This window comes from Cottoperca gobio, chromosome 1 (genome assembly GCF_900634415.1).
Source record: "Cottoperca gobio chromosome 1, fCotGob3.1, whole genome shotgun sequence".
In the NCBI taxonomy this organism is placed as follows: domain Eukaryota; kingdom Metazoa; phylum Chordata; class Actinopteri; order Perciformes; family Bovichtidae; genus Cottoperca; species Cottoperca gobio.
The window spans coordinates 5259016-5403194 of NC_041355.1; the positions used below are offsets into that span (position 1 = coordinate 5259016).

Consider the following 144179-nt stretch of genomic DNA (forward strand, 5'->3'; position numbering starts at 1 on the left):
CACCAACAACCCGTGTGAGGTGTTTACAGATCTGAAGAGATGAGAGGTCACAGTTTCATTCATATTATTGCATGAAGGAAAATCCAATTAAAACCCCAATCTGTAAAGTCAGAATTGTTTAAATATTGTAGTGTTTTTGTCTTCTCCTTTATCTGCTCACACTGGTGACTTCATATTTGCTCTGCATCATGCATCTATGAGTGTTGTTGCCACAGAGGCAGCTGGCGTCGCTGTTACCACTGACCTCCCAGTAAAGTGTAGCTGAGCCCTCGGGGACCTTGGGAGTCATGGAAGCCAGCAGCACCACCCAAGAGACGCAGGCCTCGTCTCTGATGTAATGACCAGAAATAAGCAGACTTGTTCACTGCAGCCCAAAGGTAGACCTTCTTAAATAAGGCCTCGAAAAGCTTGTACTGACCTTTGAATTTAATATGGACCTTGCCTTATTATTTATCTAACTGGGCTCTATAGAGATAATGAGACTCCAAGCTTGAGACATTCAGTGGCATATCAAAGTTTTACTGTAATCATCTTTTGCAGTTTGTGTCAGAGACTTTCAGATTGTGTGAGAGAAAAGCTTGCAAGATTCACTTTAAACACACTGAAAGCAGAGAAAAGTACATTAATGATGACAAAAGATTATTCTAAGCCATCAATTTAATCGTGATGCTTGTTCAAACAATACAGCAAAAACCTTTAGATGAAACAAAAACTGCAAATGTAAACGGGCGTAAAAAAACAAGAGGACAATGAAGAAAGCAGCCACAATGCTAAATGTAGCCCTATACCTTCAGATGTTATGCTATTTGTAAGGTCATAAAATATTTTGAGGTGGAAAAAGTTGTCATTTTATTGGTGGCACCACCAGCCGAATTGAAGAATTAAGAACAATCTTGATGGACATATTAGGGTGTATCTGCTGCAGTGTCTTCTCTGTCTAATGGCTACACAGTTTCAACTCTTAAACTTCAATTAAAAAACATTTTTTTGCATGCACAAGCGGCACTGCAATTATCAGACTTTTAAAAACCTTTTTAGATACAAATGAATGAGTTTACTTCACCAACGGTCTGATGAACATGTCATTTAACAGTCTTAAGAATAATACTCACACTATGAACATTAGTTCACGGTTGTGCAGGATCTATCTTTTACTTTGATCATATTTTCCCAACAGACAAAATTCTTTCCTTTGTTAACAATGTGTTTGGATAACAACACACCCGCATGACAAATTTACACACCTAGAGACTGGTTCAGCCTGTTCAGGATGGTGGTTTTTATTTCATAATCAAATAGTAATAATCACATCACTATTACTGACTACTTTAATATCAAAATGTGTCATAAAATACATATTACTAACTGGATAAAACTGTACATTTTACAATTAGGTATTCAGTTGCTTATACATTTTAAATCATGACTGCATCTTTTTGCTTCCATAGACACCAACAAATTATTTATTTATTCAATAAACAGTTACTTTGTGAGGTTGAGTTATTTATGCTATAGTTAATATATTGTATTCTGCTTTATGTTTTAAAAATGTCTATTTATCTTCTTTTTTTTTGTCCATGAAAAAGTTTTTTCCCATGTGTTCAGCCTCGAGTATGAATATTTCTTTAATTTAATGATTGTCTTACTGTTTGTAAATTCATCTTGTGAATTATTAAAATTAAAATAATAAATATAAAAAGCAAATTCATGAGGTCCATGTTATTTACCTTTTACCAGCAGAGGGCGCCAACAAAATCTACAAGCACTCGCGAGAAGAGACAAATCTCACGACCTGGTTCGGTCGCTTTAAGTCTCGCGGTATTTCTTCCTTCCTCCTCTTTCACTCCCTGTAGCCAACATGGCAGTCGGCAAGAATAAGAGGCTGACCAAAGGCGGCAAAAAAGGTGCCAAAAAGAAGATGTAAGTAGCAAATTCTTACATTGTTATACGAGACAGGCTTCACCCTTCCAATGGTGTTACTTTGGGGCGAGAAATGTGAAGGATGAAGCCGATATTAAATAGATGTCACAGGGCCACAGTGGTAGTCTCGCCGTCGCCGGCCTCTGTGGCGCTGGATAGAGTTGTAACATGCTGTGTCCCTTGTACTCTGTGTTATAGTATTCTGTTATAATCCAGTTGATTTAACCAGACTTGTGTATTTCCTCTTACGGGATTCTGCTTACTAAATCACATATAGCTATTGCAGTTTGTCCGTAGAGTTACGGTTGGTAACGTTATTTGCTCAAGGCTACTACATGTTAGCATTGATTTAGCCGACTAACGTTGGCTTTTCCCAACAACATGTCAGCCTGACGCCCAATATTTGATGCCCTTTGATGCAGCTAATGGTACTATAACGTTAATTAGTGCCTGGATTGGATGGCCACATTATTAAGGCTATTGCTGACACTGGTGAATTATTCAATTTGAAATAAATCCTGCACGGTGCTTGCTAACTCCAGCAGTGTCCTTTGCAGTGCGTGCTTAGCCGGTTAGCTAGCAATTAGTCTGCTCGCAGCACAGCCACGTTCGTATTTTGTTGGTGGACTGTCATTTCTGCTCAACCAGTTTGCTCTAAATTCTTTTCTTCTTTTTACAGTGTTGACCCTTTTTCCAAGAAGGACTGGTATGATGTCAAGGCACCAGCCATGTTCAACATCCGCAATCTTGGCAAGACCTTGGTCACCAGGACTCAGGGAACCAGTAAGTCTTTGTGTAAATGTGCAATAACATTCAGCTATCTCTCATACAGTCATTGATCAAATAAAAGCTCCATGCTTGGGACAATATCAGTGACAGAATAAGCCTAATTTCTTTTTAAATTTAGAGTTAGCCTAGACCTAAATCATGCTATAAATAAAGAATGCTGACATCTGCAGATTCCCATGTATTAGTTATCAATACCCATTGTGATTCATAGGGAACTGTTTCAGGCCCAAATTTGTAGTTAGTCATTATTTTCAATCCATGTGCTTGTTTTCTGACTTGTACATGTTATTATTCCCAACCACCTAGGAATCGCATCAGATGGTCTTAAAGGACGCGTGTTCGAGGTGAGCCTGGCTGATCTGCAGAACGACGAGGTTGCCTTCCGCAAGTTCAAGCTGATCACAGAGGATGTTCAGGGCAAGAACTGCCTCACCAACTTCCACGGCATGGACTTGACCCGCGATAAGATGTGCTCCATGGTCAAGAAATGGCAGGTAATGATCATGTTTCCTATGAGGAGTACTGCATGTCCTTCTGAAAGCGTCACTCTAGCCATTGGGAGTTTTGACGATATTAATATTTATTTCTCCTATATTAGTTCTGTTTGAGATTCAGTACCTACTCCTGTTTAAGTTATTTCCACAATAAAATGTTTGTTTTTTAAAAACTTACATATTTCAAAAATGATAGGTACACCTACAACATGTGCTGATTTCTTAGTAATAAGTGTAATTTGGCTTGTAGGGTTGTACGACCTTCCAGCCGGCCTCCGTCATCGCAATATTAATACGGGATAAATATACTGCTTATGAATCAGATCAAATCTGATAACTGGGGTGCAATTTTTAACATGCAAACTGTGAGAACACTGGCAGGTGTAAGGTTACATGTCTCCTGATACATGTGACCATTCTCCAACATGGGGCGGCTATATACGCTGCATACTTTCCAGACGGTGTTAAACCGCTCCTTATCGTTTTGGCTATTCTAAAACGCAGCTAAAGTGTATATTTATAAAACACCATGGAAATGGAAGAAAATAACGTTTATTTTTGCGCTGTAACTTTATAAAGCAATTAGGAAAAGCAAATAATCGCATCTACGTGTGATAACTAGAACAGCTTACAATTACTGCAATCGTTAAATGTGTTTTTTAGATGCAAAACTTTTCTTGATAAGAAGCCGATGGATAGAAATCGATCTTTCTCATGAACCGATACTTCGGTAATAAATCAATACCAATATTCTAAAAACGTGGCGGTATTCGGGTTTCTAAAGTACTGTCGGGGCTCGCGACTAACAGCGGCCAGTCGACGATAGAAAATGTGTTTGTTACGCAGTAAACTCACTTTTGGCGTGACCTATCTTTCCCCTGATAATGCTACATTGTGAACAAATCTGTTTGGAGATGAGGAGCAAAGCTAGTTAAAGTTGGCTGTTACAGCTGGTGAACAAAGGTTCCATACAGTTGCATTTTGGAGCAATCGAGCTCTATTCAGTGAAAATGACTATTGGGCGAAGGTAAATTATGACATCATGTGTTAAATTGTAATCTTGATTCACTTCAGTTTGAAGGAGCTTTTTTCACAGCAATATAAAATTAATATAAGAGGGATTGACCTGTTGAAACTTCCTAACAATAACGCCAACAGTAATATAGGAGTGTATGTGAGTTACTGCTTTTGTTTGTATAAGTCAAGGCATTTCTCTGGTATTGGTATCAACTACAGAATTTCTGGTGTCTCGCCATCCCTGCTTAAAATATGGGGACTATCACAAATGGGAAGGTGGCATGTTGAGTCTTTTTGGTTGACATTTTCCATAAATCTTTGGTTGACACCTATTGTTTTTCTCAGACCATGATCGAAGCCCATGTCGATGTGAAGACCACCGATGGCTACCTTCTGCGTCTGTTCTGCGTGGGTTTCACAAAGAAGCGCACCAACCAGATCAGAAAGACCTCCTACGCCCAGCACCAGCAGGTCCGTCAGATCCGCAAGAAGATGATGGAAATCATGACCCGTGAGGTTCAGACCAATGACCTGAAGGAAGTTGTCAACAAAATGTAAGTTGTGCAATTTATCCTGCTGCTGAAATAACATAATTTAAAAATGATTTTGTAAATCTTTGGAATTAAATGACTGCTTCACCAAAATATAATTCTTTATTGCATGTACAAGTTGAGCCTCTAATGGTAGTGCTGGCTTAATTGCAGTAAAAATATAATTGGTGTTACATTTTTGGCTAGACAGATAATCTTCCGTTCAAACATCCCAATTTATGCAGACTGCTGTAAAATGGTTTGTGAATGCCCTTTGCATTAATGTTTTTATGTTGCCTTGTTTTCCAGGATCCCTGACAGTGTTGGTAAGGACATCGAGAAGGCCTGCCAGTCCATCTACCCTCTGCACGACGTCTATGTTCGCAAGGTCAAGATGCTTAAGAAGCCCAAGTTTGAGTGTAAGTGATGCACAGCTATAGCTTTGCTTCTGTATTTCTATTTTCCACTACCTGTGGGAACGCATGATTCCAGTTTGCCTGATTATAACCCATTGAGAACCATACCGTTTCATTGGTTGTGGAATAATGGCGCAGGTCTGCATTAGAGGTGGACTGGTTTCCAGATTAGTGTCAAATCTTGACTAGGTTTAAGACATGGATGAAATATCATTGCAGTTTTCACATTAACATCTAGCTGCCTAAATTTGTCAAGTGTCCTTAACCTTTTTAGTAAAAAAGCTATTGTGTTCTTTTGCAGTGGGCAAACTGATGGAGCTCCACGGTGAGGGCGGTGCCAGCAGTACTGCTAAGACAACTGGTGATGACACTGGAGCCAAGGTGGAGAGGGCTGATGGCTATGAGCCCCCCATCCAGGAGACAGTCTAAAACACCCTGACAGATTTAATAAAAAATGTAAATTACCAACAGTTCTTTGTCTTGTGTTTTTGTGCATATAGTAGAATCTGTACTGGAGGTACACCCAATTAAAACTGGTATAAGCAGTGAAATCAAATCTAATAGCCTTACAAAATCACTGAAGCTTGTGTTCATTTGTGACTATGCTTTGATGCTAGACCCTAAAGTTGTATTGTCACTAAAGTGCAAAAATCAAATGGGTAAACAATAGAACCATGCAGAACTAGTATAGGGCTTTGGATAGTAATCCTAAATAATGAATAAACAAGGTTATGAAGGGAAAAGACTTCAAGTATTAACCACACAAGTAGGAAAATAACCACTAGATGGTGCAAAGGCACAATTTGAAGAATCCAAAGCAGCAGTGTGAATCATTAAATTGCTGGGCATTTTTATTTATATCAAGATAAATTATTCAGTAAACGCATGTAAATTAAGGTGGCTGTTGCGCTACTTTGAGATTAAATACTGCATTTGAAGGCTGTTGAGACTTCCAGGGCTGCAAACATCTGTCCTCAGTTCATGTCATCCAACTGTCCCTTTTCCGTACTGAGCCACATGGCACTAGCCCAGTACTTGCACATAGTTTCTAGGGACCAGGGCCCGTTTTCCTCTCAAATCGCCCATGAACCATTCGTCGTCAACGGTCTCCAGACCAGATATAATATCCCCAACCTGAGAAAAGAGTGAGATTATTTGAATGGCAGTGCTTTCTACAGAGATTTATTAATTACAGGAAGAAAGAATCACTATACCCTCAGAGAGAGCTCCTCATCACAGTCTGATGTGAAGTTGAACAGAGCCCTGCCTTTACCGCCACCAGCTGCCACACTTTGCTTGTTATTAGACGACTGCTGGCCTGTTGAAGAAAGCATGTACTGAATTAAAGAATACTAATGGTGTTGGTTTAGTAAAACTGTCTTTGTTCCCATTGAAGATGAAATAATTCAATCAATTAATAAGTTGATGGACAGAGAATTGAAAGAAATGTGGTTTAAATACTTTTCCATGTGCAATACCCAGTTCTAGTTGATTTGGTGCTTTTCTTTGACCTTTGAAATGGTAGACTGAATATCTTGGCAGGCCAAACAAGGGTCACCTTGGGCTGCAAAAGTCGCTTTTATAGACCAAACAATTGAATGAGAAATGAATTAGCAGATGAAATAATAAATAATCTTCGGCGATGTTGCTTGTCACTGAAATTATATAGTACACCCTTGGTGTTATAAAAAGTTTTGTTTTTATGAAGTGGTGGCATTTCAAAATAAAGGTTTAATTAATTACTTGAAGCATGTGGGACAAAGTAAAGTAATTTCACACTGTATTTTCTAATAATACACTCACTGATGCTCCTAAATATTTGTCTTTATTGACACCCTAATGATAAATTAAATGATGGCAAGTACTGGAGATAATAATGAATTTTGGGCATTTTATCACAGCAACAACAAAACTGATAACGTGAGAACTTCATACCCGAGCTGCTCTCAACAAAAGCCCTGGGAAACATTCCTTCTCTGCCGTTGAGCCGGCCGCAGCTCCACTCAGCGTCAACATGCCGGCTGATCAGGATGCAGTCGCCTTGTTGAAACGACAGTTCGTCGTTTGAATTCCCACGAAAGTCATACAGAGCCACCACCCACTCCACACCGGGCTGAGACGCCTACACAGTGAGCAGGACCAGAGATGATATGGTTACATACACATGTTCAATATTCAGCTGTTGCAACACCAACTAAATATGGGTTACCTGAGCAGGTTTGGCAACTTCAGGGTGCGTACTTGGAGAAGCAACCATGCCTGTGGGAGAAAATGACGTACAGGTTATTAAAAAATAATCAAATATACCATTTAATCAAGGAACAAAATAAAAGCCAAAGGATGGAGTAAGGCTCTTCACCGATGGACACAGCTGCTCTTTAGTTTCAGTTTGAATATCAAGAGGATAACATGTTGCTGTAGTGTAAATGTGTAAGACAATGTCAGCTAACTGTTGGTGGCCAAATCAGCACAAAGTAAAAAGAATGAATGGATTCTTACCAGGCAGTGCTATCCCGATGGACTGTCTCTTCTGCTGACTTGAGGGTGCAGGCAGATCTTCAATGACCTCTACAAAGTTAAGAGGGAAGACGCCAGTCGAGTTGCCGATCTGTCCCCGAGCCCATTCCTGTCCAATGTACGTCTTCAGCTGGATCACGTCCCCCTCAGAGAACGACAGCTCGTCGCTGCTCTCACCGTCAAAGTCGAACCTCGCCACACATCTGGGACCACTGTCGGGGAGGCAACAGCATTTCAAGGTCAAGTTAGTTCATCAGGGTAGTTTGTAAAGGCTAGTGCAAACCCTTTATGAGGTTTGTCCCGAGAACAGTCAGATCTTCCACTCGAAGTGTCCCGCAATAAATCTGCTTTCTGTTTGTACGACCCAAAACTGTAGATCACACTCCCCTTGGATCTTAGAACAGCAAACTCCCATATAAAAAAAGAAAAGAAAGACCTATTGCTTGTTATTATTTATTTTTTATCTGATTTTGTTTTGTTAAGCACTTTGAGCTGCATCTTTGCATGAATTGTGCTATACAAATTATTATTAGCATTATTATTATTATGTAAAGACAGTACCTGACTGTTGCAGATGGTGGCCTTTCTTTCCGTACAGGGAGTGGTTTTGGTGAATTTGACTGGTTGGAGAAATGATAATGAAATTCTTTAATTCAGGGAATCCCTAAACACACCACACATGTCACCAAAGAGGTGATCGTTGCAAGAATAAATTTCAGTAGTTGAAACTTACCAGGATTTTGACATAATTGGCAGGAAAGAAACCAGAAGATCCCCTACAAGTGCCTCTGTACCACTCACTGTCCACCTGCTCCACCATGGTCACAACATCTCCGGCTCTCAGACCCAGCTCTCCTGGACCCTCTGTGTGTGCAGAACAAACATACATAATCTGAACATACTCAAAACTTCCAAAGCCATAACCAATAGTTTGAAGAATTTCAGTTAGCCTATACACACATTTGGATGATTTTCAGCCAGCTAGCATCTTTATTTTTAGAAAATGCATCAAAATAGTAGTTTGACATTTTGAAAAAATGCTTTATGCCAATTTCCTATAGACCCATGTGCATTATGGATCTGGACTCAGGAGGCGGTTAGCGTAGCCTAGCATGAAGACAGGAAGCAGGGAGAAACAGCAAGCCTGGCTTTCTAAATTGCAAAAATAATACAAATCCTTCTTTTTGTGTATGAACTAACTACAACTAATAAACTACATGGTAATTAGTGAGCTTTAGAGGTGTTGGAAGCCATTTTTGAAAACATTTTGGACAGAGCCTGGATCGCTACTTCCTCCTGCTTTCAGTCTTATGCTAAATTAAGCTAACTGCCTCCTTACTCTGAAAGCACAGAGACAAAGCCTGGCTCTCTTCAAAGTTAAAAAGTAATCCACACCTCAAATTCTCACTAACGAGGACACTTAACAAGCTAAATACAAGTAGTATGTATTTAACTTTAGAGAGAGCCAGGCTAGCTGTTCCTGCTTCCAGTCTTTATGCTAAGGTGTGCTAATTGACTCCAGGCTCTAGCACCATAAGTACATAACACATTGACATGAGCGGTATCAATCGTCTTATTCTTTCAATATATGGTCTCATTTTAGTGTTATTGTCTAATCTCAATCAGTAGCCTATTAGAAGATGCTGTGTTGAAGAAAAGATGTGTCACCTGGATTGAAGTCATGTATGGCCTGCGCCTTCAACTCATTCCCGGCTCCAGTTGGACGGGCAGCCTATATAGTGAGAGAGCAAACACACTTATAAAGGGAAATGTATCAGAGCCTACTGATAGTCTCAAGTATCAAAGACATGTATTTTACTCATAAACTAAGGATAAGTTACCTGTGGTGTGGACATGTGTGAGACGGAGGAAAGAGGAGTTATGACCTTCATGCTAGACTTGTGGACTCTGCCTCTGGTGTCTCCAACTTGGCATTCAAACGTATTGTGGTCAATCTCTTCTAGCAGCAGAAGCACTTCGTTTTTCTATTGAGAAGGCCAACAAAGGTATTCAATGTTGCTGAATTAACTCTATGGATCTTCATAGAGGAATTGCACTTTTATGTAAATATTGAGCCACTAAATAGACACCTGGAATGACAGTTCTCCTGTATTACTCCCATTGTAGTTGAAGTCAGCAATCCCATGAGAAAGATCAAGCTGTTGAAAGAAAGCAAAAGTGAATCAGGTGCTCATCAAGTGGAAGTATTTCAAACATTATCTTTTAGTCGTGCAGTGGGATCGTTCTCACAGTGTATTTGTTGTAGAGACTGTGGCCTGGGTTGGGCCTTGGAGGTAAGACCGGTCCATTCCTGTGGGGCTTCTGTGCCTGGGGTTTTGGTGAAGCTTCCCATGATGCTGAATGGGATCGACCTGTGGCCTGAAGGCTGGGTGGGGGAGGTCTTCCTGGGCCTGTTTTGGCTGGAGGTGGGCGAAGTGGGCGGGGTTTGCTTGAACCCGGCCTTGAATAATTAGAAATTAACAATAAGAAATAACAAAACTAAAACCCTAAACAAGTTCCTAAATATATTGATACTTGACCAGATTTCCAGTCAGTGAAGTGTTACAATACATCGCTTGAATAACAATCATGTATGAGGTTTTCTAGGAATTTCAGTCTAGAAGTTTTACGTTTTTAAAGTTTGTGCACTCTCTATTCCAATGTAATTCAAAAAAGATGTCCCAAATGTTATAATAAAGGTTTGTCCACTATCCTACATTTGAGTAGAGTCTCATCTTTGCAAAGTGTAGCATCATGTAATATTTAAATGTTACTCCCTTTACTCACCTAGGTGGTAGTGATGTTTCTGGCCCAAACTGGAAAGACTCCTGCAGAAGAATACAATTTGGCATTTTTATTGCCATTAAAAAAAAAAAAAAAACTCACAGCCTACAGCACTGGAAACCATAGAAACCAGGCTACAACACATAGCGTTCAGCCACAGCTAGCTGTTCAGCTCTACAGATGTAAATGTGTTCATGGGACTACAATAGTTTCTTTGTTTGTAGAGAGCAGAGGAAATGAAGCAGGTAAATTACACAGCTGATAGACAACACAAACCTGATTAAGACTTCACAGGCTCAAAATGCACCGCGTCATAGTTTATGAATAGATTTACACTAAACTAAACCTTGATATAGTACATTATGTCGTCGAGTAATGGCTAATGAAGGGTTAATGAACAAAGATGTTTGACAAGAAAAATCATTACTTTTGTTGAAATCTTTTAACTCTTCTGAGGTTGCATTTAGTCTCTGATGTTTGTTCTGTTTTTATTGTATGCATAGTTGTATGCAAGTACATGATTGTATTTGTAAATGTGTATGTACGAGTGTAAATGCATGTGTGTAGATGAATGTATATATTTTATGTATGGATGTATTTCCATTTGTTATTATTAATTTAAATTCTGCTTATAATCGGAAGTTAACTGTGAGCATGTATGCTAATCAACTCAAACTTTACATGTTTGTAATCATGAGTTCTTACCTGGTGGTGGAGGATCTGGCTTTGTCTGTGGCTCACCGAGGTGTTTAGGGTGCCGACGGGCTTCTGAGCAGGGAGAGGAGGGGCACTGTCCTGAAAGTTATCTGACACTAAAGAGAAGAGATCTGTCTTTACCACAACATACTGAAAATGTGTGTTCCAAGTGATTTATATTAGGACAGATAGTAAAATATAAAAAAAACCCTTTAAAATACAGTTTTTTGATACCAAAATGCACAAATCAAACTTAACAAATTTACTTATTCTGACAGTAATCACAGACATTTCCATAATCACAATTGGTTTAGTGCACATTAGTGGGACTCACATGAACCAGGTCTGCTGGGGACTCTGATGGTGGTTGGTCTCCGTGTTAAACTTTGTCTGCTTAAAGAGCCTCCATTGCTGTCCACACTACTTTGAGGCTTGACTGGGATGTGATCTGATCAAAGAGACATGTTACAAAGAGACTGTGTACATGTATTTATTTATTTATTATTCATTACACAGACGACACTGTTGTAGTGCGTCGTTTGATATGTCAAGCAATTGAAAAATATTTAAGTCATTAAAATAAATAGTTGTAAGTATAATAATATATTAGGGATTGAGGTGAGAAGATGATACCACTGTCCATCAATGTTCTCATCCAACTCTCTACCTAACAAAAGAAAGTGAATACAATAATATAAGTTGGATTTTCCCATTAAACTATTCCTTTAAATACCAAATATTTGCTAGTTTTTAGCTAAACATTTGCCTGCTTTATTAATTTCTTATCACCGTTAATTAAATGCGTGTTGTTTATTTAACAGTCAGACAGGTCGGTTAAGCCATTTTAGGATTTAAGGCTCTTATAATGGGCATCTGTCATTATCTTTAGACAAAAAACACATTTTTGCATCTTTTCTCTGACTTGTCTTTGTCAATTGTTTGCTGTATTAAGGTTTAGGCTATTATTATTATTATTATTATTATTATTATTATTATTATTATTATGACAAATAATTGGTTATTCAACAAATAAATTCGGAGATTAATCTATAATAAAATGATTAATTATGGTGCAATCCTAACGAGGAATGCATTTTGTCTTACACAGTATACAACTTGTAAAAATAGAAAGCTACTCACTTGACGGACTGTCTACATACACGTTCTGTGTGATGGAGGCGGATGAGTTGTGGTTGTTTATATTAAGGTTGGGTTTCAGAGCTTCCTTAAAAGGCTTCGCTGGAGGTGTCGGGGGAACTGGTGGAGTGTCCTCTTCAAAGATGGAGTTTGCTCTGGTTAATACAGAAGGACGTGATCTGTTCGGGATGGGCGACTTGTTGAGTAAAGACGCTAGTTCGTCTCTTACAGCTAGATCCGCAGGTTTGCTCGGGGGCTGAGGTCTGGGGGCTGGTATAGGGATTTGGGGGGTGTTAGTGGTTGATATGGGTTGATAGTCATTATCTACACTATAATGAGGTTTAAGAGCTGTATAAGGTTTAGCAGCAACTGGAGGTTTGGTGGTCGCCCTCCTGCGTAGCGGTTCTGGTTTGGCTGGTTCAACCCCATTTCCCTCCTCGGTGCCACTCTCAAAGGCCTGGATCCTGGCCTGGATATTGCGTTGACTGTGGTTGGGGTTCATCTCGCCACCAGCATCCTCACCTTGTATCTCGTCTGATTGGTTAACGATGTCACCGTTCTCCTCACACTCTGCACTAAAGACCTCCAATAACTCTTTTAAATATTTATTTGAGGAGACCACTTCTGCATCGGAGGGAGTGTTGTCACAATGTTCACTGAGCTTGACCAGAGTCCGAACTTTGACCTCTTCTGTGACGGCCTGCTTTCGGGATTTCGTACGAGGAAGTGGAACGGGGCGTTGACTGTGTTCTGAGTCTGAAGAAGAGGGAGTAGTTTCAGCAGTGGCAGAAAGGATGTCCCAGTGTACAGTAACAGATCTGCTGCAGCTGTGAGTGCAATCTGCTTGGTTGAGTTGCTTTACATCCGACTTGGAATCGCTTCGGTCCTCAGTGTTTGTGGATACTGAATCGTTTGTTCCAACCTTCTCGTCAGCGGGTGCGACAGTTTCAGTGACTGATTCTCCGTCCAATGGTTTCGGCAGTGATGGCCTTGGTGGCTTTTGTGGCTTTTTACCTGGAAGGAAATGTCATAATTAACGAAAGAATCATAAATATGTGAAATGTTTCCTTTGATAACTACGAAAACCATAACTCCACGTTTCATTTAGGGATGCACGGCATTGGATTTTTGCCGATGTCCGATACATCCCATGTTTGCCTATTTTCGATGCTGATTTACGCACATTTTCTTCCATCTAATTGCAATGAACATATTATAATAAACATATTATTCCTACTGTTATTGTGATGGCCCACTGGTAGATGCAGACATAAAATGAAATGCTTTTTGAAAATGTGCACATTCACTGGGCAAAATGAGAAAACAACTTTAACTTATGTTACATGAAAAACATGCCATATAAATTGAAACATATCTTCTTTAAAGACTTAATTTGTCAAAGAACCGATAACATGGCGATGTCATTGTGCATCCCTACTTTCAGTGTTTTAGTTAATATTGTTATCGTCTTATTTGTACGTGTGAAATTAATGCAAAATTAAATAAAAATATTGTTGAAAAAACATGAAAGAAAAACCATGTGTATAGCAGAAACAGACTGAAACTTTAAACGGGTAGTTCGGTACACATTTACCTTACCACCGATGATTCTCGCATGCCTCACCTGCAGGTCTTTTCACCGCTGACTGTGGAGCAGCACTGCATTGTGGGACAGAGGTGGAGGTGTCTTCCCTCACAGGGTCAGTCTGAGTGGCACTTGTGGAGGTGCAGGTGGTCCGGCGGGGGGCTGCAGTGGGTTTGAAAATGTGTTCTTCCTGTGTCTTCTCTTGAATCACCTGGTCATAGGATGGTGGGGGCTAAGTCATGAAAAAGAGAGATGTTCACACACACCAGCATGCATTATCTTCCTATATAAACTATAGCATTTCTGCTCATGGTACCTGCTGAGTATGTTAGAATTATTTATTTTTTGGTCAACACATTTCTCCACCAAAATGTTATTCCTGGCAGATGTGGAGAAAAACTTTGAAACTATATTTAAACTTTCATGTTGGGAAATAATATAAAAACTTTTCATTTGGTGTTTTTCTGAAAAGGAGGAGAGCTTTGAAGTTCTGGCTGCAGCTCCTAGAAATCGTGACTTGAAGTTACATTTTTGTGCTCACTTTTGTACAACAGCACAAAACCACCTAATCTGAATACTGGCCCGTCTGAAGAACCACGCATTGTTCAAAACAACAACCGTGTGGAATCAAAAACCTGTCACACGGTGCTTACCTGGGAAACAGCCTGGATACCTGCAGACCAGCCTGACTGAGGAGGACGAGGGAAAAGCCCAGACGTTCCTGAATACCAGTTACTGGCCAGAGGTTCTGCAGAGATGATGGTGATCTCTGGTCGCCTGCAATACAAACAAAACATACAGCGGGTAAAATAAGTATTGAACACGTCACCATTTGTCTTAGTAAATATATTTCTAAAAGGGGCTATTGACATGAAATGTTCACCAGATGTCGGTAACAACCCATGCAATCCACACATGCAAAGAAACCAAAACAAATAAGTTCAGAAATGAAGTTATGTGTAATAAAATGGAATGACACAGGGAAGAAAAGCAGGTGCAAAAAGGCATGGAAAGCCAAGAAACCTGCTGAAATCTATCAGTAATTAGAAAGAAATCCTGCCTCTTATCAGTGCAAATTAATATCAGCTGGTTCAGTCCCAACTGACGGCCTATAAAAAGGTCTCTCCTTACCAAGGTGTCACACAAGAAACATCTCATGATGGGTAAAAGCAAAGAGCTCCCTCAAGACCTACTGATGGCATTGGTTACAGAAGGATTTCTAAACTTCTGAATGTTCCAGTGAGCGCTGTCGGAGCCTGTGAAATACTGGGAGAATACAGTCTGGTCAGATGAGACCAACATTAAACTCTTTGGATGCCATAATACACACCATGTTTGGAGGTCAAATAGTACTGCACATCACCCCAAACACACTATACCACCAGTGAAGTTTTGGAGGTGGGAACATCCTGGTGTGGGGCTGCACTGGCAAACTTCATATAATTGAAGGAAGAATGAATGGAGAAATGTACCGAGACATTCTTGATAAAAGATCTGCTGCCATCTACCAGGATGATGAAGATGAAACGAGGGTGGACATTTCAGCGAGACAATGATCCCAAACACACAGCCAAGGAAACTCTCAGATGGTTTCAGAGAAAGAAAATAAAGCTGCATCTCTGGTACAAATTCATAACACCAAAATACACATCCACGTCCGATCCACCTCAAAGATGATTTAGTTCTCATAGTCAGATGTCTACAGTCGAAAAGGAAACATCAACAGCGTTTATAAAGTTCTTTACCTTCTCTCTCTGGTGAGGTCGTTCTGAGAGTTTGCTCTTGCTGAAGGAAGAAAGATCATATGAGTTTTTCTTTATATTTATGAAAGGAAACATTAGATTTCACTTTCATGTGAATGTTTCTGGAGGGAAAACATGTCTTTCATTCCCCCACATAAATCATGATATTAAAAAGGAGTTAACCCTTTAAATGATCTCAAAATGTCACTGAGGTGCAAACTTACTTCGTTTGATAGCAGCTCGTATTGAAGACAGAGTCCCTTGGCTGAAAAGAGAGCAGCACAGGAAGTGTATTAATCATTAAGGTGTGACAGACGAGAGCGGGTTCATACCTTTGTGGTGACTCAATTGTTAAAAGGAAATCTTGTCCATCACCCCTGAGCACCATCATACTATAGGCTTCAACCACGCCGCTACTTTATACTGTTGATGCCAAGTTATGCAAAGATAAAAGGATTTAAAGTGACGTCTAACTTTTAACTAAAATATAAGAGGAAGAAAAGAAAATGACCTTTATAATTGAGATTTTAAAATGTCTACACATTCATAACATGATACAAAGGTACATTACATGATGCATTCTGGTGTTCAGGGTAATTACTAAAGAGACAGATTACATCTCTCTGAGAAACATACAGTAGAGGTGACACGTGAGTCATTAGTGAGAAGAGCTCTAAAGACCTGAAGTAGAAATCGACAGTTTAAGCATTTTAAAGGGGTAAACAAATAAGCAATATACATGATGAATAGTAGAAATTACTTTAATGAACTTTATAGCTTGACGTATGCACAAGGAGCGCAAAGCTGTAAAATCAATGTCCAAGTTGTGATTGAATTAAAAGGAACATTAAAAAGAACATTAAACAAGTGTTCACTTCTGTTTTACTACTCATAAGAACTGCTTATTCAAGGGATGAATATTGTACATGGGTTATATCACAAACCGTACTTCCAGTATTGTTAAACATGATGACTTTCAGCGCTACACGAGAGAAGAATAACGTCCCTGTATGATGTTCATGTGCTCAGTTGAAATCCACCTACCTTACACAAACATGCCCAGTAAAAAGTGACACCTCCAGGTAAACGCTACGACTTCTTCTCTACTTCTCTCCACACAGCCGAATATGTTTGGCACAGTTTCATATCCTCAGGCTGTTTACATCTCAATGAGCAAAGATTATGTTCTAATCCTTAAATGACTTTACACCAGCGACATTAGAATAGTAAAACCCCCTGATTTTGTGCTTTTACATTTTCTTTAGAGATTAAACTATTGTGATACTGTGAGCTGTCTCTTTATCAAAGCTACAGTAAATTCTCCTGACAGCGGAGGCAGGCGCATCATTAACACACACCCTGCTCATTAAGGACAGACTGCAGGAGGGTGATGTCATCTATCTGGGGGAAACACCAACAGTCCTCGCCTTCGTCTCGATGCCACGTGATTTAATTTAACCGATTAACTGTAAACACGAGGATCTTAAAGGAATAATCTAGAATATGTTCATTAAAATAAATGTCTGTTAATCAAAAGAGGTAACATAATGGTGAAGTGAGAGCCAAAAACACACCTGCAATTACTAAATTGAATGAAAAGATCTTTGAGTTTGTAACTTCATGGCTGTCATAAACTGTGTTTTTAAATGACTTTCCATTTATCTCTATGAAGGTCTACAAGCTACTTTCCTTAATGTCTGTAAACAACCACTAAAACAAGCAGCATGACGTGTGTGTCCCCATGCTGACCTTCTGTTAGTCAGTGAGGATAGATCAGTGCATTGTTTTGCTCCATTCACAACCTCACCAGCATCAGCAGATCTGAGTGTTAAAGGGATAGTGCCCTGTTCCCAGCAACAGATACAGTTTGGGTGAAACTTAACAACTTGTGGTTCCCACAACTTTTCAAACGAAAACAAAAAAGAATAGGCTGAAAGAACAATGACATACCTTGAATGTAAATGTTCTGGCTTGGTTCTTTCAGGATGATCTGTCGAGGTAAAAACAGAACGGTGCAGGTTTTTAAAGTGAAAAGGATCCTGGCACTTTATCAACACTAATGAATCACAAAGATTTATGTTTCTTATAGTGGTGGGCTCTGTGGATAAAATCCTCTTTCACGGTATGTCTAGTGCAATATTGTTAATCATCATGACACAGTAAATCACAATGAGAAACTTCTAAGGGATAAATAACCAGCTGGGAATGTCTGTATCTGTGTAATCCAGTGAATTAAATACCTGACAAATCAAGACACTTTATCACATTGATGCAAAACACAAGCTATAATCCCACACAACCATAAAGCAGTCCTTCTCTCTGGTTTGCTACGTCGCTCTGTCAGCTGTCAGGGTGTTGAGTGAACAGTGTACTATTGAAAGTGTCCCAAGTTAAGTGCAGCAGGACAATGATCCCAAATCTACAGACAAGTCCACTGGAGATCATGTGACCTTATGTCTTTCACGATCATCACCTTGAGAGGCAAAAACGCTCCTGCAAAAAGCAAGAAGTGAAAATTGTCAAAGTATGAGCAGGGATGATATTAAATGCCTGCTGTTGTGTGGGGGCTGCAGCCAAATACCCCCATCGTCTTAATAGTCCCATAAATATGGCGCCTCTGAAGTTTGGGGGTTTATATATATGAATGATATAGGCTACATATATTTCTAAACTGTTGATCTTGTGTGGATGAAAACTAATATTAAAGCTGAGAGTCAGAACTCTGAAGTGGCCACGAGACACTACTGATGCTGAGACGTATCAGTCGCAGAAGTAACAAAAAGGACATGGCTAACATCATAAGCTACCTGACAGAGTAAGTACTCGGTGCTTTGTAACAGGAACGATGTGACATTTCATCTTTCAAAAAGCTACATAGTCTCACTTTCAGTCAGAGTCAGAGTTTCATTTGAATACTACTTGATTGCTACTAATTGCAGACTAGACTTTATCAACTAGAAATACAAGAACTATAACCTAACCAGCAGGATCGGCAATTACATCTCGATGAACCAGTTAGTTTCTAAAGCAGCGCTGCCCAAACCTTTTCCCTGAAACTTCATGGCGGGACAAAAGCAAACACTGATTGCATTTTATTGTATAGTTGAGTCTCTGAAGTTCAGTTGTCCATGTGTCATTTTTACACTTCATTAATTTACATTTAATATCTTCGGTCACACTAATGGAACAAAACCTCACATCACAGATCATTGATTCACAGCTAGTCTAAGGAGCATTATCAGCCATGCAAACACTAAATCTAATAACAAGTTAAAACCCAGCAGTGGTTGAAAACAGAAAACACTGTTGTTAATGCCTCGAGCCTGAAACCATGACCTCGTCAGTCAAATCCACCTGTCACACCTGTTACTTATTATCTGTTAGTGCTGCAGAGCTACTGCCTCAAGTTCCACTTTAACAACATGTGAGAAGAGTTTCTGTACTTTCACTTAATGAGAAAGATGTTTAGCAACTGCCAGACAAAGTAGTAAGCTCTGCTCCTTCACACATCACCATTTCCTTGTAAATATGCAGTCTCATGTACATGATATAACAGCACACTGGTTACTTTAACGTATGCATGTGCTGGGCTGCCTTCTTGTGACACTATGAAATGTTACCCCTACCTGTGAGGAATTAAAGGAATAAATATAAAATCTTCAGCATGAAAAGAATATTTCCACCAGGATCCTCGTCTGAGCTTGACGAAGGACTGGAAGGCAGCCGTCACACACCCACAGACAACAGAGAAGAGAGGGAGGGCCCTGTGATATCTCAGCTCTCCTGCGTTTACCTGGCCAATCTGATCAACTGGAATGTGGTCATTCAGGAAGTGGTGCTTGTGCCACACAGCAATGTACCGTCGCTGTCTTCATTTGATTATGTCAAAGAATGCAATTTGCATACCGTCTGTCAGTGTAAACTGCTAAACTCACTTATTAAGTAGAATTATTTACATTTAGCGTATAATTCACCATCTAACGGCTTATTAAACCTTAAAACGTTCAACTGAGAGCAATAACTTTAATGAAATAGATTACTTCTCATTAAGTTTCGGGTTTAATTTGTAATCAGCATGCATGCCTTGGTATTTGTGGGCCAGCGACACATGAAAAGACACCACAAACACACGAGAAAGCTGCTGATGTCAGCAGGACAGGATTCCCTTCGCTCACAGGCACACTCTCACTTGAACACATGCTGACATTACTCAGCACAGCGGCAGCAGTCGCAGAGCAGCTGGTGAAGCGGCTGGCAACAAAGGGAAAGAAAGAAAATCAATCTGCCTCAAAGGTTCTTCAAAGTTCATACTCGTGAAGCGAGGCAGATAGAGTCTGAGAGAAGGCTTACGTCTCTCTCCGACTCCGGTTAAAGTCGCCTTTTCCAACAGGCAAGTGCACTGATTCAACGAGTGTGTGATATTCAACACACAGGGATGAACACAACATTTCTGTTGTTAACGCATGATTGCACAAAACAGATTTGCCCTCACTTAGTCGTGGAAGTACTGTACTTAAGTACCTTTTGGACACACTTGTACTTTACTTATGCTACTTTATACTTCTACTCCACTTCATCTCAGAGGGAAATGTTGTTATTTTCACTCCACTACAGTTATTTGACACTGAGTTCCACATATAAAAACATGATATTCTTATATATGATGCAGTACTACACTACTATTCCACCCAGTAGTATGCAAAGTATCTAAGATTGTATCCACATTGACTGACTTGCAACACTAAAATGTGTGGACATGAATTTGTTAGTGATAAAACCAGAATATTACAATATTCTTTAATAATATAACACTTTGAAAGGAGCCATTCTGGACAATGAATACTTTTACTGTTGGTACTGTACGTACATTGTGCTGTTAATACTTCTGTACTACTACTTAAGCAACATTTTGAATTCAGGGCTTTTACTTAAGTATTTTTTTAGACTTTTTTGCTTTGCTTAAGTAAAGGATCTGAGTACTTCTTCCATCACTGCCCTCAGCTAAAAAACAAGACGTGTCATGAGTAACACAATGACCCTCAGCCAGAGCAGATTACACGGTGTCACTGCAGACGAGTGATTCACAGTGGAAACTACCTGAAATGGTATCTGATGTGGAGCCACTGGTGATGTATCATATTAAAACATTATTCTGAAAGGACTTAAAACTGCATCCAGTACAGACAAGTACAGCTTGTTCATGACGCAGCAGCCTGTCAGAAATTCTCACCCAGACAGCTGGTGGGGGTCAGGGTGTGGTTGGGTGGGGTTAGTCTGAGATAAAACCTGGATGCAGAAAGCCGGGCCGGGCACAGGGGGTGTTTGCACGCCAGGTGTTACTAAGAAAAGTAGATTCTAAAATTGGAAATTCTAACTTAGACCTGAGACAGTTTCAGTACTTGAATGTGAGGCAGCTGACTGAAAATGAAAGCTAATGTTTGCACGTTAAATCACACGGACACCACAAGTCTATAAGCACGGCAAGAGGAACTAGAGAGTAGTTTCCTTTAAGTGACATGTTGCTACAAGGTGTGTGGGCCAACATCTGGGAAGGTAAATTATGTTACTGTAATAAGGAGACAGACAGGTTTTCAGTTATGTTGCCTGCACCCACTTTCTCTCAACGATTACAGGAACGCACATTTAATTTACTGAGAAATCCATCTGTGGCTGATATTAATGACACTTCATAATGATAATGATAAGCTAACGCAAAAATTAATAGTTGTTGCTTATCAGGTCGTTATTTATGATCGAGGGTGTACAGGGCATCATTTAAGTTATTTAACCGAATTAAAACAAATATTGGTATTTTGTCTTAAATGTAAAGAAAGACACGACCAGCCAGCCTTACTGCTTCGTACTGTACAATGAGGTTCACCAGAGGCATCAAAGAACAGCTATAAAACATACTGGTAAAGCACGCCCATCATCATATTCACCTAATGTGTACTTATCCCTCATAAAGACATTTTGGAAAATGTCCATATGCCTGTTTGTCTGGTTAACAAGATGCTGCATGGAGCTGTGTGTCAGGTTTCAACAGTGATAGTAGTTAAAGGGCCATGCTGGGCAGTAAAATGTATGTTTGATGTGGGGTTTTTTTTCCCCTATTGTTCCAGACTTCCAGTAGTTTCCATTAATTTCTGCATGGCACAATCAAATCAGATCAGACTCTTATCATTACCAGACAACAATAATGTGACTCTGATGAAAGTGAATACACACTTGATGTTCACTGTGGTGGATCACACTGCTAAGTTTCAAGAGTGTTCTAATTGATATTCATTTAATACGTGAATACAAAACAATGGCTGCCTGGGATGGTAGGGTACACACCCACATTTGTTAGATGATTAGCTGTGGTGAAAAAAAAAAGTGATTTGTAGTAAATTGATGAAAACATGGTAAACCACTGGTATGTTCTTTTAAAACAATCCACTCACTTCACTGACAATACCACAACGTCTCTTCGCTGGAAAAGTCTAAACCATTTCGACAACTACTGATGACCTGACAACATATTTTAAAACCAAGTCGCCGTTAGATGATTCAGGAAACAGTTACATTCCCAAACAAACATACCTGTTGCCTGGCTTCTGCTCCGGACGTCCCGCAGATCTCTGCACTCCCCCTCTTCCTCTTCTTCACGCCGGGCTTCAGCCATCGGGGATTTAAAACAATGTTGAATAGAAAATAAAATAAAAATACGAGAGATCCTTTACTATAACGTAGCTATGTTGATCTGTCCACACGCTCGGTATAACATGGGATAGTGTCCTGACCACTGGAGGTTTCAGTGTGTCCTGCCCACAGTGGGCGGAGGTGGTGCCACTCACCGTCAGGACCCCGAACAGGCAACGCAGCCACACTTCTGCGTGGGAATGTACACAGTCAAAGCAGGATCAACCCACTGATAATACGACCCCAACAGGATGATGACGGTAAGCTACACCTTCATTTTCTTTGATTTTGTTTAAATGTGTTTATCTTTTAGCAGTTTATGGCAGTTTTTGATTGCATATCTGCTTTAGCAGCTATGAGATTATAGTATTGTTTGTTTTCATCATGCTCTAGATGTGTTTACTGGCACACATGTACAAACACACACACACCTTGCCTATTTATGATGATGTTGTTGTTTGTTTTATTATGAGGATTATCTTATTATACTTGATTTTTTTAAAGAAAAATGCTTTCCTGTATTTAATTTAATGTGAAAACTACAAACAAAGTGGAGGGAAAATATTGTTTTACTTGTGTATATAAATTATTTGTTTGTTCTTGCCTATAATTATTTATTAATCAAGTTTAATATTAAAAATGTATAATATAAATATATATATATATATATATATATATATATATATATATATATATATATAAATACTTCTAAGGTTTAAATAATATTCACATTTAACACAAGGTCTTAGCCAGAATTATCAAAAAGCTGAGGTTGTGAGACCAACTTCCCCTTATTTATATTTTATAATTAGTGTTCAATTATATTTTTTTGTACATTTTATCTCCCAATATTAAGATCTAAATGGTGTAAAACACAATGTGGGGGGGGGGGGGGGTGCAATTCCACAGTTCCTCCACTAGATGTCGCTACAGACCTGGTCATCTTTATAACCTGTGAACAAACTTTAAGTAAATAATAAATGTCTGTTTCATTTGAATCAGGGCCAAGATTGTCTGTTTAGTAATTACCTCCAAATAATACCTTGGGATTAGGTTTTATTTATTTATTTGAGATGGATTTGCTTCTATTTCTTTTAAATTATGGCTTGAGCTAAATATATCCTTCAATCACGCACAACATGTTCTGCCTTTTTTCATAACTCTACAGTATAATTTCATGCTAGAAACCACACTGATGATGATCCCACTGGAACTTCAGATGGGAAAAATATGTGGATTTATAGATACTGAAGCCTACAGTATAAAGGGTATAATGTGGGGAGAATATACATCATACATTTTAGATTTTAAAACTAATTTTCTATCAAATCTTACTTTTTAATTAGTCACACAGCTCTTATTCATCCTGTCCTTGTACCTCATGTTCTTGTCCAACAGGTGGCGACATACTGTAGAGATCTATGACTGATCTGAAATCTCTAATCTCTTATTCTTCTCGTGCCTTGACAAAACATTTAATGACTAAACATTAAATGTGTTGTAATTCTGAAATTCTGAAATTAAGATTTTGGGAAATTTGAACCTGGTTATTATTATTCAGCTTTTTTGGAGACCTAACAAGGTAAGTGGATTAACCTTGTCAAAGTTTTAACATCAACATTATTATATCTGGCACGTGCTTTTACACATGCATAGGAACCATTTATAATTTATATCAAGTTTATTTCCCATAAGGCAGACTAAGTCGCTCCTCCTGGATGTGGGCCTGTTGTAACGTAACTCAGTGGGAGGAGCGTTCATGAGGATCAGTGCGGTTTCACCTATGTGTGTGTGTGTGTGTGTGTGGGGTGTGCGCACCGCGGACCAGGTTAAGTCGCTTGGTTACACATATAATACCTCCGCGTGTTATGAAAGAGGGAAATTAAGGAGCTGTGACCAAGAGCGACTCGGTTATTTATTCCCGAGAGGACATATTGAGTGTGTTTGCTTCTGGTTAAACCTGCTGGTCGACGCCGCTCAAACTGCTGTGCGCGTTTACCGTCCAACCGGAGGATCCTCCGACGGTAAGAAAGAAAGAAAGCTCGAAACACAACTCTTAAGTCTTGTTTACAGTTCGTTCTCTTCATGCCACCTGTTCAATTGTATCATGACAGCTGCATTTCTGATGTTGTTGGACCATGTGTGTGTTGTCTTTGACAGTTGTCTGTGATTGACATGTGCGGGTGGGAGGAAGGGTTGGGTTTCTTCTGGGGCAACCTGAGGTCTCTGCTGGGATTCCCAGTAAAACAAACAAAAACGAGCCTACTGCTTCTTGCGTCCTTGTAAAGTGAAAAAAAATGACAAACTAAATGTTTCCGTGTTTCTACTTTGCGTCACTGTTGTGTCCTCACCATAGAGACACAGTAGACCCACCCGATCTCTAATCATAGCTCACAAATGTGTGCAACCTCAGCCAATAAACCAGCCACTGCTTAATAACATGTTTTCAAATGTATCTGGTTTCATAATCTTGCAGAAACCTGCAGGGCTCTCGGCGTCGTTTCTTGTTAAAAAGAATCCTAATTGTATCCACGTGCTGTTGTTTTTAGGTCCTGACAAAGTTATTTTACAGCCACGAAGAAGAAGTGCAGAAGTCTACCTGTCCTGATTCACCTTTCAGGCTCCTGATGTGCTTTGATCTCAGATATCCATTGTGAGGGAGGCAAACTGAAGGTGGTATTGAGTTACCAGCAAACAGCATAAATGTTTCATGGCTGGCCTTCTTGCTTGAGTGTCATTCCTTTACAGGTGTTATCTTCCCACCTGCTAAATCAATGTGATCCACAGTCAGCTGATGTAAACTGAGTGTTTGAGGCTATATTCTGGGAGACCATGAATGACTAAAACTGAGTTGTTGTTGTACATTTCTCTCTCTCTCTCTCTCTCTCTCTCTGTGGAGATATTTCATCCTGTGTTGGATTTATTACTCAGCTGCAGGGAGGTTATGTTTTCACCCTGTTTGTTTGTAAGTTAGCTAGATATGTCAAGCCTGTTAACAGATGTGAAAATGCCTACGACTGACTATAATTTTCATCATTGACCAATCAGGTTACCAATCAGGTCTACAAATCGCGAAAAATACCAAGTAACCCATTCAAATTGTGTATTTTGTCAAGTGAATAGTCCAAAACCTAAGTATATTCAGCATACTATCACGTGAGATATATGAAAACAACAAATCCTCACATTTGAGAAGTTGGAACGAGAGAATTTGTAGCATCGGTTATAAGTCTCTGCAGTTCCACTCCAGAGACTTACAGCAAAAAATGTAAATCTCTACAAATGTTCCCCCCCCCGTCTCATAACATCATGCTAAACATGAGCAGATTGGACATGAATTCTGCAGCGACTGTGAAGTTTAAGGTTTATGTTACAAGTTTCTGAGGAATGAGAGGAATGTGCGGCTAATCAGTCATCTGTATGATTACGAGTGATGTTAAGAGGGGACTCGAATCTTCTAAAGTTTTCAGACCTGCAACCGAGACCGTCACACGCAGACTCTCTGACTCTCAAAGCATGCTACACTGTGAAGAATATATTAATGTGATTAGACGTCCCCGTCACAAGTTTGTGATTTCCTTCACCTTGCTTGTTGCTGCCTCTGCTGCACATAATGTTACTGATTGTTTGAAAGTAGTGGTTTTAAATGAGACTATCTTTTTTCACACTTTAACATCCTAAGCAATATAAAGTTAACTGGTGTTTTATTGCAATTATTACAACAAATATAGTTTTTCTTTGTAATTTAGTCAGTTGAATACGGGATACGTTTTGCAGAACTTGTGGGAAATTTAGGTGGAACAGGTGCTGCAGTCACCGTGTGCGTGTGTGTGTGTGTGTGTGTGTGTGTTAACCTATTTCCCACCACATACACAGCCAGCTCAGCTTTATCCCGTGTTTGGGATTAGCCCCACCTTTTCCACTCGTGTCCCGACGCTGACCCTGATAAGTAACAGGCAACATTAAAACTACGACTGGCGGTGTCTCTTAACGATACAGTTCATAGTAACCATCGCCTTTTTTTATTACTATAATACATTTTATTTTGGGAAATGTTAGATGAGAAGGTTGATGCTATTCTCATATCTGTGTTGATAGTATGAAGCTAGAACTGGGAGGTGATTAGCCCAGATTAGTAATTAGCATAAACACTAGATTCATGGAGGAACAGCTAGCTTGTCCTACTCTCTGGGGATTAAGAAAGTCAACTATCTATCTTTTATAGACCATCCTGAAGCTCACTAATTCATACATTGTAGCTCATTTATTCAAATTGTACATAAAAAGAAATACAAAAATTAGCGTACGAAAGCCAGGCGCAGAAACATCCTGGAATCTGTTAATCAGTAAGGTTTCCAGTTTTTAAATTTGTGTATGGATTAAACACATTGTGTGTTAAAAATAAGAAAGCTTTGGAGGTGTTGGTGAGCATATGGGACAGGCTAGCTGTTCTCCTCGTGCTTCTTAGCATAACGCTAGGTTAAGCTAACGACATGCTGACTTTAACTCCATATGAAAACATGGCCTACAGACATCAGAGTGGTCTATTCTGTTATTCTTTTGAAGCGCATTTTGGCCCTTTTGTTGGCTAGCATGTGTTCTAGTTTAGCACAAAGCGTTACCCTCTTTCCCCCAGCAATCTCTCCTCTGTGTCTTCTGTAAAAGCCTTTCTTTAGAGCGAAGGGAATAGAGATTGTAACTGAATCAGGTTGAACTACTTCTGTTGTCACAGAATGACATGCATTGAAGCTACTAGTTATGTTTCTGCAGCCTGTAGTTTGTAGGAAAGCCAGTCACGGACATAAATTATGTCATGAGGTGTAAGAGACCTACTTTTACAGACAACCACCAGCATGTACATTAGTTTGCATCTCTTTTGCCTTGAAATGTCAAGTGTGCACATGGTTACGGTCATCAGGAGAGCTGTGAGATACATTTTCCTCATGAGAACTTGTTTTAAAGTCACAGAAAGGTCTGAAGAGAGTGGGAACACATCTGAAATAAACAGGTTTACTAGTTAGTTATCCACACCCAAGCAAATATTTGACACAGATGAGCCCAACAGGCATTTTTGGTATTCACTGTATTCCCTTTTTAAAAACAGACTCCAGTTTTTGAGTTAGCTGTATATCATGGCATTTTGAAAGACTTCAAAAACCCTCTTTTCATCCAGTTGGCTAATTGCATGAGTGCAGCGCTGCAGCTTGCTCTCATCCCCTCTCTCCGATAAACATCTCTGAACTTCAGACATGCTGTATCTTCCATCCACCACATGCAAACATGGTTGTTGTTTTTTATCAGCGAGTGAGACGTGATGCAAACGAGCTATAGAGGAAGCAGCAGGAGCAGAGATGGGATATGGCGACACAAAACACATTCTTACCGTAGACAGTCGCCTATTATCGTGTGGGGATGGGCTGAATACCAACATGAAAGTGGGAATGATGTCACAGACCCGCCCATATTGTGCACATACTGTACCATGTGGTAATTTAGGTTAAGGTTTTAGAAAGCATTTGTAACATTTGGGTTATAATAAGTTGGGTTAGGGTTATAACGATTTCACATATTACACATGTTGGGTGGGAACGTATCCAAGTTCTCCAGCTAAATAGCCCCTTCCAGTAATATGACTCATTAAGTTGACCTTTCAAAGGGTTTTATGTTCTCAGCAAGGCTTTTTTTACCTACGTCAAATGTTCTATGTATGTTCCCTATGTCACTTATGTTGGAATCACCTATCTACGCCCTCAAATCTTCAGATTTACACATTGATTTCTCCACAGTGTCTGAACATACACTCAACAACTTTGGTTCAAACTAAAAATCTCAACAAATATGTATTGCCATGACATTTTGTACAGATGTTCATGATGCCCAGATGATGAATCATAAGGACTTTGGTAAAATAAAGATGTTGGTTGGTGGCTTCTCAAAAAGGCCACTTCTAGAAAGATGGCAAGAAACCATAGAAACTGAGTTATTTTACACGGTCCTTTTTACAGTGTTATCCAAGGCTACATCTTGTTCCTTGGGCAGTGAAGAAAGATCAGTACACACATACTGTATACACCCATAATGTTCATGCATTGACTCATGCATACAGGTGAGAGATGGGATCCCACTGAGCCAACAGTGTCAGGAAGCAGGAGAACCTGTCTCTGTCGCAGTGAAAAGCCCCTCTCTCCACTGTAGGTCGTACTGTCTTGCAAGAGAGTTGCAGCATATGAAGTTTGGCACATATCTTTGATCCTAAAAATGTGGCACAAGATTATTTTTTTTATCCTCTTGTTGGCCTCTTTTTAAGTCTTTATCAACTTCATTTATTGAGCTCAGTTTGGTTCCCTTCTGGGTGTTTGGTACTGCCGTTACCTCCTCTTCTCCTTCCAGCTTCGCAAAGCACCTGCGTGCTTGTGTGTTTGAACATGTAAATGAATCTCTTCTCGTGATCACTGAGCAATATGGTACAAACAGCATGTTTCAGAAACCAGTTTGGAAATGAATACAACAGCCAACACCCTGTTAGCCTCCATGTGCATGTGAAAATCCACATACATGCATCATGGAGCAACACTATTCTGCTTAGTAATCACAGTCTTATCTCATAAGCTATTTACAGTCATCATTCAGCACCTGTTGGGTTGTGTTGTTTAGAAACGGACTATTTTTACATTTATTTGCTGGTGTCAAAATGACCTTGGGAGTTATTTATTAAAAAATAATTGTTATTATTGTTCCTTCTTTATTAAGTCTTCTGTTTATGACATTTAAAAGTAAAATGACAATAGTTGGATGTCTGATCATTTTAAGAATTTTAAATTAGCTCTGAACATGAGTTATTCAGTGTCTCCTAAAGATGAATGGTCCAACACAGTGGTCACTGAAGGGAATAATAGAGACGGAGATAACAAAATAAATGGCATTTCTTCTATCCCGCTGTGATGTTGATTGGATGAGGATGGTGAAGACTATAAATTGTCCGACCAGACAGTATCTGTTCCTTCAATGGCTTCACCTGTAGCGCTTAAATATTTCATCAGCTACTATCACTTTAATGGGCCTGTCCGTCACTGGGTTGCCAATAGCTGCCACCTGGCCACCGTAAATGATATAATGAGGCTGGTTCAGGAGAATGACACTCGAAAACACCGACGTTTCTTCTGTCTGCGCGATGTTACATTATCTAGCAGCCAAAACGCACCTCACCTTAAATTCACCTTAGGCAAAAGGAAAAATGACAAACGTTGACTTAAGTGCTTTACAAAGAGATAAAACAACTGTTTAAAAAAGTAAATGTAGTGTAATGCAATGAGTTCTTTTGTATATCTACTCTGACATGTTCATTCATCAAGTCTCTGTGATTGAGATGTAAAACTCCTGTTTAGCAAGAAAGATGATCTTTATTCTGAGTAAAGGGTGTGTCCTGCCTCTGTGCTATTTGTCCAGACCACACCTGTGTGTATTAAAACCTCTGGGAGGGCAGAAAGCCGCCAGTACCCGAAACCAGATAAAAAAAGAAAATGACAAAACCCCTCGAGGCGAGCGTTTCTCTCTCTCTTTTCAGCCTCTGGCTTTGGCTCGTCTTTTGATTCTTGTGACGCTACTTTGAACAAACACTGAGGTGCTACACAATAGCCGAGCCCATGTTCTCACTTTGTCATCATGTTAACTTTGCGAGTGAAGGTGACCAAAGCTCTTTATGCAACAACACGTGTAAAAACATTCAATGGATGCACTGAAATTCAAAGTTTCCAGCTGTATCTGTTAAGTCATGATAAATAATTAACCGATTTGTTGGCAATGCAGTAAAGGCGTGACATGTTACAGCAGAAATGGATTGTTTGTTACAACTCTTGCCATTATCTCATCCCAAACTCATCTGGAGGAATTTATCTGCAGCAGTCGCTAAACGCTGCCAGAACAAGTGTAAAGAAACCAGACACAGCTTTGAGTAATGTCGTATTGTTTCTACAAAACACAAGAAAAATCAATTTGCCTTTTTTTTTTTTTTTTTTTACAGCTTCTTGTTTTATTGTTATTTAATTTTCCTGAGTTGGGCATTTATATTTTAAAGTGAGCATTTACATTTTAATGTGGGTACTTACATTTTAATGTGGGTGATTACTTTTCAGTGTGCGTCCCACAGGTAATAAATGGTGGCGACGACCAGAAAGTAATGCCTTAAAAAAAAACATGTCACCGTACAAAATAAAGCGGCAGTAACATTCTGTCTGGTGGTTCCACTTCCAAATACAACACCTGAAGGTTGTGAGTTCAATACCAGAGGCTGCCACCGTTGTGCCCCTGAGCAAGGCACTCAGACTGTCCCTGTAGTTAGTTCACTCTGTCGCTCTGGATAATGACATGTAATGTAATGTGCAAAATAATGAGTTTAAAACTGTTGGTGGGACTGAAAACGTGGCTTGTAAGACCTTCAATCACAGCCCGACATAACAGAATAAATCAAAGGGAAGAACAAGTCAAGAGAAGGAGAAGAGATGAATATAATCAGTGCATCAAAGATTATTGTTCAGGTAATTAACTTAGGCAGCAATGCACTTTCTCTAATTGCATGTTAGAAACGAGTTTCTTTCTCCCTGATTTGATTTGTAATGAATATGATTTACTCCAGTCTTTCAAATTTAAAAGATGCAGAAACACAACAGGGTAAACATTTCTTCTTCAAAGTTTTGGTGTCTGAGATATTGTTTGTGACATTTGATCCACTCTGTACATTTGTTTTCATTTTAAAAACGTAGATTTTTATTGTAAAACTTTCTATTTATGACTCTTAAGTTTCGAAGTACTTTGTTTTGTTATGCAACAAAATACAAAAGGCACATTCTTTGTATCTAAAGAAACCTAAATGGCAATAAAACATCTACATGCCCTCTCATGCTGGAAAGAAAGTACTTGGTGAGTCTTTGGGTGTAGCTGGGTGTAGTTAACTGCATCTGAGGAAAATCCCAGGCTGGTATTGTCTCTTCTGTTGATCTCTGGCTGTGGAGACGTGGAAGTGACAAATATGTGCAATTATCAAATTGCAATAATTGGAAATTAGGAGAATCCAGCGAGGTGTGTGTCGACATAAGACTGCAACACCGACAGTTTGAGACTCTAAACGGACAATTATACACTCTCACAAAGCTGCATTCTCATGTAAACATTCAGATCTCACACACACACACACACACACACACGTAATAGAGGTATTTTTAACAACCTATATTTTTCGCATGTGCTCTGCTCGTCCCATTTCTGTCTCTACTGTATTTCAGGTTATTTTAGTAAGTAGAGCAGTGCCTTCTGGGTAACTGTGGGCTCTCCCTCTGTGTGACAATATGACAGCAGGTACTGTAAATGTGGGTCATGACTTTGATTAGTAGGACTTTAGTAGGACTTCAGTCATTCCTCAAAAACAAGTGTCGGTGTTTGTTGTGCTGGAGAATTACATATTTTGTATTTAGTATTATAAAATGATGGTACTCTGGTCTCAGTTGTATTGAGATGGTTAATCCAAGTTTTGGCTCATAATAGAAATGATTTGAGAGAAGGAAGGCAGTTGTTGTCTGAGCTTTTCACTGCTTACATCAGGCTACTCTTGCAGCATGTTGTAACACTGAAAAACAACAACAAAACCAAACAAACCTTCAGGGGCTCCGAGCAAAACTAAACGTTTTTGACAATAAATCAACATCAATACCCCACAAGACATCGGGACCAACACTGAGACGGCACACAATATCATTAAGAGGCAAAGTAAAGCTGCTTTTACTGCTTCAGCCTGGTTTTCTTCATCTCCAGGTGAGAAAAGACTCCGCAAGAGAAAATAATTTCCCTGCTAATGTTTCCAAATGATGACTCTCTATCGCCGTTTTCCCAACCAGTGACTTCAGCCCAAGCAATAATGAATTTATGAGCCCAATATTTTTCTTCATTTTTATTTTTGATAGCCTCTTATGTTTTATTTCCTGATACTTACTTCATACTTTTTTAAAGAATTGTGATCTCGATGATCAAAACTCTTGAAACATAAACCTGTCAGTCTCACTAATTACCTCAAACATACATTTGGGCTTTCTATACTGCGATTTCTTCAGCCAATATGTACCAATATATCTGCATTAAGGTAATATCAGTTCTACTAGTGAAGCTCAGCCACTTGTTTTGGGTTAAATCAGTTTTATGTGTAAGGGAGAAACGGCGACGCTGGTAAAAAAATGTTTAACCATTCTTGATATCAGATTCTCACTGCTGACATGTGATTACACAGGACCGTTATCACTCCACTTATAAAGGATTAAAATATGGCAACTGTTCTGTCAGCTTTGACCATCAACAGCTGATGGCTGGGTGCCAGCGTGGCAGCCATTTTTAAATCCTGCTTTCGAGCCTTAACCAGGAGAAAAGTTATGTTTTTAATAAGAAGGTTGGAGGTTAAGTTCATGAGCTTCTCTTGTCTGCATGTCAAAGACGGTGGACTTAGAATTAGGGCTGCAACTAATGTTTATTTTTGCATGAAAATGTACTTTTAATTTACGATTAATTGATTTAAAGTCGGCAGGTTTTGTTTTTCTATCGATTGATTATTCGATTAGTTTATTAGTCAACTAATCCTTGTAGCTTACTTCACACATATTGTATGTTTGCAAGTTCCTGTTATTTGCAATAAATCTATGGTTGGCTATATTCTATACTGTGCTGCTTGTGTTAGTTCATCGAGAGGCACAAAACCAGCCTGCAAAACAAAGTGAGTGTTTGATGACTCCTTTAACACACTCACCCACACACACGCACATCTCCATCTGTCTCCCTCTCACTCTCTGTTTACACGACATCACACTTTTATGAAAGATTGCATTGTTTCCAAGAAACCCACGTTTTTAAATTCTCAAGGACCAAAACATCAACTGCAGAGAGTTTATGTGGTCAGTGGGTCTTATTGTAAATGCGCAAAAATATATTCCATTATTTCACAACAGCTCAGTGTAAGTGCTGGAGAGGCAGTTGTAATGTTAGTGACGAATGGACCTCTCGCAGTTTGAGAAGAATACCAATTACATCACAACACTAATTGGAAGAGACAATAGTGTAACTCTCCCATGAGGAGGTGGCATTGATAATATTAAGCGTGCCGTTGACACACGATTGGTTTTAGTGTGTAAACACTGTTGCTTTCATTTTTCTTGTACCTCCTCCTTTCCTGTAGACTTTCTCTCACCATGTTTTTCCTATTTTACTCCCTCCCCCTCCTGCATCTCCCCTCCCTCTCTCTCTCCCAGTAACCTCCTCCCTCTCCATCTCCGTCCAAGTGGCTTTTGGAGAAGCTTACTCACATCGAGTCACTTCCCACCATGCCTCGCCTCTCACACGGACACTCACTTCCTGCGCCTCTCTTTGACATCTCTCTATATTTTGTGTGATAACAGGACAAGAAGGAGTTCCTCGTCTGCTTAGCGCCGCATCTCTGTTAAAGATGGTTCATCAAAGGTAAGACACACACACAATCACACACAGCTACACACACACACACACACACACAGTCTGACACACTCGCCACGCTGCTTTTACATTCCTTCTCAAGAATCCAACCAGCCAGCACCTCTCCTCTAACTGAAAGCAGATGGTGAAAGTTTGACTGTGTGTGCCTTGTTATGCCTAAACACGATGGTTGGCGGGGATGTTTCTGTGGTTCTGGGGCAGAGTGGATTCAAAAGAAGGGGGTGAGCTGTGATTTGTTGGAGAGGCACATTTAGGCGCGGGAACTAAAGACTCTGACTTGGATGTTGTGGCATGCAGCTGCTGCGTGTTTTACAGTTGATCCCCTGTGGTGACGGAGTCCATATGATCCTGTATTGTGTTGACTTTGTCCTGATGTTGTGTTGGTGTTCCGTGACGGACGTAAACCATGTCATGTCCTTTTCAGCCACGCTAGCGGTATGGCTCCAGGGATGTTGGTCAGTCGGTTGGACCACCACTTTGGTCCAGAATCATAAATCTAGTCGATGGATTTAGAGGAAATGTTGTAAAGATGTTCATGGTCCCCTGAGGGTGAAGACTACTGACTTTGTTGATCCCCGGGCTTTTTCTCTAAGGCCACCATGGACACCATGGACCTCGAGAGGAGGTTGACATTTAGGGATGAATCATAGTAACTTTGGTGATCCCTGACTTTTACTTTACTGTCATCAGCAGACAAATACTTCTAACTTATTCAGTGAAATATAACATCTCCTCAATCGATTGGCACAAAATACTCCCCTGACTGTCCCTCTAGTGACTAGAGGGACAGTCAGGGGAGTACCAGTAGTAGTGGTAGTACCAGCTGTAGTCTAGTGCCATAATCATCATCATCATCATCATCACTCAACAGTCTCAGCTGTACTTTGTGTTTAGTGTTAATTAGCAACTGTTAGCATGCTAACAATACTAGCATGCTAACAATACTAGCATGCTAACAATACTAGCATGCTAACAATACTAGCATGCTAAGGTAAGATGGTGAACATCAGGATGACACACTGTCATTGTGAGCATGTTAGCTAGAGCTGCAACGATTAGTCAATCGACAGAAAAATTATCGGCAACTATTTTGATAATGAATTAATGCTTACAGTACGTTTTTATGCAAGACCTGCAGAAAAGACAAAACAAGACATTTAAAGACACCTTGGACTTTGAGAAACTTCAACATTTTTCACTATTTTCTGACATTTTATCGTCTAATTGATTTAATCCAGAAAATGATAGGCAGATGAATTAATAATGAAAATAATCTTGAATTGCTGCGCTGACGTTAGCATGCTGACGTTAGCATGCTGACGTTAGCATGCTGACGTTAGCATGCTGACGTTAGCATGCTGACGTTCAAAACATGAAGTTGCTAAAGTACATCCTCACAGCGCTGCTATCATGACTGTGATTTTCATAAACATGTGACATCATTTCAAATTGTAATGATCGTCGTCACAAACATTCACTGTCTGCGCGCAGAGGAAACATGGACAGATGAGGCACATCCTAACGTCCTTCCTCTAAAAGTGCAGGCAGCGTACATGGAAACATTGTGTTATAGCAGCGAGCTGGATTGATCCTTGATTTTCCCCTCTCATATTATCGGGTTTGAAAAAGCACTGCACTCTCTCTGTTCCCAGTGTTGTCATTTTTTCCAGTAATCTCCTCTCCATGGGAAACGACAAACAAATTCTTTTCTGGGCAAAAAAAGTAGCATCTTGGAAAATTTCCACTTTGCCAATGTGAGTGTTGGAACTGACCTGCAAAGCTGCCCTCAAGCTATTTTCAACTAAAAATAATACTTAAACAAGCAAGCAAAGTCAGCAAGCAGACCTCACTTGCCAAAATCTTTCCCCCCTAACTCCCTACTTGCAGCCAGAGTTGCTCACACCCAGTCGCTGTTCGCCTTCTGATGTCAAAAAATATTTCTGTAATGAGAGTAATGTCAGGGGGCCTGCAAGAATCCACTCTGGGCGTCTGAGGTAGTCCAAACGCAATTTTGACAGCTCAGTCCGAAGTCCAGAGTGCGGCAGGCAACTCTGACCCAAAGTCGAGCGAGCTGCTCCTCTCCTCTATCGACTCATCTAACATTGCCTGTTATTGTTCTCTTTCCTGCATGCCTGTCATAGCTGCTGTCTAGCCATGCAGAGGGAGAGACATGCACTCATATCTGTGCTGCTCTTTTATGAAGCAACCTTTTGTGGCTCTGTGTATATTGATGTCTTCTTATGTGTGTTTTCTTTTCTTCTCTGCATCCCCAGGTTCTCTGTGATTATGCTTCCCCCTGTGGTTGTGGTTGCAACCAGTAAGCAGTCAAGAATGTCCTCCTTCTCCTGCCTATGACATGGTTTAACCTGCGTATGATCCGGTCACCATGATGGCCTCCATGGTTGCCAATGGAAACCGAGATGGGCAGTCTCTGGTCTTGAAAGGGGTGGATCCAGAGACCTGCATGATTGTGTTCAAGAACCACTGGGCTCAGGTAAATCACTAAATCAAGAGTCACGCAGCACAAGGGATTAGTTTGACAGGAAGTGCACTTATTTACTTTCTTAGCTGAGAGTTAATGGAGAAGCTCATTACCACTTATAGAGTCACGTCTGCGTTTACACACACAACTGCTGACCAAACAATCCCTGTAGTGCAATGACACTAAGTGCATTTACTCAAGTACTGACCTTAAGTAGAATTTTGAGGTACTTGTACTTTATTTTAGTATTTCTATTTTATACTACTTTTTACTTTCTACTCCACTACATTTGTTTCATAACTTTAGTTTCTAATGACTTTTTAAAGACTTTAAATAAAAAGCATTTTCAAGCATTCCTATTTATTTGACAGGACAGTGTAGTAATGGGAGAGAGAGAGACAGAAGGACAAAGAGACAGACAGAGAGAGACAGAGAGCGACAGAGAGCGACAGACAGACGGATAGAGAGAGAGAGACGGACAGAGAGAGAGAGACAGATAGAGAGCGACAGAGAGCGACAGACAGACGGATAGAGAGAGAGACGGAGAGAGAGAGACAGAGAGACAGAGAGACAGAGAGACAGAGAGACAGAGATGCAACAAAGGTCTCTAGGCTGGAATCGAAGCCATAATGGAACCCGGGATGTCACAGTTATAAGGTGTGCGCTGTCACCACTTGGCTACCAAAGCTCCTTATTTTACTTTTATTAACACAAAATCGACTGATCATTTTTAATTATAGATTACACTAACCAGCAGTATATACATTACATGTATAAAGTTATTAAAGTTCACAACACCTTTACTAGCTATAACACATAAATACATCAATAATCAACCTTTGCATAATGTGTACTTTTACTTTTGATGCTAATAAGTTTGTACTTTTACTTAAGTTAGATTTGAGTATTTCTTCCCCCACTGACTAATCCCCACGAGCTTATCTGGCGACAAATTTAATAAAAACAGTGGAATTCATCTTAATTTAGCTGTGAGCGCCTCGCAGGGTCCGACCCCACACTGACGACCACTAACACAGTGTTCTAACCCCTCAGTGCCCGGCCAGTGTCATTCTGTATATCGTTTGTTCATCTCTGTGTGGGAGGAGTAGGTCTCGCAGGCTGCCAGGACTCACAGGGGTGAACAGGGACACATGCTGCTGCACAGAGCCAAAGGTCTGAGGCAGTCGGCTTCACACTGCCAATATTCCACTGGCCATAACTGCACTGCAGTGGAGTGTCGCTGGGAGTCAGTGAGGGAGATGCAAAGTAGAATTTGTGCAGAGTTTGACTCTAGAAGGCTCTTTTCACATTCATCAGCTGAAGGAGGAAGGTCTCTGAGTTTAACACGTGCACATACTGCCATGGTTTTGTAAAATCACACCTTGCATATTGGACCACTCGCAGAAGTTTGATGCAGTAACTTGAAACCTTCCATACACAAACACTGAGAATGAACTTTTCAGTGAAGTAGGAGACAACTTGTGTCCAGCAGGTAAACCTTTCGAACTGAAAGATGTTTGCGTATTCATATATTATGGATTTGTCACTGAGGGAGAATGAGTTTAATAAATGACTCCAGTGACATGCATTGTGTTGGATGTATCTCTTAATGCGGTTGGTGAATTCAGATTGATGTGCGAGTACTGTGTTGTAAGTGAGCTTATTGTTTTGAATACAAACTTGTTGTAGTAGGGTGCCAAGTTGAGCAGGCTTGACAGTACAGTCCAGAGCGACTTGGCACTGAACATGATGGTAGGGTTACAATTATAGTTTGTTTTTGACTCGTGCATAAAGTGCCGTCTGTCATTCTTTTACATTTTTCACAGATTCACATATTCCTTGACTAGTCCCAGCTTGACTGTCGACAGAAAAAAAATGAGAACTCCCTGTTCCTGATTAAATATTGTTTTGCTTTAGGCAAACTGGCAGCACTCCTGCAGAGTCTTATTACCATGGTTAGCTAATCTGCAGCCCGATAAAAGTGCTCTTGACTTTGGTTTCAGTTTGGAAAACCTTGAAATCCGAGTAACATGTCGTAAGTAATATTGGCCTTTTCCCTCCGTCAGAAGCTGTGCCTGTTTCATTGGAAAGATTATGGTTCTGTTCATTTGCTGTGTGTTATCTGCTGCTCTTCAGGCCTCACAGAGCTCATTGTGTTTGTTGTGACATTCAAAGTGATCGGTCTGTTGCTGTGGCTGCCAACAGTCCTTAACTATAGACAGTGAAGGGCCATAATAACAAGGGACAAACTGACCATACTCCAGAGTTTCTGGCATTTTTATCAATGTGTTTTTTTTATTAGTGACGTGAACAGATGATGTGGAAAAGCCCCTCAATCCAGTGTACACTTAAGAACATCTTGAGAACGTCGGTTACATTTACTTTGTCCCTGCTCCCATCGCTCAGGTGAATTTACTTTCTCCTCGTTACAATAACTTTTCATTTTTGGGCATCTGTCAACTGAAATAAATGCACAGATGTTAAATGTAAAAAAAAAAAAAGGTTTGAAACTAATTTATTTTTAATTGTTTCATCCCAATTTTATAAACTCAGAATAGTATTTTTAATTCATTTTACAATATTATCACCTCATTATTCAGAGCCCACACAGCATATGTCATTGTGTATTAATAAGGCATAAGACTAACACTCGTCCTGCTTTATAAGAGGACGAACGGCAACTCAAGCAGTTTTAAGAAAATACTTATTTTAAATTCCAAGTTCTATATTTTGGTGTTCTTCAAAGTACACACTTTAGTTAAAAACGTGAGAGCAGTGCTCCCACTGAAAAGAGTTTCCCAGATGTACACACGTGAAAGATGCCAAGTACAACCACAGTCTGATCTGTGAGGACCTCGGTTAAAGGCACCACCCTGAGTGGGGAAAGTGAAAGTGCAGCCTTTGCCCCCCCTCCTCCTCCTCACCACTAGATGTATACTGTCAGTTGTGGCAGCTGTGATGACTTAATATGAAAAAACGTGTTCAATTCTAACACTTTTTAAAAGCAGCTTTTATTTTTAAATGTCAGATCCCTGAACTAGAGATGTTATCCAAAAGAATCCTTTTTTATTTATTTTATTTAACCAGCAGATCCAGAGTCCTGGCCGAGAGAATAACATCAACAGTTTCACATAAAAGAGCAAACAGACACACTTTTCACGTAAATGAAACAAACGACAGCAAAGAAAAGAAAAGAAAAAGCGAATTACATAGAACAATGAAGTTAGCTGCGTTAAGTAGGACATGTGCAATTAGTGGTCAGATTCTCCTTTTTAATCCTGTTTTTATAATCGTCCATGTTTATAAGGTTATCAAGTGTCGGTCTCTGTAGCTCACAACAAGATGAAGGTGCAAAAACTTTAAAAGCACTTTCTGATACGAGCAGCTGTTTGCAAATAATACACAGATTGTAGTCGTCGTAGTTCAACAAACCATAACCTCGTCTGCAGCCGACCTTGATGGTGTCAGTATTAAGTCCTCTACGCTGTTTGTCCAGATTTTTCAAACCTGACCCCTTCCTGTCTCTCCGGTAATGGCAGGAGTGCCTGAACTGGCTAGGCCCCATCAGGCTCAGACAGGGATTACATACTCTGTTCTCTTGTTTCCATCGGCCGTGCCCAGCTCTCTTGTGCTCAGCCAGTTATTGTCATGGCAGCAGTGGCAGGCCGGGGACACTGGCCTCCATTATTGTGACTCTGGTTTCTACGCAGCCGCCACACAAGGGAGGGGCTGGATACACAAAGGACTGTGTCACTCTGTGATACCGAACAGAGTTTATCCGCACTGTGCTGCTGTTGTGTTTACACCCCCATTATTGTCGATAATTAACCTGCCAGGGAGAAGTGAATGATTGCACCTGTACAAGCAGCGTCTAAACCTATGAGATAAAAAGGAAACGCTGACTTGTACCAGAGGTCAAGTGTCCATAATATAGCACATATACTTAACACTATGCTTAAGATCCTCTTTGTCAACATAATGGAAACCGATTTCTGTGCTTTTTGCACTTTTTAAATCCCAGCGATCAATTTGCTTCTTCCTCGGATTTTGTTGATTGAGTTTCTGTCAGTCTTCACTTTGTGTGCTTCAACATGGTGACCATCCATCAACCGTGTCTCACGGTGTTTCTCGTGTATAGAATTCATTTGGGTGGGCCACCGATAATAATGTGCCACCCCCACAGGCTTTAGTAATACCTCAAGTAGAAATGTTATTCTGACCAAACTAATCCTTTTTTATTTATTTCATTTAACCAGCAGTATTTTCCTGTCCTGGCCAAGAGAATAACATAAACAGTTTCACATAAAAGAAACAGGCAGACAGCAGACAAGCAGACAGCAAGACGTTAAAACAAACGGCACACACTTTTCACGTAAATGACACAAACGACAGGATGAGTTATTTCTTACGTTTCAAAAGGAAATAACGTGCAGGCTGATTTATAAAGTCGTATAGACTTTAATAATAATACATTAGATTTTTATAGAGCTTTTCTAGAAACTCAAAGACGCTTAAACAATGACTTTCCTATTTTAAAATTATCTCTTGATTGCAGTTTCGTTAGGACCTTTATTAACCCATAAACTCTGTAAATGTGTCATTCCCAATAGCCTAGATGGGACCAATTTGTTTTATCTGCCAGTAAAGTGTGTGTGTGTGTGTGTGTGTGTGTGTGTGTGTGTGTGTATGTGTGTACACACACACACACACACATACACACACACACTCTCTCTCTTTCTCTTTCTCTCTCTCTCTCTCTCTCTCTCTCTCTCTCTCTCTCTCTCTCTCTCTCTCTCTCTCTCTCTCTCTCTCTCTCTCTCTCTCTCTCTCTCTCTCTCTCTCTCTCTCTGTGTCTCCTATAGATTTAAAACACATGCCCAAGATGTGCACAAGCACAGATATGCACTTTTGCTCCCAGTCTCCTCCACAAATGCTGCATAAACACATACTCTCTGCCAAGCCAGTGTAGCCACCAAGTAACTGCAAGTGTGTGTGTGTGTGTGTGTGTGTGTGTGTCAAAGCGCTATTTAAATGCAGTCCATTCACTATTTATAAGAGTGAAAAACCTTTTCTACTCGGCTGAGTTAAGTCACAATAAAGCTTTATTTAAAACCTTATCTCTTAAAGCTTTATGTTTTAATTCAATTCTACAAGCAATAACTTTGTCTCTTTGTATATGACTGTAGTTATGAGCCAAAGCACAATAAGTTTGTTGCTGCAAAGCTGTTCTTGCAATAAAACAAATATTATTTGGTAATAATGTGTTCAGTTTAAGTAATATTCCTCTTGTCTCTTACTGTAGGTGGTGAAGATCTTAGAAAAGCATGATCCCGTGCGCAGCAGCTCCACCCTGCCCTCCCTGAGTGTCATCAACCTAAGCGCTGGCTTTAGCGGCGGCCATCGTTTCGGCCCCGTCCCCGGAGACGAGGCGAGCGCGGTGCAGAACTATGTGGAGCACATGCTGTTCCTGCTGATGGAGGAGGATAGCGGTCAGGCCGGCGCCATGGGCCCCATCCTAGAGTTTGTAGTGATGGAGAACGTGATGGAGCGCCTCTTTGTGTGGAGCCTCCGCAGAGAGTTCACAGACGACATGAAGCTGGAGCAGCTAAAGATGTACGAGATGCTGGTGGGCCAGGCGCAGCAGCCCCTGCTGCACCACAAGCCCATCCTGCGTCCGCTCATGATGCTGCTGTCGTCCTGCTCGGGCACCACGGCGCCGCAGGTGGAAGCCGAGCTGGTGCTGCTGCTCAACCTGCTTTGCTGCGTGCTGGCAAAGGACCCTTCGATTCTGGAGCTGTTTTTCCACACCAGCGAGGATCAGGGAGCCACCAACTTCCTCATCTTCTCCCTGCTCATCCCCTTCATACACAGAGAGGGCACAGTGGGCCAGCAGGCCAGAGATGCACTGCTGCTCATCATGTCGTTGTCTGCTGAGAACGAGCGAGTGGCCAAGCACATCGCGGAGAACACCTACTTCTGTCCGGTCAGTCCCAACTGATGAATTACCTTCACCTTTTCTCTTGCTCTCATTCACTTGGTGGTTTTTAGTACCTGAGAATCTCCCCAGACTCAGTCACTCTGTTTGAGGAATTGTTCACACTTATCATCTGACAGCCGCTCTAAAACAATTCTGTGACCCTGAGCTTCATAATCAGGCAAAGCATATGCAGATTAATTCACAAAGCCACTTGAAGCCAGGTTAAACCATCTCATTGAATGTCTGGCATTCATAAGATCCTGGTTTCAAGCTAATCCCATGTAAATAATGCCATTTACTCACAGCTACAGACATTGCAATGAGAAAGCCTTTGATGCCATGCCAGTTTAACAACTGGAGTCTGAATTTAATTGGTTCCACCGGCAGGCTACAAAGATAATCCTAAAGAGGATGTATACAGCAATGCAACATTAATAATGCGCTCATCTTACAGTTAAATTAGACTGCAGTGCTGTTTTTTTGATATCATACCATGTGAATACTTAAAATGTTATCTCTAAGAAAAGACAGAAATCATATTAATACTGACCGTTTGTTATGTGGAAAGCCTGCTGACATTAATGCATTAATTAGTGACCTAATTACCATAGCGTGATGATTATGCAAGGAAAGTTACAGGCAATAAAACTCTTTGCTGCTTAAATATTTATAGAGCTGACCTGTAGGAGGTCTGAATCCATATGTATGCTGTCGTGCTGTGCGAGGAGGAGGAACAGGTTGATATGTAGGCTGCTGCAGTGCATCTGCATTACATTATTAAAATGGTAAAGAAGTGATTTAACTAAAAAGTATTATGCATTGAGCAGTAAAACACTGTTTGATATGAAACCACACACTGCTTCATTAATGTTTAATAAAACCCCCTTATACTCTCTACAAATTATTTTGTAGACAATCGCATGATGCTAGTTTTTCTGTGGAGGCTAACGGCTCAGTAGGGTTGTAGAGAAATTAAAATGGGATTAAAGTTTAGCATTTTTTAAGCGCTCTACAAAAACTCTTAACATCCATCTTCCTGGATGCACAGAAGCTCTGTAGTTACTGGTACATTTATAAAGTTGTTTTATAATTAGGTAGTTATAACTATAGCAATTAGGCGCAGCTCCGCATTGAGCTAAATACCCATGTCGGTGTGATAACATGCTAACGTTTACCATGTTCATCATCTTAGTTTAAAACTAGCGAATTAGCACTTAGCACAATGTACAGTTGTCATTTTGCAGATATATTTAGTTAAACAAAATGATTAGATTAACATAGACATTATTTAGTAAACCAAGAAATATTCTAAGCCATAATAATTAATTAAAATGAACTACAAAAGGTATATTACAAATAACATGGTTAATAAGCTTGAACAATGAGTTACAAAGAAGCTTTACATTATCAGGTCACATCTTTTGTATAAGCTCGTCGCAAAAAATGTAGCAATTTCCCCCATATTTTATCAAATATATCAGACCTTTTGATATCAATACTTAATTTCTCCTCGGCAGGACGTTGATGTTTCCAGGGCATTCTGTGTTTTCTGACAGATATTGTATGTTTAGCTTGAAGAAGAGAGGAAACAGTTTTTTCCCCCTTGGTGTTATTAACACTTGATGTTGACGCGTCTGTCTGTCTCTCCTCAGGTGCTGGCCACAGGGCTGAGCGGCCTCTACTCGTCTCTGCCCATGAAGCTGGAGGTTCCCAGTGAGGAGTGGCACTGCCTGCACAGAGACGACTGGCTCCAGATGCCGTCCCTCGTCCAGTTTCTCAACTCGCTGGAGTTCTGCAATGCTGTCATTCAGGTACAAACGTGTGACGAGGCTGCTCCCACACCAGGCTCTGCCACACGAAAGATGTATTCACACGTGTGAAATGGTTCCCACCTTCTGCTTGACTGTCATCTGACTGTTCCCAGGTGGCCCACCCGGATATCAGAGACCAGCTAGTTGGCTACATCTACAACGGATTCCTCGTGCCTGTCCTAGCACCAGCTCTCCACAAGGTCGGTACTTCTTCTTTCTTCTTCTTCTTCTTCTTCACTAAACTTATTGTTGTGGATGGAATTTTACCGATCACTAAATAACATAAGGTGAAAGTTTAACTTGTGTGTCTGCATGAGACGTAAATAAAAAAAGGATCAAATTTGGGAAAATTGAGACTAAAATGAGCGGGAAAAACAACAGGTAACCCTTCATATTGAGGTACACATGTTCACCGTTAAGTAGTATCTTATTAGCACGTATATTATATACGTATATGTAATACTCTCCTAAATTATTGGACAGTAGTGCCAGTGGAATATGGTCATGCAGAATAAGGAATTAGAAGTGCTTTATAATGACTAATAAAGAGCCAAGATGCTACTACTATGCACGATAATAAGTTAATGGTAAATATGGAAAGCCTAACATCCATGAGCAAGATGAATCCTGTCCAAATGGAGCTTTACTCAGTAGTTTCATTCATAAAACTCAGAAAGCTCAGACCTCCACCAAGTGAAAAATAATTAGCGTGTCCGATTCATTCCCAAAATGTAAAGTGTTTTTTTTTTTGGCCCACCTGTCCACCAAATTTCATGAAAATCAACGTAATCCTGACATAATGGAAGAATTTGAGTATACAAATGAATACATTACTAAATGAACCAGTGCACTGTATACTAACATGTGTAAAGGAATATATCCACACAACATACAAACATCTTGCTTTATGCTGTACACATTTTCAACATCCTTCTCTGGCATTTTCTATATTTGTTCCTCACAAACACACACCGACTCTTAACGTACTGACTAATGATTCCTCCCTCTGTGAAGCTCACCCTGGAGGAGGTGATGACCACCACAGCATACCTCGACCTCTTCCTGAAGACCGTGTCTGAGCCGGCCCTGCTGCAGACTTTCCTCTCCTTCATCCTCCTCCACCAACATGAGAGCGTCCACATTTTGGATACTCTGGTCAGCCGCATCAACACCCCCTTCCAGGTAAACCCAGTACACACACACACACACACACACACACACACACACACACACACACACACACACACACACACACACACATATTGTACTCAAACACAGCATGCCTCATGTTTAATAACTCCAGAAAACGACCCCGGAGGCACTTTGGCAAACTTTAAATGTCAGCACCAAAGTGGGCAGATTGTTACCATGGTGATGCTCAGTTGCAGTGACATTATCTTGTTAGCGAAGCAACTGATACGAGCAGTATTTAAACTGAGTCCTATATGTTGGAGCATCTTGTTAAAATCCATCTTCACATTGCTGTTTGACTGTAAATGACTCGGGGAGCACACCTGCAATATTAAAACATAATGACATGTTTGACTTTCACATTTTTGATCTTGAGCCAAATCAAACATGGACTAACACGCAACTATTTACTCTTTTGCTTTTACCTTTGATGTTGAATAACTTCGTAGGTAGTCGTGCTCTTCATGTTTTAGCCTTTGACCAAAAGAAAAAAACTCAGAATATAATTCAAAACTTTATATTTTACAAACAAACACTGAAGCCTCAACCTTCTCTAGGCTAATAAAGCAAACGTTTTTTATTTTTATTTAGCATCAACATTGTAAAATATACATTAACGGCAGCAGTGCAATGCTGACTTTTATTCATGTGACTCCCCACTGCCCACCTCCTGCCCTGCCTCAACCTCAGGTAACAAGCAAAACAAAACAAGGCATACATGAAGGGGAAATAAAATAAGTGTAGAAACTGCATCTAAAGAGAAAGAAATCATCATCCGACATCCGAATATCTGGAGTGTCCAAAGAGCAAAAGTAACTTTAAAAAAAAATATAATCTTCTAATTTACACTCGTACTCGCGGCATATATTTTTAAGTTAATCAATTAATTGTTTAGTCTTTAAAATGTCAAGTGAAATATGTTGTCATCACCATTCCCCAGAGCCCAAGGTGTCATCTTCAAGTCCAAAACCTAATATATCGATATAGATATAGAAAAAGGCAGCACATTTGAGAAGCTGTGACCAGCGAGTGTTTTGCAATTTTGCTTTAAAAGTGACTTAATTGATTAATTATTTAAATTGATTGTCACATTTTTCAGCAGTAGTATGATAATCCTCAGTTGATGTAATGTGTTTCATTGTATCTCTTCAGTTGGGCACTGTGTCACTGGCACTCTTCCGCACTCTCATTGGCTTATACTGTGAAGATGTGATGCTGCAGCTCATCTTGAGGTGAGTGGCACACACGCAGACTCATCCCAGTTTCGAAGCATGGCACATCTAATCAGTTTACAACATGATGAGCTTTTACTTTCCACCTCCCACCGTGCAGACGTGTGTTACCATCTGTCTGCTCCCCTCTCGTACGCCCACCCGCTGGTTTTCCTAACAGGATCCGTTCCCATCTGCCTCCCCAGGTACCTGATCCCCTGTAACCACATGATGTTGAGTCAGAGACGTGTTGTTGGAGAGAGGGACTGCTACTCTGTGTCAACAGCCAAGATCCTGGCGCTAACGCCGTCCTGCTGCTCTCCTGATCACAGCCCCCCGCCCCTCCGGCAGCTGGACTCCATCCTCTTTTCCAAGGGTGCAGAGACTCCCAACAACACCAGCGCCACGGGTAAGAAGGACACTGAAGGAAAACTTTGTCTGATTAATTACAGCTTGGATCTTCTTTTTGCTGAATTGGACATCATTTCAATGGGTTATGATAACACAGTATGCACCAAAGTAATTGCTCTGATCTGGGAAAAGGGAGACGGTGCTATAATGAAGTCGGATAAACGAGATCATGCAGGTTGAAAACAAGCCCACAGATTTGATAGATTATCTGAACCACTTTATGTTCTTGGTTTGTCTGTGGAAGAACAGCTGGCTCAATTTTCACGAAACTTAGTGGAAGGGTGTAGCATGGGGCGAGGAAGAACCCATTACAATTTTAAGCTGATCCAAAACACGTACGTGTTGGAAAGAATTGAGAATTGAGAATTGGCCTTGGCAGAGGTCTGCGCTGTCAGAGTGCCATTCTAGTCTGGGGGTAAACAAGAAGAACCTTGTTGTGATGAGTACATGGAGTACAGCTAATTATTATCGTAAAGGGAAGCAGGGTGATGTAGTGAGTTGGCAAACGGCCCTTCTACCCTTTTTAAGTTCTGTGTCAGAAGGCTTCCACACTTTTGAGATGTCCTTGTGCGTGAGACTGAGCCCCGGCTACCAGCTGCGTGAGGGAGGAAAGCTTGGACGTTTTAATAAAGCTAAAGACTTTTAATTTTGCTGCTTTTAAATGCCACTGCAAGCAAAATTCATCCAGCAGATTTGACTATTCATAAGCCCATTGGAGTGAGTGCAAGTTATAACCTCAGTAACGATGGTGTGCAAGCAAAACAAACAGAACAGACGGAGCATAATGGAGGTAAATGGAAACTCATTTGTTGCAAAAAGCGTCAATAAAGATGGTAATTTATTAATATTACATGTTGCAAACATGGCTTTGAGTAGTGTGCACTGCAAGGTGTTGATCTGTATTTATCTGGGACACGAACATATAACCGGGCTGATTATGAGTATTTTATCAGTGAGATCTCCTGCTGTTTCGCTGTGTTACATCACTTTACCCCCTGTAGCTACACGTCAAACTCGTTAGTTCTGCTCCGTGCGAGTGCTGCTCTCAGGCGCTCCACGTCGCCTTTTATCAACATTTCCTATCTGTTTATTTTCCAGAGGAGAATGAGAGCTTCTTAGAAGAGGATGACGGCTCAGGTAACTCTTGCACCATCGGCTCAGAAGTCTACCTGGATGTCAGTTATCTTCATTACCTCTACGACGCCCGGCTGAGCATCAGCAGATGCATACGGGCCTGTCAGGTTTGGTCAGCCCCGTACGATGGCGAGAACCCCCCTCCTGAGAAATACCAGCCCGGCGTCCTTGAGGAGCCGGGGCTGAAGAGTCGGCAAACCCAGATGGCTTTCAAGAGAGTTCCACTGCCGCCAGCGCCTCGCCCTCGCCCGCCGCCCAATACAGAGCCGCCCTCTATCACCCAGCTGGAGCTGGAGTGGGATGATACTTACGATGCGTGCCCGATGCAGACCGCTGAGGCTCCTGTGGAGAGGAAACCTCCACAGGAGCCTCTTGCTGAGCCTCCAAAGCACATCCAAGAGATGAGGAAAACAGCCACCATGTTGGTAAAAGGCTCATATATTGAGGAAAATGAGTTCCAGGACGACGTCAAGGTATACGATCTTGTTGCCAAGACAGACGCCAGAGAGGTCGAGCACGGTAAGAAAAAATCCAACGGGTCTGAATCAGAAGAAACCCAACCAGGCTCAGCAGAAGTTCCCCTAAAGAACGGACTCAGTCTAACACCTCCAACCCCTGTGATGGCTGATAAGAACAGCTTGGACACAAAGGGCAAAGGTCAGACGGATTGTAATTCCCACCTCCAAAACGCCACACATGCCGAGTCGGGTGATGACCTTTTGGCTCAGTATGAGGAGCTCCTTCGTACGTTGGACACTGAAGCGGGTAAAAAATATGTCAAACCTGAAGGAGAGTTGAAGAAGGCTGTCACCACTGCAAGGGAGGCGGAGGAAGAAGAGGAAGAGGAGGAGATGGATTTCACCGCCTTCTCTGCTGAGACACCAGAGCCAGAGAAACTGCATTCACCATTTGGGGTCAAGTTTGGCGGCGGAAGTGCAAGTAGAAGCCAGTCGGCACCTTTTACTGGTAAGTTAAGGGAAATCTTGGCTTTGCGGCCGCCTTGTAATTTACCAAAACTTACATTCAAACAGCACAATTAAAAATATTGTTTATGATAATTCTTCCTGCAGGTCCGTTTGTCAGTGTGCTGTTGTCTCGTCTGGAGAACATGCCGTCTAACTCGCTTCACGTCAACCTGCTGTTGACGGGCATCCTGGCCCAGCTGGCGGCCTACCCTCAGCCTCTCCTGCGCTCCTTCCTCCTCAACACCAACTTGGTCTTTCAGCCGACCGTTCGCTCCCTTTACCAGGTAAAACTAATGATTGTGTCTGCATGTGCAGGAAGGAGTGAGCCTTTCACTTTACTTTCCTTCCTCTGAGGCTTGTGTAATATTCAGTTGCGGTTTTGTTGCATCCCTCAAAGATGTAGAAGCATGCACGTTAAATTATTTGAGCGCAGTTCTGTAGTTGCTCTTGAGTAAGATGAAGTACTCTCCTCTTCTCCCTGTTTTTTAATTTACAACTGAAGAAGAGATCATTGATTATTACAATCAGACTGCTTGTTCCCTTTCATTTAGCTTTAATTACATCAGTGGAAATACTGCAGTTGTGTGAATTCAAAGTAATCCTTTTCTGCGTTTAACTTTAGGTACTGGCCATTGTGAAGAACCAGATAGAAGAGCAGGCTGCCACCAGAAAAGACTTTCCAGAGCTGATCATTGCCGCCCAACACTGGCTGCTGGCCAGGGAGACTTCATTCATGGCAACGGGTAACAATACACCCACATCTAGAATATTTGTTTCCATGCCAGCTATGGTTGGAATCTGTATTTGCGCATAGATCTGGTAACAGTACGAGTTATACGTGAAATATCGAGTATTTAAAACATTCTTATTTCAAATTCAAGCGGGGTTTTTACTCCAGTAGGCTACATACAATGCTGACATTTAAAAGAATAGTTTGACTTTTTTATTTTTGTGAACTATGCTCGTATGCTTTCTTGCTGAGCGTGAGATTAGAAGATTGATACTACTCTCATGTCTGTACACTAAATATAAAGCAGGATAAACCAGGTAGCTTAGCACAACAAAAACCAACCTGTCATTTTCACTAATTCTTTGTGTTAATTAATGAGCTTTAGAGGTGATGGGACGCAGGTTTCTTTCACCTTTGGTCAGAGCCTGCTAGCTGTTTCCAGTATTTATGTGAAGCTAAGCTAACTGCTAGTGGTAGCCAAAGTATGAAACTGTTCCTTTTTTAAGCGGTCATGCATTTAAAAATCCTTAAGTTTAGCTTTTTACTCTTTTGATAATCATCTCAGATAATGTGCTCGTGGTCAACTGAAGAGTGTGCCGCTCTTTTGAATAATGATATTGGACTTGTAATGTATGTGCAGTTGGTTCATGGGTTGCATTGATTTTCATTTTGAGAGATTATTTAGTTAACTAGAATATAAACTCTGCTCTGTTGTTCTCACTAGCGCTCTGTCAAAAAATGTCAGAAACCTCATTATCAGTTGTGTTTCGGGCTCCTGTTGGGAAACTTGTTTTTGTTACGTCCTGTTTCTTTGCAGTCGAGCAGCTAAACCCTGGAGTGTGAGGCCTGTTTTTTTTTTAAGTAGGTTCCCCGTGGTTTCAGAGTTACAAGCTACAAAAGAAACCTTGTTGAAAGTATGTTTGGGGGAAAAATAATTTAAAGGGAATTTTTCAGTTGATTAACAAGGCTCTCCTTTCTTGTACGCATTTCTTTCTCCTTCAGAAAGACAGCACTACAGCTTCAGATCCTACTATGTGGCTGATATTTATTTATAAATGGAGAAATCGTTAACAGGAATACATCATGTTTATAAAATGTCTGAAATTCCAAATCACTAGAGTATATTGAATTTTGTTTTCATTTTTGTTGTACTTAATAAATCCTCATGTTCTCAGACACCAGCGGCAGCAGACGCTCCACCCACGGCGAGGCGGGAAGGATGTTGAAGAATTCTCCGACGCCTAAACCCAAAGCCATCTCTCTGGATCGGACAGAAGTCTTCGCTACCGTCCTCTTCACGGAGTTCCTCAAAGAACTGGCTGCCATTGCACAAGAGCACTCCATCTTATCGTACATTCCTATGGAAGAGTGATCGTGTCCCAATAGAGTTCAGTTCAACTCTGACAGACTTTAATAGACTCTTTTCAATGATTTTTTTTAAGGCACTACTTGATGAAGAAACCTCTCAGATCCAGTGATTTTTTTTTTTTTATATATACAAACTATTTAAAAGAAATCATAGGGTATTTATTTTCCCAAGCAAAGATAATCAATTTCTTATCTTTTTTTTTTTTATTTCATCTTTCTAGTTCTGTAAAGTTGTGCGGAAGCCAAGACGGAGTCCCGAACTTTGACCTGTTTTCTGAAACCTTCACCAGCCGATAATGAGCTCCAGGTGCTCCAACCAAAGACTGGAGAGAGAGAGAGAGAGAGAATATTTTAAAGCAATCATCAGCTCTTATCTGAACTTTATGAATGTCTTCTCCAACCACAGCTAGAAGTCCGCTGCTCAGTGCGGTTCTGTTGAACACTCAGGTTGCCTTTCTGGATAGTTTTGGCCTCTTTGCCATAGGATTACACAAAACACCTGAGCACCACTTGGAGCCTCTGTCGCTTTCAGAAGGCGAGCCTTTGAATTAGCAGCATAAAAATGTAATTTGACGATTTTAACTTTTGTAACCGACCGGCAGCAGGATCATCACACGTGCAAACTTTGTTCTTATGCAACTGTTACCAAACAGGCGGCTCACTTTGGTCTTCAAACTTGTCGGTGTTTGCACAAAGTCTTCGTGTGTTTAGGTGTACATTTGTTTTTCTGATAATTCACGACGGTACCTCAGGAGTCTATTTGATGCACGTTCTGTTCTCGCAGTTCTTAAACAGCCTTTGGCTCGAGCAATTTTCCTTCACTGCACTAGTTCCTCACATGTTCTCCAGACCAGAGCACCAAAACCAGAGTTTTCAATATATATTTAATTTGCCTTACTTTAGTGATGCTTTATAATGTAAATATTGTAGGGAAGAAAATGATAATGACACATAAACACTATGCAAATCAAGGATATTGTGGGTGCAATTTAAGTTTTGGATATTTTCTCAATGGGAAGGGGTATTTAAGAGTTTCTATTGCCACTAGAGGGTACTTGTTATAGTTTGTCATCATCTTGTATTTAGGGATAGTGTAGGGTTTTGTAGTTGAGATAAGTCTGAAATATCACTGTTGTTTTGCATCTGTTGAAAACATCTCACGTTGTAACGGTTTCAAAGGGCAAACTGTTGTAAACCGCCTTTATTTTAGTCCATGTATTTCACATGTTTGTTAAAATGAGATGATACAAGAGATATATTTTGTTACAAAGCATGCCTCTGCTGTCTAAATGAATTTGCCAGGACAGAAATACTTCATAATTAGTGCCTAAATTAGGATTTTAGTTCACACTACTGCCTGATTTTGAATGGATTTACACAGGAATTATTTTTTTTTTACTTGAAGCTGTCCATTGTCAAAGTGTAAAGGAAGAAAGGGACGGAAGACGTTCAAAATATATTGTTTACTGATGCCTTGTGTTTAATATTAATATAACTCCACAGAAGACACTAACACCGCTTCCAAGAATAAATGCATTTCTTGTTTTCTAGAAGTAAAAAAACTTGATAAAAAGATGCAGTTAATATAATGTTGACATTTACCCGGGTAATATTTGAGATTTATTTTAATTTGATGTCAGAATGATTAGAATAGTTTATTTAGGGCAGATCTTTTCAGACAATGGACTGCTTCAATAAGCTAAACAAATGTACTTTTGTACAAATCATTAGCACATCTGATCTCATAAATTCAGTTTATAAGACTAATCATTGTGTTTTAACTTTAGTTTTAAATCTGGATTGTGTGTTTTTTATTCCTTTTTTAAATCCATTCAGTTTCTACTTGAGGCAGTAAATAATGCAGTGGGATCTTTGTGCTCTTTTCTTTTTCAGAAATGGCTTGGAAGTGTATATTTGTATCAATCAAAGCCATTTTCAGAGTTGTTGAATAAGTATTGCTCTCTGGTTAAAAAAAAAAGAATGTTGCTGAGCACTTTATCAGCCTTTTCATACTACAGTGTCACTCTGGCACCTCAAACAGCACCGATTCATTCAGTCTGTGTAACAAACCCAGCACAGACTAACAATCACTGCTTCGGCAGCATTGTGGCATGAAGACCGATAACATAATAAACCATTTTCTGTCTCAGTGGGTTCTTATTCCAAAGATTCATCCTTTCTGGCAACATTTGGCCTCAAGTTTTCTGTCCAAGATGTGATCAGGTTGCTGTTTGTTGCTGATGTCTGAGACACAAAAGCATGCCTCCTTTTAATAAAGTCAACTTCTGGTAAATGAAACTGGATGCATGTAGTGTGTTGACTTTCCACCTCCACTCTTTTAAACAAACAAAAAACAAACCTAGCTGCTTCACCTGACACAATCCATATTTTCTTTCCTTTCTGCCAGAGGTGGTTTGTTCTGTAGACAATGACGTCCTCATTTAATACACATTTCCTCCCCTGACTGCCCTCCCCAGAGAGACTTTGAACATTACGAGGCCTTGTTCTTGGGTAAACACCAGCTTACGTTCTCCATTCACGTGCAGTGACTGACGTACTGCAGAGATGAAGCAGACTGTGATGGAGAACCTTCAGCTCGTAAATATCCTGTTTATCCTGTTGCACAACATTTTAATTTAATTAATTTTATGCGGAAATTCAGAATTTGCACAAATAGTGGGAATTATTTAGTAGTAAAATAAGACTCCTTAAATTGTTGCAGTGTAACGTACAAACCGTTAAGACACAAGAAGCAAACTGAGGACGTCAGGTCAATATCGTGTCTTTTTTTTTTTACATACAGTATGTACTGATCACAAAACAGCGGACATTTAAGCATTGCAACAATTAAGATGAAGATGCCAACGCCAGAGAGAATCCATATTTAATGCACTATATTATATAGTATTACAATGAAGGTAACGTGCTTCAACCACAGGAGGGAGCTCATTGATCGCTTTCCTGCCCGGATGTCTGAGACATTATGTCAGCATCATAAAACAGCATCATGTCATGTCAGCAATTTTATCTTCTGCCTGTGTGATTTTCAGGCTTCCCAAATGACCATAATTGCCAATATGGCAGTGGTAAATAGTTATACTGAATTATAGGCAGGACTATGTAGAGGAATTGTTCTTTTTAAATCCCAATCTTCTTTATTTTAGCAGCATTTAAATGCATCTTAAACACTAAATGAGCTGCTTCACCTGGTCAACATATTTACTGTATCTTATGAAAAATAAACCGAATGGTGATGGAACACACTGAGCATTAATCTGAAAAGCTTTATTACTTTTTAAACTCCTAAATACAGACGATAATGTTGGTTGTCGAGTGAAAACATTGTTCAGTATTTACAAAAAATGTCAACTAAAGATGGCGGCTTCATTTTCAGCCTGACTGTCAATAGTTTTATCAACCCACCGAAGACCAGGTAACATAATGTCATGTGACGTGGACACATTACTCGTGCAGGTCTACAAACATCACTGTGATATTGTTCGCCTTTCACGAAGGTCACATTTGCCATGATTTTAATCAATAGTCCGGCCTTCATGAAGTCTTCTCTTGTATAATCGTCCTCACCACAACTGGGTCAGCTCGACCTTTTGTCTCCTTCTGAACGAGGCCGATCAGCTTGTTCAGAACTTTCTTGTTTCCATTTCTGATGGCGTGAACCTACAGAGAGGCACAACCAACACAAAACATCACAGACATGCAAATAAGAACACAAACATGTCATTATAAAGGTAGAGGTTGCATGTGAGCCCTCACCTCATCAGGGTGTGAGTCCAACACTGTCTGGCAGATGCTGTGCAGCTGTGCGGTGTCACTAAGCAGACCCAAGTCCTGCTCCTGGATGATCTGCGAGGCCGTCTTGTCCGGTGACCTCCACATCTCCTGGAACACCTGAGAGTGGGGAGAAGCCATGTGAGCAGCAGAACACAAACAAACACTAGCTAGTGTGTGTGTGTGTGTGTGTGTGTTTTGAGTGACACATAGAAGGGGATAATTGTATGGTCTATGCAGTTGACTGACCTGTTTGGCAACCGAAGAGGAGATGTGTCCTGTTTCCTGGAGTTCCAGCAGCTCAGCCAGAGCAGAGGGAGAGATTGGGCTGAAATCAAATGAAGGGCTAATTTAATTACAGTTTACGGGCAGACGCTGCAGGTGAATAGGGAAAAACCTTTAACTAATAGATATCACCATGAAACTTCCCCAGTTAATTGCTTACATTAAGACAATCATCTTTTGTATTGCAGGTTTTCTGAAATATGCAAATATATGCAAAATATGCATTACCGTATTAAAGATGTGCTAATTTGCATACATTTGCAGAAACATCGGATAAAGCTGGGTTCAAAAAAATTCATTTTGAACCCAGCTTTATATTCTAGAGTCAGATGTTTTTACCGACGGGAAATGATTTAGATATCATTTTGCAACAACCCATAATCATTTTCGCCATGTCTTTAGGAAATAAATATTATATAAATCAGGCTATAAATGATGTATGAACCAACCTCTCAGTAAAAACCTTCAGAATATAGACAGGAATACAACTGGGTGAGTTGGTGTATGTAAATGCTACGTGGAGTGGAGACTTCTCGCTCACAGTTTGAGAAAAAACAGCCTTTAAAAATGTTGTGCAATAACATACATTTTCAGTGCAGGTGAATAGGGTAAGAAATGTAACTAATATATATCACCATGAAACTTCCCCAGCTGATTACTTACATTAAGATAATTACTTTTTGTATTACAATTTTTCTGAGATTTGATGTTTACATTTGCAAATGAAAGCTAACCTTTAGTTAATTTATGAGAAATCTACAGACGCAAATAGACAAAGAAATGTACTTTGGATGTTTTCCTTCCACTAGTCTGAAAGAAGACATGTTATGGAGGCAAAGTAGCCCGAATTCTGAAAATTGTGAACAAACGATGTTTATGCCTGTAGTGTCTCCCCTTAATAGATGTTCTGAAGAATTAGTGATATGAAAGGAGGGGGAGAAGGAGAGCGAGAGTGTGCGTGTCAGACTCAAAGGACGTAAGAGTCTATCAACATCCGTGATTTGACTATAATGTCTTTCCTATGCCTTCTTGTTTATTCCCCAGGCTCCCAGACAAATAGAATCAAAAAGCCTGTTAGAATATATTAAGTGGAGACACAATTTCATTCAGTGTACTGCAGACCAGACAGTCCCTCTCAGCCAAACCTCCTCCAAACGGGAGGTCTAGACACGATGGGAGAATAGATGAAAAGTATCCATCTTTGTTTGGCAGACTGTTTATGTATCAAATAGAGCAGCCAGAGGTACTTCTGCACTTTGCCAGGGGGCACACAGAAAGCTCAACTAATTACCTAAACTAGAAATTGTAATTTGATTAATAAATATATCCAAATATTTGTGTAGTGTGCTACAAACAGCACTGCAGGTTAAACACTAGGGCTAGTGTTTAACGCACTCGAGGTACTTTTATGTAGTCGTTTGATGTTGCTGCTAATTTCCCTACAGGAGCTAGTGTTTTATTTATGGTGTTCTGATGTGTTGGATTTTATTTGTTTTTCTTTTACCCATTTCTTTAGTGCTTTTATGATTTTTTGTTTATGGGTTTGAATATTACATATCTGTTTTATACTTCCTTTAATGTGCTTTAAAAGTGAGTGGTTGTAATGTTTCTGCGTCTCTGTCTTTGTTTAAGTGAGCTCAGTAAGATCTATTCCAATCAATCATGTCGATGTGGCAAGAAAATCTTAAATCTTGTGTTAAGGCCACACACTAAAGGCAAAAACTCTTTTTAAATTTGGGCAATTTAGCTTCCATAACATGTGTTCTCTCAGACTAGTGGAAACAAAACATTTAAGGGTTTATTTTACTAAATGTTCTACTAAATTCACCAAAAGTTAGTATTACATAATTCCTCATGTGCATATTTAAACATTACATTTCAGTTATCAATGGGGAAGATACATAGTGATGTATATTAGTTAAATATTTTACTGTAGTAGCACAAGGAGAGACATAAACATAAACCCAAATCGTTTTTATTTTACACCCAAAATGCCAGTTACTGTACGGAGCGTTCTGTTTCTTCCCTGGCCGCAGCTTCTGACAGTCCTGCTGGCCACTCTTTGTTTTTCTTTAATTCTCCTTCTTTCAACTAAAGCAAATGCAACATCATGCATAAATAAACACCAGCGACTTTGAGGTTTACACACACACACACACACACACACACACACACACACACACACACACACACACACACACACACACACACACACACACACACACACACACAAATGCTTCAGTCTGCGAATGGTAGATAAAGTAAAGCTCACAGCATCTGCGCTGACGTCAACTCATTATTTGTTTCAATTTAATTTGCTCTGTAATGACTAAAAAACTTTTTATTATCAGGAATGAGCATAGAACTAAATTTAGTCAACAAGCCGAAGTGACATTTCTAAAGTCGTGATCTTCACGAATACAACTCAGATGCATCTAAATACATGTTTGTTAGTTGCAGTCACTATTAAACGATCATTTTTAGAACATTGAAAGTTGAAATGAGTGTCGAAGGTACTATAGCAACTTCTCTTTGTATCAAAATATGAAAAAAAGATTTTATTCAATCTCAAGAGTGTTTTGGAACATTTACAAAATCCAGCTAAGAGGCCTTCATCAGGGAGCGATCAAAAGAACACCTTCCAAAAAGCAATGATTTCACTAATGTAATTGGATTCGTCACAACGGGCTCCTCTCTGACGGGCTGTCAGACTGTCGCTGTGGTTTTCTCATCAACAGACACAAAGACTGAAGGAATATCGGATGATTTATGACCTCACGCATTAATATTGTTGTGTCGTATGCAACGGTCTAATCAGTGTTTGTGAACACTGAGAACATAATAATCCTTGTTTCCAATCAAACCTAACCATTTGATCAAACTAAGGTCGATGTGCTCTCATTGTGCAGACGTGGTAGCTCGGCTATAAAAACATTATCCTGAGGATTAATACAGCCCAGCACAATCTTCTTCTTCTTGTATAATTGCTGTTTTATCCCGTGTAAACTCGAGTGAGGACTTGAGAGAAAACAGTTCAATAATTGAGATTTTTTTTAGTGGCGTCTCCTCCTGAGCCGAGAACAACTGAAGGTTTGTGTGATGTGTCTCGAGAGATTCAACCCCAAAATAAGATTGATTTCTTACAACTGAAGTGCGTTTGTTATTGTGACCGTCATCGCTTTTCACTTAGTTCTTTAGATAGCCACTTATTATGTTCCCTTGCTCGGTAAATTGAATATCAATGGCATTCTGGCTATTGTTCGATTCAATATGATCCCAGCTACGACTGCTGTGCATATAAAAAGGTCAGATTATTTAAAACCATTGAACAGACCTCAGTCGTCGTCGCTAGATATGAAGCATATAGAGCACTGGAGTCGCATCAGCTGCTTCATTCATGCGTCGTGATCATCGTCGTGTGGCTATCAGCTGCATCATATTCATGCAGGTCTGCAGCACGGCCATAATAACCTGATACTTCTCACTGTTGTGGTGCAGTCAGACCGGATTTAGCTTCCCATTCATTTCTATGTAGAAGAGAGCAATCATTGGTCCTGGCAATCTGCATCCAAGTATCCAGTCCTCTCTTGTATCGGTTACTGTTAAAGCGAAATGTGTCCTCTTTGACACTAACCTCAACAAGGTCATCCAGTCATTCTACAGTACTACCATGTGAGGAACATTGCCAGGGTACGACGACTCCTTAGTTTTAATGACACTCGAGCTTTCATTCAAGCTTTTATTTCCTCCCTGTTGGACTATTGTAACGGTCTTTTAACAGGTGTAACTCAAGAAATCAATGAATAGACTCTAAATTGTGAAAAGAGCAGCAGCGAGACTCCTAACAATAATCAAGGAAAGAGAACACATTACTCCACTTTGACTGACCTTACACTGGCTGCCCCTTTGTGTCACGGTTGTTTTTCAGATTTGAACTTTAAGCCCTTTAATGGCCACAGAAGATATATCTGATCAGGCAGGAAAATCACCTTTGAAAACACATTTTTATTTAAAGACTTTCTTATCATTTCTAAAATAATTCTGAGTTTGATTGTTATTTTTAATTTATAGAGCCAGTGCTGATGTTATCTTAGCGCCGCGCTCTTTCCTATCTCGCCTGCGTTTGGCCACTCCACGCGAGTACATTTTAGTCTGACTGCAACTTTTCTCTGCCGATACGCACATGCCAACACTGTTTGCTGCCAGAACTCCTCCTTATGTGCAAGATTTTTGGTGTTATTGATTTAACGAAGATCTAATGTTCATTTATGTGTTTATCAAACTGGGATTACTTCCTTGTTGCTGGGATTTTTTGAGAGCTCCCTCAAAGAGCAGAGCTTTGTACGCAAAATCTATCCGCATAACCATCTGCTATTAATGCTTGATTCCTTGAAGTAAGTGTCTCAGACTTTAGCTTAGTCATGAGTTAAAGGATATAGGGCCGAACTGACACCAGATGTACTAAATCACTTTTAAGTGACAATTTGTTTTGACATGAAATCACAGTTAAACTCTTAAAGCAGAGGCTTGAGACTCCTGACAGACATTGTTATGCCATCACCACACATAGTGGAAAGATGACAGGTAATGAGTGAGGGAGAGAGGGGAGAGAAAGCTCTCTGGCCAGACCTGGAGTGGGGGCAGTTGTGGTTCACAGGCAGCTTCTTAACCCATAAACTAGGGCCCCCCCCCCCAAATAAAAAGTTTGAGTAAATTCAGAGAAAAGAATCTCATGACATCCTGACTCTCAAATTGAAAGTGTGTACCAGGGCTGTAAATCCCAAGTTACATCACGATACGATATTATAATGGATTCTTTGGACAAAGATATACTTGCTGATACTTGCTGATAAATCTGCCACGGTACAACTTTGATTAGCTTTGATTTAAGGGCCTGCGATCGATACGAGACAATGTCATATGCCCCTTTAACACATTTATATCATCTCTCAAAAAGCAACTCAATTATGATTTTACAACTTTATTGCCGAGCTCTGTAGGAAGGAGGTGCGCTTGGACGAAACGGTGACACAGAAGGGCCATGGGAATTTCAAAATAAAGGCGTATCTTAAAGATGATGATATCTATTTTTTCACTTTGCATCAATGATCTTGGATCGTTGAATTAAAACATTGATCCAGATCGATGGATCATTTATGTACACATTCCATTGCTCATTCTGCCACAGCTTGAAATCACCAAACTGTTCAGATGCAGCATACAAAGTGAGCGAGCCACACAAGAGGCTCAGTGCTGGAGCCCTGACATCCAACACCTGAGCATTGGCAGCACTACAGCACTGCATTTATCCGCCAAGTTGGCAAAACAAACTAAATCAAACCTGCAAAGACAAACAATGAGCATTATTTGTGTGAATGTCTCACCTCTGGCTCACACTCATGTCTTGCTGTTTGAGGTGAGCCACCAGCTCATTCTTCACCCAGCCAATCACCTTCCTCGGCTCCCTTTTGGTCGCCTTCAACACCGCCTCAAAGTACTCCATCAGCCCATCCTCATTCTGCAACAAAGCACCGTGAAAACACTTTCATCACTTCACGTGCATATTATCTCATTAGGATCAAATTAGCCCGGCAGAGTCCGGCAGTGTACAGCGGCCAAGCAGAGCTGCGTCCAAGCAGAGCTGCGTCCAAGCTGACTGTTCACAGCTTGGACTTGATCAGATGGCAATTAACAGAAAAATGCAAGAAATAGATTTAGTGAGTGAATAAACTCCTCTCTCGCTGACTGCATTTCATCCACTTTGGGGCTGCAACTAACGATTGTTTTTAACGAAGTAATCTGCAAATTATTTTCTCGATTCATTGTTTGGTTTATAAAATGTCAGAAAATAGTGAAACATGTCCATCCAAGGTGATGTCTTTAAATGTCTTGTTTTTTAGATGACTAATCGATTAGTTGACTAATCGTTGCAGCTTTCATGAACTCACCACCAGCGTTAGGCTGTGCTCGGGCAGGATGCCGTACGTTTGCACCAGCCTGTCTCTTTTGACACTGGGCAGCTCTGGCAGCCCTTCCCTTATCTTCTGCACCACCACCACCTGACATGCATCAATGCCAGTGGGCAGCGATGCGTTATCCTCATACACAATCAGAGGGGGCAGGTTGGGCTCTGGCATAAACCTGAAGGGAGGACGGGTGGAGGGAAAAAAAAAGGGAGGGAGGGAGAATGTTTTATCAGCAATACAGATAAGCTTGGAGGAGGTTGGCTTTTGTTTAGATGCCAATAGTCCTCTTGACACCACACTTGTCACATTTCACTTCCACCTCTAACAATTTGACTCCATCAGCCTCAAACCTGTCCATCTATCCTTCCCGCTCCTAAACTCAAACATGACTGAGGTCCAGACCTTGTTTATTTCTCTCCATTCTAGCCGCCACTCACATCCTGTTAGTCCCCACTGAGGGCAAGATCAGCTTCTGATATCATAACTCCACGTCAATAAACACAAGCTCCCGGGACAAAAAGTAGCATAGAGATGCAGAGAACCCACAAATGTTACGCTCACCTGTAGTCCTGAAGACCCTCTTTCTCCCTCATAGGAATGGTCTCCCTAGAGAAAAAGAGGCACGCGTCATAAATTATCATTTTAATTTATAAACGTGTGTCAAAGCTTCCAAGAATAGATATTAGAGAAGAAATTTAACTGGAGGAATTGTAGCAAAAGCTTCGCTAGTTCAAGCATCTTAAATGTGAAGAGTCGCTTCTTTTTTTTCCTGTAATTGTAACCTGAGTATCTTTGGATGTTTGAGCTATGCAAGGCCTCATGGGAAGGAGGCTGAGCACCAGAGGACGATCAAGGCCTCAGCTGTGTGCGAGCCGGCTCATTCTGTAAACTCATAAGCCTGTGAGCAGCACATAGCTCACAGATAACACAGGATGACATCCAAATGGCTCTATTCATCATGATTACCATGATGGTTCCTCCTCAGCTAAACTCAGCACTAATGGAGCAGGCAGAGCTCCCAGTCGGAGGGTGTTGTTCTGGCCCTGCTCTTTCTTACCCTGATTTGGAATCGTACGTCCGGGTCTCATTTTGCACCGTCCCCCCTCTCTGCAGGACTTCGATCTGTCTCTGGATCTCATAGTCTGGTGATACAAATACAGAGAGTTTATTCAATAAACCCTGTACACACAGATATAATTGTGTGAGAAATGCCAAACCTCTGCTGTGATACCTGGAACTCCTCAGGTCTCTGACTGCTGCCACATTATAACTGTGATAAACGATGTTTTTCTCCATGACTTTTAAATACCAATTCAGCAGCAGAGTAAATGGGATACAACTTCATTGATAAATAATTCAAGCACAGCGCAACGGTGTGTCAAACCACGCTTAAAAACCTGCAAGTAAAATGCTGAATTGTTCTGGCTGTGGCTGTTTGTCAGATTTTTTACATGAAGCTCAATCAACAGTCAGTGAAGTTAGAGTTAACATAAAATCTATGCTGTTTTTAAAGTGAGCAGCTGCAAGAAGTCAATTCAGCATCACAAAGCTAATTGTTTGTGACTTGTTGTCAGTCCGAAGTTTATGCTTCTCAAGTTACTGTCAATATTAACTATGCCTCCTGTCTTAATGTCTCTTTATAAAGCTCTCCTGTTTTCATTTCAACAAAAAAACTCATTCTATCTATAACAGTAATAAATATATGACATTTCTGTTACGCATGACGGGTGGAAATTTGCAGAAGTGTGAGGCTTCTTTGTGTGTGTGTGTGTGTGTGTGTGTGTGTGTGTGTGTGTGTGTGTTTGCTGTACAGACCTACAGACACATGCAGTGGAAACAATCCTCTCATCTAACTCTTGAAAGCAAATAAGCATATTTCCTCAACTGTCAAAACTTCTCCTGTAAGTACAGCACTTAAGGAAATGTAGCAAACAAAATTACACACACACAACACATACTCATACTTATTTCAGGGTGACACAGCATGAAAATGTTCAACTCATAAAAAGGTCTTGTGCGTGTGTGTTAGCAATCATGAAGCAATCACATGGCGCATGTTCAAACATCCTGCTATTGTCCCTTTAAGATTTTAATTTTCTATGCCGCTTACCTATAGCCCTGCAGAGGAATCGGGCGCTGTTGATGTTCTTCACCTCTGCCCTGATGCCAAGAGGCTCACCCGGTTTGTGGACGGACACATTGGCATCTACTCTCAGCTGGCCCTCTGCGGATAAAGTTTGGGTTTTGAGGTTTAGCAGCTCAGAAGAAAAAGAGAGAGAGAGGCAGGCAGAGAGTGATTTCCATACCAGACATGTTGCCTTGACAGGTGCCCAGGGCTTGCAGGATGAGCTGAAGCTCTCTGACAGCTGCAGCGGCTTCCTCTCCACAGCTCATGTCTGGTTCCATCACCAGCTCCATTAGACCTACACCTGACACATGTGACGACAACTGTGTTTTACATCTCTCAGATATCTTCTATCCCATGAAACTCTGTAACAATCCTCAACAGTTCTCGCTTTGTCGAGCAATTTAAATATGTAGAGCGATGTCTGTCGGAACATTGTTTTCTTCCAGTTTTAACGGAGAAAGTTGTTGTTCTAAAATATTTATCATAGTCAACAAATTTCATGAAAATACCAATACCAACAATGTGTTAATACGTCTCCCAGAACATTTCCGACTTCCCTACTGTCTGTGGCACACAGCCCCAAGCCCATTCATTCCTACTGAAGATGGATTTATTTCTATTTTTAAAAACAGACACAAATATATATATTTTTTTTTGCCTTATTTTTACAACAATGAGGGTCTATGGCACAGAGGAATAAGCGATAGACAATACACATAAGGATCCATATATTGTTGCTTTTCATGGGATTTGTTGACAACAACTATAAAATCCTTTCACTGTAGGTCACAGACTAACACTCTATAATACCTGCTCTGTTGAGGTCTATGAGTGTCTGGCTGCGGAGGTTATCGTGCAGACTCTTGCCGCTGTCCTGCTCCAGCTGAATCTGTTTGATGGTGACACTTTTTCTGATCATCTGATTACTCTTTTTTCCTCCAAGCAAGCTGTAATGCAGGATGCCATCTACTGCGATGGGGCGCCGCTGCTGTGTGATCTGGTATCCAGTCTGAAAATGTAAAATACATCAGCCAGTATAAAATGCAGTTCTGTAAAACTCTGGGCAGCAAGGTTGTGTAGTAATAGCTAGTAGTAGTAGTAGTAGTAGTAGTAGTAGTAGTAGTAGTAGTGTAGTAGGTAGTAGTGGTAGTAGTGGAGTAGTAGTAGTATTGTAGTAGTGGTAGTAATAGTAGTGGTAGTAGTAGTAGTGGTGGTAGTAGTAGTGGTAGTAGTAGTAGTAGTAGTGTTAGTAGTGGTAGTAGTAGTAGTAGTGGTAGTAGTGGTAGTAGTGGTAGTGGTAGTGGTAGTAGTGGTAGTGGTAGTAGTAGTAGTAGTGGTAGTAGTGGCAGTGGTAGTAGTAGTAGTGGTAGTAGTGGTAGTGGTAGTAGTAGTAGTGGTAGTAGTAGTAGTAGTAGTAGTAGTGTGGTAGTCGTAGTGTAGTAGTAGTAGTGTAGTAGTAGTAGTAGTAGTAGTAGTGTAGTAATAGTAGTAGTAGTAGTAGTAGTGGTAGTAATAGTAGTGGTAGTAGTAGTAGTGGTAGTAGTGGTAGTAGTAGTAGTGGTAGTAGTAGTAGTAGTAGTAGTGGTAGTAGTGGTAGTTAGTAGTAGTAGTGTGGTAGTAGTGGTAGTGGTAGTGGTAGTAGTGGTAGTAGTAGTAGTAAGTAGTAGTAGTAGTAGTAGTAGTAGTAGTGGTAGTAGTGTAGTAGTAGTAGTGGTAGGTTAGTAGTAGTGGTAGTAGTAGTCGTAGTAGTAGTGGTAGTAGTGAGTATGTAGTAGTAGTAGTAGTAGTGGTAGTAGTGGGTTGTGGTAGTATAGTAGTGGTAGTAGTAGTAGTAGTAGTAGTGGTAGTAGTGGTAGTCGTATAGTAGTAGGTAGTAGTGTAGTGGGTAGTAGTAGTAGTGGTAGTAGTAGTGGTAGTAGTCGTAGGTAGTCGTAGTAGGTAGTGTAGTCAGTAGTAGTAGTAGTAGTGGTAGTAGTTAGTAGTAGTAGTAGTAGTAGTGGTAGTAGTGGTAGTAGTCGTAGGTAGTAGGTAGTAGTAGTAGTGGTAGTAGTGGTAGTAGTAGTAGTGGTAGTAGTAGTAGTAGTAGTAGTGGTAGTAGTGGTAGTAGTAGTAGTAGTGGTAGTAGTGGTAGTGGTAGTGGTAGTGGTAGTAGTGGTAGTAGTAGTAGTGGTAGTAGTGGTAGTAGTGGTAGTAGTATTAGTAGTGGTAGTATAGTAGTAGTGGTGGTAGTAGTAGTGGTAGTAGTAGTAGTAGTAGTGGTAGTAGTGGTAGTAGTAGTAGTAGTGGTAGTAGTGGTAGTAGTAGTGGTAGTAGTAGTAGTGGTAGTAGTGGTAGTAGTAGTAGTAGTGGTAGTGGTAGTAGTGGTAGTGGTAGTAGTAGTAGTAGTGGTAGTAGTGGTAGTGGTAGTAGTAGTAGTAGTAGTGGTAGTAGTGGTAGTGGTAGTAGTGGTAGTAGTAGTAGTGGTAGTAGTAGTGGTAGTAGTAGTAGTAGTAGTAGTAGTGGTAGTAATAGTAGTGGTAGTAGTAGTAGTGGTAGTAGTGGTAGTAGTGGTAGTAGTAGTAGTGGTAGTAGTAGTAGTAGTAGTGGTAGTGGTAGTAGTAGTAGTAGTAGTAGTAGTGGTAGTAGTAGTAGTGGTAGTAGTAGTAGTGGTAGTAGTAGTAGTGGTAGTAGTAGTAGTAGTGGTAGTAGTAGTGGTAGTAGTAGTAGTAGTAGTGGTAGTAGTAGTAGTGGTAGTAGGTAGTAGTGTAGTAGTAGTGGTAGTAGTAGTAGTAGTAGTAGTAGTAGTGGTAGTAGTGGTAGTAGTAGTAGTAGTAGTAGTGGTAGTAGTAGTAGTAGTAGTAGTAGTGGTAGTAGTAGTAGTAGTAGTAGTAGTAGTAGTAGTAGTGGTAGTAGTGTAGTAGTAGTAGTAGTGGTAGTAGTAGTAGTAGTAGTAGTAGTAGTAGTAGTGGTAGTAGTAGTAGTAGTAGTGGTAGTAGTAGTAGTAGTAGTAGTAGTAGTGGTAGTAGTAGTAGTGGTAGTAGTAGTGGTAGTAGTGGTAGTAGTAGTAGTAGTAGTAGTAGTAGTAGTGGTAGTAGTAGTAGTGGTAGTAGTAGTAGTAGTAGTAGTAGTAGTGGTAGTAGTAGTAGTAGTAGTAGTAGTGTAGTAGTAGTAGTAGTGGTAGTAGTAGTGGTAGTAGTAGTAGTGGTAGTAGCAGTGGTAGTAGTGGTAGTAGTGGTAGTAGTAGTAGTAGTAGTGGTAGTAGTAGTAGTGGTAGTAGTGGTCGTGGTGGTAGTAGTAGTGGTGGTAGTAGTGGTGGTAGTAGTAGTGGTAGTAGTAGTGGTAGTAGTAGTAGTAGTAGTAGTGGTAGTAGTAGTAGTAGTGGTAGTAGTAGTAGCAGTAGTAGTAGTAGTGGTAGTAGTAGTAGTAGTAGTAGTAGTAGTAGTAGTAGTGGTAGTAGTAGTGGTAGTAGTGGTAGTGGTAGTAGTGGTAGTGGTAGTAGTAGTAGTGGTAGTAGTAGTAGTAGTGGTAGTAGTAGTAGTAGTGGTAGTAGGGGTAGTAGTGGTAGTAGTAGTAGTAGTAGTAGTAGTAGTGGTAGTAGTAGTAGTGGTAATTAAAAATTCCAACTGATACATCAGTCAGGAATAATTGTACAATGCCATCCTTTAATCTTTTTTTTGGAACAGGACGGGGCGACATGACCCAAAATCTACGTTATATCATATAAATTATATAGGATATATGATCGGATTTACCTTTAATACAATACTTTTCCCATAGTTTATATATTTCCTTTCTAAAGTTGGCTTCTGATATTTATGTCCGATGTTAATTGTTGATTATAGTATGATGAAAATACTCGGCTGTTGACTGACTGGTTGGTTGAACTTTTGTTATGTGTCATTGCTTGCTGTAGATATTTTCAGTGTACAGAAATGTACTGTAAATTACAGTATGAGTAAATGTGGGTCGGTAAAAGATACATAATTTGAGTAATGTAGTAAATGAAGTGTATTGTCCAGTCATACATGAGTGAATGAATGTCATGATGCCTCATTTTGTGTATCCAAAATATCCTTTACAAAAATAAAAAGCAAATGCATCAATTTACTGATTTAAGATACCACCCCCCCCCCCCCCCCAGGAGTGCTGCTACTTCACCAAAGGTTCCTACTCAGGAAAACCACAAGAATAAATATTGAATCCGCTCCTCTGTTCCTAAAAGAATCTGCTGCCCCAAGTATTAATTCCACATGTTACCATGGAAACCACATCACAAGAACTACACGTTAATCATACTTATGCTGAAGAGAGAACGGACGTGGGAGAAGAGATTGGGGTGATCTCTTCACAATGTGCCTGATCGACAGAATCAATCACTTCCTCCTTTTAAAACAGAAACAGAATAACACTATTTGGGGATTTTCTCTCTCATTTCCTGCTCTTCTTGCTGGATTCAATCTTTAAATCTGCTGGATTTCTTTGTGAAAACTGTTTAGCAGAAATCCCCCGGTTCCTTACTAAATCTTTTCATGAGTTTCGTCTCAGCTGTTGAAAACGTTGTTGCTGGATGAAGCATGAGCATGTCATACTGTACTTTCGGGGTGCATCTGTTTAAGTGAAGACTATTTGCATTTCCTGCATAATAAATCGACTGCTGTTGCTACGTTCAGTAACGAAGGCTGAGGCAGGTCTGTTGCTAATAAGATCCTGGTAGCTACATTAAGTTTGCCCAATTACGCATGAGGCCATAATGAGCAGTGATGCTCCGAACACTCCCCAAGACTCCTCATCCTCTTCATAGCCGAGGAGACAGATGCATGCCGGCTCACATACTGTAAGCATTGGAAACACTCACAATAAGTTGATAGTGGTCAATTTCCATTATCCAGATAATCGTAAAAATATTCTCACATGAGTAACTGAAAAAAAGCCGTCTAGCTACATCGCAGAGAAGTGAGAAATAGAGCCTGATTTAAAAGAAATATCATGTCAGAAACAGACTTTAGAATTTATGATTTCCCCATTTAAGATTATTTGTTTTTCACAAAAAAAAAAGATTTGTGTCCTATCTGTGATGCAACACACGTATTTGTATCTTAAAGCGTCTTTGAGTTTCTAGAAAAGCGCTGTACAAATCTAATGTATTATTATTATTATTATTATTATTATTATTATTAATAATGTAAGGTCAAGTGTTTCCAGTATTTTAGTGCCATTTAAAGAGTTTTAAGAGATTATCGGCATAATATCGAGGCCAGGATATTGATAACATGAATTGTTCATATCGTCCCAAGCCTACTCTTAACTCATTCTCATGCTGTGAGCCGCTGAGTCATTCTGACTAATCACACATTCACTAAACAAATAAGGCTCAGTCGGCCGTCTCGTTCCTCGCGCCTGCACACTGATGTTTTCCTCAGTTACCCGCGGGGGCCACACAGACGTTCATAGCTCTCATTAAACACATGTCAAAGCTTCAGTAGCCAGGCCATGTCTGTTTATTTGTAAACTTAATATCTCAAGGAAATTGTAATTATTTGCTTTTGCTGGTAGGTTATTGGAGAACTGCTGATACATGTTATGAAAGGACTGTTAAAAACATTATATACTATATGTGCCTTGCCTGCCATTCCAGTGGAAAGGAGGAATGCGGGTTGTACAGCATTAATCATTTAATGAGCAACTGTGGTGTTTTACAAAAAGCAATCAGGGATTTCGAGTGGAACATATCAATAATGTACAACGCAATTTACAATGAATTTTTTAATGGCGGGATAATTTCCCCCTCGATCCTGCTGCTGGTTTGGTTTCACACGCATTGATTACATTCAAACTTAAGGTCGGATGTGAAGAATTCCCCATCATCTGCATAATTAAAACCACTCTGACTTCCGTTTATCAAGCGGTTTCACACAACATCACTCTTTTTGAGCAGCCGACGAGACTAACGCCAACTAAATAATTACAAACAAGGCAACAGCAGGTGTTGTGCACGGTGCACAGAGAAAAGTTATAAAAAAAGTTCAGACTCAACCGGCCGGCTTGAGTTGTTTGGGAATCGTCCCTGCTGTGTGTGTCAACTGTCGAGAATTACTCCAAAAGGAGGTGATGCAATCTTCGGCAAACACACAAAAGAGCAAGAGGAACCCAACAGTAATCCCTACGCTCCTGGAGGGGATTTTGCTAGACTTTCAAGATACATGGACTTTCTGGGGAGATAATGTAACCCTACCATTGTGATTACAATATGTACTGCTGCAACTGTGTGATAACCAGTAAGTCTGGGAAATGTTAAATGGGGGGAAAAACTCCATCTATCAAGATTTACAGAACAACTGTTGTGCTCCATCAATCCTTATCAGTCACACTTTTACAATACAGTCAAGTTAGCTGAGGAATTAGAGCAGAAACTAATCAGAAATATCAAAGGAAGAGATCATTTATTTCAGTGCTATATACAGTAATACAAATAGTGCAATAAAAATACCAACTAAGGCTCAAACTGTATTTCTTCTTTCTTGCTACTTCATGGGGAGACACTCATATTAAATCACTTCTGAGGGCAGTTTCTATGAAATACGACAAAAGGAAATCTGTCTCTTAAGTTCTTCAGCCCATGATTACCCTCCTCATTATCTTGCCCAAAGCTGTGTTAGCATAATATCTTGCCAGGAAAAAGAATGACTTTGAACACTCCAACATCTTTCTTCTGAGAATTTCTAGATTTATTAGAAAACGTCACTGTAGGGCTAGTCACTGTACATTTCCCATGACATTTTGTCTTTTCCATCTAAAAGCCTTAAAATGTCACCCATAATAGGGGTAAAATTACCATTGGGCTCTGAGGGGTGGTGAAACTTTGCCATGCGTGCACTCCATTACAGAGAGCAAAGTGAGCATCACATGGGCAGTCTGTTAAATAGAAATATCAACGTTAAAGAGGGTTTTTTGTTGTTGGAAACACTCTCCCATTATCTTACCAGACTGATATTTGGCTCATTTGACATGTTGGATATTTCATGACCATAGGACTGATACGTAATTCCCCAAATACCATTTTTGGCAAACACGTCTGTTCTACCTCTTTAAGAGCAGTACAATTAAATAACTGCAATTAATGCAACTTAAAGCTCAGATAAATCTTATTTTTTGGCCACTTTGGGGGCAGCGGAAACACATATTGTTTCATCACCTCTTAAGTTGACATGGCAAACATTTGCTTATTTGAACATTCAGCAGTTAAGGAGCAACATTAGGATTCATTTGGAGTCGTGTTTCTGTCAACCAGGCGAATACAAGCCCACCAATCACTCTCTTTTAGCTCTGTTTTTGGTCTCTACCAACTCCTGAGGGAAATATCTGGCTCTTTAGCTGCTGAATGCTCCGCTAGTCTCTAACTGTGTCTGTCGTTTGGTGCTGAGCAGGTAGTGTACGTTGGCTTTTAGCTCTTACGCCAAAAAACAGCTTCCTGCTGCAGCTGAAAATGACACTATGAGAGCACTGACATTGAATCAAAAGAGTAAAGTAGTGAGCCGGACTTCTACACATTGAGCTGAAACTCACTATAAAGCTCTGTAAAGCCAAGGAGAGCTGCAGATTCAGGTGACAATTCTCTGAAGGTTCGTCCCCTTTCACATTGTCACATTTTTTTTAGATTGGTATTTGATACCTTGTTAATATAAGAATGTCGATTATAGCCGCTGTAAAGTTGCACCTATGTGTAATGTGAAAGGTGTCGCTCGTAGTGATAAAAGTACAGCAAAATATGAACAAACTCTGAAGTTCCTCTTAGCTCAACAGAGCATTTTAGCATCTTTCACCTCATTGTTTTGGTTTTAAGGTCTGCATCTACACTGTTTTGCTTCACTGGTGCTCTCATCAGCATCATTTCCAGCCACAACATGAAGTTACTTTCGGTGAAAAAAAAAGCTCTGAAAACTTACTGCACCTCCCCTCCCCTGCACCAAACACCAGACAAGCAAAGTTAACAACAAGCTGGTGAACATAGTGGAGTGTAAAGCAGCTAAAGTGCCAGATATTACCCTCAGGAGTTAGTGGAGACCAACACAGATTTTAATATTAAAACGATAAAATGATCAGACTTCCATTTATCAGATAGACAGAAACAAGATTGCAAATTAATGCTAATGTTGCTACGTGTCTGGTGGATGTGTAAAACACAACACTACATGGAGTTTTTATGATTCCCATAATGATTCAATTTATGCGAATAAAAGAAAGCTATCCCCAAATAATCAGCAATGCGTGGAGAGGCAAATGACCTGAGGATAATATAAAGATAGTAGAGCACTGCATGAAATGAACTGGTAAGAGAAAAAAAACACTGCTAATTTTCTTTAACAGCTTTCGGTGTCATTCGCCTGTACGTGAGTCAAATAACGTTTTTGCTGCTTCAGCAAGACTTGCTCACTATTTGAATTAGAGCTCGTGGCCGGGAGAGTTCTGTGGGAAAGCTGTGATGGAGAAGTTGGAGGCAGAGGAGGACAGCTTACATCAAAGCAAAATCAATGATACAGCATGATGTGCAGGACTAAAGTGTCTTTACACTGCTTGTCAGATAAAGTATCCCCCACTAATGTATCTCACCTATTAAAACCTAGATGTTGCAGGAGAAGGAGTGGACAAACTTACAGGGAGGTCAGCGTAGAAGTAGTGTTTCCTGTCAAAAAGTGATTTCCTGTTTATGGTGCAGTTGAGAGCTAATGCTGTCATCACTGCTGCCTCGACACATCGTGTGTTCAGGACCTGGGGACACACAGGGACATTACCTGATGACCTGACAAGACAGCGATCACAAAACAGGTTAACTTTGTTTGAAATAACACTTACGGGTAATGTGCCTGGTAAGGATGCATCAAAGGGAGACACCAGGGAGTTTGGAGGTGCCGAGAAGCCAACTGGTGAGCCGGAGAACAGCTTGGTATTGGAGTTAATTTGTGCATGGATTTCCAAGCCCACCACTCCAACCAGCTGCTGGGGAGTACTGAGAGAGAGGAGCCAGGCAGGAGACAGACGTATCACCAAATTTAAGAAACCTCGACAAAATCAGCCAGAAAAGTATCTGGATTATATAATGTCCCTGGAAAATGTTTATTAAATCACATATCACATATTAAAGTCACATTTTGCGTTACGTTTGTGAGGGGGTGTGACTGTCTTCGTCACTTTAAAATGACAGTTTACTTCACATCCAATGGCACACTTGTGTCATTAGTTCCATTAGTATAAATCGGTCAAATGCAAAAAGATTAGATATTGTACATAGTGTATATAACTTCTATGTAGTATGGGACACAGTAACAGTTTGGTCTTGTGTCAAAGACGTTTTCCCCTTCAAATAATGTTTCCTCTCTGGTTGTGGTGAGGGCTTAATTTGGGATAATGTGATTAGGCGTTGCAGACTGGTTGGGTTCAGACTTAATTTGGAATTAAGTATTGCAGAAGACAACAAGATGGGGTTAAGACCAGGGTAGGCTTCAAGTTAAACACAATGAGATTACTTTACTTTTCATTGAGTACTGCTTAGTGCGTGAAAACAGTTGTATAATGTATAATGTGTTCTGTAGCTCTAGGGAGCTGTCTAAGAAAATAATCCTAGCAATTTTATCAGGGTCAAATGAGCTGTTCCTTCCCTTCTCTGTGCGTGCATGCAGTAGTCCCATGCTGGCATAACATGGCTCCTTGTTTGCTGTGTGATTAATTGATTAAACACAAATTCATTTAGGAATAAAAACCATTTAAGCACAGTTATCACAGTCTTAAAACTAAATCTGGACCACAAGATAGCGCCTACACCTAGTTTAGTCACCCCACCTAAAATAAAATTTTAAAGCCCACCCAAATAAAATAAAATAAAATAAAAAAGAAAGGGCATGTACGTCTCATGCTCCTCTTTGTGTGGAAAGGGGCTAACGCTATACAGATATTTTTAAATATTGTTTCCCTTTCATACTTTACAATGTAATCTACCGGGCACTAAGACCCTGGGGGAGGGGAGAGATGGCTCAGAGTAAATCAAGGGCGCTAGGACCCTGGGGAAAAGGGTGTCCCCATGGTACCCTATGTACACCCGTACAGCTTTGATATCATGATAGATATCTGTAACTTCTGACCAGTCATGCTGGGGACGAGAGGTTGACATTTTGGAAGATGCACTGTGGGAAATCGTAAGAAGTTATTAATATGTGTTAGCTCCTTAGCTTTTAATAACTCTAGGAAAGGGAAAAGTGTAGTAACATTAGGTCTTCTATGTTTGTTGGTGTACTGTCAGTAGTCAATAGTAACTGGCTAGCTACAGAACAGCTAACGTTTGTTCACTATGGAAAACAATCGTAAGCAGGAAAGGGTGAATAGCTATTCTAACTATCATAATCTGCCAATGTTCATTGGTCAGATGGATATAAGAAGAGTCCTAAGGAAAGGTGCAGCTCTGCCACAGGGAAGCAGCAGCAAAGAACAAGTGATTCTGGAGCCAACTGTGTGATGGAGGTTAGTTCAGGTCTAGGAATAAATGAGCAATTTTTGGATTATATTCCTGTAATAGGCCACAGTACTAGCTAAATAAATCATTAATGAAAATACATAGCCCGAAGTTCCAGAGAATAATGCATGTTTAACACACATGACAGTGAACACACTTACACTATACATGTCACCAGTTTGCATTTTGAACATGACGTTTGGATGTCATGAAATTTACTTTAGTGTCTCGATCAGAAATCATTGTTTAAACTTATTTTAAAGGATCATGCCAAACTTGAAAACCTAGCTACACCCCTGGTTTGGAGACTACACATTTATAACAGAAAGCTTCACAACTAGAGCTATGCAGTTTAGAAGGCATGGGCTTGTAAATGGCCCAACAAAAAGATGCAACTGAGTTGCATTATGGGAAGTGTAGGATCCAGTGTTATATGAACTTGATTCATAGAAGGGACTACATTGGCTGCTACAATTTATTACCTTTTCATTAAAAAAGTAACAAGAATGAAAAAGGTACAACACTAAATTGCTGGAGTATCCCCTTAAAGTAAGTGAGAAACAATTTGATGGTTGAGGTTTCAGGCTTCAACCAACCGACGTCTCTTTCAACGGCACTGGTAGCGACTGTAGGTAACCATGGCAACAGTACGTTTGCTTCACCCGAGATACGAGATACATTTTACGTTAATTAGCCGGTTTAACCCAAACACGATTTAATCTGAGATATTTAAATACATACAATTACTTCAAGTTAGTGAGTGGCCACAGTTTAAATCAGAGGAATCTTGATAAAAATATTCGACTGGGCGGAGGAAAGTCCATATATTGTTTTATCGTTTACTACTTTTACATACCGGTTAGAAAGGGGGCAGGTCAGGGGCACTTAACACAAAGTATTCCATCATAACAGCTTCTCTTACCTTTTTGCTCTCATCTGCGGCGGACAGTCGCATCGTGAGCTTGATGTGCTTATCTGTCTAATAACACACGAAGCCTTTGGAAACAATATTGATATCTGTTTATTCATATTGTGTAGCAGCTCACTTGCTGCAACAGTGGAGGCAGCCATGTTGTTATGTTCCAGTCAACACGGGAGATGTAGTTTTTAAAAGGGACATTTTATGTCCGTGTACGCTGCTAGTTTTCAGGTTAAAACTACAAAACCCAGTCATACTCGTCATTGGTAAGATTCCGGTTTCCTACATAAGCTGCCTCATTTCCGGTTTGACAACTGGCGGGACTTCTTCACATGGTAGTCGCTGAGCAGGTTGTTTACAGACTTTGAAAACTTGCTTTTACAGGCACCTCTGGTAAAATAATAAATAAAAAAAACGACAACATGATGGCTACAAACGGAAAGGACGCCTGTGGATTGAACGGTGACGAGCCTTCAGTGTCTTTAAACGGCACCAGCGACACTTTAGCTAAAAAGTCACACACGCTTGTGATGAATGGAGCAGCCACGCAGCCTGATTCAAAGCTGCAGAACGGAAGAACCGGGGCAGAGAGTTTCACCTTCACCCCCGAGCCCACCATTGAGGACATTAGGCGGATGCAGGCGGAGTTTACGGATGAGCGGGACTGGAATCAGTTCCACCAGCCCCGCAACCTGCTCCTGGCTATGGTCGGTGAGGTGGGCGAGGTGTCGGAGCTCTTCCAGTGGCGGGGGGAGGTGGCCGAGGGCCTGCCGAACTGGACCGAGTCCGAGCGAGAGCAGCTGGCGCAGGAGCTCAGCGACGTGATGATCTACCTCGTGGAACTCGCCGAAAAGTGTCACGTTGACCTTCCCCAAGCTGTGCTTCGTAAAATGGCCCTAAACCGACTGAAATACCCCGCCAGTAAAGTGCACGGATCGGCCAAAAAGTACACTGAATACAAGGACTGAGTGTGGGTGTTAAGAGGCGGATGTCAACCAGGGGATGCTGGTTGCAGTGACTGACTCACCTCACTGACAACATGCTGCAGTTTAATTATGATCTACTGCTGAACATTTTGTCCCTGGGTTCAAACATGTTCTGGGTTGACTTGTTACGTTACTATGAGTGCTCTTAAAGTGTGTGTATTTTCTGTGTTACACGTGTGTTGGCCTAGTTGCCTACATATGTCAAGTCTTTTGGGAAATATTGGCTTTTATTGAGTTTGTTTAACTTTTAAATCTTGTTTTTACTCATTATTATTATTGATGTGAATTTGAGGCAGTGCATACTCCTTGCAGAAGATATTACTGTTGTGCAGTGCTTTTTTTAGGGAGTATTTAGAAGAATTTATTTCTCACTGAACATTTTATATCTTTGCTTCAGTTTATGAGTGTGACAGAGAGGATTAGAAGGTTGATAGAGTTGGAGCAGATGATTATTGTCAACAGAGCTATTGTGAATTGTTTGTGTTTATTAGGGTTTTGATTTATCTGCCTTTTCCATCAGGGTTGAATCAACGCTTCTCTTTTGTTCACATCTTTCTTCAAATGTCACATTTTTTTTTCTAAAGTAAAAGTTGCTTTAATTTTGTCCTGTGGATTTTCTGCTAATTTGTCATTTAGTCAAAATGGTTGTGATGATAAAACTATTGTCTGTTAGGAGTAAACACAAGAGCCTTGAAAGAAATAACCACTAAATTACCAGTTTATTAGATAAACCTAGCTCAGACTAATGATTGAATAATACAACAACCCTGAAGTTAATACTAACTTCAAAAAGGTTATAATGTTCATCTTATGTTGTAACTCTTATAGAGAAGTTTTGTTTATTTTTATGGTCAAAGGAAGCTGTCACTTTAATTGTGTTTTACTGAGGTTTTTTCTAATGATTAATCTGTCATTGATAGAAATGGGCTGTCCTAAATATTAGAAATACCTCTCCGTATAGTTTAACACAATTCTAATGCACATCTACAAATTTACCTGACTTCCTTTGACAAAATTCAACATTACCGGCTTGCCTGAATATGGCCGAAGTTAAGTGTAATAGATCGTTATTAATTTAGCATGAGTAATGAAATGCATTAATGTAACCCTTTTTATTCCTTCACCGTCTCTCACACATGGCAACCATACAAGCATGCCTAATTACCAGGAGTCATTTTGAGGTAGTGTCATGCCTCAGGACACTTGGAAACTTGAACTATCAACTTTGCGATTAGAGAACGACCTGCGGGGACGCAATGATTTATTTGTAAACATCTTTCATATAAATCAGCAGCAGTTAGTGGGGGAAAACTAACATGACTGATATATATTCAACCTGGAATTTTGATTAATATTTCAACAAAGATTTGAGAAGCAAAACACGTCAACAACGATGCAAACGTCTGTCTGATTTTTCATTTGATGTGTTTCGAGAAACAAACATTGCCCTCAGCTGTATATCCTGATAGTCATTCGGAAGCATGAGTCATCCACAGGCTGCAAAGGAGAAGAGTCATGCATCACTAAAATGTTGCTCTGTGTGCAAGGCGAGTATCACTTCAAAGTAAACAGCTTTTAACTTAAGTAAATATGACATGGCATGCCACATTAAGAATGAGCAATTGTCCACTTTCTTGGTGTGTATCCAAAAACTTGGATATGTAAACTCTTCTGCTGGCACTGGAATGTGTAAACACATTATTTAGATTATAAGTTATTTGGAGTGAGGGTTATATGACAAACAAGGACAAGATTTTTTTTTTTTTCTTGATCAAATGAAGTAGAATAACCACAGCAGTCCCCCAAATTAGTTTTTCATGATCGTAAATCTTTAGCTCCTACATTATTCCTCTCAAATTCTGCAATGCTTTCTCTACAGCAGACAGTTAAATCATTTTCAGCACAATTCCTCCAAAACATTAGCTCTCCCTCACTTGAGTTTTGTAATGCACAGTGTACATCATTGAAAAAACAGTGTCTTAAATGAGAGATTGTGACACTTTGAAGGTGCTCTGAATATTCAGTGTGTAGAAGTGTGCCAGTCAGGCAGCACGCTGCAATTACAGCTGTCCCAAGAGAGTAAAATGTAACAATGTTCAACCTTCATCACTGTTATTCCTGCAGCTTTGTGTTCTCTGAGAGTACATTGGCACTGCCAAAAGTTATCCTGAAGAAGTTTTGGTGGGAACTCTTTCCTTTGAGGAATCATCATGCATTTCTTCAGATGGGGGTGTAGCACATTTCCACATTATTGTGTAGTCAGGTATAAGACTTTCTAAATCTGTCCCTGAACCCTGCTCTGGTTCATACAAAGTTTGGAAAGTTTGGAAAATTTTAACTATTATGTTTCCAAGGTTAGGAATATGCTTGCATTTGAATACACTCAATATAATCTGGTGTTTCATCATGTAAACCAAAAAGTATTTTGATCTTCGAAACAATCCTGTCCTCCTCGTTTGTTATCTCCTGGCGTCTCACACTAGACTTGAAGCAGACCACGAACCCTAAATGAGATAATTACTAACGTTTTCTTGTGATCACTCATCACTCATAGCTAGTGGAGGGTGCGTGGCGGAAATTTCTTTTAGTTCACCCCTCTCCTTTCCTCCACTCTGTCTCTGACTGTAGGTGTGTGTCGCCGCCCTTCGCGAAGTACAGCGGAGGAGGGAATGTGAATGCGCAAGGCAAAAAAATAAAACTTAATTTTTTTTGGTTTTAGTTTATTGCTGTATCTACAAAGCAATTTTCGCGACCCCCCTGCAGTACCCCTGTTGAAGACCCCTGAATTAAACTGTTGCATGCAATCTATAAAAGATCCATTTCACTCATGAGTCTTATGTAGATGGTTAAGTGTTAAGAAAAGTTTGCCATATTCTTTGGCTATGTCATTACTTTATAGTGCATTGCTGTAGAAGGATGTATACTGTATCTTCATCTGCACGTTGAGGCTGTGAAATAATTTTCCATTCCCAAAATCTGCCTCCATGTTCCTCCAGGCTGCAGTGACGGGGCTTTTCTCAGAAATCCTTATAAGTCTTTAATACTTTAAGCACACTTAAGAGCTAATATGTAATTCTTCTCACTGTTGATGAGTGGACTTCAGGTACGTTCTACCTGCTATTTGATGGATTTCATTTTTTCATAGCCACAGTGGACAAATGGCTTGGAAACGCTACAAATACACCAACTTTTTCTGAGAGAAGACGCCACCTCACAAATATCAAGTATTTTATGCTTTGGCTGCTTTAACCCAAACAAAGAGCATCTCTAATAGATTTTCAAGGGTGCATTTATTAGTATGTCGCATTTTCTTTACTTATAAGTGGGGAAGAAATGTACACCTGTTACCTTGAAGTGCAGGCGTAAGTCTCATTGTGCATTTATTTTACTTATCAACACTTTAAGACTTTATAGTTGTTAAAAATGTTAGCTGTAAGTTCACTGAGGAGTTGTCAGTGTCTTCATGTCTTCATGTCTTCATGTTTTCATGCTTTGAGAAAGAAGTTAGAAGGCTCCCATGGAGCCATTCCTCGTCTGAAGACGTCGCTGAGGGCTTAATTACATTTAAGACTTTTGATGTTTAAATCTTAGATTTTCTACTTTATAGTGGTCAGCACAGCAGATACCATCAGGCCTGTTGTTGCTTGTTGTGGGCTTCAAAAGGATGTGGGACGTCTAGTTTTTCCATGCTCACAGAGATAAGCTTTCAAAGACATTCACTCGAGTGAATGTATTTATTTTTTGTGTGTGAATAGGCTTCTGCTTTCTCTTTTTCTTTTTCTTTCTGGCCACTTCCTCCTCCTTTTCACTATCTGAGTCACACACACATAGACACTCTTTTATCCTGTCATAGAGACAGCAGTGGGAGCTGACAGATCTCACACAGTGGGGTTACCCAGCAGCAGGGGTTCACATCCCATCACATCCCACACACACACACGTGTACACACAGAAACACACACATATGGATATTCCCTTTTGTGTGATGCTGTCAGGGACAGTGAAATCCTAAATACCCCCAAACTGATCCATTCAGAACATCAACTTCTTGGCAATTTTCTTCCTTTTCATAAATGTTACAACTGAGCCAATACAGCAATGTTTCAAGTCAAATTCCCTGCCAACAATTTAACATTTATACGAGTGTCCCCGTGGTTTACAATTCAATCTTTATTGTTCGCAAGAGAGGATGTGGTTACAGGCTATTTCTTATCTATAAAGTACATTGCTGAAAACACATTATCCCTCCCATGTCCCATTCTATAAATGATATTTAATAGCGCTATGTGTAAGTTGTACTGGAAGAGTTTAAGGATTTGTACTTTTTATTGTGACTTACATAAGAAAAAAAAACTATGTTTTTTTTGTTTTTTTTTGGTGGCTTTATAATATGTAGCTTTGAATGTCCATTATCCCAATAGCCATTAAGCTGTGGAATGTATTGGTATCTGTAATAGTATAGTATAATAACATTTTTATATGCAATAGCAGGAAAAGCACAGATGTAATTGTTATTATATATATATCCATAAATGTAAATCCACAGGTAAGAAATTGCTTTTTGCTTTATTACATTTATTACCAATGAGTTCAAACAATACATTCATTCAATTTAACATTCTCTAAAACAAAAGCAATTAAAGCGTAACTTCTTGTAGCGTGTGATCTTTATCCCCCCAGCATTAAACTTTTGTAGCCTACTTGTAAGATGTCTTTAGAAAGAGAAACCCAAGACCCGTCTGTTGAAGTTGATTTCACTGGTAAACGCCCTTGAAAATGTAAGATGTCCTTATTATAAGTAATAAAGGACAAAGTACTCAGATCTTTTACTATAGTGAAAGTAGTAATACTGCAATACTCAGTTACAAGTAAAAGTACAAAAGTATTAGCATCAAAATAACTACGTAAAGTACCAAAAGTAAAAGTACTCATTCTGCACAACGACCCATTTCAGACTAATATATATTCTATTAATGAATATTTATTGATGCATTAATGTGTTCATCACACAAGGTGGAGCTTTTACTTTATCTATACTGCTGGGTATCTTCTGAATTTCCTCAAAGGGATCATTTATTGATTATATTTGTATTATTAATGTAAATCTGAATGTTCAAAGTTATAATTTATGTTATCCAATAATTATAATTGAGTAAAAAGCAGAATATTTGACCCTGAATTGTAGTGGAGCATAAGTAGGCTATAAAGTAGCAGGAAGTGGAAATATTCAAGTAAAGTACCTCACAATTGTAATTAAGTAGGCCTACAGTACTTGAGTTAATGTAGTCTACTTAGTTACTGTCCACTGGTGTATATTGGACATCATGTACCATATATCGAACGCACTAACGGTTGAAGGGCCGTTTATTTAAACTCGCGCGTGTCTTCCAACGGCTCTGATTTAAGCTAGCTGTGCTCTCTGTCCGCTGCTGTTCCACCTACTGCTCTGTGAACTACAGTTTTACAAACAACTTCAGCACAGCTGCTGTTGTTTAGCGTTTTTCTTGGCTAAGTGGAAGAAAAATATTATTTTGTTCAGCCGACTCCATTAGCTAATTATTTTAGCTTTGTCTGTTAGCAACAATTGCACTTCAAGGCTAAAGTGTTAGCCACATTCCTGTCATAACCTACCTTGATGGCAGTTGGGGACCACAACTCTTACCGAAGGACAACTACTTCCCAAGGATGTTATCACAATGTTAAGATGTCTTCATTTCACCAGTGTAAGGTAAGAGTTAGCTGCTTGTGCTATCAATCTGATTCATGTATTACCTTTATTTCCACTGTTGGGCTACTGACTGTTTAATCCGAGATGTGTGTTGGCATTACATTGGTTTATGCTTGCTGCAAATTTATGCACCCATGTGCAATGTTTGTATTGGTGCAAGTTGTGAATTCAATTCTTATAATGGCTGTGCTTTTCTTTTTCTTTTGGATCTAGAAGATGTTTTAATGCTGTTATTTTGCAATGCAAAGTGGTGAAATGCAGTGAGTGTCATTATTAGAGTGACTTGGTTATGCAGCATGTCCCCCCACCCCCCAGGTTGTTGGTGTTTGTTTTTGTTAAGTTGCCTCACTGCAAAATGGGTCCCAAGGAGAGGATGTTACAGTCTTTTATAATAGCTTTACAAAGTGTAATTTATTGTATAATGGCTTTAGAAACGTATACATGAGTGCACACAGCCAATTCACATAATTTTCCTGTAATGCTTTAAGGGAAACGCAACATGGCTATTGTTGCATATATAATAGATAAGTCATATTCACATTATCTCTACATACTTCATATTCAACTAAGTGTTAGATGCAGATTTGAACTCAAATGCATTAGCTATGTGCCTGCTTTTATTAATCCTTCATATTATTATTCTATGGCTTTACAGTGCTGCAACTCATGGTGATCTGCTGCTTTATAACAGTTGAGATTGTTATGCTTTTGATATGCAATTTGTCAGTGGCGGAATGTAACTAAGTACATTTACTCAAGTACTTTTTACTTAAGTACAAATTTAAGGCATGTGTACTTTACTTTTTCATTTTATTCAACTTTATACTTCTACTTTACTACATCCAAGAGAGAAATATTGTACTTTATACTCCACTATCATGCACTCTGGAAACCAGCAACAAGGTGGCCCAAAAGCACAGATCCAGACAAAGAGTAATAGTTAATAAAGGCTTTACTTGTATTCAGGTGAACGTTCAGTACACGGGTATCAGTCCAACCAGGAAAAGGAATCCAAATGTGTTTCCAAAATACAGAAATGTAGTCAAAACTCACTAGAAACACGAGGAATAGAACTTGAGCACTGACGAGACAAACTGGCACAGACAAAGTGGAGCACACAGACAATACACACCAGAGAGGAAGGGACAGGTGAAGCTAATTAGGGCAGGGCAGGTTATCACACGGGCGGGAAACCCATGAGAAAAAGTGAGTGCCAAAATAAAACAGGAAACAACTAAAAAACTAAAAACAAGAAACGTATGACCTTAAATCTGGGACAAGTATGCAACACTCCACTACATTTATCTGACATCTTTAGTTACTTTTCAGATAACAAATTTGAATTATTTATCTAGTCCAGTGAAAACCATGTATCTCTAGTGATTTTGAATGTTTGTGATAAACTGAAGGATTTTGTGTTCCTTTTATGTGTTGAGAAAATTCTCCTACTTCTTAAGCTAGATAAACTCTTTAAAAACCCTCTTGGATCAGCTGGAAAATGCATCGTCGCAAAGCTAAAAACAGGGCTGTTTTTCTGAGCTCATGAAAAGTTGACTTTTTAGAGATACTTTAACCAGATACTTATTTTACTTCAGTAAAGGATCTGAATACTTCTTCCATCACTGGATATTAGTGCTGCACAATATATGGTCATCATAATGTGCACAATAGTCACATTGCAGGACGTGCAATGTCAAGTAAGGCGAATTAACTCAAACACGTCATGCTTAAAACTTTTTGCTGCTTGACGCAGATAGAAAATTTCCACGCTTCTCATTTTCCATGACTAATCTACGAGAGTAGTCTGTCTGATATAAGATAATTTAATCCGATTTAAGGCTTCTTCGATACACAGTTTATTTCTAGTGAGTGACATGCAGGCTCTGCATGCACAGCAAACCACCAATCACAATCATTCTTGATCAATTTATTAAACAACCAAAGCAGGCCCCGCCACAACCTGAAAATGAGTGAGGAACAAGGACCAAAAAAAACCAAAAGATTTGGTTGTAAAAGAAACGTAACATCAGTTGTACGGAAATATTTCGGCTACAGAGAGGATGAAATTAACAAAAAGTGGGTACTTTATCTTCAAAGTGAAAATCCGTTTACCTTTTCATATTGCAATATATACCGCAGAAAAAAAAAATGTTATGTAGTCATCTTTTTTCCAATATCGTGCAGCCCTCCTGGAAGTGCCTGCCACACATGAAGTGGATTGAACTCAATTCACAAGATAAATAATGATCCTGCTGGTCTGAGGTTAGTCGTGGGATATTTGGTCATACGGCAGCTGGAGCTCAGTTGTACACATCCTGCTCCAAACACCACGTCTGCATCGCTGCTGCTGCTCATCCAGCATTTTATAAACCCCACCAGCACCACCAGCACCACCAGTAGGCTCCGATTCCTCTGTGGAGATGTTTATCATTGTCACTCTCCAATCTTCTCTGTGCTGAGCTTAGTGTTTGCTTGCAGGGAGTGATTGAGGTCAGTTTCTAGACACCAAATACACTCTGTACTCTGTATCAATTTAATACAGCCATGCAATTGAGTGCACTTTCCTTCACTTTCCTGTGTATGGTGTATTAATCTAGTGCATATACATTTAGCGAGTTTAAGTTTTCGAGTTGAATCATAGCCGCTGGCCTCTGTTGCTCTTGTGATCCATGTGGGTGTCTTTCTTTTCACAGCCGGTAGTTTTTGAATGCATAATGTTTTGCATTGAATGCTCTCGCCTATTGTTTTGTACGTTGTATTGTTCTGTTTGCCTCTTTGATGCAAACAAATTGCCACCCTCTGACAAACAATACTGAAAGTGAATTGAACTGAACTCGTTTAGCATGAATGAATAAAGGAATGAATGCCAAGTACAGGCCAGCCTCCGACTATGCTATTTAGGGATTCTGTACAATAACAGTTGAGTTGTTCCTTTTGCTGCATATTGTGGTATCGAAGTATTTAGTTTTTCCAGCTATGAGAAGTGACTGAAATGATGTTTGAACCACATAAAAGATGGCGGAGTTGTTAAGAACGGTTTTGTGAAAGCACTTAAAAACTAGGAGAATGTGACAGCTAGCTAAGTGTGAAACTGATGGGCTAATGCTGATGATTTCAATGTGTGACTGCATAAACTTGGTGTGAAAAAGCATAGCTGCCAATGGCTTTTTTTTAACAGACTTTATCATCATTGTCAACCAGGGCAAGTATGACCCGACAAGCTGTTCAACATTTCTCAGTAGCAGAGAATAAAAGCACAAAGTATACAAGTTTCTCTTTATTTCTCTATCACTTTAATTCTCCATCCATATTAATTAAAAAGACTCTATGCATACCAGCTTTAATGATTAACTATGGGCTCTCAGTGTGGAGTAGTGCTTAATCCTGCAGTGCTTTTAGCAGGGGCTTTCAGTAGGAAATGGTTAATTTACTTTGCTAATATTCCAACAGCACGCACTGTTGAGATTCACTTGTTGAAAGGAACTTGTACCGGGAAGGAAAGTAGAGGAGCCCCTTTGATTGGCCTCAACTTTTTATATTGAGCCGACCATTGTACCAAAAATGTATTGGTATGAGGCTGAGGCTTTCCAATCGGTAGAGTTTCTTTCTAGTGGGATAAATGTTTTCACCTACTGTTTCATCAATGGCAACTAATATTCAGATGAAACGTTAGAGATTTCTATTTTTTGTCACATATAAGACATATCTACATTGGATGTCAAGGATGCCACAATGAAGTCCAAGACACATTTCTGTTGTGGTCCTTGATGTCAAATATGTATAATCAAGATGTTTCCAACAAAATTATAGATTTTAGGGTCATGGATTTTCTTGAAAAGAATCATATGAAAACTTCTATCTAAATCATGGGACCTTGCAAAAACCTATAGCTTTACTCCAAATACTTTTTAGACTAAAGTTTGTATATTCTAAGCCCGACCACTTGCTTATTTTTTACTGAATTGGGTTAACTACTGGAAACCATGAGGATAATTTGCAATATGTACAGTATGCATATAAATAGTTGTTGCTGAATGTCTTACAGTAATTAAATTAATCAAAACAATTTCTTTTACACAAACCAACCAACTGGTTTTTACTTCCAAGCAACTTTTGATTGGTGTGTCAATATTCATTGCCGATAGGCCTATATCAAATATTTAAAGATGTTTTATTACTCGATCATTACAGCTTTTTGTGCTTTTCACTGGCTGTACATTGAGAGGTTTTATTTCATATAGATATTTGTAGAATGTTAACTTCAAGGTTTCTATCTCTCTGTGATACCTATTGAGCCTTTTATTAATCTAAATACTGTGAAACATTCAGCAACAACTATTACCGTGAATACATGTTGCAAATCATCCTCAGGGTTTCTTGGATGTTCCGAACAAATGTCAACCCAATCCTGTGAAAAATAATATATTACGACGTTTTCGTACAGAATGAATAATACACCAGAGGGGAAGTGATGGAGAGAGGGGATGCAACTGTGATTAAAAATAAAGAAAACAATACATAAAAATGTAAAGCAGCTAAGATATGTCAGTACTGTATTTAACTATATGAGGAGTACAAACGGATTATTAGTATGTAAAATGGTACCAGACACCAGATGGTAATCAGATGTTTATTTGAATATGTATGACGAGGAGTGCAAATACAGCAGGCAATGCGTCTAACAGTTTGAGACTGGTATATTTAACGGTAAAATGTATTATTATAAACAGCAGTACAACCAAAGCTTCACAATATTCTTCATGTGTGTTAAACACTTGGTTAAGTTAAGAAGTGTGAATCAATGGTCGTCAGTTCAGTGGAATTTGACATTTCTGAGATATAACTTTGTTACTTAATGATTGACTGACTTTACATTTGAGAATATAAAAAATATAAAAGAGAACATCTATACAGAGACGACAAAGTGTTGACAAAACCACGAACCACATATTCTATGATAGAAAATGTCTGTTTTTATCTAAAGCTGGGCCAATAATTCCCAAATATCTCCCCAAGGTAGTAAAGCTATATTTTTACTGACTGCAGCAGTCAGATCTCAGTTCACTTTGACATCCTCCTATATTTCTATGTGTCAGTGAGACCTGGAGCTAAAAGGGAAGAAAGCATCTGAGCACAGTGAGATAAAAGAATAGCACACATCAAGAAATGGTCATCAAGCTATTTAAAAATGTTTATATTTTAAATAACATTGCATTATGGCTTATGAACATTATGTGAAGGAAAATATAAGATGATTTAGAGTAGGTTTGTATTAAACTGCAGCCTCAAAAAGCAGAGCATTGTCTTTAAAAAGATATGAAGCATTTGTTGCAGGGCTTCAGCACTAGATTGCATTATATTGCAAAGGTGTTGCTGGTATTCTATCCAACCCCCGTAGATACTTGACATTATGCTTTGCAGCAGGTACTAAATTGTGTGAAAACATAACTGTGACGCACATCTGACAGATGTATCTGGCGAGTGGTTAATAACGGGAATAATCAAAGTGTGACAGAACAGGCACAGGTCCCATTCACATAATGGCCACAGGGAGCCAAGAGCAACAAAGCTAATATGTGACAGTGAGAGGCGGGAGGATTGTCTATTCATTGAGCCGTGAAGCATTAAAACAAAATTCATGACTAGCTGACAGGCAGTGATGGTCACAGCTTACACTTTTTCATGTGGAGTAAAGGACATAAAACATTATTCAATGTTAAGATATGTTAAAAGGATAAGGCTGCCAATATTTTATATGAAATATGTATATATATATTAAATCGTGAAGTAATCGTGAAAGGGGTTGTATTATTGAATACAGGCTTTAAAAAAGATAGTGTAAGGTGCGTGTTGCCAAAATCAACATACACATGAAGTGAGGTCAATACTCTTTAATACTGTAATTACTCTCAATGGGAGGGTGTACAGTATGCATACACTATGTATTATCTACAGTATGTGTTCATTCTGCTTTATTGGTCATTGCTGTTTGTCTGATAGTCTATTTATGTCTCTAGTCTTACAGGGTCTGTAAGTGGTGCAGACGATGGTCCTTGACCCGAAATGTTGACTTTCTTTTGTTTTAAAGAGCCTCTTTTACATCTTTGTGAAGGCAGTTTTTCCTATAAAATGGGAATCTTGTATATTATCCCGTAAAGAACAAAACCAACAATGCTTTAATCTTTTAGTCTCTTCAAAACTTTCACCTGCTTGTCGCTCTCAGACCTGAGCCCATTTCTTGAGGAAGTAAATCTTTAAAAACCGGTCACAGATAGGCCTATATACCTTCATTAAAAAATGTTCAATCATTTTCTTAAACACCTGAGCACTGTAGTTTTTACTCAAACAGAAGTAAATAGTGCATTTGTTGGGGACTATTTTCAGCAACATATTTGGTGCTTCAGATTATTCACGGTTCAACATTGCATGTTAGCATGTTATCATAAAATAGATTACATTGTTCATCGTAATAAAGGAACCCAGTGCAATGGTGTGGCTCATTTGTGTGTTTTGTTTTGTTTTGTTTTGTTTTTGGACATCAATGGAGGTCTTTGACACGGAGGACTTGGCTGCATTACAGTATATCAGGCTTTGGCAACATTAAGGATCAATTCATTGTTGGTTTTTGTGGGATTTGTTAATAACAAAAATACCACCACAATTATCCTTTGATACTTTGGAAGAGATACTCATAAAAACTGACATCCTATCATACTATACATGACTGACTATGGTGCCAGGGCACTTTTTGGCTTGACATGCATACGTTGATTTGGAAGTCAGCCACCGTCTAGTATCACCCCACTCCAGATTTCCTGGCATGTCCCAATGTGTGCTCAGCTCGACGGCTCCTGGAGGGGCTGCGTAGGAGTGACAGACAGTTAGTAGTGACATCCTAAATCTGCCGTACAGACTGATCAAAGTACTGCATTGTTGGTCTGAAATTGGACTTTGGCTTGCTGCGGAAAGCTCAATATGAGGCAGGTTTCTGTCCTGTCTGGTCTCATTTCAAGCTCAACGTTTTGAAGGATTCATCATGCAGACTGTGAAAATGACAAAGGGGAAAAGTTCAAATAGAGAGTGACAAATTCTTGGTTGTGATGTTTCCACCTGAGGGGACTTAGGGCTGTTATTCAAATGCAGATGTTCAGTCTTTGAATGCTTTATGCTAGTTTCTGTTCTGAGTAGATTTCTCACTTTTCTTTTCTCTGCTTAGCGTAAATTGGAAATCGGCGGCCGACCTTTCTTATTTCACAGACTGTAGTTCTCCTACTTCTACAATGTAACAGCATGCACTCACTCGCATAAACCACATATGAAGCAAAAGAGGCCTCTGAATTGCTGCAAAGTGATACAATACTCCCTTTACAATGTCCTCTGTTTCTAAGTACTGAAGATACAAGATACACTCTGAATGGCGTCCAAGGCTATCGTTATTCAAAGAGACTGTTGCTATGTAGGACTGTTGCTATGGAGCGGTCTCTCACCCTCTCATTGAGATGGACAGCTGTAGCCTCGCCACAGGGAGGAGCCCTTTCTCTCTCATGTTTCCCGAGGAGTCCAAACCTGAAGGGAGTCAGCGGGGTTCCTTCGATAAAAATAAAACTGTGACTCACTCGCACTGAGAAAAGAAGGAAACTGACCAAGTTCAAGAAGTGACTAAAGTTTGCAGTAATGCTGCAGACATTATCAACAGGTGAATTGCTCTTTATGCGTCATTACTGGCTTTTTACTTTTCTCTCTCATCTTTGCATTTACATTATGAATAGTCGCTTTGTGGATATTCAATTAAATCCCACAGTCTATATATATATATATATATATATATATATATATATATATATATTCATATTCTATAGGCCTTGAGGCTTCAATGATGTTCAGAACTTTCACAGATGCTCGATTGATGCTGATTATTGTGCAGTTCCTGATTTAATGTACGCTTGTAAGAAGTGACGAGATATGGCAGAATTTATTATTATTTCAGTTGTAAAATAACAAATGGTTGAATGGCTACAGCTTGTCCTGTCAAACTATTTAAACATCCAAGACAGTTGCAGCATTTCACCATATGAAATCTTTACTGAGGATAGTGATTTAAAAAGATTGACGGTGCTGGATGATACTAGAGAGTCACTTTAATATTCACTTTCTACATGGACAGGCAGTTTTTAGAGAGAAATCTCACTTTATCCTCTTTTTCATTATGACAAGAGAGGGGGGATTTATTAGTTGTAGGGATTGGAAGTGTGTGTCTCTAAGGGAGGACATAGGTGTGTTTTCAGTTTCCTCATTGTTCCTGTTTTATTCCGCTAACTATATCAATTTTATGGGAGCTGTTATCCCAGAATGCATAAAAATATACCTCATCAGAGGATTGCTGGTATCTTCGGTGTACGTTGAACATTTGGCCATAGCTTGATTTGAAGGCTTTTGGCACTTTAAGACCAGGGCTGGCATTCTGAGTCTCTCATGTGATGTCTAAACAACACACAGCACTTTAGTTAAGTTCAGGGAGGGACTGTGGTTTTGCTTAAATGTTGATGAATTAAACATGTCTTGTCTGTCATGCTTCAAGTCACTTTTGAATGAATATTTAACCAAGACCACAACTTTCTCTAACCTTAACCAAGTGCTGTGAGTTCCTCAACATAACTTTAAAAAAGAAATAAAACTCAATCATGCTTTACTTGCAAGCATAGGAGGGAAAACTAATTAAACTTAACTTAACGTTGGACAGGTGCATTCTGTCTAAACATTTTGTGCCTCTGCAGATGCCGTCATTGAAAAATGTACTCATTACAGTTATAAAAACATAATCCATGTTGAATTATGTCTCTCTTAAATGTATTTGTTGTTGCAAATTAGTATATAATTCTTTTTTGAGGAGGCGGGGTTTACAGAGAGGAGACTTTTGGATTTGACTGGATATGATTGAGTCTGTGAGAACATTTTTGTTGAGATCAGCTAGTGGGTCATAAAAGGCTCATTAAAGTTATGGATGCACAATATATTGTTTTTTAAAAGGACATCGTGATTTCAACTTTTAACACATCGCAAAAGACCACGATATTGCACTTTTTGAGTTGGTCAAAAGAGAGCATCAGTAGAAAACTGCACTTTATATGTATCATTCTATTTTTTAAATTGAATTGGTGTTTAGTTCAATGTTTAATTTGTTATTTCAATTTTTTTCGAAATTATTTTACTAGCAATTTGTTGTATTTTAGCAGTATTCTGAAAGCAGCAGCATCGTTATCACCATATTCAACACCTTTTCCTCATATCGTGCAGGCCTAATTTAAATATTTGCCCCATGTGCAATGTGACGCTTATCTGGAACACAACCTCACCAGCTTTACTGTTGTAGCCTCTCTATACCACAGATATGGTCAGTCCATTGTCCTAAACTCTCGCAAAAATATCCTAAAAAAATGAAGGACTTCCTGCAGGAGGATGGATTGTGCATCATAAAATGAGGCTGAAGTTTTGTGCATTGACTGCCCCTCGACAGAGACCAGAAATCAGAGAACATCCTGGTCTGTAAGCCCCCGGAGAACAATCTGCCGTTGTGCTTTGGCTCTGCTGCTGTGCTCAAAGATTAGGCCTGCGAGGACATATTCAGCATCCCAGAGTTTCTACCTGCGGCAGCTGTTTTGACGGAGGCCAGACAGTGCTAAGCTGTGCCAGCTGCTGGCGATACTACTGTATCCTTCTGGAGTAAAACCAGCATCGTCAAAGCAATGCTCTGCACTCTCCATGTAGAATATCCATACCTGATATTCAACGATGCTTTGCTGCCAATCCACTCAACAAGCCAGCCATTGAGAATATTCAGGGTCTCCAACAATTCCTCCTCATCAGCTGCTATTGTTTTGTTACACATTACTAATCACTGAAAAAGGACATTTAAGATCAAAACTTCTCAAGCGTGTCTGGTGACTTTGATTTGCTTATGCACGATGCGTGCTGTTTTTAAAAAGATTTTACACTGCATTACCTCGTATAACATCTTGTTTCACTAGGTTGTTTGAATTCTAGATCACTCTCTCAGCAGCAGCAGCAGCTGTGGGCTGATGCTTTTTGTATGAATACCACCCAGTTTCACCAAACAGGGCCAGAATACAGATAAGCCCTGGTTAGACCAGCAAACACCCTCCATTACTAGTTCCCCTGCGATAATGTGTGCTTCCCTGTAATAAAAGCCACACCTGCTCTGGGTGATTTAGTCCCTGGCTCCATTTGTCTTTCAGAGTCAGACCTCTTTCCCTTGTTTTTCTTCCTTGGTCATTATCCCCCCCTGTCTCTCCGTTGTTCCCCTACTCCCTCCTCTCTCACCCTGCTACTTGTCTAACCTGTGAGGAGCTCCCTCACTTTGGCCTGTAACAGGGGTCATCTGCTCTCTCCCAGTGTTTCCACTGGCAGGCAATTGCTCAGGGCCACTGCAGGGACAACAACAACTACTAATCCCTCACCAACACAAACAGCCACACAAAAAAGGTACTAGAAGTTGTATTAGAACAGTGAACTTTGAACAGAGCCTGCTCAATTGAGATGACGAGAACAGCTTTATGCTACAAAACAATATTGTACTTGGAGGGGGATAATAAACCTTTACGACTGGCTCAGTTTTATCCCGATAGTCCCCAGAGTCACTAACCATCTAGCCCTGTCAGGGTGAAGTTAGCATTAGAGATGTCTGGATCAAGTTTTTTGGTTTTTGAGTCCTTTAACACTTGGATTTATCCGATTTGATACTTGGAGAGCTCGTATCTTGCTTCTACAGCATTAAGTGTGAAGACGTTCTTTTCTCTTTTCAGGGAAACACTTTAGTGGGAATTTAGCTTTTGTATGTGAATTCGTTTTTATATGTTTTTACCTTCCTCACGGAAAATAAAGTAATTTTCAAAAAGTTTCAAATTGAAGAATTTGAAGGAGTTTCCTCTTAAATCATACCTATTACTCCAAAAGTGGATGACCGGCTCAGCTGTGATATCATATATTCTGTGAACAAGCTTATAGACTTAATCATGTCACCTCTATGTCTCCTGCATACTATAGTAGGTAATTGTAATTTTCTCAACCTCTCCTCATATGACATCTTTTTCAAACCTGGAATTAGTTAGTTTGAACCTTCTCAATCTTTCTACACATTAATTTTATGAGGATAATATTTGAGCGTATTTTTTAAATTAAACGCACAGTTAATCCGACAGAGACCAGCAGCAACCAAACCTCCCACAATCCTGTGAAATTCTACATTGACTCGGTTGTCTTGAAGCGTCATCCACAGAGCTGCTCAGCCATCCTTATCTCCACTCAAACATGGGAACTCATAGATTATGTACGATTCATGCGGTTCGAGGCCATGTCCTCCCACATAATATGGCGAGGCAGAGTACTCAAAACACACCAAGTGAGAACCTGCAATATACATGGACCACAGTCATTATTATGATTTCTATGATAGGTACCTGCAGTACATCGCACCTCCTAATGTATAATAGATTACACGGGCTGACAAAGGCTATATTTGGTATGATTACTGGAGCTAAATGTTATTTAAAAGCAAATGTTGACAGGTATACATTATAGTCCATAAGGATTTGATGATATTGTAATTACTGTTGCTGTAAATTACTATTGACATACTGAACAACCTGGTGTTCCTGTGCGATATCTTGCTATATCATTCAAATGTATTTTCAGTCTATCATTAAACGTTTATAATGAATTTAAACCAAATTATTCAAACCATGCCCCTGCACATTTGACCTATTTTAAATGTGTACCCCCTTTTTTTATTATTATTATATTCCTACTTTATCTATATAATATGAGATCTGACGGAGTATTTGAAGCTTCAAAACTGTTTGTTCATTTATTCATTCATCTTCACAAGCCCTCAGGCTCATTAGTGGTTTCCTGTTTTGAAAAGGGAGCTTTTGAAAAATAAAAATCATGTTTCGACTTGGAAACAAGAGGCAATATTTTTTATTCACTTTTCAGTCTGGCTTCATTACGTCTCCAAATTGGTTTTAATATTAGACAACAATAAGCTTTGAGGTTATGATCAGTGATTTGGTTTATTGAGCAAATGGATCAAGGAAACCAATTTCACACAAAGGCTTGCAGAGATGATCACACACAAACATGATATCTCTCTTTTTCTGTCACACACAGAAATACATTTCGCTTCCATCCTTTTACTAGTCCATCTGCGTGGCAGGCTCTATTGTCCATTAATGGGTGCTGCATAGACCCCGCCTCCATCTATCATCCCTCTTCATTCCAATCAAGACCCCTATGGGAGGGGGCGGTATGTTGGCCAAAGTAAGGGGCCCCACATCTCTATAGGTGGGATAAATCAGCTCTCATCAGGAACTTAAATCACTATGGCTAATAGACTCTGTCTGTGTCAGTGTGTTTTTAGGCCACCAGGGCCAGTAGTAACCCCCCGCCCCAGAAGAGGGAGAGAGAAATCTGGGCCAGCCCTCCAGCCCAGCTCCAAGTGATCATGTCCAACCTTCCACTATAGAGATCCCAGCCAACAGGGAAGCCTTTTTGGAAAGCTGCTAAAGAGATGACTAATTATTACACACAGGCATCTACACATCGGGGTTTCCCTCGACTTCTATTGCTTGATATTTCCTTTCCTGTTGCTGTGTGTTGGGGGGGACAAAAGGCAAATAAGGTATCATTGCCGCATTTTAAGTAAATGCCCAGTGATAACCTCCGGGTCTGACAAGTGAAGCCAATGCGGAAGAACTTGTATTCTTTTAAATGGCTAGCAGGTGGCACGTCCAATGGTTGCAAAAAGAAGGATGATTGTATCGAAGTGAAGGAAATAATGACCCTACTTCATTCTTAGTAAACATTTTTCTAATGAGTGTATGGTCTCAATCGCTAGTGTGAAGCCTTCTTTAATACAGCATGATGTTCATTTAGTAAATTATGGTCGCATTTAGAGTAAAATAGACGTTAAAGTAGCGTATTATTTAAGGCGTGGTAATTGTAACATTTCAATCTCCTAAAAATGTCTTGTTCAGCGCTCGGTTCGGCTCCACCCTCTCGTCCTCTCGTTGTTACTTCTGGTTCCAAAAAAACAAGATGGCGACGGTTAAAATGCCCAACTCGAGGCTTCACAAGATTTTAGGCTTTGCAAACTTTACTGATTCATTATATAAAGCTTGTGTTTAAATTATGAAATAGAATTGCTCCTCAGTCTTTCTGCAAATACATCAAGAGATTACAGAGCTTTAGCAGATCGACCCGAGCAGCTTCAAGAGGCAATTGTAAGGTTTCAAACCTGTACTCGTGTCTAATTCTTAAATTTAATGTTCATTTTTTAATGTGTGCTTTATTGTATATCGCTGTATTCAGTTAACCTTCTTTTTACCTCACTGTTCCAATCTTAGTTTCATAAAAGCCCTTAGGGACAGGTGTTCTATCATCCGCTATAAACACTGACACTTGAATCAAATAGCTGTTTTCAGTTTCTCTATGTATACTGCATCTGTCCCTATCCAATAAACCATGAATGAAAGTAAGCAGAAGGATGGAGATGAAGGTAGTTATAGAAAGGCTGTGATAAGTGTGTCTATGAGAGAATAAAACAACAACAAGATCAGAGTGAAGAGGATAAAGCGATGGTCCAAAGCCTGTTTGCTGGCAGGCCCACTTAGGGAGCGCCAAGGGGCGAAGGCCCCCTATTCAGTACGTGCCACCAAGTGGTTTGTTCCCACAGCTAGACACAGGCACAGCCAGGGGCACCACTGAGGCAGAAGAGAGGAGTCCTTTCTCTCACTGAAAAGAAAATGTCCCCCGAGCAGGAGTGCTTCTAGTTTTTTTTCCTTTCCTTTTTCATTTTCTTCTCCTCACATTCCTCTCTGACACCTTTTTTATGTCTCGTACAAGCATTCTTGTTTGAATTACCACCATGGCTGCTTGTTCAACACCTACCAACACTGTTTTCATGAGACCCCTCTCAGACTCTTTCATCTTGTGAAGAAATAAGAACTACTGTATACGGTCCTATTGCTACAGGGATTTAGCCCCAGACACGTACTGTATGCTTTTTGGTTGGATTTTTGGTACCAGTTATTGGTATGGTTTTAGCAATTATGGATTTTCTGCCGATATTTGAGTTTATAAGTCAGATAATGATGTGTTTGTGAAAGCTCCCTAACTGATACTTACTGTATCAGTCCAGCCACATTGTACATTATGGGTCATAAGTGAAAGTGCAAAAAGTGCTTTACAACGAACACAGAAAACACAACAATAAATACACTTAAAAACAATAGATTATTACACGTCTAGAATGAAGTATATTGTAAATCAGTAGTTGAGAACAACATTTTAAATAAACCTAAAAATGAAAGGGGAAAAAATAAGAAAGCCTTTGGATAAAGATGAGTCTTTTGATTTAAAAGATACTGATGACGGATGATACTGATGTAGCAAGCTGGAGTTCCTCAGGCAGGCAGTAAATGCTAGGAGATTGTTTTTCTATTTATTTCAAACAAATGAAGAGATATGACATATCTACCAGACTGCAGATTGAATTGTATGAACTCACTCTGTGTACTGATAAAAGGTAAGTTATCAAAAATGCATTTAAACAAGCAGCCGTAGTCTTTTATGTACCTTTTTGATTCTTCAATCAATAGTATCCAGTCTATATAGCCTTGTCATTTCCTGTCTGTCATAAAATGTATACATGAAAATCTATATTTAAGAATCTTGAGATGAAAGCAATGGATTAAACAATGTGCCAAACACATGTGAGAATCCTTGTGATAAACCTGGAATGGAGTTTGTCTGATAAAATAAAGTTATTAAAGGGAAAGTTCAGTCCTGTGGAGTTTTATGTTGCCATCAAATGTCCAGAACTGGAGTGGATGGGAACTGCAATTTCACAGAAATCATTTTTGAACTCACACGGGCCAAATATCCTTTATTGGACTCTTGCATAGTGTTCAGAAACTCCCCGGGACACTGGAGTGCTTTCCAAAAGCCCAATCTAGAAGCTGCCCACGTCCCACACACATGTCTGCAGTCTTCTAAACGTTGTCTGTGCTGATGTACAGTAGGTACCCCATGTCATACATTGGAATAGAATTAAAAAAAAAAGCAGGCCACTGTCCAACACTCAGACTCTTGGATTCAGTAAAATATGATAATAACCTCAGGATCTGCACAGTAGGGATTCTCTTATGTCAAAGACCAAAGCGTGGCTTCCTGCTTCTTTGACTCGCACTATAAGTTTCTGGCATCAGAGTTTTCTGTGGAGAACCAAACTTTTCATGAGCGGTTTTTCTAGTGTTGTGGATGGAGTTAAAATGGATGGGAAGGTGATGCTGTAATCTGAAAATCCAAATATATATATAAAAGAAAATATTAACATTAACATTGTTCTTGACTTTTGAAATTACTTGAATGCTGTCTGCTTCAGTCAGTGGGCACTCAGTCTGCAGACCTCCCCCAAGGCCCAATGCCATCTCTTATTAATGTTAATAATTTGTGTATCTGCTCAAAACCGCTTTAATGGGTTCTTCATTGGCCCATGCTTCACCAGTACATTCTCCGTTATCCTGCTGACAAGCAGACTGACCAACAAACCAAATAGAAAACATAAGATCTTTGGCAGAGGTTATAAAGGTTGAAGACAGCAGATTACTTTTGAAGATTTTACTTCAAAAGGTTGTAAAACCATATAAATGGTATTAGAAAACAAATCAAATAATAGTGATTACAAATCAGATAATGGGATTCTATAATCTTAACAAGTGGTCAAATAATTAGTATAACAAACTATATTCACAAAAATTGACATAAGAAAAATCCTAAATCATTGTGTGATAGTTGACTGGTTAAGGCGCCTTTTAAAGTCCTATTCCTATAAAGGCAAAAAATGGAAAAAATAATTAAAAGGATAAACACAAACAAATACCACAAAATGGCGAGCAAATGGTGAAAGAGCATGTTGTGCTGTAATTTCATCATTTACTTTGTCTAGATCTTCATTCAGAGCCAGAGCTCTTATGCTCAGTTCCCTGTGCAAATTGTAGCATAAATTGGAAAGGCAAAGTGTTTTAATTTATTTTTTATTGTTTCTGTTTTGTGCTACAGCAACAAACAAGGATCAGAGCATACAGCACAAAGGTCTGTCAAGCAATGATGCTGTGTGAAGAGTGTGGTCTCATCTTTATACACCTCAGGTGACCCATAGGGGTCAAGAATAGGGTGACGGATAAGTACTGCTGCAACTAGTTAAGACCGGAACTGGCTTTGATCAGTTTGGCCGTTATCTGCCAGACACAGCCCCACTTCCTCTTTAACAATTGACTGTTTCCCCCCACAATGTACACCTTGGTTATCTTGAGGTCATATCTTCACACAGTACCATTTCCCTAATGAGTACCAGGCCATGGCAATAGATAACATGTCAGTGAAGTAATGCAGTTTTCCATTACAGAGCAGCCACATTTCTTTGTGTGTGTGTGTGTGTGTGTGTGTGTGTGTGTGTGTGTGTGTGTGTGTGTGTGTGTGTGTGTGTGTGTGTGTGTGTGTGCACAAATGTGTGAGTGGCTATTTTTGCGTGTGTGTTTCAGTGTCCTATTTATGTGCGGCCTGAAGAATGTGCTTCCCTGCAAGTTAAGTATGTCACTGCTATGGCAATACAGTATTTCCAGAGCATGTGTGGATTTGTTTCACTGTCAGAGATGCAAGTTGCCATTACTAACAAGGTCTTAACATTTCTGTTGACCAGCGATGGGAGTAACTTGACCTTGGTATTTTCCGTGAGGCACTCTTGGATGGTTTCTGATGTGAAACAGGCGATATCATGACCCACAGGTCAGCCGCTATGAGATTGGACTATGTGCTCTATACTGACTCAGTGTTTGTTAAGATGTCCTGCTGGGATTTATATTTTTCAAAGGGACCCAGTCAAATGGAAAGAAAAGATGGAAACAGCAGGGAAAGACATACAGTTGTTACTGATCTATTGGACAGATGGATTGTGTGTGTGTGTTCCATAAAATATTCCTTATGTACACAATCGTTCAAGTATAACGATACTAAAAATCCAATACCAATTCCTCTGCAGCCTCCAGACATCATGATCCCAGTGTTTCTGATAGAGTCTACAAGATCCATATCTTGTGTGCACTAGTTTTTTATCTAATGGGAATATTATTAATTATTTATTTAATAACAGTTTTGGACAGCTACCTTCTAACACTGTTATAAATTAGTCCCCTAGTAACTTTTGGGTCAGCGGTTGTTTTGTCTGCATTCAGCTGTGAGAAGCCACCAAAACACTCATTAATACACACAGCAAAACACTTTTAATGAGTCAGTTTTGCAGTTTTATTTCAGTCTCAGTACGTCCCTGCAACCGGGTTTCCTAAAAAATAAGTTCCCATACAACAAATCTGCATTGTTAATTACGCTTCAAAGGAAAAGGAAACACGTTTTCTCCTGGATTACATTTGTTTTTGACGTATCACAAATACGTTTCTAATCAATCAATACAAAGTAACAAATATACTTATTCAGGCGTGTATTTGTGTTTTTGTTCAGCTCGGCCTCCGACTGAACCCACCAGTTCTGTTATTTCGCTCCGGTCTTTTTTTCATTCCCATGTACACTCATAAAAGATTCACCATTTTAACAAGTTCTTTCAAATTTCATTGGATTCACGATTTTAAAACTCTTAACTATTAACTGAGCTTTCTTCCATTTCAAAGTGGTTTTGTGCATCTGATGTGAGCAAGCGGGATGTTATAGAAGCCTTTTATAGGAAAATAATAAAACTGCAATCTCATTTTATGAGATTATTTTTTTAATTTAGAACATTTACTCCATTCTGTTTTTTTTCATTTATCTATTTTTCTGCGTCTCTCTGAGTCTCTCTCTACTTTTTCCTCAGTAGTTCCAAAATAGTAATTAGTACAGAATCACACTGGTGCCAGAACACAAAACCACAAAAACATTGAATCTGAGGCTTCGGGGGCAGCTGCCTCTTCAACAGCAAGCATATGGCAGACACCCTTTTTGGAATGCAACACACTGATTTGGGGATTGATCCTGCCTCCATTCACCCCCCCCCACCCCCACCACTCCATCCTCCCTCTCTCTCACTCCTCATCAAATTAGCTCATGTTTGCATTCATCCACATCAATATTAGCTTTTTTATATATTCTCATGAGGACCAAATATGTAAAGACCGGTCTCTGCGGTTTGTGTTGCGTGTGTAGAGAACGGGCAGGTACACTGTCTATACATTCATTGATGTCTGCCTCTATGCAATAGTGCTGACATGACACAATTTTGGAGCACACACACAGACTTTGTTTTGTGCGCTCCCCTTGGCCTCTATGATAGGGGAATGTTAATGAGTGGAGGCAGCCTTCGAGCTGAGCTCTGTGCCATATGGACCTGCCACGAGTGTGGCACTAATCCGACTCACCAATTTAAGTCTGAGACACGCATACACACACAGTTTAGTCACACACATACCTGCAGCTGACAAATATGAAAACAATCTGGGCTTCTCATTGATTGCGTTTACATGCACAAAATATCGAATGTTGTTCACATGACTAATGAAAATTAATATTCCACTAATATTCCTGTTTACATTCAGCAGTCTATACTCCGATTAAGCAATATTTGAGCATATCCAAAAACCTGTTGATATCATAGTCTTTCATAATGTTTAAAAGACGGTGTGTTTCTCCTTCCAACCCCAGCCTGGCAAACTGTTCACTAGTTGGTTTAATCGGAAAATGCTACATTGGGAAGAATATGCTGTTTGCATGTATCCTATCGAAATATTGTCATATTAGGAATAACTGTGGTATACTAGTGTGCATGTAAACCTAGTCACTGTGACTTTTGTGAATGTAGTCATAGGCTTGCTAAAGTTTGCTCGTACTGAAACATGTTTAAATATTAGTTTTAGCAAGAGTTTGCAACTGTAACTTGCATACTTTTGAATGTGAATTGTATTTTGTGCCTTTGACGCAATTTTACACTCATGTACATAGTCAACATGGCTTTAAACCTGGCTCAATAAAAGTCAGTATTTTCGTGTGTTTTTTGTTTTGAGAATTTTAAATCAAAGCAAATGGGGCACATTCCTGGCATATAGAGACAATGTCCAGGATAAATAATAGAAATTCTTACAGAACCGTTGAATTTTTATGTCTACACTTATGTTTCTACTCCTCCTCTTCTTTCCTCTCCTTCCAAGCTTCTCTGTCAAAGACTTTAAGGCCTGGCGGGGGGCAAGTTCCCCCTTAGCGAAAGCCAAACTCACACACTCCACTCACTTGTTCACACTGAGTCTTTGTGTGACTTGCTCAGTGTGACGTCCACACAGACCTTAATGTGGTGATTTCCATTGTGATCGAACTCGGTGTAAAGACACTTAAGTATTGATCCCAAATCGTTGTAAATGTTTAAAGTGGATGTTGGCAGAAGACACAATGTACCAGTGTGGCTATTTCTGGTCTGTTTTGCTCTCATGTGCTTGCATGACTTGTATTTGTGTTCATATATTTTGATATTCCTGGCATATTTGTCACACCAGATCTTGTATGTACATGCATAGGAAACTATATATATCCCATGCAAGGAATTTAAATGAATAGTTGGGTATGTTGAATAGCACTAATAATACAGAGTCCACAGGAGATTCATGATGTCTCCTTACGTCTGACAACCCTACAACCTGCCTACAACATGGTATTTATATGAACTTGACGGGACTTCAATTTCATCTTTTGACTAAATTGTCCCTAAAATGAAGTTCATCTTGCATCCTAGCTAAAACTAATGCTGTCTACAGCAAACCTGCCATTTTCTCAGAGCCTTTTTTCTGCATCTTTGCCGGTCGAAAGTTACAGAGGCTGCATTGGCAATTATAAATGACAGTTTTTACAGCATTTTGGGTGCAAATTCAGAAATCTAATTTCTCATGGAGACCCTAAGCAAGAGGTTTTTGTGAATATTATGTAAAAAAAGAATTGGCCAATAAAATATTTATATTTTTAAATATAACCATTATATAGTATGATATTCTTTTATATAATCGGATGTCACGCAGAGCCTTGACATTATATCCAGGGAATAATGTCAGTAATTCAAGTAATACTGACTTATCCTGTGCAAATGCATTACTCGTTTTATGCGTTTTAAGGATTTAATGCAGGGCTGTTGTATTGTGTTTTTTAAATATATTTATAAACCTACCACTTAAAGTCAGATAAGATACAATGTACATAAAAGCAACTCCATAACATAAAACTACAGTACATTCAACCATCACCATCTAACTCAATATATAGTTAAAATATCATCACTATCACCAACCCATGACGGTAAAACCACAACATTTTATTCAGACGACTAATCAGCTGGCCTATGAGCCTTTAAGAATTTGATGGTTTGGTAGATAAAGAGATTTCTTACCCTGTTACACGTGGCCTTTAGTGGTCTGAATCTCTGTCCGGAGGGGAGAAGCTCTTGATACAGACAATGGAGAGGGCTCTTCAAAAATAATTTGAGCCTTTTGAAATGGCTCTCTTGCAAAAATGAGACAGAACAGGCAGTTTAACACCTTTGATCTTACCGTCCACTCTTACTGAGCAATAGAAAAGAGCTTTTAATCTTTTCATTGTAATCATGAATTGGTTCTCTGAAGCTTTTCAGAAACATACGGCCAGTTTGGTTAGAAATAAACACTTGAGTTAGTAGTAAAAGTATTGCCTGCAAGTAGTTGCACACTTTAAATGATCCAAGCGCGTTCCTCAGTTTCCACAGGATCTGACTGAGGAATCCACAATTTAGTAAAAAAAAAGAAAAGAAAAAAGAGTGAAATAGATACCAATGCTAATGCAATCAGCATAAGTAAAGTTTAAAGCTGATCATTAGGGACTGCTGATGCTGCTGCTAGTGGAAAACCGCTGAGCTCTAATCATGCATTCATCCTGATGTAACAGGTTACACAGAGCTGGGGAATACACTGCAACATTTCTGCAAGTCAAATTTCTGAAAACTGCAAAAATATGCAAAACTGTGAGAGAGGATTTGGCCCTTTGAGATTCCATAATTAATTCTAATTTTCTCATTTCTGTTTCATGTTGTCAAGATATTTTGTCACTTAATTAAACAGCAAGATTGTGTTTATCTTCCTCCCAAACTTTTAAATATAAAAGGGTCACTTGCTGCTGCACAGGATCTATTTAGGTTAGAACATTTCTGAATCCTCAAAAATGGAAAACATTTGACAAAATCTGACCCTTACAAATTGTACTATTGAGTGTGAGAATATTTACTCTCAAGACGATGAACTACTTTAATTTGGGAAATACATGGCTTTCACGCCGACTATGGTATCATATTGTTTATTTGTAATCTGATGAGTTGTCTTTTAATCAGTTTGTTACTCTGTTCATCCACAATAGTTTTACAATGTACACAGTTTAAGGTTATTACATCAGAGATGCACTGATTTTGAATTGAGTTTTCTTGGCCAATTCTTTGTAAGTCTGACCTGACGTATGATTTTCTGTCTTTTCTTTTCTTAACAACTATAATTGATAACATACTATGACTATTTCAAAAAATACTTGCATTTCTCCAAAACTGCAACAAGTTGCTGGACCTTCTTGTTGGCAGAATCTTGTTTTTAAGGTTGTTCCTCCACATCTTCTTATTTTGGACTTGCAGGTGTTGAAAAACATCCACACCAACGTGCATGTTGTCTGTGCAGCTGTGATGTTACGGGCCGCTGGGTGCAATCATGCGACACAAATGACCGGCAAACGGATATATGACACTGATCTCTTTGACCAGTGGTCAGTCGATCGATGCCTCTCTAGAGCTTACATACAGGGGCCACTTTATTAGGTACACCTTTTTAAATATTGGGTTGAACCCTCCAGAACAACCTGAATTCTTTGTAGCATGGCCTCAACAAGGTGCTGGAAACATTTCTTAGAGTTTGTGTTCCATGTTGACACGATAGCATCAGGCACGCAACGTTTGTCGCCTGCACATTCATGCTGCAAGTCTCCCGTTCCACCACTTTCCCAAGCTGCTGTACTGTATCGAGATCTGGTGATTGTTGAGACTGTAGACTGTCATGTTGGTGGTTATTATACCAGGAAGGAGGTTAGAAACTGTTGAATACATTTATTTATTATCGTCTTCCCTGCATTAAATGATTTGCAGGCCTCTCATCCTCACACTGACTCTAAACCGTGACACGTGCCTTGCTTTTGTTACATCTGCTGCTGCTTCTCTCTCACTGCAGCCTCTACCTGTTTTGATTTTCCTCTACACACACCCTGAAGGTTTTTTTTCTTTTTCTAAAATGATTCCCACAAGTGGATTGTTTTCAATCCTCCCTGCATGTTAGGTATAGTGTGCTGTGTATTCTGTGTTGTTATGCAGTACTGTCTGCCGCAGCAGGGAGTGTCCCCAGGAGTACAACCATACTGCAGTCAGACTGTATTCCCATCTCTCTTTGCTATGTGACATGTGCTTCTGACAGAGCTGCCATAGGCAAGGCTGAAATAATGTATGAACAATATTAATATTGTATGTCACAGAGAAGGCGCTTTGTTCTGTTTCTGGCTTTAGTTTCCAATTGATTTTTAAATATAGTTTTCATGTCAGATTCAGTTTTTTGGGCTCTGATTATAACTGATATTTTTACAATAGATATCTATCAAAAGAAGATATGAAAGACGACGTGAAAGGGGTCACTCATAGTGATGTACCTACAGAGAATTATCCCTCGAATCTGCAGCTCATGCTTGTAGCGAGATCTCAGCTCATTGTTTAGCTGTCCGGTCTGAAAAAGCGACTGTGCACTACCTGCTCACCAAACAGCAGACATGCAGTTAGAGACTAACTGGTAAACACAGTGGAGCAGCTGAAGATATCTCCCTCAGGAGTTGGTAGACACCAAAAACAGAGCTAAAAGAGAGTGAATATTGGACTTAAGTTTCACCAGGTGAACAGAAACAAGACTCTACATGAAAGCTAATGTTGCTCCATAGCTGCTGAATGTTTAAATAAGCAACTGTTTGCTAACAAGTTCACAATTTCAACCTAAAAGCTGATGATATTTCAATTTGTTCACAACTTGTCTTCTTCTGCCCCAATGTGTTATTGCAGGTTGATTGATTTAAATATGTATCTCATGTTCGGAACTTGTGATGGACATTTTTCACTGTTTTCAAACACCCAACATTATTTTTTGAAATTGCTTATTTGCTGTCCAACAGTCCAAAAGCTTAATATATTTAGTTAAATATCATAAAAGATATTGAAAATTGAATGTAATTGCATTTTGCAGTTCTCAAACCAGAAGCTTTTATCAATTTTAAGCATAGAAATCACCAATTATTATTATAATTATTGCAGAAATACATCAACTAATTGACTAATAATGTTAGCTCTTCAGTCAATACAGTATAAAGCCACTCTCTGTCTATGAAAGCGGGTGTTTATTAATGCAATATAATTATTTATTTTGTTGTTTCTTGACAGCTATTGTATATGTGAAGGACAGGAGAGAGATAGTCTACAGACGCAGTAGTTTAATTCAAAATTTGATAAGGAAAAATGAGAGAAGTAGAAAATTGAAATGAGAGATAAAGAGAATCAAGGGAGAGAGCAGATTTGAAGTGAAGTCAGCTTGACTGGCACACAATGTAAGAAACAAAGAGGATGAAAGAGAGAGACAGGAGTGAGATGCTGTTCTCTCTGGCTGTCACACAGCCTGGCAGTGTTGATCGGTCACAGGCAGAGGCTGTGCTCCCATAATTCAGTCTGATTTAGGGCTGTGATAGAGCGCTCAGGGATAATAAGCAGTATAATTTGCAGAAAGGTGTGACCAGACTGGATAAGTAGGATAATGGTGTTTGCAACACGTCTTGTCCTCTCCTCAGTCTCTTTCTCAATTCAAAGTCAGTTCAGTTAAGTTGCTTTCGGGTCTGTCCAGTTCATTTAACTTTTTAATGAACATTTAATATCCGTTCAGTTGAGTTCAAATACATTTTAGTTCAGTTGAGTTGCAATTGTTTGCATGTCTGAGCATGTCTATTGAGCTTACTACTGCAGTAGTAATCAAGCTTTACTTTCAAGACCAAAGACCTTTTTTTGTTGAAGAAAGCTTTGCTTACGACCGGCACATCCACTGTGACACTGGGACGAGGGTAGAGTAAAGTAAGACCCTCTATCCTGCTCTTTTCTTTAATTTGGAGAAGTTTACGCTGCAGCAACCAAAGCAGTAAAAACTTGTTACCCATGATAGCGTTAAGCACCCAATATGTTATTTTCTGCAACTAGGGGTCTGTCAATGAAAACAATAACAAAAGACGGAGTTTGGTGGCGTCCATTGCCGTCCCTGCAGTCAGCTTCTCCCGGTTAGGATTCCTACTTTGTTCATCGTTTTACTGGGAGCTAAATCATCCACAGAGGTCTCCTCCTCTCTCCGAAAACAAGCGGAACAGGTGATTAAAAGAGGTGAACACTCAATAAATACACTCAATAAAACAGTTTGATGTTAAAGAATCAGTGTCTCCGACTCTGATCGGCAGACAATTGGCGTCCCGGAGGGGGATACAAGCTGAGTTGCCACTAATGTTTGCTCATCTTGTTTCTCTGAATTACGGATTTCCCAAAGATTGTAGGTACACAACTCAATAAAGTATATAACATAGGTCTAGTCGTTTTTAGACATTTTAATGTGAAAATGTCACATATTATAGGCCGAACTTTAAGTTTGTCAAAACACATTAGTTTGTCCTCATCATAAAAGCCTTTTCTCTTGTAATGTTAAAAGTAAAACAATGTTCAAAAACACAAAGTTTGCACCATTTTTAGACCGTATGAAAAGCTTGAAATGGTTTGCCTTTGTTTTAGTTTTTGTAGTTTAGTTTTTTGCAAAAAAGTAACTTAACTACCTGAAAAACTACAGCAAGCTACTGCAAAATGTAGTTACAGTACTAGTTTAATTACATGTAGTAAACTACACCCACACACTGGCTATAGATGATAAAATCTGCAGTTGTCATTTCAACTGGCGAAACTCGACAGGCGCTGGCTAGAAATAAGGAGCCTGCTTTTGTCTACTTCTGTCTGAAATCAGACCCATTGTTTAAAAAATGAGTGTTAAATCTGCCACTCATTAAACACTGCATGTCATGTGAGAATAAACAAATGGGACGGGGCTTAGAAAGCGTTAATTACTCTAACAGGTGAAATCAGACTATTCCGCAGCCTGATAGGTTAAGTTGATAGTAGAGGAAATCATGTACTGTTCCTCAACTAGAAGAAAATTGTTTCATATTTTCCATTCCAGCCGTAACCCAGTCTGACATCAGATTTTCTCCACAGGACTCCAGCTTTGTGTGGATTTCTGTATTTGCAGTGCAAACCTAATGAAAATCCTCAGTGTGCATTGACAGTTACATGACATCTTCTGATACCAGCCCACTAAGTGCACTCATTTAATTATTTTGTTTTTGAGCAAAAGAAGACTCGCTGTGCTTCCTGAGACACATTTTTGAGTAGTTTCTCTCTACATTTTGTACCTCCACATCTTCCACCCTCTGAATCATTCAGACATCCTAAAGTAATTTGTTGACTCATTTTTTAAAATCTCCCCTCTCATGTGATAAACTTCCTTTGGCATGGCCCGACTCACTATCAGCACTTGGCACAGTAATTGCGACTCGTTCAAGGATGGGACACAGCAATAAACTTGTCAGCACATATTACAATGTCGGACAGATGAGCAGGAAAGTGTATTCTGCGTTCCTGCCCTCTCATCTTAATGGCAGCCATCTCCTGCATGGCATGTCCCCAGACAGACAACTAATTTCATCTTGCCATTAATTCTGAACAGCAAGGGTGACATTGTGTCCATCATGGCGGCTTTATGTAAAACAGGATCCTTTGTGTCGTGCCACGTCCATCCGGCTTGCCCCTGATAAAGTAATGTGGTAATGATTATTTGATGTTGTAGTCTTGTTAAAGGTGAAACTAAAGTTATGCAATATTTGTTAAGTCATTTCCATAAAAGGATGCATGATAGGGCTGCACTATAGACAGTGTGTCCCCTAGGTTTACTGCTTTGGGGGGGGTGCGTGGTTTCTATTTAGTTCTCTCCTCTCCTCCGCTCTGTAAGTGGCTGTGTCTCAATTCATGGGGTGAAAGGGGGGTGCCTCTCAGGTTGATAGCCGCGAGCTGTCTGCTCTGCTGCATGACCCAGAGCCGCCTCAACTCCATCAATGATGGCCATTTTTTGATCAGCCGGGAATTAGACGATGGCATCACTGCCAGAGCCTCCCACTTTGAGCTTCACAACCGCTCTTCAGAAACCTACGGGTGACGTTGTGGATACTATGTCCATATTAAATACAGACTATGATTCACATCTGTATTTCATCTAGCCCCGTCCTCTCACGAGTACTGCTTAACTTTCCAATGAGGCTCACGGCCTCCTGTTTTATAGATGGCTCCCTCTGCCTTCAGTTAACACAGAATCAGCACCTGGCCTCTGAAAATTCATTAGGGAGGACCTCAATCATACAGCTAAGCGGTACCAAAAAAGGACAGGCAGAGAGGGACGAATCAATTTGGAGGCATGCAAGCGCAGGTGGAATTATTAGCCTGTGTGAACGGAAGGCCGGCCTGCTATCGGTATATTCTGTCACGGGCTGAACAAGGTGGTGGGAGCTGATTGAGCATTTTGGGGGGTCGGCGAGCATTTGTATTGTGGAGGTGGGGAACAACTACACATCGACATGGGGCGGTGCACACATTATCTCTGTCCTGTAATGAAGAGTTGAAATTTTGCTCACGCTGAAGGGTGATGGTCAGCTCACATGCACAACACCATCGCTGTTAGACAGAGGTCTGTTCATTATTTACATTTTATTGAGCATACATGGAGGTCTAAAGAAGGATTCTTAGCAAGTGGAATAAAAACAGAAATTAACTGCACATATTTTACAAAATTATGAAATAGGTAATAATGGAAGTATATTAGGTTGACAAGAAGTTTGGTGGGATTCACAGCGTTATCATCCCTCCAGCCTCCCCAGAGAAATGTTTTTTTTCTTTTTATAAAACATTGTTTTAACTGAAAGTTTATCCTGTCAGTGTTTAAAACATTTGAAAAGACTGTGACTCTAAGAATGCAAATGTCGGTTGGTCGATAGATTATTTCACGACTTTGGTCCAGTGTGAAATATATTGACAACTACTGCCATGAAATTTGACACAGATATTTAAAGCTCGAAGAGGAATCCTAATATCTTTTTAATCTAACGCCATCAGAAGATTAAAGTTTCAATTCAACATTGATGTTTTAACATTTCTGTCTCATCACCTTCTTTTCCACATGACATGAACATGGCATTGTCCCATATAGCCTCTCAGTCAGAATGAGCTTATTTGATCTTATTGGCTAGATTGTAGCAGTGTGACTGTGGACATTGTAATGTTGTGAAATGATTATTGGTTCGGTCCACCTCTTTGATCCACACTGAAATATCTATTATTCTATATAAAAACTATTGTTTTTTAGTAAATCTTGAACAGACTTTCAGGGTCCTCAGAGGATGTATCCTACTGACTTTGCTGATCCCTTGAGTTTTGATCTAGCGCCACCATGAGCAAAATGTCTCGCCAACTATTGAATAGATAATCTAGATCTTGTGAAATTAAGCTTTGTACACACGTGGCTGCTTCGATAGCCGAATGATTACATTTTATAACCCATACGTGCAACGTCCCCGGTTGCACGTCATAGGCTCTCTCTCCTCTCGTTTCCTATCTGCCTCCGAACTATCAACTTTCCCATCAGCTTCAGCTGTACTTTGTGTTTAGTGCTAATTAGAAAAGAATAAGCGACTAAAACGCTAAGCTAAAATGTTGAACATGGTAAACATTACAGCTGCTAAAGATCATTATGATAAATTATCTGAGCATGTCAGCAACCACCTCAAAAAGCTACTTGTGTCGCATTTAAATATAGTTTTATTAACAAAATCTTTTAAAGTTGTTTTGGCTCAGGATGTATCTTCAATAACATTTTCACAAATACCAAAGCAGAGCTTTAAAGAAAAAATGTCTTCTTGGCTTAAAGCTGCTTTTAAGCTGCCTGATGTGAGGATGCCTCAAGCCAACAATGTAAACCTGCTATATCACAGCCTCTGTGTTGGCAAACATTTCACATCAGGTCAGACTGATTTGCAAATATGTGATTTATTGTGTTTTTGAGTGCAACAAGAACAGAACTTTGTAGCTTTTCCCTCTTACAGAATCAGGAAGGTAATCGGTTTCTGCTGCTGTTTTTAAGCTGCATTTATCTTATATATTTTGTACTGTAGATAAAATACTATAGATAATACTGCTTATCTATAACATGTTATATTTTTAAAACTGTTCATCATATCAATACGCAATTACATGGAGATTCAATCAGGTATAGTGAGATGATACAACGCCTCTGGTCACCAATTGGTCGGTCATTGTTTGGTTGTGATGCCAGATGCGTGCGTGTGTGTGTGTGTGTGTGTGTGTGTGTGTGTGTGTGTGTGTGTGTGTGTGTGTGTGTGTGTGTGTGTGTGTGTGTGTGTAGCTGCATGGCATGATGGATCTCATAATGTAATGTGACAAATAGTGATTGGGTTGCAAGAACAATCATGTATTTTCTATTAGCAGAACATTGGATCTCAGGATCCATAATTTTTTGCTTCTTTGGTAACACTCAAAATATATGCAACATCCACGGTAAGATACATTTTTCTTTAAACATCAAGCCTGAATACATTAACGATCATTAACTATGTAAATTAATTTATACTGATACCACTGATATTAAAGCTGTTGTACATGTATGCATGGTAGAACGTAAACGGATGCACCTGGTCTACTAAAAAATATGTTTACATACAACCATACTGCATTGTCAATTACTTTTTTGGGAAACATATTATTATTATTATTATTATTATTATTATTATTATTATTATTATTATTATTATTATTATTATTATTATTATTATTATTACTATATAACGAATACATTTCTAATCAAAGTCTATAGAAGTCTGCGTAAGAGGAGTTTGGGGTGGTTGGGTGGATCAAACAAACACAGACGTTTCACCCAGAAAAAGGGCGTTCCAGTCTCGTGTGAAACCAAATATCAACATTATTTGTGTGCATTAACTGTGACCGTAATCGTGGAGAAAATACATTTCCCTCGAAACATATTTAAGAATGCAGTTTAGCATGTAAGGGAAAGTCATTTTGTAGCAGACAGGGTTGGATGCACATCAACAAAAAAATGGACACATTGTGAATCCAAACCCTTGGTCCTGATCTGGTGCTTGAAATTGAAATATATGACTCCACGTATTCTGTATATGCATTGATTTATGTATTACGGCTGCACCAAGACCTTGATCTCCTCAGTGTCATCTCGCATTACTCTCAGCGAGTGGAGATGGCGGTGTTGACTTCCCGTCCCGCCAACCCATCAGGAGAGGGAGCGGCCGTGGAAATGTCACTCCCAACGAGATCTTAATTAGCACACTCAATCATAATGAGATTGAGGCAGACAACACATAGATCAATGAAGAAACATTTCACAATTCAAATGAAGCACATACTAAGTCATTTAAAAGGTATCTTGTCATTCAAATTATATGTCAAGTCTTGCTATAACAATTTGTAAAGAGAAATCACAGGGCAGTTTAAAAGCATGCCTGTGTGTATTATCAATGTGTCTGCTTAAATCAGAGTTTCCAACCCCCTTTCCACATTTCTTCACATCTACTGTATCTCCTCGTACCATCTCATTAAAAAAACAAAACATTCTGTTCGCCTCTAAGGTTGAAGAGAGGGGAGATGCATCATTCGAAGGCCGTTGGGTCTCATACACTCCCCACTTACTAAGCAAAGAGTCATGGACTGACTGGGGTTTTTGGAGTATAAGATGTCTTTTATACCGGCATTATAAAAAAATGTTCTTCCATACAACCATCTCATGCTGCCTCCTATTTTTTTTTGTTATCCTGCCTCTTAGGAATGCAACAAGGCAGGGAAGATGGATGTCCAGGATGGTTGCAGGGGTGATTCGTTTCCCTTTTTCAGATCAAATGGATGGCTGCGGTGTCGCCCATAGTCATTTAGCATCAGGCAGCCTATTGTGCCAGTTATCTCTTGCAATCAATCACACGTACAGTATGGATTCTGAATTATAATGTAACGCAATTCTCATGAAGCATTGACCATTAGTTGTAGAAACAAACTCAGAAGATCTATTTATTTTTGCTGTAGTGATAATGTGAGACATGCACATAAAGTTCCATGTGCTTAATGCCAACAGGACTACTGATAGCCTGTAAATGTATTATTTGTCACTTCTGTTCTGCAGGGTATTCATTAAATGTTTTATTCAGCCTCGCCAATTAGAGCCGACAGCCCAGTTAAGGGACCTACTGCTAATGAAGCTGAGTCTTAATCTACACTGTCGGCATCCGATATCAGAAAAGTTTTCGTTTCCCCTCTGCTTGTTTCTCTTTACACTTCCTGAGTTTTCTAGTTTAATGATGTGGCATGAGGATAAAAAAAGATCTTTATTTTCAATTTGTGAAAAGAAGAAAAGTGCACTTGCGGTTTCCTTTTTTGAGATGCTTTGAGATGCTTTGAGATGCGTACAGAATGACAGAACGGCTCCTACAGAGTTATTTATGATGAGAGAGGGAGTAAGGAAGCATAGTTATTGTTTATCATTTGATTTTCAATATTTCCAAGGTACAGCATATTCCATGGCCTGTGGCTTTAGAGCACGCTTCACAGTCTGAGAGAAAAACTAATAAAGGCTAGCTTTATGTCCTGTGAAATTAAGTTCAATTTACAGCCATAAATTTTGTATCCATTTGTTTCGCAGCTGTCCCCGCTATCCCGCCTCCTGAAATGCACATATATCACAATGCACCTTTTTAAAATTTCTTTGTCTGCTGTGCATATTTTGTTTTATTATATATTCAGTGGCCTGAGAAACGGAGAGCAGTTTAATGTTATGGTCTGGTAGTAGTTTGTTGATTAATGGGTGCACAATAGGCCTTTTGTTGAAGCGCCGGGGATGTAAGATATTTGTTGTACCCCTACTGTTGTGAGAGTCATCGTTAGCTTGGGAAGAAAGTAATCAGACGGCTGTCTGTGCGGTCGAACAAACTGCCCCCAGCAGCTCTCTCTATCTCTCTCTCTCTCGCTCTCTCTCTCTCTCTCTCTCTCTCTCTCTCTCTGTGTCTCTCTCTGTCTCTCTCTCTCTCTCTCTCTCTCTCTCTCTCTCTCTCTCTCTCTCTCTCTCTCTCTCTCTCTCTCTCTCTCTCTCTCTCTGTGTCTCTCTCTCTCTCTCTCTCCCTGCTTCTCAACTAGTGTTGGGCCTGCAGGATGAGGATGCTGTGAGTCTGGTCCTGATCTTTCCAGATCTCTCCCTCACTCAAGATCACTTGCTTTCCCGAGCTGTAACAGGGAAAACTCTAGTGCATGGATGGTCCCATTAACAACCAGTCTCTCTGGTCGTTGCTGTGCTTAACGTATCCTCATACAACCATTCGGATGATATCTTATGAAAAGTCATTTTGTTATTTTTTTGTGCATCTTGTCCAGCAACATGAGGAATCACTTCGCCTGCACAAACTCCTGCAGTGCAGAACAACAAAACTACTTGGTTAGGTTTAGGAAAAGATCTTAGTTTTATATTTTAATATATATATATATATATATATATATATATATATATATACACACGCACACACACACACCATGTCATTTTGAGCACGTCACCTGTACTTACGAAAGGTAATGAGGCCTGATGTGTTAAGTATTTACATATCAATCTTCATTGTAAAGGTTTTCATGGGTCTAATTAGTTCTTATACCCAAATGAAACCTGACTCACGACCCAACTCGGGGTAGGTCCAAATTATATTTAATCTAGTCTGAATATAATTAGTCTATCAGCTCTTATCACATGTTGCATCATAATTATGGAAGAAGCAAAATAAGATTTTTGGTGAGTGCTAACTGTGAATTAATGGAACAATGATGTGTTCCCACTGTGCTTGTTAATTGGTGGAGCATCACGCTGCTGCTGCTGCCAGAGAGTCTCTATTTGCGTCACATCTTGGATCAAATGATCCTAGTCGGGTCTCACTGCCCCATTTTGTATCAGGCCTCCTATTTGATAAAATCAATTCATGTAGATTGAGTTCGGGGTTTTCACATGTCCAGGCTCCATTTTGATCTCTACAGTTCAGTATATATTCCAGCCAGTACTGGATTCTGCAGTCCAATTGTTTGGATTTAATAATCTAATAATAAAATAACGCCAATATTTGTTTTTTTTTCTAATAGATGTTAAAATAAACTTTTGTTAAACGTATTCCTTAAAGTTAGATAAGGAATCATGACCAAGATATGCACTGAGCAGGACGTTTTATTGAACAGTTGCGATCGATCTCGCCTTCTTGTTTCTTGTCAGCTGATGTGCCAATGTGATATATCTGTGATGAGTTAATATCAGGGCTCTAGCTTATTGTACTGAATCGGTAGAGCAGAGTTCAAAGTTCATTGCACACTAAGGTGATAATTCGTAAAAGACCTTGCTGTTTTGTTTGTGTACCTTCAGCTTTCTGTTTCTCAATGCTTTGATTTGATTTGACAGCACAGATTCAGTCTGTGTCAGTGAAAGTTCAACTCAAGGTGCCCTTAACCACTAGGTGGTACAGCACATCACGCTGCGTGGCATACGTGCGATGATGAGTGCAACTGTGCATTTTGAGTGATTATTTGCCGTCAAATATCAAAATGGAAAAACAAATCAGGAAGTCCTTGGGAGAGTGCTCTTGCTGTCTTCATCCCTTCCTCCGTCTCAGCTCTGAGCTCTGATCTGACATGTAATTCCTTAGACAACATCTTGTTAAGCTGCTCCTGGAGAGCACAAACCTGAGGAGGGTCTCTGTGGTGTTAACACTCAAGCGATGATACCTCACTGTTGCTTAAATCGAGCCTTTGAAGCTGACCAGTTATGATGAATAATGCATAATCTTGGCTGTCTTTTTCAAAGACAATATTACCTTTGGCAAAACTTCTGCCTCTGACGTCCTCATAGAGGACAAGCGGGAGAAGTTTCACACTTTCTTTCGTAAGTAAAGCTGGGTGTTAGGCAAACAAAAATTATTCTTGGAAACTTTTGTGTAACCCTCCTCACTGAGGATCAAAGTTTTTCTTTTTCTAATTTGAGCAGTTTTAACCCCCGCTCTCTTCGGGCCTGAGCTGATCCTCAGATGCAACTCAAGAAACTTCTGTGATTACGCTGCTCTCACAAGATACTTGACAAAAACAATCTCGGGTGCAAAGGGAACATGATGATCAAACACGTCGTCATACTCTGGAGTCTGAGCTGAACTATGAGTGCTGAGAGCTGAGTGCACTTTTGTAGTATCTTACCAGAAAGTTGAACTTTATAGTGCTGTTCTTTACCTTCCACACCCAGAAATAAAACCTGCATGAACATAGCTCTAGGAAAGAAAAAGAAAATCCTGATTCATCCTATCTCTGCAGCGCAACTAATTACGGCTTTGCTTGGCACGGTGATGTGGAAATGTCACACCATCACCATCAATCAGTTTTAAAGACATGATTGAAAATCTGTTTATTTCTCGGCCTATTCCTGTTGTTTTGCAGGAAAATTGGACAGCTACTCTACATCATTCCCTTCGCATCATTACTACAATTCCCTTCTTTCCTCTCTGGCATTATTAATAGCGGTAAGTTTGTTTACTCCACTCATCGAAACATCCCAATTAACAAGTTTGTGTCTGTGATGTTGAAATTCGTTGTCCTTCATGGCTAATTCTCCTGCCTTTAGTAGCAGATACCTTTAGCACTGTCATTATGGCCCTTCTCAGTGTGTGTGTGTGTGTGTGTGTGTGTGTGTGTGTGTGTGTGTGTGTGTGTGTGTGTGTGTGTGTGTGTGTGTGTGTGTGTGTGTGTGTGTGTGTGTGTGTGTGTGTGTGTGTGTGTGTGTGTGTGTGTGTGTGTGTGTGTGTGTGTGTGTGTGTGGTGTCTACTGCCAGTCTGGCCATGTCTGTCTGCAATTACTCCCCTTAGTGGAAACATTAAAATCTACTGCCACGGATGAGACATTCATGCCCGTCCCCACGTACTACAAAGACCCCGGTGTGGGCTGGATTCACCACATAAGCATGTTCCATTCATCGACAGACGGAGCAGATGCCAAGATGAGAATTATTACTCCAATCTGAACAAGTGGTGCAAGAATTCTGGGTGCACTAATGCCATGACTGCAGCTTTGGCTTATTGCAGCCTTGTGGGTTTGTGTATTCAGGGATGTGCCAGTTTAAAAGCCCTTCAGATAAGAAGCACATGGGAGGCACATTGAGATTAGCTTTGAGATGAAACGGCTGTAGATATTCAAATTCTGTTGTCTCTGAGCCACAGAGGGTCCATTTAAGAGGCTTGATTCTGCAGAAAGAAAACAGATTTCTGTGTCAGCGAATGTGGTGACATCTCATCTGTTTGTATCAGCATGCATCAAATTAGATTTTTATCTGCACTGATCCATCAGATTTCATCAGAATATTTCGGTCTATTTACTTTAGAGCGTAAAGAGGCATAAATGATTAGTCTTCTTTCAGTTTCACTAGATTTGAAGCTGCCTGACAAAAAGCCAATTTTCCATTTTCAAGCATCTAGAAGTGTAGATGAATATTGATTTTTAAAATGTTGTTTCTGTCTATTGCTCGAGGCCACGACTATAATGAACACACCTGAGTGATATTTGCAAGTTTGCTGCAGGTCTGTTTATGTAAAAGTTGTCTAATGTCTAAAAATATACTTTATACCACTTCTCTTCATCCTTGTGTATCCTTGAAGTCTCTCACAAATGCATTCCCTTTCTCCATAAAACATTTGCAAAGCCATTCTTTGTAATATTTATAACCCTGCATTGTTAACGTATATATCTGCTAGCTTGTTCTTCTTCACTGCCTTTATGGTCAACAGGCTACACTTCTTCACGCATTACAGCCCCAAACTGTCAGTCAGAGGAATCATGTGAAACCGGTGTGTAACATGTTGACCGTGTGCGAGATTGTCTTGCACACTTGTAAAGTAGCGCTACTAGTGGTCAAGTTGTGAACGCAACACTGACATAACGTCACCATTTAAGTTGATATGGTGACCTTTTTAATTGCTTATATACACTTGCAGCAGACGTTGCGCAACATTATCTTACATTTGGAGTCGTGCTTTTTAATTCCTTTTCTCTTTGGTACAAACGTCCACTTGGACTCGTGGATGAGTTGATTAGATTTTATAGGTCAAAGGTCACTGTGATCTAATTTCCGTCGCATTATCGTGAACGCGTTGTCTCTGGGAACGCCTTGAGGGATTTGCTTCAAATTTAGCACAAATGTCCACTTGGACTTTAGGACAAACTGATTTTAGATTTCGATGGTCAAAGGTCGTTGTGAGCTCACGAAACACGTTTTTGGCCATACATCAAGACTGTATTATTTATTATTTTAGAACCAAAACTGTAAAGTTGCGGCCGGACAGCTAAACAACGATCTGAAACTCTATAAAGATCTGTAATGCAGAGGGGAGCTGCAGATTCAGGTGATCATCACCTCAATCACTACAAGTGGCCCCTTTCACATTGATACATTGTATGAGGATTTTGCTTTGTCGTCTGTGATGGTAAATACATTTTATATCTTTTGACCAAATAACTATTATTAAATACTATTTAAGAAAATGATCAGCAGATCAATCAATATTGAAAATAATTGTTATTTCTAGCCTGTTTCCTCTTTAAAGTAGTTAAAGTCATTCTGCATGCCCTTTTTCGCTGTCACTGTGTCTTTAAGGCTGTTAGAAATTAGATATAAATTTTTTTCTATCCAGCCAACATTATTTTTAAGTCTGTTTAAAGACATTTTCACAGTGGTCTTTAATAATCTTCTGTATCTTTGAGAGAGCACAAAAGCTATATTTATTGACAATGTGTTGGAGTCAATATAGCTAAACTGCAGTTTCCTGGCAGTAGTCTTTGCAGAACTGAGCATCTTCTATTACACCCATTAGAAAAAGATGTTACCAACATAAAGACGAGCGGACAGATTTACAGCCATTTATATGAACTGTTGCTTTTCCCCCCACAATCTAAAAAACCGAAGTAAAGGATTGTTGCTATTTCGTTTATGGCTTGACAAAATAACACAAGCTCTTAAAAGCAGAGGGAGCATTTGAAATGACAGTGATTGCCTTCGTGGTCTTCTGTTGGCTTTTTTTTGGTCCCAGTGGCTACTCGTGCTCTCAAACTCTGTCCTGAACAATTTGTTGACTTCCATATCACAATTATACAACCTATCAGCAAAGCGCGGCCGCTCTGATGAAACCGTCTCAGTTTCAATTGATGTTTTCTAACAAACCTATAGTGCTCTCTCACAGAGAAGGATGTGTCTGACAATTTATCCACCTCCACGAGTAATTTCCGCTGAGTTGTGATGGGACACCCGTCTGAACTCCTTAATTACTCTGTTACAGTAATGATGACACTGTTATCCTGATGCATTCAGAGGTTTCATTTCACTCGCCTTTTCTCGTCATTGTTCGTCAGAGTAAGATATTGGATGAAGCAGCAACACAGACACACGAGTGTTTTTACTTCTATCTCCATACACGGTTAATAAAACGGCTATTCACAAATACACATAACAACATCTGTCTACCACAATTTACCACTCTGTTCCCTGCAAGAGCAGAGGCACCCTACAGTTAAGGACATTGCAGTAAATTATTTGCCGTGTTTGTGCTGTGCTTGATGGGACGAAGCAACCTCAAATGAGTCAACAAATGTGCGACTCCTGCATGTCAAAACCACTGATTCAGTCATATATAATTCCCAACACTCTGGCAGTAAATCAGGTCTATGACATGTAAACATCTTGTGCTGCCAACATTACGTGACTTCAACAAACGGTAATTGTAAGATGTGCGTAAAGTGCATCTCAAGCTGATCTATTTAAAATTCTCTAAAGTGACATTCACTTTGTTTTCACCGTCAAGCCAGATTATGAACCTTTTTGAAAATAAAATTAGCCATAGACATGATTTTCAGCAAAAACGTTTTTGACTTTTTATTACTTTTTTATTTTTGACAATAATAATAATAATAATAATAATAATAATAATAATAATAATAATAATAAGCTTTATTTGTATAGCACCTATCATACAAGAATTGCAGCCCAAAGTGCTTCACAGCAAAAACATAACAATTAGTACAAGATTAGACAGAATAAGAGCATTTACAGTACAATAATCACAGTGCTGATGTAAATGAGTCTGAAGTACCATTATAAAAATAGCAGATAGTACTTTCAATATCATGCACAATATTGCTTTTCAGTCAACTTATTTTTATACACTTTATATTTATTGCTCTATTGTGTTTTTATAACTTAGTCATTGAACAGAAAATTCATTGGCAGCTCTTTTGGTAATTCATTGTTTAAGATTTGCTACTTCCAGTTTTTCCAATATGAAGATTTTGCTTTTCTTTTGTCATATATCCTTTGCAAATTGAATATCCTTTGTGTTTTGGACTGTTGGCAGGATTAAACAAGATATTTTAAAGATATCAGTTTGGGTTCTGATAAATTAAAATGGACATAGACATTTTGAACAAAGACATTATAATGGATAAATATGTGTATATATATATATATATATATATATATATATATATATATATATAAATATAAAAAAAAATATATATATAATATAAATATATATATATATAATATAAATATATATAATATAAATATATATATATAATATAAAATATATATAATATATAAAATATATATAATATAAAATATAATATACATATAATATATATATATATATATATATAGGTGTGTGTGTATACATATATATATATATATATATATATATATATATAAGTGTGTGTGTATATATAGGTTATATATTTGAAAGATTTATTAGCGTTCACTATCGTTTTAATGAGGACTAGGTTTCTAGGTTCAAAGTAGTCGAGATAATAGAAATAGCATCAGTGACTGCATCGCTTATAACTGTGGGCTGATTGGAAGCTATGATTGAAAATAGCCCCTTACAGCAGAGACAGGGGGGAAATTGCAATCCTGGTGTTTACAGCCTACACATCTATATCAATCAAGGAGCACAGCTGCACTCACAATTGAGATATTCACTTCCAGCACAATCACCATCCATTGCAGGTAATTTTCCTCCTCTGAAGTGTATTTAAGAGGAAGGACTGAAGGTGTTTTTCGTATGAAAAATAAATTTAGCTGTACGAAGTGGTAGCGACTGCAACTGTGGGTTAACGACATGTATCTTTGCCCAGGTCTCTGTTGTTCCACTCGTATTTGTGATGGGCAGAGCTGAAGCCATTACACAGCACATATTTCCTAATAAGAGCTTATCATGTCATTGTTAGTGTCAGGGAAATGGCAAAGGGGGAAGAGGAGCTGCAGCAACACCACGAGGCTCTGTGTTAGAAATAAAGTGTATGGCGGTGTATTGCCCACATCTAGATTGAAAATGTCTAATTTAAAGATTAAAATAAGAAAATGTACAATGCCAGTTGACAGTTTGCTAAGCCCCTGCCCCCTTAGTTCCTGCCGCTACGCCTCAAGTTTTCTGTTCTTGTAGATTTACCAATACAAATGTTTTTGTAATATTTGAAACAATGGATGCTTTTTTTGCCGGATGAAATGACATTTGTCGCTTGCAGATTTTATCAGCTCTAGCTAATTAAACTCATGTTGACTTGGTCTCTATAGCTGACTTTTAAAGTGAGAATTCTGTTCGAGTTCTAGCAATGCATTTGATGACTACACGCATGATGTAATCCTAATAGCCCCAGGCAAAAAGGCAGCATTCCCACCAGTTGATAAGCCATGTAGAAGACATAGGAATGAAGCAGTTCTTGTATTGCAGTGTAGAGCTAGTTAGTCCTAGTGTTAGTACTGTGATAAGGAAAAATGTTTTCGCTTTTATTTTCTAACGTAACAATGTTTGGCTGTCCAGTTTACACTACATATGTGTTCATACTTTACAACAGTATGTTTTCATAGGACGAACTGATGTGTTTGGTAACTCTAGTCGGATAACGTTGGCCGGGGCAAATAATAATCATAAAAAACAAATAATTTGTGAACAGGGCTTTCTTTAATGTAACCTGTTACCTCACAAACAAATTCAGATATGCTAACTCTTCAAGGGCTTCAAGTAGGTAGTTAGCTTGTTAGCTGGACTTGCTAATTAAGCCTATAAGAGCTGTACCAAATGTCTTTTTTCTTTTACATTAAAAGCTTCTATTAAGGTTTAAGTTGTGAATTAAATTGATTTTGACTTTGGGACTTTTGGGATCACACGAGTTGGAAACAATCCTACGCAGCCACCACTTGAATCTAATTCTACAAATAGTATAATACTAATAGTATTAGTGTAGCCTAATCTTTATCTGCAACTGTGCAGGAATACCGGCTATTAAACTGAATAAATAGACATGCGAAAAACAAACAACTGTGCAGCATCCGAATGTTGATTCAAACTCAACATTATAAATGAAGCTTCGATGCTTCAAACTGTTCGGTACAGCCCTACTAATTATTGAAGCTTATTTTAGAGTAGATAAACACATCGGCCTACTGTGCTTTAATCAATTTCTTGTGTTTTTGGAAAGACTTAAAAAAAGAGAGATTATGATTGACAATATTAGCACAAAGGAAGATAATAAGGGAATCATTGAGTATGATTGTACAGCATACAGTATGGGTACAGGCGGGCGGTTATGGCTCCATAATCATTTTCCGTGCAGGCAGGAAATGTTAATATTGGAGATTTTGATTCACTGTCTACGGCTTGTAAAAATGAGTATGCAATACATTTGGCTTGGAAACGCCTGCTGCTCTGTCTCTCCACCATCCAGCGATGAACAGAAGATGAACTGATTCATCACAGTAGAGACAGCTTCCGGAGAACGAGATGAGATGAGAGTGGGAACAATGTCATTTTGTATCACCCGGAGAAAAACAGAAAGTGAAGATGAATTGTAGCTGCTGAGGCTGATAGTACACCAACCCCGGGACCGGCACTGAACCTGGCAGCGCCCCACAGGTGTGATAGTGCTATGATATTTGTCCAGCACCAGTAATCAAAGAAGCAATACTCCCGTGATGTTACCCTCTCCTCTCTGCAGTACAGAGCCTCGGCACAGCTCGCACAAACTGAAGGTCAGCGAGGCTCAGATGGGAAACGATCTAGATTGGAGCAGGTCATCTATTCTGCCCCATAGTGCTGCCCCATATCTCAGTACAGGCTAACTGTATCACATCTACAGTACATCTGGCATGTTGTTCTTTACAAATCTAGAAGGGCCCAGTTTTTCAAATGATCATCATTTCTTTGAAAGTTTGTGATCTTGCTGATACACGAAGGGCTCCAAGCGTCAACATCATAGATGTGCTGTTCATTGATTTGCTGTTTGTTTTCCATCCATTTGTGTCTAATGAAACAATATCACAAGATGAACCAGCCTCTCGTAATGAACCGAGAAGGGTTTTTTGTTCCTGTGCTGTAGAAACTAAGCGATGCATTTCACATGAAACGCACCGGATTGCGGAAGGTGCCCTCTGGTTTGTTTCATTCCTAAAATATTTAATTTCCGTGCATGCGTGTCTTTGAGAGGATTTTTGGTTAGCTGCATTTATAAAGCTAAAGCCATAATAATTACTTAACTAATTTGCAGCATTTGTGCTAAACCGATAAGACTCCCTCTTTCATGGGATTCGGAGGCTGCCATCAATAATGTGACTGCTTGGGGTAGAAGTGATTTAAAGCCCATTTCACACTTGGCTTCAAAAAGAGAGTGATGGCTTGGCATTCTCAGATCCACACAGCTGCTGTCATGACCACATCCTATCCACAAGCTCTGCATTTAATGCCAACAAACAAACTTGAAGTTGGAGGATACGTCCCTCTCAAAAGTTTCTCTCTGTCACTATATTTATTGAGTTTTCTTATTTTCCTCAAGAAGATTAATAATCAAACAAACATATAAGCACTGTAGCTTTTGCTTGAGTACAGATGGATACCCGGGATTCTTTGTTAAAGGGATACTGTCATCAAAGATATGTACTGTCAGTATCTTTCAGTAGCATACGAGTGTATTGAGGAGTTACGGGTGTGAATGTCGGGGTAGTGGATGGGCAGGTATCATGGATTGTGCCTTGTCACAAACTGAAATTAAGGTTTCCCTTTTTTAATAACCATAACCACACTCTTTCCCTAATCTTAACCATGCTACTCGTCATGCACAGATATTGTAGACATAACAATACGGCTCTATAAGTGTGCACTTAGGCACTGTGGTGCTTAGAGCACACTGCAAACACATTTACAGCTCAGGTTGATGTGAACGTCATTAGTTTTGAAGGTATTTGGTCATAAACCAAAGTACAAGTTCTTGGCAATCCATCCAATAGTTGTCGAGGCATTTCAATCAAAACCTCAAATGTCTCCCTCGGGTACCGTTAGAGGAGAAGTCAGACGATCATCAAAGTCATCAGTATCATTGGGGCAGCGGGCACAATTTTGTTCCAATCCATCTATTTAATGTTTCATTTTGGGAGGCACAAAAGCCTGAAGTCTGTATGCATGTATGAAGAACAGTATGACCAACTGAAGTCCCAGTGTGTCCCAATGATTGTACATGCTCTTGTTGCCTTTAGCCAGCAAGCCGATGGGTCAGTGACTTCATTAACAGAGTGATGGTACTCTGGGAAACGCTGAACACTGGTGATCAACACAGAACTTTGCTGATTAAAGTCTCATTCCCTCGGTGTAAGCACTAATTATCTAGACTGACATGCCACTATAGCTTCTCTCTTAGCTGAGAGGTCCGGGCACTCGCTCTGTCCTCCATCCTCTCCGGTCATGCACATAGGCACACAATTAGATTTCACCATGCAGTCAAAGCAGAGGCATAAACAATTTCATTTCAAACTGTTATTTCAGTAAGACAGTGCTCATAATGGTTGTTCAAACACCTGTTTTGTTTCAAAAGCAGCCCTGACAATGAAGGTATATGGTCCACATATATGTGGGAGGGTACAGTACTTACACAACATCATTACAACAGATTATTTAAATATTAAGCCGCTGTCATTGCAATAGTATGACACGCCTTCTATTGTAAATGTAATCATTTGTGTCCTTGTATCTTGTAAGTCTTCTAGAAAGTTGTGCAGAAAATCTGACCCCAAACAAATTTAATGCAGTTGTGTAATCAATATTTTCTTATTTCAGCTTTTTTCAGCTCATTATTTAGGTTTTTACAGCTTTATTGTTTCTGTTTACTCTCATAGCTCTCATCAGTGTTGTTTCCAGCAGCAGCAGGAAGCTGTTTTCAGCAAAGTAAACCCACTGTACACTACATGAACAGCACTTAGCAGCAGGCAGACACATATAGCACCTAGCTGGTGAACATAGTTGAGCATTGAGCAGCTAAAGAGCCAGATATTCCCCTCACACAGCTGAGAGTGAATGTTGGGCTTTAGCTGGCCAGAAACAAGAATTCAAATGAATGCTTATGTTGCTTTGGGCGGCTGTGACTCAGGAGGTAGAGTGGTCGTGGTAGAGTGGGTCGATCCCCAGCCCCTACAGTCAGCATGTCGAAGTGTCCTTGGGCAAGATACTGAACCTCAAATTGCTCCCGATGGCCAACAGTGAGTGTGTGTGTGTGAGTGAATCACTACTGACGAGCTGATGTGCACCTTGTATGGTAGCCTCTGACTCTGTATGAATGTGTTGTAAAGTGCTTTGAGTGATCGTAAAGATTGGAAAAGCGTTATATAAAAGCAGTCCATTTGGGTCCGCTGGTTGTGTAAATAGGCCAATAATTGTTAAGATATTTGCCATATTAGATTAGATTCACTTTCACAACACATTTCTTTAAATGTTTTTCCAGTTCACAAATCCAAAGCTATCCAGTTTACCATCATTTATGACAAAGAAAAAACTGGCAACAGCAAATGTTTGACTGAAATGTTTATGAGATTATTAGAACAATTTTCTGTAGATTGACTAGTCGATGAATCTATTATTCGTCGGAGCTCTATTATTTACATCTTATTCCATTGCCCCAAAGTGGCCGAAACCCCCCCAATGAAAATAAGCAAATGATTTGGCAGCAAGAACAAATGTACAAGACATCTTTAAAATAACTCTTGGTTGGAAAGAAAGAGGAGATTAGACGACATCTTGTAGGAGCTGGAATCAACAGCAGACATCAACCTGGGATGTTAATTGAATGACCTCAGAAATGCATTACCCAAGCCCATTAGTGTCTGTTCTGCCTTAAGCTCCATCAAGTAGACAAGATATGGCGTCTTCAGGCTGTAATGTGTTGAAACCCACAGGAAACATTTTGACTTTATCTTAACTCAAAAGCAATAATAACATTGTAGCTATATAAATAACATGTCTATCTAGGCATGTATCGTTTAAAACGATCACACAGACCTGTAAGGAAGAGATAAATAGAAAGATACCGCACAAACAGTCTTTGTGTAATTAGATTATGTTCACTCGAGCAGATTAAATTTGGTTCCTTCAGGCATCAGATTTATTGAACATCTTGTAGCTTTCTTTTGTGCTTTCATCCCAGAACAAGTGGTCCTGTATACAGCACAATGTGGCCAACATTTCTTTCCCTAATAAGAAGTGTACGTTTCCTTTTCATTTCCTTGTGCCGCACTTTTCCCCCCTGATGGAAAATATGTGAGCCTTTTTGATGCTGTATATTTCATCAGACAATAAGATGAAAGGGTCTTCAGGCCCAATGGCTGAAATGGAGAACTGATTTTCGTGAACATGTCTACGTCTCTTGTAGGTTGAAAGGACACAGAGATGGTTCATAATCTGATTAGACGTCCATTACTCCCTCGGGGACACGTCACCAGCACAGGGATCTATTGTGTAAGTACAACACATACAACCGCACACACATAAGACATTGTAAGAAAGTTCATACTTTACGTTGAAGATTGCAGGAATCATAACTGTGGTCTAGCAGATGTCTCAACTATCTGTATTCATGAATAAGAAAATACAATCCTCTTCTCAGTCACACAGTATTAAAACAGCACTGGGGTTTATTGTGGCAACCTCATTTTCATAAACCAATATAATCTTCAACATTAAAACACATTCTTCCATATGTTAAACGTGTCTAATGGATTCTGTGAGAAATTGACTTTTTTAATGGACCAATGAAAATATGTAAAGCAAATTTGAATTGCGTAATGGCAATCTGTTCTTCAATTTAGACTCGGACGTGTTGTAATAGCCTATTGTGGTTGCATTTCTTGTTTTAAAAGCAATTTTTAAATACAATATTATGGCATAATCATCCCTCTCCTGTCACATTATCATTTTTATTAAAACCATTCTGTTTTTCTTGTAATAAAAAAAAGAATGATGCATGTAATGAGGAATTGTATTAGTCTGGCAGTCAGTTGTGAATGTATAAAAAGGAAAAATAATAATAGTACTGTATACTAATAAAGAAAGAAGCTTGTACCGTTGGATATCCTGATGTCTCACACCTCGATCCCCACTCAGCAGCACTGACATTACGATCCTGTTAAACATGATGTGAACCACTAGTGTATGTTTCAACTCATTTATTCAGCAGCTGTTGTGCAGGGCTGACTCTTCAGCGTTAATAATAATTAACCTCATGACACACACAAAGGGAAGGGAATAATGATAAAATAGGACTAAAATGTATTTACATGTCTTCTTCAGGACTGCAAAAATGTAAATGTGTGGCAGCCAGCAGTTAACTTTGAAACAAAAATGAGAATGGTCTTTCCTGATATCCTGTTTGATCTTCTATTTGGCTTTTGGTGATAGTGCTAATTAAGGTTGAAACTAATGATTAATTTAGTTATTAATTATTTTATTATATTTTGTTTTGCACAATAACGAAGATACGAAATACATACACCAGGAAAAAAACAACAACAAAAAAGTAATTACAGTGAAGGAGAGGAAAGAACCCTGAGAGACTTATTCACATTAAACACATTTTTAAAATGACATCATTGCTCATCAAAGACGAAACCACTGTTTATGCTTGCTTGTGTGTTTTGTGTATATACTGTAGATATTCATTTTGCTATACATTTGTTGTTTGGTAAAAGACAAGAAAGAACTAGTAGAATTAGTAGCGCTGTACAACCAACTGAAGCTTCTCGCCATGAGGTTCAAGACGAAATGTGAAATCCGCTTATTCTGCCGATTTGACCTTTTTCAATGAATCAGTTACTTTTTAGTCCGTGAAATGTTGTAAAATAGTAATAAAATGCCAAAAACTTGAAGATTCAAAAACTTTGGATGATTTATGAAAGAAAAGCAGCAAATTCTCTCAATCAGCCAAGCGATTAACTGACAAGTTGTTTCAACTCAACGCCTAAATTAAAAACTACATATTTATTATTCAAATAATATCTTCCCTTCTTGAGTTGAAGGTTGAACTTGTCTGTGGTTCAATAAAATTGTACGGTTTTGTTAATATCACTTAAACTTAACCACATCATTTCGATGGACTTCAACACTGCATTCAATTATTTATTTTTTGGCAACTTGGGGGCAACACATCAAGCTGTAAACACAACATCTTACAACCTACGGAAAATGTGTTAGCAAACTGTGGCTTGTTGAGCAGACACAGAGCAACATTATCGTTCATTTAAAGTTGGGTTTCTGACCACTTGTTGAATGTGAGTCCAACATTACCAATACACCATATGTCATTCTCCTCTCAGCTTTGTTTTGTTCTCCACCAACTATTGAGGCAAAAATCTGCTAAATTCTTACTTACTCTGTATGTTGTTTGGTGCTCTGCAAGTTGAGTTCTTTTGTCCTGCCTCGGCTGAAAACAATGCCAATACAATGAACTCCAACATGATATAAAGCTCAGGGGAACGGCACTATTGGGTAATAATTATCTGTGAGGTTCGTCACTACGACCGGCACCTTTCACATTAAACGGTCACTTGATCCATTGTCGATATGAACATATTGATTACAGCAGCTTTAAACAACAACAACAATATGAACAGATTGTGGTATGAAAGACAGTAACAGCAAGTCAACACAATTAAAAAAAACATTACTTTTTTTTTGTTGCTCTTTCTCAGCAGTGATCAAGCAGTGTTGTTTCTGCTTTTGTCTGACGCTCACATTATTCTGCCACTGAATGAATCTGAATGAATGAAGTGCATTTTGTTCATCGAAACAAAGCAGAAAGACACTTTTGTTGATTCTCAAAGAGACCAAAGACTTCATCAGGCTTCTTTCAACTCAAATATATTTCACAGATTCTGAAATACCTAAGCGCTATATACAATATGTTCTATTCACAATATGTTTTGTGAACTTTTATAATAGATTTCTTTTCACTTCAATTCTCAAAACTGAACCATCACAGTGGAGGATGATACTCTTTTATGTGTCAGTGACGGCTGCTGACAAGTCTATCATTAACCAGATGTTCCATTCATAATTTTAAAGAGATCAATATTTATTGAATATGAATGCTACCTATCTGGAGGCCTATCATCCTTCTAATGACTCCCTGAGCCTCTGTGATCCACTCTGGCCAACACCCTCACTGAAGACGAAATATATCAGAGGAGCAGGTCTGCTCTCTGCAGCAGCGATCATAACACAGTGCCAAATACTCTGGCTCTAAGCCCAAAGGCCAGGAGAAATTTGTTACCCATGATTATATCATTTATTCACCTGACACTGTTCTTTTTTTAGTTGATTCTCTCCCAGTCTCTCTCACTCTCTCTCTATTGTCCTTGTTCGTTTGTGAGGAAATGCTTCTTCATTTGTTTTGCGTGATTGAGGAGGGAGACGCAGGCGAGTCGGTACAGCCTTGGGTAAGAGAGGGAATCCAGTCACAGCTGGTGTGTCGCTCTCCTATAATGAGGAAACGTACGAGATGAAAGTGTAGCGTCTGCCATGTGCCGCAGCCCTGGGAGGCACTTTGAGGGAAGGACAATTTATAGATATGCATGGGGCTATGCAATTCTTGCTGGACGTGAAAATAATATTTCTTTTTTTTCTGTCATCTAAAAGCGGAAATCATACACAATTACACAGTTGACTCTATCGCCCACAACTCTCCCCTGTGTGAGTCATACGAGAGAGTGATTCACAGGTTATTATCCAAGATAGCTGGCATTCCTGTCAGAGGAGCAGAAGTGGTCAGAGGTGATGCCAAACACTGTCTGAGGATCCAGGGATCCAGGAACTCAACCAATTTCCATCCTCTGTAAACAGGAGTAATGGGGCATAAAGCCTCCCACAGCCAAGGGCAGGATAACTCCTTAGAGTAGAGTAAGTAAAGCATTCGGCAGTAAACAAAGTATACATCTTATATGGCCTAAAAGAACTGGTGCTCAACTAAAGGAGGAGTTCTGAAGTCGGTTAACGTTTCAAGGACGGTAAGACTTACTGGCTCAAGTTAGGGCTGTGATGACATCAAGATTTTTACTACACAATTATGACACGATAGCGATATTATTGTGATTTAAAAATAAATAAACCCAGTCATATTCAACTTTATCTTTGTTTATTGGGGGTTATTGTGCGTTTTGACTCTTTGTGTGTGTGCGGGGCGTTGAGGAAGGGGGACAAAGTAAGAACGAAAAGAAACGGAAATGATGTGATGTGTATTATTAACATGGTATGAATATTTTATTTTTATCACAGAAAAAGCAGTTTCAGCCTCTCAAATATGGAGATTTCCTACTTTTCTGTTTTATATCATATTAAACTGAATGTGTTTTTTCTTTTTTTAACTATTTTCTGACATTTTATAGACCAAACTATTTAACTGATGAATCGAGAAAAAATAATCGTTAGTTGCTGCCCTATTATCGTCAATACCGGTATGTTGTGACACCCCTGGCTCAAATGTAGGACTTTGGATACCTTCCACTTTTATTCTAACAGGAAAATCAGTGTGTTTGTAAATTGTATAGTATAGTCACTAACATCACTATTATTTCTCTTAGAGGTTCATTTACCCTTCAGTCCTTAAATGGATGGTTTGACATTTTGGAAAATATCCAAAAATAGTGTTAGAAGAGAAGATTGACATTGTTCTCATTAAGTCTGGGCTACAATGGGAAGCCAATTAGCCTAGCTTTGCATAAAGACTGGAAGCAGGGGGAAACAGCTGGCCTGGGTCTCTCTTAAGTTCTAAAATCAACCTTCCCAGACCTCTTAAGATCACTAATTAACCCAATGTAGCTCATTTGTTTGATCCACAGCAAACTATTTAGTTTCTTGAAGAACAGTTTTTCCGCAGTTTGAGCACATGAGAATGAAACTCTCCCATTTGAATCTTCAGTACAAAAGACGAACAAATTATCCGGTTCTTTGATAAAAGAAGTTGAAGATACAAGCCTGCACATACAAACATCACTACGACTCCCAAGATGCATTCCCTTAAAAAACATTCAATCTCAGAGCTTCACACTCTGCCGTGTGCCGCCAACAGGGCGTGGAAATGAAAGATAGCGCTGTTGGGAAAACTAATAATACAATCTGAAGCTTAAATAAATGCTTTTCAGATTCTTTGTCAACTTTTGGTAGATTTGGCTTTGACTATAGTGTCGTATTGTGTTCACAACTGCAACTACAGCTCTTGCAGCTCTCTTGGGTGGCGTATTAAGATCTGCCATGCCAAAATTGTTGGAAAAAATATGATTTCTCTGGAACAAATAATTAAACCTGAGGGTCAGAACATAAAGCTATAGGGTCATACAACTGTTGAGGATATTGCATAAGTAAGTGATGAACATGTAGCAGGGACACTTCAGTCATTGTTCTTATCATGATTTAGAGCCGGCCAGGACTTCTATTTAAATGTGTTTGTTAATAAGTTGTTTTAACTTTGAAACAGTCACAGTTAGTGTTCAGTGACGTCGGTGCTGTCTCATCATCGTCTCGTCTTTAGTCATGGAAAAAAAGGTCATTGACGAACATAGTTAGAGTCATAGTGTTACAACAAAATGAATACCGATGAGAAGCGTAATAACCTTCTCATCTAACTCTGGTAAAGGAAGTGAATAAGTGTCAATTACCCCCAAAAAACAACACTTAAATTATCTTGAAATAATGGACCACACCTAACATTCTCCTAGCCTCTGCTACACTTAGTTTCATTCCCTCCTTGGTGGACGTGCTTTTACTCTGACAACATGTTATAAAATGTTTAGGAAATCCATAATGTCCGCTGCATGCCTGGATACTGCATGGCTGTTCGAAATACATTTTTCAGCTCTGATAGCAGACTTCGCTCTGGTGAGGAGAACGAACAAAACTGCCAAAGCCCTCCTGCAGTTCTTAATCTATCTACCTTCTTCAGACATCCAAACTGTCAGGGGATGGTGGAAGTAAATTACAGGTGCTACAGGAGGAAAACGTGATGTATAGGCAAGAGCTGTGGACATTATGAATATGCAACCTGTATGAAATACGGTGGGAAATCCACAAACTCCTTTAAGCCGACCTTCTGGGTACTTTAGCTAAGAATTAATCTCACCAATTTTTCTGTCCGAGTACTATGAACATTTTCTCTGATACTTATAGTAACAGTTCCCCTTTAAGTAATTAGCATTTTAGAGGAATCTACAGTGTGAGATCAAAGTCCTTCTTTAACTCATTAGCATGAAAAATAAAATCCCCAACACTCCCGTACGTAGCTTTCTGTAACAGCCGCTATTAGCATGAGGTGAAAAGGCCAACAAGGAAATAATTGCTGAGTTTAATTTCTGAATGTGCGAGTTACAATGATATAGCTTTATTTTTTCAAGCAGACTTTTCACCATCTCTCTTCTTCACTAACCATATATTTCTCCTCAAGTGAAATATCTGAGTCAGAAGCATATAATAATAATGTTGCATGTCTTCAGCTCTGTTTCCACAGAACTGTCAAGTGACAGTTGCTCAAAACAGCTCTCAGGTTATTTCCACAACTGTCAACTATCAGCGCAACAGTTATAACTATACAATTATTTAAAACTCAGAAATTAAAAATAAACAGGATTAACCAAGATGTCACACACTCAATAGCTGAAGTTTGTACATTTTGTGCTAGTGCATGCTCTTTGTTGCATCTAAAACACATCTTTCCTCCTCATGTACTCAATGGGGATTTCCTATAAACAGTACAGTTTTCCTCTTGTTGTTTTCTGCTACAGTCCCACACAACCCCCCCACTCTCATCTCTCATACACTTTACACCAATACATTTCTCATTGGGCACTTTAGCATTACAATCGGATAATTTTTCAATTATCTCCAAGGAAATTAAATTGGAAAAAACAGTATCGATATTTTGTTTTTTCTCTAAACAATTATAAATCAATGAAATGATATGAAACGAGCTACAACCCAGAAAAGAACGAAAAACACAAAAGTTTCTCTACTGGTGGAAAATCCATGAGCTGCATCCAAATGTTCAGAAATTAAAGATAATTACGTTTAAGCACAACGCTTATCCCTTCATTTGTTAAAGATCTCTTTTTACCACAAAGTTACAGTCGGAGGGGTCTCCTTGATCCATTTGAAAAGATGGATCTTCCAGATGCAATACTCTTTCCAGCAATTCAAATGTCAGAGAAGGGACACATCTTTAGAGGGTAGACCCAGCAGAAAAAGCCCCGGATCTTTTTTTAATTCTTATTTTGAAAATACCACCAAGCTCCTTGGCTATACATTTCCAAAAATGGCATATATATATTTATATTGCCAAAACAAATTATTATAATTCCCTTTTTTCTCTGCCATTTTAAGCGTTACGTTATATGTAATCTATGGAACATTTTGTATTGAGTTTCCCTCAGTCTGTTGCAAATTAAGATTGTGTTGAAACAGTCAAACATTTCTTGCCGGTCATGCTCCCATTCTCAAATTCCCTCCCCCATTTATGTTGGATGTTGTACAAGCTGGCTGAACAAAGGGATTGTAGAAGCAAGAATTGAGATCGTAAGAGAGGAGAGTTTGGGAATTTTATGCAAAGTTAGAGTATGTGCATAAATAAAATGCATAAAAAGAAGTGTTCCTTAGGTAGATCAATCTGTTGCTGAAGTTGTAGAACCCATAAAGAAGTGTAATGAAGTGCTTCTCCCTGAAACTGAATAACATCCCAACAGACCAAATTGTAAACTATAAGGTTGGCTTTAACTTTTTTAGTGATGTTTTTTGTTAAGCAGGCACCATCGAGAGAGAGGTTAGCAAAGCCAAGAATATATACAGAAAAGTGAGTGAAGATATGCAGCCAACACCAGATTAAACAAGTGCAGTTATAAAAAAGTAAATTGGTCAGTTTGGAGACCTCCCATGCCAGTTGGCATTTGACATTATTGATGTTTGTGCCCTTCTGTTAATGCAGCAGAGACCGTGTTCAGCCCAGACTTCCTCTGTATAAATCACTAGAAAGAAAATCTCTTTGCTCAGCTGTCACTCTCAATGCAGTACATGAGTGTTGGTGTTCAATCATTACTTCTAGTACGTGACAGAACCCTCTCGAGTACATTACTGAAACTGCTCAAGGGCAGGAATATTCTCACTGTCTTTTACATTATTGACTTCAATACTGTTCTGTTGTCCATGTAGAGTAGCATGTAATGCATGATAGTAATACATTAGTGATCGCCTGCTTTAACTGCTCTGCCACCAGCAGTTGGTTTCAGTTGAACATTCTGTTGCTAGTAGCAACCACTACTGGCAGAGTTCCGTAGCAGTTACAGTTTAACTGACATTTTTACACCCACCGTTTTGTCAGATCTGTAACGAAGCAAAGATTGACAAGCATCTTCTATATCCTACACAAATGTCCTTTTTGTCTGGAGGTACTATTTTATTAAAGCTGTATCGTGGTTGTTGATTAGGAGAATATATATTTTCTGCGACCAGTTTACTTCTTACCAAGCTAGCCATAAGTGCGTTCACACTGACAAGTATGGTAAAATGCAGTGCACTACTAGTACCTGGATGGTGAAACCTACTTCTTAATGGCCAACAACTTGAGTTTGGAATGCAGGACACCTCGCTGGCTACATAGCAGAAGGGGGAGGATTATTAAACTTGTGAAAATGGCAGCCGAGGAAGCTGCATTGGCAGCAAATAAGCCCGCAGATGTTTGGCGGGCGATAATCACAGTCAAATGTTGGCAATGATGCTTCATCCGGTTGCAATTTGTCATCAAAAAGAAGAAGATGAAGCGGTCAAATCTTGCAATCGTCATTTCCGGTGCACAACAGCCATGTTCGATTTGAGACAACTCTACACTGTTGAAGTATACACAATACGCAATTAAGTGCATAGTGTACACATTGTACTACAGAAGTATCCTTATTGAGACACAGAATAAGTAGCTGTTAATTTGCTGTTGGGCTAACTGTTACATATTTCACTCCTTTTTTTTTACCAAGCTCACATTATGAGAAAGAAGAGAGAATATAATTGGAGTAAAAGAGATGATGGGTCATTCAGTAAGGATGAAAGTGTGCATTTGCTTTTGTTACCTTGGAAACCATGATACAGCGTAGCAGGCAGCACTTCTTTTCATGGACTGGATGGATACTCATGTGAAGGTCAGCCTTAGTGTATCCCTTTCTCTGACGTCAATATGACTCACTGTAATTCACACTTGCACAGGTGGGACAAAGAAAGAATTAGACTATATTTTGAATTGAAAGATCCATTCTGTGAAGCTTTTGCAGGTTGGTATTAATGGATATATTATAGAAACTGACTTCTAAAGGTTTTATGACGGTGTGTAAGTATAGCAGGTCTGAATTACATTAGAGTTGACACATTCACATATTGGTCCCGACCAGTTCGTCTTTTGGACAAGATGGTTGAAATTGATTATTATAGTAGATTCTTCTCTATACACCTTTTGGTTTTGCATAATTTATGCGCTCTCCAAACATGGATTAAGCACTAACGCTATAGTTTAGCTGTGGATGAGTGGGGTAGGTGCATAAATACAGTAATACTTCATTAATAAAAACCTTTCTGATTAAGAGGTGAGAGACTCGACTGCTGTACAGAGGGAGGCAAATGGCGGCCCACGAGCCAAATCTGGCCTTTAAGCAAGAATATTTGGCCCCTGACAGAAGTTGTTTATCTCACAATGACCTTTTAGTGGCCTTGTAAATTATGACTCAAAAGTATGTTAGTGCTCATAGCGACGACTTAAATGAATGGGTCAGTACAGTGTGTGACATATGGAGACCACTGTTTCTTTCCAGTCAACAATGGTTTCCTGTAACCATGACTGGGATCTTTTCTTAACCTTAACCAATTACAATAGTTATTTTATAATCATTGACCAGAATCTAATGTATCTTAACCACAGACTGTATAAAAGAAGTGGACTTAGTCACCGTGACGTCACCCATTGGTTTGTGGACTGCCGAATTAAATACCTGACAAATCAAGATACTTCATTACATTAACATCTGTGTCACAAAACTTGATTCATATCTGGTCACACTCCAATCAATAGTGATCAGCTTTAACAGCTGATAGCACAACAAGTGGTCGTGACATTAACAATAATTTCTTTATGGGGCATTTTGAAGGCTGGAGTTTTGGTCTAAAGCTATATAAATATATAAATGAAGTTTATTACTGCTCGCCATCCTCTTGGGAGTTTGGAGCCAGAAAAGCACAGTTTTGTGAAGCGATTAATCAGACATCACCATGATCAATGTGATGGGTAAGGCGATCAAGAATGACACTGCCCCCAATCAAATTCCACTTTAGATCCTTTTAAATGCCTCTTAATTGAACAATAATTTATCAAAAGACACACATTAGAGGAGGTGACATACTGTAGGCATTAGCTAAATTAAAGGGAAAAAAGGTTTATTGAATTTGTTTTTTAAAAGAGATGTTGGGAGTTTGCCTCTTGACTTCAATCCAGTCAGTTTTTTGGACTCACCATGTTGCCATTTGATAAATGGCATCCTTTGGCTCTTCGGCATTGACTTTAGACGTGAGTTATTGAGGTTTCTTCTTGGGAATGTCCTTTTGTGACAACATCTTCCCACGGATCTAATTCTAAAAAATGTGAGAAAAATTATGTAACTTAATTTAAAGGACAAGTGTGTAGGTTTTATGTAGCCGTAGGGTGGGGATGGCTTAGTGGTACGCCTTCCAAACAGAACACTGGAAGGTTGTGAGTTCAAAACCAGAGGCTGCCACCATCGTGCCCCTGAGCAAGGCACTTAACCCTGAGTTGCTCCAGACTGTCCCTGTAGTTAGTTCACTGTAAGTCACTTTGGATAAGAGTGTCTCCTAAATGACCTGTTTTAGTGGCATCTAGAGGTGAGGTTGCAGACTGCAACCAACCAAATATATTGTTGGGCTAATCCCTGCGCAGCGCCTGCATCTAAAACAAAACTCCTGGATATGGGCTGGACCGTCTTATTTTTACAAGTTGATCTACTCCAGGGTAAGAGGGTACTCTCAGTGACTCTTGTGGAGAGGAAGACTCTGACTACGTATCAAACAGCAGTTTGGAGAGTTCCTGATGAAGGCTCTTGATAATCTTGCTCTCTCCGGTGTCTTGTGAAGGTCGGGAATAGTGACAGTGCACAGACAGACAGGGGTTGTGGTTCCCATTGGGTTAGGGCTATAACTAAAGGTTATTTTCAGTATCCAATAATCTGTCAAATATTTTCTCGGTTTATTGACTTGTAGTTTAGTCTCTAAAATATCAGCAACCACACAAAAGACTATTACAGCAGTAAGCAATTAGTGATGGCATATGCACCTTTCTATTGGTGGGCATCTTATTTCAGTGTAGTTGGCAAGCCTCTTTACTTACTCAAACTCTCTGTAACCTTACTTTGAGGCAAGCAAAGCATTCATACCATATTAGAATTCACTGTTAAGACTTGTATCAACATTATATTTCCTCCTTTTCCAAATAAAAGTCACGCTCTTATGCACAGACAGCCCCAGAACTACTGACCCGTTATGTTTGTTCCAAAACCAATTTGTCCTCAAACCGCGGAGCTTCTGTTTTAGTACACTTTGATCCACAGCCAACATTTCACAACAAGGACATTTAATGAAACGGCCTGACCATAAATCTAGACATGGTCAATAAAAGGAAAGTGGGACTTAAAATATGGATAATAAAATAGCTATACAATATGATGGAATGGGCTGGAAAGTCATGGTCACAAGTTCACCAGTAACTTTTTTTTACTTTTACTCAAAACCCTTGAGCCACAAATGAAAGTAAAGGAGTGTGATCATCCGTGAAGCGAGTCTTCCTCACTGGAGCTGATGGGATCTTATCAGCTTCCTGACTGATGCTCAGATAGTAGCACTCCTGGCAGTGCCCTCAGATAACTGCTGCCACACAGCATGCACTCTTTCAGACATAAAGCTGCATCAAAGCTGCGGCGACTTTAGCACTACTGGCTGCATAACTGTGTACATTAGTGATGGTTGAGGATGGGAGATATGAAGGAGATGAAGGGCGAGTAGATAAGGAAGGAGATGAAGATAAAGTGTGGAAACAATAATGGCTTTATTTTTGGTAACTGGGTCAGTGAAGTGATATTTTTGTCAATTATTCTCCTTGCCTGTGTGTGTGTGTGTGTTTGGTATACTGGTGACTTGCTTTATGCTGAATTGCTAAATTTGGAGAAGAGTTGCTGTAGTGTGCAGAGCCATGATTTTAGAAATACTGTAAACAAAAAAAAAACCTGTGACATCTTCTGCATCATATTTATAGAGCTGCAATCATTAGCCAACTTATTAATAAGTTGATCGACAGAAAAATAATCGCCAACTATTTTGACAATTGATTAATCATTAAAGTAATTTTTCATGCATAAATGGTAGAAAATACTGATAAAAGTGTTTTGCTTAAATTCAGGCAGGATTTAAAGGATATGTTCACATTTTGTCACAAAGAGAAATGAGATTCTTCATTCTGTGCACATTTACATTCTGAATTTCAGTGGGATAAGTAGATATCTTCCAAGGTTACAGTCGTTTTAGTGCAGAATTCACACACAAAGAGTCAATTTCATACTAAAAAGACTGAATTTTAGAATGCCCTTTTTTGCAAGGAACAAGGACTATTAACTTTGACCCACATCTCTTACATCTTAAACTTACATTAATTGAAAAATATTATTTATTTATATATATTAATTATTTAGCTATTAGTTGCTAAATGTTGTTGATATTTACAATAATGTTGCAGCCCAGATTAAGTTGCACCTCGAGTTAATATCCAACCAAACGTAATGATCAGTTCATTATGGAGAAACCTGGACCATTAACTATGATGAGCGCATTGTGCAGCTATCGTGGAACATCTTTAAATCAGCAGAGTCAGCAACACCAACATTCCCGATCCACCATCTTGGCGCATTAACAGTGCACTCCAAAGCTGCGTCGTCACTTCATTGATAACAAACCCGACAGTGATTGACAGGAAGGTCCAATTACAGCCGCAACTAGCTGACACCAGCACAGGTCATCAAATTCCCATTTGGACTCCCAGTTGTCAAATAGTCCAATTGATCCACCAGCTGAGGTATCTATCTGTTACTGTCCAGGTCAGGAGAAACGCATCTGGATGGGCTCAATTAATGATGCATTGTGGGAGATTGACATGATTAATTGTGGTAGGGAGGAAAGCCCTGTGGTTTTGTTCAACTATCCAGATTTGTATATGTGTCTTCATTTAGTTTTCTACACATTTAAATGAGGTATTTGGAGCCTTAACTGTAATCCAAATAACAAGCATATTTTAAATTGCAAAATAGGAAATATGACATGTTAATAAATTCTATGAATGTTACAGATGACAGAACATGTCTCCTAAAAAATATGTATCTCACGTGTTTTTCCCCAAAATGCATTCTGCATCCGATGTGGGTTCAGGATGAGGCTACAAGAACATTTTGTTTATGATTAGAGAAACATCGTGGCTTTGGTTACAAGAATTGAAAAAGATAACATGTCCTGTATCATGTCACGGTTGACTTTTAACATTTTCTAATCAGGAACATTGTCTTTCACTACACTTAAACAACTGCTGTTAGTGCGTAAACATAATCATAAAAAACAATCACATTATAGTTCCTACGAGCAAATATTGTATTTAGAGAGCAGACATTGCAGAGCAGACAAATTAAATACGTAGTTAGTGAATGTTTTGAACATGCATATGTATTTGTATCTTTGCACATGTATTTTATTAATGCATATTTAAAAAAAAATAATAATAATTTTGTCTGGTTGGCATCACTTTACTTTTAAAACTTTTTCAAATTATGATTGGAATTTTTAGGAAGGTTGGGTTGTATAAAAACACAAATTTAGTCCGAACACACAGAAGAAAAACCAAAAAACAAATGTGTTGAATATCAACAGTATTCACAATTTCCTGACAATATTACTATTTGCAGCAGACAGAGGTGAAAAACAATGAGACGGAAGTGACATTAATCAAGCCTCAAATATGGCTCTGGCTGTTTTCTTTAGAACTGATATTCACTGAAGCGGTTTCAACTCCAAGTCTTTCACTGAAATCACTACATTTGGATTAATAATGACACTCTTGTCTTCACTTATGAAAAAAATCGAAAAAAAAACACAATATTGTAATTCTATTACATTTTTTCATTTCATTGAATTGTGACGAGACACACAAAATTGGTTTGATGAAGCAGAAGTCTTTGTATCATATTAATGACTGATGTGAGCAAAACCATTTCTGCTAATCATATTTATTCCCCATTAGCTGCAGCCGTTCTGTCTCTGTGTGAGAGTCTGAATACAACTGAGACGGTCTCTACTAAAGCATATGAGTTATTATTTAAATGACTTTGGGGTTTTGTGTTTTCCAGGTCAGCAGAAGCATAAATAAAGAAACTTTACTGCCTCAACTTCCATCTTAATTAGATAAACCACATTGATGTTTTTCACATAAACAACATTTGGAAACTCTTCAATACTGAGTACTTATCAGTCAATCTGTTAAAGCACCAAAAGCCCAAAAAATAATCTTAAAAAAGAAGAAGATAGAAACCACAAACTAATAACTCACTCATTTGGAACTAGCATGAGTTTCCAACTGCACAATTTCACTATGATTGATATCAGTAATTATGGCTTCTATGCCAGCAACAGCGGTCCATTAGTGAGTCTGAAAGCCATTTGCAACAAGTAATTAGCTGTACACATTTTAAGTGAAATCAATAATTTCAAATCTGTTGAGCATCTACTCTATGTAATCTCTTTTAATATGTACTTTTCTGTTGGTAGGGGCTTCTTCATCAAAACAATAACAAAAGACAGAGTGCGATGACGTCTTGAAGTAGCGTGGGATCATGAGAGTTGTTGTCTTCTGCACCGTCGCCGTCATTGCAGTCAGCGTCTCCGGGTTAGGAAGACGTATACATCTAGTCTTTTTTTCCTTTTAATGTGGAAAAGTGACATATACCTTTTAAGTAAGTATGTATAGTGCTTGAGTAATAAAAACAGCAAAAAGTATAAATGAACACTCAAAGTATATATATAATATAATAATAATAATAATAATAATATATATATACAGTATAGACATAGGAGAGAGAGCAGGAAGCCTGTTATGATGGGATTTGACGACATTGATTGTTTGAGTCACGTCTTAATTCCAAAATGTATCAGCGGCCAGAAGTAAAGAAAAGTCCAACTTTTAGAGTCACAGCCCCATTTTGTACCAGACAGGAGAACAAACTCTGACTGAGGTCAAAGAAGAGTTTCAGTCGCCTACAAGATGAGATGAAGGCACTGATAACCCTCTCAAAGCCTGTAAAGGACAGACACGGTCTTATTCTTAGTCTGTTCCTCTGCAGCAGGAGAGAGGACTGAACCCTCATGACCTGATCAGAAACATGGAGAGTCTTTTTGTGATCACCTGGTCTGCAATAGACGGTGCGACATGGGCCGACAAGGCTGACACATTTGGCTTTTGTTGTGTTGCAAGAATTCAGAGTATCACACAGAACAAACTCAGATCCTGTGTCTCATGTTTAGTCAGAATTATTCAGGAGAATTAATCGTACTGGCACACCATCCAGTGTTTATTCTGGGCCTTTGAGAGCTGCGGTCTGTGAGGAGTGATATCAAAGTACTGGCAACACTGGCGAGTACAAAAAAGCAATGTAATGTTCACTTATCACAAAAGGTATATCCATACTTTACTTTGTTCAAACACTTTTTCTCTTTTTCTTTAACAGCCACTTTTGTAAATAGTCATCGCCTACCAATGTGGCAACTGTGTCCTAAAAAACAAAGAAATGATCATGTAGCAAAGAGACTAACACAATGTTTCTTTTATATCCTTTATTCATGCACTTTATTTAAGATGTTTTTCACCAAAAATTATGATCACTTAAAAAACATCTGTGTCCCATCTGTGATGCAATACACATATTTGTTAAGTGAGTCCTGTATGTGTTAGTGCCATAAGAGTTTTAAGCATATCTTGATGATTATCGGGATAGTATCGTGAATCGCATTAATCTTTGGTCAGGACAATCGTGATATAAACATGTTCATATCGTCCCATGCCTTCTTCCCGGTAATAATCTTTCCCCAGGATTCCTCATCATAAATTAAGTTTGATTTTGAAAACAACTGCAGATAATTCATCATAAAATGACATTTATTCAAAAGTTATCCTTTATATATTAGTTAAATTATGTGGTATATTTTTTTAGTGGAACAACAATTCCTGTGACAAAATGCATCACTGATGGTGGAGAGAACAAAATGAGTAATTTGATATTTAAAAAAATATATATATCAATAAACATATAGCAAGTTGTGTTGGTGGTTTAAAGAACGGAAGTTAGTGGATCCTTAGGTGTAATGTTTGGATGAGTTTCTACACTCAGCTGCACACTGCGCTGTAACCCCACATATCTGCAGGTCTGCTTCAGTTACAGATTTTGCATTTGCTTTGTTCACTCAGTCAAAAAAGAAACATTTGGCACATAACTGAAATGTAAACTGGCATTTTAGAATAGAAAGCTTCTGGGCCACGTATACCGCAGGTGAAAAGTCGATCCATGCTTTATTACTGTACTTACTGTATTATTGCTCATAACTGCATTCAAGGTCGGGCAGGCTTTTATCTTAATAAGGCTTGGAGACAATGTCTTTGCGTCAGTACCTTTCAGTAAATTTGATATTCTTCCGGATGTGAACACTCAGACACACACGGGGACAAAGGTGATTCAAATCCGCAGGAAGCCGGAGCATGTTTTATCAAAAAAGAAAATCGAGATTTGAACCTGATTTTGTCAAATAAATCTGCTTAACTCTGAACTCTGTCATCTAGATACGATTAGATGGACATTTCATGTTCCATTAATATAAGCAAAAGGTAAAGTTTAAACGCTCGTCAATGCTTATAGATGACTGCAATAAATAATCAACTGAAATAATCACCATGGTCCTTCTTGTCTCCTCCAGTTGGACCGATTCTGTTTGTACTTTTATGTTACCCTGCAGAGAACACTTACTTTGTTCATGTTATACTGGAGGAATCAAATTGTATTAGTTCTGTTTAAGAGTCCAAAAGAGCCTTGCCCGGAGAGTTACATGCACTACCTTCATTCAGATAACATTTTGCGAGACCCCCCCCCCCCAAGTGGTTAAAGGATCAAGACATGAAAGATTAGGAGATGTGTTTGAAAATGCATTCCAGGGCGGCATGGGTTCAAATTTAAATTTGTACTTTGGGAAATCCTCCTCATTTCATGGTTCTCCGCAAACCAGACTGTAAAAATGTCGGAAGTATTTGTGACATTTATAGTGCAGCTGGGAAATGAAGCTTCCCGTCACAGCTCTTTCTGGTGGGCAAGAAACTGGGTTTTCTCCCTCTGTTTGAAATACCCCAGGGGATAGAGGCGCTGGGGTTACAGAAAGAGATGCAACAATAATGTTTTATTATGTCAGTCCGATTTTCTATTGATACAAACAGTGAACCGTGTGGTTATTTTTGCTGTAAGCTGTTTGTTTGGCAATTTCCCAGCTCACCATAACATGTGATAAAACAGGTGGGAAAGCTCAGTGCAGGGGATTCTGGGTACATACTCAGTGGTGCAGTGCAGTTGTAGTTTCACCTACTTACACCACCACCCGTTGAAGAAGTACTCAGAGTGAAAGTACAAAAGTATTAGTGTCAAAAGTACCAAAAGTAGGGCCGCCCCGGTAACTGACCTGGTGGAGCGAGCAGCCGTCCTTGATCTTATCAAAGCGGCCCAGGTTCAAATCCGACCTGCGGCCCTTTGCTACGTGTCCTCCATCCTCTCCTCATTTCCTGTCTCTCTTCAACTGCTCCATAAGTCAAAAAGTGCAAAAATGATCTGGAAAGAAAAGTGCTCATTATGCAGAATGGCCCTTTTCAGAATAATATATATTATTAAATTATAATTACTTGATGCATGAATGTGTGAGCATCACTAATGTTACAGCTGGAAAAGGTGGAGCTCATTTTAATTACGTCACATACGGCTAAGAAATATATAAACCCATTTTATTTGACTACTGTACAAAGTTGTAACATCACATGAGGTCATTGTGTGCATTGTCCGCCAATATAACGCTATGTGCATTTTAAATATGCACTAATAATTAGAATAATTGCCTCATGATAAAAATACCTCAAGTAACTACCGAGAGACTGGCCCATCCGGCTCAATCGGGAGTACATTTCAACTGGGTTAAGAGAAGAGGGGTGGTGTAAACCTTTTAAAAATATATATATTTCAGGATTGAACGGTCGAAAGGCTGTTTAAAGTTATCACCTCTTTACTTCATGTTTTGAACTAATCAAATGTTCTCAGTAAAATTGGAAATAAACCTTCTTCTTCTTCTTCTTCTTCTTCTTCTTCTTCTTCTTCTTCTTCTTCTGCTTCTTCTTCTTCTGCTTCTGCTTCTGCTTCTGCTTCTTCTTCTTCTTCTTCTTCTTCTTCTTCTTCTTCTTCTTCTTCTTCTGCTTCTTCTGCTTCTTCTTCTTCTGCTTCTTCTTCTTCTGCTTCTTCTTCTTCTTCTTCTTCTTCTGCTTCTTCTTCTTCTGCTTCTGCTTCTGCTTCTTCTTCTTCTGCTTCTTCTTCTTCTGCTTCTTCTTCTTCTTCTTCTTCTTCTTCTGCTTCTTCTTCTTCTGCTTCTGCTTCTGCTTCTTCTTCTTCTTCTTCTTCTTCTTCTTCTTCTTCTTCTTCTTCTTCTTCTTCTTCTGTTGTATTTCAGACAGATTAAACGCTTTATAGCAGAAGGATGTGTATAAAGGAAAAAGTGAGTGGATTTCCCATGACTCCAGAATCGTCAGTTAAACCCCTTTAGCTACTCCAGCTGTTGCAGCGGCTCATCCATGACATTTGCAGAAAACTATTGGCCATAGTCTACATCATGAAGTTTCATCCTACAGTATCCAGTATTTCTTCCTCTACAGGCCGTCCTCTTAGGGGCATCAATGGAAAGGTTCGATG

General features: G+C 39.3%; 5 protein-coding genes across 7 annotated transcripts; 3 read left to right on the forward strand and 2 right to left on the reverse strand.

The window, feature by feature from the left end:
- Positions 1-1770: 1770 nt before the first annotated feature.
- rps3a (ribosomal protein S3A) lies at positions 1771-5636 on the forward strand. Its single transcript, XM_029434593.1, has 6 exons — positions 1771-1920; positions 2600-2703; positions 3016-3203; positions 4566-4774; positions 5060-5169; positions 5468-5636. The coding sequence occupies exons 1-6, from the start codon at positions 1859-1861 to the stop codon at positions 5593-5595; spliced, it is 801 nt and encodes a 266-aa protein (XP_029290453.1). The 5' UTR covers positions 1771-1858; the 3' UTR covers positions 5596-5636.
- Positions 5637-5992: 356 nt separating this feature from the next.
- Positions 5993-22355, reverse strand: sh3d19 (SH3 domain containing 19). Of its 3 annotated transcripts, none has more exons than XM_029434559.1 (21): positions 22213-22355; positions 17578-17617; positions 15852-15892; positions 15631-15670; positions 14539-14662; positions 13925-14096; positions 12304-13314; positions 11498-11611; positions 11173-11279; positions 10471-10511; positions 9934-10144; positions 9774-9842; positions 9525-9668; positions 9352-9415; positions 8417-8547; positions 8245-8303; positions 7666-7895; positions 7376-7425; positions 7102-7288; positions 6381-6484; positions 5993-6300 (listed from the first exon to the last, which is right to left on the reverse strand). In XM_029434559.1, the coding sequence occupies exons 1-21, from the start codon at positions 22292-22294 to the stop codon at positions 6190-6192; spliced, it is 3132 nt and encodes a 1043-aa protein (XP_029290419.1). In that variant the 5' UTR covers positions 22295-22355; the 3' UTR covers positions 5993-6189. The 3 variants fall into 3 exon arrangements, with proteins under 3 accessions (XP_029290419.1, XP_029290411.1, XP_029290426.1); XM_029434551.1 differs by having other exon boundaries at positions 13925-14117; XM_029434566.1 differs by lacking the exons at positions 15631-15670; positions 15852-15892; positions 17578-17617; positions 22213-22355 and adding an exon at positions 14756-14890 and having other exon boundaries at positions 13925-14117.
- Positions 22356-24053: 1698 nt separating this feature from the next.
- Positions 24054-53391, forward strand: fhip1aa (FHF complex subunit HOOK interacting protein 1Aa). The gene is made up of 14 exons (XM_029440955.1): positions 24054-24335; positions 33741-33801; positions 36087-36307; positions 41598-42278; positions 43925-44083; positions 44197-44283; positions 45098-45265; positions 46427-46506; positions 46692-46894; positions 47995-48996; positions 49101-49279; positions 49618-49738; positions 50901-51112; positions 51315-53391. Exons 3-13 carry the CDS (start codon positions 36200-36202, stop codon positions 51095-51097), a joined length of 2985 nt encoding a protein of 994 aa, XP_029296815.1. The 5' UTR covers positions 24054-24335; positions 33741-33801; positions 36087-36199; the 3' UTR covers positions 51098-51112; positions 51315-53391.
- A 972-nt stretch (positions 53392-54363) lies between these two features.
- gatb (glutamyl-tRNA(Gln) amidotransferase, subunit B) lies at positions 54364-74947 on the reverse strand. The gene is made up of 13 exons (XM_029441165.1): positions 74664-74947; positions 72091-72244; positions 71893-72006; positions 64072-64270; positions 63440-63562; positions 63244-63357; positions 62191-62275; positions 61695-61739; positions 61116-61308; positions 60552-60685; positions 55132-55210; positions 54868-55002; positions 54364-54771 (listed from the first exon to the last, which is right to left on the reverse strand). The coding sequence occupies exons 1-13, from the start codon at positions 74810-74812 to the stop codon at positions 54646-54648; spliced, it is 1650 nt and encodes a 549-aa protein (XP_029297025.1). The 5' UTR covers positions 74813-74947; the 3' UTR covers positions 54364-54645.
- A 6-nt stretch (positions 74948-74953) lies between these two features.
- dctpp1 (dCTP pyrophosphatase 1) lies at positions 74954-76463 on the forward strand. The gene has a single exon (XM_029441179.1). It carries the CDS (start codon positions 75083-75085, stop codon positions 75626-75628), a length of 546 nt encoding a protein of 181 aa, XP_029297039.1. The 5' UTR covers positions 74954-75082; the 3' UTR covers positions 75629-76463.
- The last annotated feature ends 67716 nt before the right edge of the window (positions 76464-144179 follow it).

Excerpts from the sequence above, each read along its gene's own strand:
- rps3a (XM_029434593.1), top strand. The coding sequence starts at position 1,859 with ATGGCAGTCGGCAAGAATAAGAGGCTGACCAAAGGCGGCAAAAAAGGT. Across the intron at positions 2,704-3,015 it reads CACCAGGACTCAGGGAACCA|GAATCGCATCAGATGGTCTT; the intron begins GTAAGTCTTTGT and ends CCAACCACCTAG. Across the intron at positions 4,775-5,059 it reads AAGGAAGTTGTCAACAAAAT|GATCCCTGACAGTGTTGGTA; the intron begins GTAAGTTGTGCA and ends CTTGTTTTCCAG.
- sh3d19 (XM_029434551.1), bottom strand. The coding sequence starts at position 22,294 with ATGGCTGAAGCCCGGCGTGAAGAAGAGGAAGAGGGGGAGTGCAGAGAT. Across the intron at positions 15,893-17,577 it reads CCAGAACATTTACATTCAAG|CCAAGGGACTCTGTCTTCAA; the intron begins GTATGTCATTGT and ends CTCTCTTTTCAG. Across the intron at positions 6,301-6,380 it reads ATGAGGAGCTCTCTCTGAGG|GTTGGGGATATTATATCTGG; the intron begins GTATAGTGATTC and ends CTCTTTTCTCAG.
- fhip1aa (XM_029440955.1), top strand. The coding sequence starts at position 36,200 with ATGATGGCCTCCATGGTTGCCAATGGAAACCGAGATGGGCAGTCTCTG. Across the intron at positions 44,284-45,097 it reads TAGCACCAGCTCTCCACAAG|CTCACCCTGGAGGAGGTGAT; the intron begins GTCGGTACTTCT and ends CCCTCTGTGAAG. Across the intron at positions 46,895-47,994 it reads CAACAACACCAGCGCCACGG|AGGAGAATGAGAGCTTCTTA; the intron begins GTAAGAAGGACA and ends TTTATTTTCCAG.
- gatb (XM_029441165.1), bottom strand. The coding sequence starts at position 74,812 with ATGGCTGCCTCCACTGTTGCAGCAAGTGAGCTGCTACACAATATGAAT. Across the intron at positions 63,563-64,071 it reads CATAGACCTCAACAGAGCAG|GTGTAGGTCTAATGGAGCTG; the intron begins GTATTATAGAGT and ends CACATGTGTCAG. Across the intron at positions 55,003-55,131 it reads CCTCTTCGGTTGCCAAACAG|GTGTTCCAGGAGATGTGGAG; the intron begins GTCAGTCAACTG and ends CCCCACTCTCAG.
- dctpp1 (XM_029441179.1), top strand. The coding sequence starts at position 75,083 with ATGATGGCTACAAACGGAAAGGACGCCTGTGGATTGAACGGTGACGAG.